The sequence below is a fragment of the Silene latifolia genome, chromosome 7, assembly GCF_048544455.1.
Source record: "Silene latifolia isolate original U9 population chromosome 7, ASM4854445v1, whole genome shotgun sequence".
NCBI lineage: Eukaryota > Viridiplantae > Streptophyta > Magnoliopsida > Caryophyllales > Caryophyllaceae > Silene > Silene latifolia.
In genome coordinates this window covers 124,915,930-125,045,631 of record NC_133532.1, presented here as the reverse complement: position 1 = coordinate 125,045,631, position 129,702 = coordinate 124,915,930, and the positions used below count along the sequence as shown (strand labels likewise).

General features: G+C 38.8%; 8 protein-coding genes, 1 long non-coding RNA gene and 1 pseudogene across 16 annotated transcripts; 2 read left to right on the top strand and 8 right to left on the bottom strand.

The window, feature by feature from the left end:
- Window positions 1–34,490: 34,490 nt before the first annotated feature.
- Window positions 34,491–44,844, bottom strand: LOC141591363 (receptor-like serine/threonine-protein kinase SD1-8). The gene is made up of 7 exons (XM_074411678.1): window positions 43,423–44,844; window positions 38,127–38,273; window positions 37,838–38,046; window positions 37,103–37,313; window positions 36,473–36,710; window positions 35,827–35,977; window positions 34,491–35,033 (listed from the first exon to the last, which is right to left on the bottom strand). The coding sequence occupies exons 1-7, from the start codon at window positions 44,690–44,692 to the stop codon at window positions 34,728–34,730; spliced, it is 2,532 nt and encodes an 843-aa protein (XP_074267779.1). The 5' UTR covers window positions 44,693–44,844; the 3' UTR covers window positions 34,491–34,727.
- Window positions 44,845–49,162: 4,318 nt separating this feature from the next.
- LOC141592974 (G-type lectin S-receptor-like serine/threonine-protein kinase B120) lies at window positions 49,163–54,907 on the bottom strand. Its single transcript, XM_074413882.1, has 7 exons — window positions 53,389–54,907; window positions 52,709–52,819; window positions 52,345–52,559; window positions 52,049–52,259; window positions 50,940–51,177; window positions 50,718–50,865; window positions 49,163–49,725 (listed from the first exon to the last, which is right to left on the bottom strand). The coding sequence occupies exons 1-7, from the start codon at window positions 54,692–54,694 to the stop codon at window positions 49,408–49,410; spliced, it is 2,547 nt and encodes an 848-aa protein (XP_074269983.1). The 5' UTR covers window positions 54,695–54,907; the 3' UTR covers window positions 49,163–49,407.
- A 630-nt stretch (window positions 54,908–55,537) lies between these two features.
- On the top strand, window positions 55,538–59,521 carry LOC141592973 (uncharacterized). Of its 2 annotated transcripts, none has more exons than XM_074413880.1 (7): window positions 55,538–55,700; window positions 56,585–56,743; window positions 56,916–56,966; window positions 57,087–57,138; window positions 57,464–57,522; window positions 58,099–58,144; window positions 59,129–59,521. In XM_074413880.1, the coding sequence occupies exons 2-7, from the start codon at window positions 56,672–56,674 to the stop codon at window positions 59,251–59,253; spliced, it is 405 nt and encodes a 134-aa protein (XP_074269981.1). In that variant the 5' UTR covers window positions 55,538–55,700; window positions 56,585–56,671; the 3' UTR covers window positions 59,254–59,521. The 2 variants fall into 2 exon arrangements, with proteins under 2 accessions (XP_074269981.1, XP_074269982.1); XM_074413881.1 differs by having other exon boundaries at window positions 55,546–55,700; window positions 57,071–57,138.
- A 1,876-nt stretch (window positions 59,522–61,397) lies between these two features.
- Window positions 61,398–68,231, bottom strand: LOC141592972 (uncharacterized). 5 transcript variants are annotated; one of them, XR_012521268.1, is made up of 6 exons: window positions 67,874–68,231; window positions 66,930–67,016; window positions 66,439–66,594; window positions 64,870–65,811; window positions 63,883–64,007; window positions 61,398–62,614 (listed from the first exon to the last, which is right to left on the bottom strand). It is a non-coding gene; the product is annotated as an uncharacterized LOC141592972 (long non-coding RNA). The 5 variants fall into 5 exon arrangements; XR_012521267.1 differs by lacking the exon at window positions 66,930–67,016 and having other exon boundaries at window positions 61,398–61,763; window positions 62,573–62,614; window positions 67,874–68,230; XR_012521266.1 differs by lacking the exon at window positions 66,930–67,016 and having other exon boundaries at window positions 64,870–65,405; window positions 65,576–65,811; window positions 67,874–68,230.
- A 466-nt stretch (window positions 68,232–68,697) lies between these two features.
- Window positions 68,698–82,009, top strand: LOC141592987 (uncharacterized). Of its 2 annotated transcripts, none has more exons than XM_074413900.1 (4): window positions 68,698–69,009; window positions 74,732–74,819; window positions 80,424–80,513; window positions 81,369–82,009. In XM_074413900.1, exons 2-4 carry the CDS (start codon window positions 74,765–74,767, stop codon window positions 81,590–81,592), a joined length of 369 nt encoding a protein of 122 aa, XP_074270001.1. In that variant the 5' UTR covers window positions 68,698–69,009; window positions 74,732–74,764; the 3' UTR covers window positions 81,593–82,009. The 2 variants fall into 2 exon arrangements, with proteins under 2 accessions (XP_074270001.1, XP_074270000.1); XM_074413899.1 differs by lacking the exon at window positions 68,698–69,009 and adding an exon at window positions 71,767–72,275.
- Window positions 69,821–74,204, bottom strand: LOC141592986 (G-type lectin S-receptor-like serine/threonine-protein kinase SD1-13). Of its 2 annotated transcripts, XM_074413898.1 has the most exons (7): window positions 72,782–74,204; window positions 71,869–71,976; window positions 71,594–71,754; window positions 71,303–71,513; window positions 70,971–71,208; window positions 70,719–70,863; window positions 69,821–70,642 (listed from the first exon to the last, which is right to left on the bottom strand). In XM_074413898.1, exons 1-7 carry the CDS (start codon window positions 74,034–74,036, stop codon window positions 70,337–70,339), a joined length of 2,424 nt encoding a protein of 807 aa, XP_074269999.1. In that variant the 5' UTR covers window positions 74,037–74,204; the 3' UTR covers window positions 69,821–70,336. The 2 variants fall into 2 exon arrangements, with proteins under 2 accessions (XP_074269999.1, XP_074269998.1); XM_074413897.1 differs by having other exon boundaries at window positions 71,594–71,976.
- Window positions 76,164–80,417, bottom strand: LOC141593140 (G-type lectin S-receptor-like serine/threonine-protein kinase SD1-13). Its single transcript, XM_074414094.1, has 7 exons — window positions 78,393–80,417; window positions 77,633–77,819; window positions 77,438–77,552; window positions 77,148–77,358; window positions 76,799–77,036; window positions 76,547–76,691; window positions 76,164–76,469 (listed from the first exon to the last, which is right to left on the bottom strand). The coding sequence occupies exons 1-7, from the start codon at window positions 79,771–79,773 to the stop codon at window positions 76,164–76,166; spliced, it is 2,583 nt and encodes an 860-aa protein (XP_074270195.1). The 5' UTR covers window positions 79,774–80,417.
- Window positions 82,010–86,084: 4,075 nt separating the features above from the next.
- Window positions 86,085–89,902, bottom strand: LOC141590709 (G-type lectin S-receptor-like serine/threonine-protein kinase SD1-13). The gene is made up of 7 exons (XM_074411274.1): window positions 88,583–89,902; window positions 88,084–88,175; window positions 87,795–87,955; window positions 87,404–87,614; window positions 87,041–87,278; window positions 86,514–86,658; window positions 86,085–86,438 (listed from the first exon to the last, which is right to left on the bottom strand). Exons 1-7 carry the CDS (start codon window positions 89,869–89,871, stop codon window positions 86,130–86,132), a joined length of 2,445 nt encoding a protein of 814 aa, XP_074267375.1. The 5' UTR covers window positions 89,872–89,902; the 3' UTR covers window positions 86,085–86,129.
- A 1,139-nt stretch (window positions 89,903–91,041) lies between these two features.
- On the bottom strand, window positions 91,042–100,941 carry LOC141590708 (G-type lectin S-receptor-like serine/threonine-protein kinase SD1-13). Its single transcript, XM_074411272.1, has 13 exons — window positions 98,930–100,941; window positions 98,102–98,209; window positions 97,827–97,987; window positions 97,536–97,746; window positions 97,187–97,424; window positions 96,935–97,079; window positions 96,650–96,857; window positions 94,309–94,452; window positions 93,354–93,455; window positions 93,111–93,241; window positions 92,820–93,030; window positions 92,471–92,708; window positions 91,042–92,358 (listed from the first exon to the last, which is right to left on the bottom strand). Exons 1-13 carry the CDS (start codon window positions 100,308–100,310, stop codon window positions 92,184–92,186), a joined length of 3,453 nt encoding a protein of 1,150 aa, XP_074267373.1. The 5' UTR covers window positions 100,311–100,941; the 3' UTR covers window positions 91,042–92,183.
- A 25,551-nt stretch (window positions 100,942–126,492) lies between these two features.
- The window catches only part of LOC141590707 (G-type lectin S-receptor-like serine/threonine-protein kinase SD1-13), a 3,621-nt pseudogene continuing 411 nt past the window's right edge, over window positions 126,493–129,702 (bottom strand).

The window sequence follows — 129,702 nt, the reverse complement described above, 5'->3', positions numbered from 1 at the left end:
GCAAACTTTTATTAATTAATCAAAAGTTTACAAGAAATTGGTGGGCAGCCGATATACAATCTGGGCGCCCACTCACTTAGCAATAGCAAAGCTAAGTCTAGTAAAAATAAAAGCAGCGGCATGAGCACCGGCATCCCTTATTATTATTATTATTATTATTATTAAAAAACGCAAACTTTTATTAATTAATCAAAAGTTTACAAGAAATTGGTGGGCAGCCGATATACAATCTGGGCGCCCACTCACTTAGCAATAGCAAAGTTAAGTCTAGTAAAAATAAAAGCAGCAGCATGAGCACCGGCATCCCTTATTATTATTATTATTATTATTTTACGAAAAGAGAGACTAAAACTGAATTACATAGTTATAGATCGAGTTACACGGAATTACATAGTTATAGATCTAGTTACACAGGTACACTGGAGCCAAGATTAACGAAGAATACAAAACCAAAAATTCTGACCATATTTTATTTGTCGAATTAGAAGTATGTATTTTTGTATACTAAAAATAAAAAGCTCGATGGACATGAGAGTGAGTGTTTTGGCTGGCATTCAGGCGCGATACGTTGGTGCCCAACACCGGGCTGCATGTCTAGAAAATTGAATGACATGTACATTGTTGAATAACAAGAAGTCTGTTTCAAGCCTTCCGTATTCACTACATTGTGCTCAATGTTCTAGACCATACAAAACCCGATTTCGCGACAGCGACTCCTTCGAGTTGGGCATTTTGAGAAGCATCCTCAATAACCATCCTTGTGTCCACAAGGCTGCAAAAAATCAACAGGGCACGATTAGAAATTTTGGACAGAAAAATAAACAAGCATATGATATATATAAGAGTAAATTAAAAATTACTCTCTTTTAAAATCCAGTTTTTTAAAATTCTCGCTTATATAATTTTTTTCTACAATCACTCCCTTAAAATGCCATTTTATCAAAAATTGCTTTAAAACGCCAACTTAAGTGACTTGTTCCGTCTGTTTTTGAACTCTCCTTCCATTTGTCTACATAATTAAAGCTTTCAAAGTATAAATTGGCTAAGGCACAAACAGAATAAGTTCAAAAACACACGGAATAAGTTCATTAAACTTGAGTTTTGAAGCAATTTTTGATAAAAGTGTATTTTAAGGGAGTAATAGAAAAAAATTATATAAGGAGTAATTTTAAAACACTGGATTTTGAAAGGTAGTAATTTTTAATTACTTTATACGGAATATATAATTTAGATGTCTATAAAATTCAGTCATAGTCTCGCTATCATTTGGGTTGGAATCTTGGATCATTCATATTTGTACGTATTCGGGTCATTTTGAATCGGTGCATATTTTCATATTGGTTGCGGTCGTGGACTCGTGGCTAATAAGGTTTTTGACTTTTTTTTTTAATTCAAATTACTCATTTATCGATCTAGTAATTGTTGACTCGTGTCAATAATAAGAGTCGGGTAAGATTTTTCAGATCTAATCAGTTTTGTCAGCGGATATGGTCGGCATTAAACATAGCTGAATAAAAAATGCGTAGATTCGCTCAAAAGCTTATGAAAGTTGTATGCACACCGTGAAAAGTACTTCTCCTATTCCAATTATTTGTTAACTAGTATAGATCACGCGCGAATGCGCGATATTTTAGATAAAAAACATTAAAGAAAATAATAATAAAAATGATATTTAACTCAACTTGAAATTTAATTGTAAATTTGTTATAATTAATATTAATATTTTGTATTAATCGGTGGAAAAGGAAAGTTCATTATAATCAAGATGTAGATATAATATAATGAAAGCGCAATAACAGATACGAGTATATTATAATAAAAGTCCATTTATAGCCAAATTAATCTAGGCGGGAAAATTCTGAGAACTTTTATTCTTTTAGTATAAGGGGGATTTTTATTTTATTTTTGTACGAGATATTTTATTTAATGGTAAACAAATAAAAGAGACGAATGTACTAAAAAATGAATATATACTTATACAGTATTACGAAACAACTTAAAAACAAATAATTTACCTCAAGTTAATTTCCAAATAAAATGCAAAAAAGGGTCTAGGGTTTCCTAGGGTTCCGGTCTTAATTTTCTTCGATCTCCGTCCTACGTTCTTCGATTTTCCTCTCGCTCGAGGCTTAACTTACGTTGTTTCGTGAGTTAGGGCTGCTGTGTTTTCTTGTTTTGTTTTTGTCTTGTGTGCAGGTGCCAATGGAGAATGACTCAACGGGCCATAGGGACGGGAAGGAGCCGATGGGGTCAGATGAGGAGGAAGGGTTTGTGTGGGAGGAGGATGAACAACCGGTGCAAGAAGAGGAGCGAATTCTGCTGATAGGGAAGATCTGGGCATCGAGGGCTATTAATGTTAAAGCGGCCATTGATACGATGATAAAACTATGGAATCCGTCGAAGCCAGTTATGGGGAACGTCGTTGACGCTAAGGCGAAAACCTTTATCTTTCGTTTTGAATCGAGAAGGGACAAAGCTAGGGTCCTCGAAGGGCAACCGTGGCACTTCGACAAGTTCATGTGGTGCTTCGATGAGCCTGATCAATCCGGTAAAATTACTGATTCTTCTCTGTTCCTCGTACCAATCTGGGCACGAATCTATGATCTCCCTATATCAGGAAGGACGTGTCAGGCTAACGCCCAACGGCTGGGCAACTGCCTGGGCAAGTTTATAAGTTTCGAACATGGCCCTAATCCCGAACTTGATAGAGCAATTCGTGTTCGGGTTTTGTATGATATACGAAAGCCTCTGAAAGCTGCTATCCCTATTCGTCTTAAGTCTGGCCGTAGCATGAATTTCACTGTTAAATATGAACGGCTTCCGACATACTGTTACGGCTGCGGAGTTATTGGCCACGGGGAAAAGGACTGCGAGGAGGGTCCATACGAGGAGGAAGAACTGAAATTTGGTGACTGGCTTAGGGCATCGCCGTGGAAAGTGGTAAAAACTGTGAAGAGTGGGACGGGAAAGGCTGCGATGGACCTAAGGGGGAAGTTTGATGCGGTGAGCAAAGAGGAAGCTGAGATATCTATCTCGAACATGATAGATAAATTGCAAAACATTGCCCTTGAACTCAGAATAAAGAAGGTGGAGAAGGGAGAGAAAGGAGGTAATAGCAATATGGGGGAGGGTAGTGGAGATTCGGGGATAGGGGGAGGAGTGGTGGATAGTGCGAAAAAGGGGTGTACAGGAAAAGGAGAGGGGCGGAACTGCGAACAGAGGCGAGATAGAGGGTGGAAGGACTTTGATCAGGGGGAGGGGGCGTGGCAGGGGGAAGAGCTTTCTTTTTGTCAGGGGGAGGAGAGGAGCCAGGAGGAGGAGAGAGGAAGTCTGGGTGGTGAGGGAAGGGAAGCTATGGTTGGTGTGGAGGGGGATGGGGTGAAGGCTCGTGGATGGACACGGATTCCGAGACTCCAAAATGTTGCTGAAGTAGGGAGTGGGGATGGTATAGATAAGCTTGAGAGAGTCTATGGGAAGCGGTGCAGAGAGACGGAGGAGGAGGCAGGTGCGTATAAGAAAACAAAATCTTCAACAGACGGGGGCGTCTTAATACCTGAGGCGGAGGTTGACAGGGGTCAACCCCGCCAGGCCCAATGAATCTCTTAAGCATTAACTGTCGGGGCTTGGGCAACCCCGACACGGTGTCTGCGCTCCGTGATCTTGTACGGAGGGAAGCCCCGGCCATTCTGTTTTTATGCGAGACTAAATTGAGTGGTCGTGAAATGAGGAGGGTGAAGGAGAAATTGGAGGGGTATTATGGGATGGAGGTGGATAGTGTGGGGAGATCGGGGGGTCTGGCTTTTTTATGGCGCAAAGAAGTTGACTGTACATTTGTGTCAGCTTCGGTGCACCATATGGATTTTTCTATAAAGGGAGTGGAAGGTGCGTGGAGAATTACGGGTTTCTATGGTTGGCCAGCAGTGGGGGATCGACACCTTTCGTGGGATCTTTTGAGACTTCTCGGGGGGCAATCTCAGCTCCCTTGGGTGTGCCTTGGTGATTTCAATGAGATTCTGTACTCTACGGAGATGAAGGGGGGGTGCAGGCCGCAGTGGCAGATGAACAACTTTCGGGCAGCTGTTGATGAATGTGGCCTAAAAGATGTTCCTTGGGAGGGGTACAATTTTTCGTTTGACAACGGGCAAGTAGGGGAAGCGAATAGGCAAAGCATGATCGATAGAGCTTTATGCACGGAGTCGTGGAGGGAGCTTTTCCCGTATGCTCGGCTTTACTATCTAAACAGGGAATGGTCTGATCATGCTCCGATTCGATTGGTCCTTAATCACAAAGAGAGGGGGAAGGTGAAAGAGCGAAGATTTCGTTTTGAGCAGATGTGGGTCGGAGAGGAGGAGTGTGGAGAAGCCGTGGTGCGTGGTGTGGAGCGGGGTAGGGGGAGTCTTGCTAGGGTCTTGGCCGAATGTGCGAAAGAGCTCAAAAAATGGAAGGGGACAAATATTCATCAGATAGGAAGGAGTATCGCGCAAAAGCAAAAGCAGCTGGGTTATCTGAATGACAAGGAGAGAACTGAAGATAATGTGACCCGACGCAGGAAATTAGTAGCGGAATTGGCAAATTTGCGAAAGCAAGAGGAACAATACTGGAGACAAAGATCAAGAGCTCTATGGCTGAAGGATGGGGACAAAAATACAAAGTTCTTTCATATTCGTGCTAGCGAAAGAAAACAGAAGAATTTTATTGCTTATCTCGTGGATGATAATGGAGTTACACGGCATGGGGAAGAGGAAATTAAAGCCGTGGCTACTAATTACTTCCAGCATCTGTTTTCGACCTCGAACCCGGTGATAGAGGAGGGGATTCTCCATGGTGTCGAGCAACGAGTAACGATGGGTATGAACCAAGCTTTGCAGCGCGATTATGGGGAGGAAGAGGTCCTTGAAGCCTTGCATCAAATGCATCCCCTTAAGGCTCCGGGCCCAGATGGGATGAATGGGTTGTTCTATCTGACCTACTGGGATTCGATTGGTGTGGATGTTGTGGACACAGTGTTGGACATTTTGCGCGGTCAAAAGCAGCCAACTGAATTTAACAAAACCAATATTGTGCTCATTCCCAAGAAGAAAGCTCCAGATAAGATGCGAGATTTTCGACCCATTAGTCTATGTAATGTGGCCTACAAACTTGTTTCCAAGGTCTTAGCTAATCGGCTCAAACCGTTTTTGGGCGACATTGTTTCGGAGAATCAGAGTGCATTTACTCCAGGAAGAGCTATCTCGGATAATGTTATGATCGCTTTTGAAATTTTTCATCATATGAAGAATTCGAGAAGCGTGGATGGGACTATGGCCATTAAGCTTGATATGGCGAAGGCATATGATCGGGTTGAGTGGGTCTTTCTAAGGAGAGTTCTCTTAGCTATGGGCTTTAATCAGGATTGGGTAAATCGGGTGATGGACTGTGTCACTACCGTATCGTTCTCGGTGCTTATTAATGGGCAGACGACTGACGAATTCCGCCCGTCTCGTGGATTGCGACAAGGTGACCCGTTGTCACCTTATTTATTTATTCTCTGTGCCGAAGTTCTATCTAGCTTGATGAGACGGGCAGTTGAGGCGGGTACGTTACATGGGGTCCGAATAACCAATCATGCTCCCCCAATATCACACTTGCTCTTTGCAGACGACAGTATCTTTTTCACAAAAGCGACGATCGAAGAAGCTGAAGCTGTCACGGAGGTTCTGCGGAGGTATGAGTCGGCATCGGGACAGTTGGTTAGTCTTGATAAGACTACGGTCTCATTCAGCAAGGGTGTACCGATCCAAAAGCGGAGCAATCTAGCTACCAGATTGGGTATAGCGGTGGTGGAGGAACAGGAGAGATATTTGGGGCTCCCCACGGTGATTGGCAGGTCGAAGAAACCAATTACGAATATTCTGAGAGATAAGCTGAGCAAAAGACTGAGTGGCTGGCGCGGGAAAATCTTGTCTAGGGCTGGTAAGGAGGTTCTTATAAAGGCAGTGGCCAATTCACTCCCTACCTATGTTATGAGTATTTTTAAAATTCCCGGAAATTTTTGCGATGAGCTTAGATCGATGATATCTCGTTTTTGGTGGGGTCATGAGGAAGGGAAGAGGGAATAAGTCGGGTGTCCCGGAAGAGGTTGTGTTTGTCCAAAAGTTTGGGAGGTATGGGTTTTCGCGACTTCAACATGTTCAATATAGCTCTCTTGGGAAAACAGGTGTGGCGGCTTTTAACGGAGCCGGAATGTTTGTGGGCACGTATTATGAAAGCTAAGTATTACCCAACGGCGGACATTATGAAGGCTGGTATGGGGCACAATCCGAGCTATACTTGGAGGGGTATAATGGAAGCGAGGGATTTGTTGCAGGCGGGGTGGCGTAAGCGGATTGGGGATGGGTTGTCTACCCGGGTCTGGGGGGAAGCGTGGCTGCCCAATACTCAGACGGGAAGGATTGTCTCTCCGGTTGTTAGTGGCTTGGAGTTGTTGACCGTGGCTGACTTAATGGAGGAGGATGGGAGTGGTTGGAAAGAAGGAATGCTTAACTCGCTACTTCTACCGTTTGAACGAGAAAGGGTGCGGAATGTTAGGCTAAGTGTAAATCGGCCTGAGGATGCGTGGTACTGGGTGGGAGAGCGTGACGGAATTTTTTCCGTCAGATCTGCTTATAGACGGCTTGTAGGGGAAAGGAACGATATGGAAATGGGGGGTGCGTCGAATTGGGAGAAGGAGAAGTGGCTTTGGAATCGGCTCTGGAAAGTCCCTGTATGGCCCCGCGTGAAACTCTTCTTTTGGCAGCTGTGCAGCGAGGCTTTGGCAACACGAGCTAACATTGCTTCTCGAGTGCGAGGTGAGTCCACTTTCTGTTCTTTATGTAATTCTTCTGATGAAACTAGTCACCACTTGTTCCGTTTTTGTCCTATAGCGAGACAGGTGTGGGAAGGGATTGGAATAGGGGAGGAGGAGAGGGATTCAGGGGGTGTAAGAGACTGGGTGGAAGGGAAGTGGAGGGAGTTTGGGTGCCGAGAACAGTCGCTCTTTATGGTCGGATGTTGGGCTTTGTGGGAGCACCGCAACAAGGTAATCTTTGATAACCGGGAGGTGGATCCATGGTCTGTTGTAAGGCGAGCTACGGAGGTGATGGAGGAGATAGAAGGAGGGGGGCTGGGGTTGGCACGGAATGGACGTAAAAAGAGGGAGGAAGCTGTGAAGGAGAGGGAGAGATGGATAGCACCTATGGCGGGCTGCGTGAAGATCAATACCGACGCAGGGGTTAAGGAGGAGGATGGATGCAGTGTGGGGGTGGTTTGTCGGGACGAGAATGGGGCGGTTCTATGGGGAGTGTCGGTGGTGCACGAGCAGCAGTGGGATCCCCAGACAGCGGAGGCAGTGGCAGTGCTAGAAGGTGTGTCTGAGGCGGCGCGGCGTGGGCATTCCAGGATCGAGGTGGAGAGTGATTGTCTGCCAGTGATCGAAGCATTGAGAAGGAAGGATTCAGGACGCAGTGTTCTATCGCTTATTTATGACGATATTCAATCTTTATGCTTAGCTTTTAGTTCTGTTTCTTGGTCGTTTACGAATCGTATGAACAATAGAGTAGCACATTGTTTAGCTCATTTAATTCCTAGAGTTGTTGGTAGGTCGATGTGGTCGGATTCTTTACCTCCGACTGCGAACAGCGCTGTTATTTATGATTTGGCATTAATGAAGTAAGGCCCTTGGGCATTTACCCTCAATAATTTACCTCAAGTCCAAAGAACGTAATTTGGTCGATTACTAAATCAATAAGAGATTTTAATGAGGAGAGTTCTCCACTTCTTTTTCTTCTTTGAACATTTCATGGTGGTAATTTAAGAGATAGTTTTCGCTCTTCAAAGTAGTCGAAAGGATTCGAACTCAGAAAAATAAGATAAGGGGAATCGAATGATAATTTCACTACGAAACTAAGGTCCTCTTATATAAGCCTTAGAAATTAAAAGAGTTGCATAAGATCAGAATAGAGATGGATAAACATCTCATACGATGAATCATGAATGTATTCTTTGAATGAATGATATGGCTTATTTACTTCCATGTAAAGAAATTTTATAATAGAAATGGATAAACATCTCATATGATATGATGAATGTATTCTTTGAATTAATGATATGGCTTATTTACTTCCATGCAAGGAAATATTATAATTTTGATTTACCTTACAATGCAATAACATATGTGGAAGAATATCAGGGGATCCTGAGAAAAAAAGAATATACATCGGATGTATTACCTTCAATTTTTTGGGTTTTTGAGCATATGTGTATTTTTCTTGAGCTTATTACCTCAAACTTTATTTATTTTTTAGCATATGCGTATTTTTTTGAGAATATTAAAGTTTATAAGTTATATTTTAATATTTTTCCCATCGAAACTCAAATTTAACTAAACTTAGAATAATATTTTTGAGTTTTATTGTAATTTTTTAAAGTTTAATGTTGAAGTGAATAAAGTCAGAAACTTCATAGTAAAACTCAGAAACTTCAAAATAAAACTTAAAATTTTTATTATAAAGCTCATAAACTATAAAATTGGAGGTAGTACATCGGATGTATAATCCTCTTACTAGGGGATCCTTGTGTACTTTTTAAGTTATTTCATAACATTAATAATATTTTTTTGGGTGATGAGGGAACCCGCAACCGCCATTTTTGGTGTACACTGAGTAAATCGCCGGATTAGGGGCGAACCCAGAATTTCAAGTTTGGGGTAGCGAAACTATTAAGAATATAATTATTCATAAAACAGGAAGTCATTAAAAAATATGTTCCATAACGTATAAAAATTCTAAATAAAAACACACAACCAAATAAACGCTCGAAAGTAACTTAAAAATCTCATTTATGATTCGTAACTTATCTTTATTTTAATTTTCAACTATAATTTTTATTATATAACTTTGTGATACAAAAAAACGCTTAATCATTACTACATCGGATATGATATAGTTTTTGAGTTTTAATCTAAATTTTTTGAGTTTTATTATACAGTTTTTGGGTTTATTTACTTAAACTTTAGTCTCAAAAAGTTACATTATAACTTAAAAAATTACATATAAGTTCACAAAAAATTGATTTTTGACATCATAAAACTAAAATGTAATTTATAAACTCTATAGTACTCGGAAAAAATACACAAAAACTCAAAAGGTCATTAAGTATGATGTAGTAAATCTGATGTACCATCTTTTTTCTCGGGGCAGAAAAAAAATAGTTGAACCTGACTACAAGCTAGAAAACCCATCTCCTTTACCACTGAACCATGTTAATTTCAATGTAATTTTATGTGCTTATTTTACTTATCCATGTGCTGAGATTTGGGGGGAGCAGAACAAGACCAACGCAACTGATTTTTTTTTCTATGGGGTAACGACTGCTACCCCTTGCTACCAATTGGGTTCGCTCATGGTCGGATATACATGATAGGCTGCAAAACACATATATTAGGTAGGCTATAGTGCTACACGAGGTGATGACAGACTCAAAGTCTATAAGACATGGACTTAGGCTATAAATACTTCACAAAATTGATCTTGAGGAGGCTTGAACCTGGGTTTACTCGGGTATACGTGAATCGTGATAGCCGCTACGTTAAATTGTTACTTTGATTTTTCAAAACATCATTATTTATGTTTTTTTTTTGTAGATTTAAATTCTTTAAGCTTTTATAAAAGAACTCTGAACTTTGCTGTTAACCTTCTCTTTCTATATTTTCGCATTTTAGGAGCCATTTGGTTGATGCGGAAATTGCAAAATCACGTGAAATACCATATCATGGGAAGTAAACTCCCTCATATAATTCATGGAAATTTCCCAAAAGTAACGGTGGCCAATACGGGAATTCAGGGGTCATTTGGTTCAAATTATCGGAATGGATTGAAATGGATTGTGATACCATATAGGTATGAAGTTAGAACCCCATACTAGCCCACGAGTGTTTGGTTCGATCTTGGAATGGATTGAGTATAGTAGTAGGGTGTAATGGATTTGAAAACTCAGGTGCATACATGGGTATGAGATTCCAAGGGGTTGTAATGGAGTTAAAATTCACTAGATATCTAACTTCATTCTAAAATCCTACAACCAAACACTAAAATGGATTGAATCTATTACAAAACCTTTAACCAAACACCCTCACTTCCATGGGAAATTGAACTTACCAAGGGGGTGTTGTTAAGCAACTTCCCACATTTTTGTGGGAAGTAAATTCCATGGAAAGTGCAACTTCCCCCATTTTAAAAAAAAGTGGCAACCAAACAACTCCACATCTTGTAATTCGCGAGAAATTCCACTTCCCATGCTATTCTAAGGACAACCAACAAGCCCTTACTTTCGAATTTATATAACCTCAATAAGAAGAGATGTGTATTTTGGGCCCATTATTTGTCATCACTTAAACCCAAAAGCACAAGGTCTTATTACGAAATTGTGGGTGGAATCTCTTGTAAAGATATCATAAGCTTCTTCTTTTCTCGGTATGGGACAACTTAATCTCATAACCTCGTGAGATGTTCAAGCGGTGGTGGCGGTGGTTTGGGGTGGTGGTTAGAATTTGTGTTTATTCCTTGATTCATTTACCCAAGTATAAACCAAACAACGAACTATTTCAAAGGGCTTAGCCTTTGTTTTCCTTTCCCATTCCCTTTCCCTTACTCTTAACCAAACGCTCCTTAAAAGTAACAAACGTGAGCAAATAGAGGAAATACTATCGGATTATGGTTTCCTACTAATTTGTCTTGGCTATGATTTCTGTTCGAGTTTTTTTTAGGTTTTATGTATTTGTCTTAGCTAGAGAGTATTGTATAAGAAAAATTATTGCGTCTCCTGGGAGGACCGTACTCCTTCACCTATTCCCTTCTTTTATAATATTGCGTTGGGTAGACTCAATTTAGGTGAAGGAGTATGGTCCTTCTGGAAGACTCAAGAATCTCTCGTTATATTAACTCTCTAAGCTTCGTCCTAATATATTTTTTTTTGATAAGAAGGGAGGCCGAAGCCGGGTTACATAGCCATCGATCGAGCTACACTATAACCATGTGCATCATGGAGCATTTTACACGGAACGCCGTGAGGAGGAGCATGAAACTCATAATCACCAAGAGAAAACCCGAATGTCATTTTGGACAGCTTATCGACGCTAAATTTTGTCTCCATATACACATGATGGATGGTTGTTTGTGATTATTCTCCCAAAAAAAAAAATTTACTTGGTAGATGGTTGTTCCGAAAGTTGAACAACTGCATCATATCAATAATATGAATTTGAGATCTCTATATTTGGATAATTTTTATTTTTCTCCTTTTTAAGAAACGAAAAGAAAAAAAGTTAATAGAAAAACTTTGGGTTGTCACCAAGGTATAAAAAACCACAAAACTACGCCTAGCCGGGCTTCATAGACAAGCATACATAAATTTATTTGACACCCGATGACTAAAACTCCAAGATACGCTTAAAAACAGGTGTACATATTAACTTTCGACCACTAAAATACCGACATAAACCAACTCCGTGTCAGTAATCTTAGATTTCACCTTCATCCGCCTTTACTCAGCCATCAATTTTAAGGTCGAACATAATCAACTTCATTCTCATTAATATGTTAACTCATTTTGCTTACAAACATAGTTAGTATATCTACGATGTTCGTAGTCATGTTTTGTGGAGCATTTTAGGCCTGAGTTCATGCTTAATAGAGTTTGAGCATTTCACCAACGGGTTGCTTACCTAATATACATGGTTTACAGGCTATCACATACACTCGAGGGGTTACCTAGTGCACACCGAAAGTAGCGGTTGCGGGTTCCTTCGGTAAAAAAAAAACGAATGAAATCGTTCAATACATGTCACCGGTTAACGTGTCAAAAGTGTGATTTCATGCGGAAACCGGATCCGGTTTGGAATTAACAGTCGCCGAGAAATATTATCCAGTTCGGATATCATTTTCAATCCCCAATTTGGGAAATTTGACGACAAACCCTAAAATTGCGTAATTCTAGCAATTGAATTTGCAATGAAGCTCATAATTTCAAAGCATCTTAATCGCCGATCAATTAATTGCAATCAATTGTATGTAATTTCATGCAATAATTAATTGTTCTAGTGTTAATCAATCGTTTTACGCTAGTAATTTGATTTCTCATTATTGTTCATTGTTCTAGTGTTAATTGTTGATTTTTTTATGCTGTAGTTTCTAATTGAAGACTATTTGCAGCATGTTGATAATCTAGCTCTCATCCATTAATTTTGGTTGTGTTGCTGCGATCTTAATTTAATTGCTTAATTAAGTTAAAATGTTTTCTTTAGTTATTGATTTCATTGCTATGAAATATGAACTATTGATTGCTATGGTCAGTTTGCGCTTTTAACACAAGGATAAGACCGCGTACATCTGATGGATTGCAACTTGAATTTGAATCTAGGGTTTCCAGTCACCATTTTTTTAATCCATCAATAATGTTTGCATGGCACTAGCTAGTTAATGTACAAGGCAATTAAGTACTGATCATACCCTTTCTTCGGATACACGTTACAGTTCTCTTCTATAGTTCTATGTTATGTAGGTCACACCATCATCCAATTCCGGAATTGTTAGTAGCTATCTCTCATAATTCTTAATTCATTGAATAAACATGTGAAGTTTTCCGCTATCAGATTTGACAACTCTGATGTGGGAAAAAATTCTGCGTTTGACGCTTTTGTTCTATGTACTGCAGAAAGTCGGACCTTGGCTTTAAGAAAGGTCTTTAAGTTTTTGCAGTGTTACTCCTAAATGAAGGCGAAGGGAAGAGTTATTAGTCTTCCTTTGCCAAGAACACGTCCATGACACGGTGTCACATCTTGATCTTTCAAGCAATCTAAATTTGCTTTTCATAGTATTTATAGAGGTTAGATAATGACCTGATATGACATAGTGAGTAGGCATCGTATTACATCCTGACCCATCCTTTTCTGTTAGTAGTTGCATTCTGGTTTAAGTGTAATTAACTCTCCTTTTCGAGGTCATTTCTTACCTTTTACGCAACTCAGTGCTGATATCAATACTTTCGGTGCTTAGTGCTCATCACTTAATGCAATGATCAGATTACATTTTTAACTGTGGCAATTACTTTGTTAAATCTTATTCTTGAAACAATGATGATCTATAAACTCTGGGATATCTGTATGTTGCTGTTAAAAAACTGTTTTAGAGTGTTCTACAAAAATGTAGAGATTCCTGTGACTTTTACATTGTTATTGTCATAGAGATGGTGGTAATGATTATGGTTAAGGAATGATCACCTTTTACGTAGCTTGTGCTTTATAGTTGACAAGGAATATCTGAATTGGTTCTTTGTTTTCTTTAAGTCACTTTTGAGGCGATAAATGGTGGATAACTGAAGAATAATTTACAAAATTTGTATCTGTAGATTTTGGATTGGGAGCTTGACTGCGATAATAATGGTGGCCTAGCTACAATGTGAGTGGCTCTTGACAACTTAAGCCATTGCTTATATAAGTGCAATGATCTCTTCATCAGGTACCTATTGTCTCTTTTCTTCCTTCGTCTTGCATGTGATTCAATTATGTCCTTGATTTTTTATGTTGAAGTTTTGCCTTATTTTACTTCTCATTGCAAGGGATTTTGCTTATAGTTTAGGTTACTGTGGAGGGAGAAACAGGAAAACGGTGACAATATTTTTTATCGGCTCTTATCTCAACTTCTCCACCATGTTTCGAACACGACATATAAATACACATTATGGCTTATAAAACACCTCTCGTGGCACTTTGAATACCACTTAATCGACCCTTTTGGCATGTATAAAACCCGTCTTATCAGGCCCGTGAATGATCGTGGCTTGATATTTTTGTTTTGTTTTTTTTCTTCTTATGTGCGTTAGAGTCACGAAATTGGAAAAATGGGGTTAACCAAGTTATGCGCTTGGGTAATTTAATGTCTACTGTTAGGGTTTGATGAGACGGGGGAAAACAGACTGACATCGCCTGCTGTAAGTATCTGCTTTGTTTAGAATTTCTTTTGTTGGTGCAAGTGTGAAATAATCTAGGTCATTGTAGACGGACACATGAGGGTGTAGACCATTCAAGTTTTGGTATCTGGTTTGTGCTTTCTAGTTATAGGTAAATACAATTAGTGATCTTACTAATGCTAATATAGATGATGGTTATCATGTGTTTCCTGAAAGAGCGACTATTAGTTCATTATCTAGTTAGGCATATGCGTAAGAAGTACTGACTAGTTGAGGCCATATTGTGGTTACCTTGCGTCTCTTGAATGGTTTTTTTAGTCGTATGGTTTTCTTGATAATTTACTAGATACAGAGAACAAAAAGTCAGCTGTTCATACTTCAGTGTCATTCTATGACGTTAGCCTTTAAGGATAAATTGCATTGTGATTGGGGCCATTCTGGCGCGACTTTTGCTGTTAATGAAATGAGAAATCTTTGCATTGTTACGGTTATGATCTATGTATAGCTTAACGTCCATCCATAAGTTTCCAAAAAATGAATTTACTTCATTCAGAATCTGACTCAAGAGTCAAGAATATCTTCGATTATTAGAATTGTAGTCAGTACTTTGAAGTTTGTATACTCCGTAGTTGCTATGTAGTAGTTACCAGGTTATTGAGTCTTCATATGGAATGAATATCCCCCTCTCCTTTGACATCCTGAGTGCACTTCCTTTATAACAGAACCGTGGTGATGTCACACTGAATTGATGTCACTGATCTCTGACAGACATGATACAGTTCAGTTAGAAGTGTCATAAATTAAGCTGTATCTTTAAGAATGTTGGAACTTCATTAAAAGTATTTGATTAATGCTGCATATAGTGCGTGACTGGTTTTGATAATGTTTACTACTCCATAAAAACTGACGGATGATGCTCTTTTTCCGATTTTTTTAGTCACTCATATCCATTATGACTTGACTATGAGCAATAAAAGCTGGTGCACTAGTTAATAGTGGATCCAGAGAAAAAAATTTCCCGTATCCCTTCGAAAAATTAACGGTATTACAATTTACGACTAACATAAAACGACTAACTAAAAATCTTAGCTTCAGATACAATCATACACCAAAGAAAATCTAGCTTTCCATTCTTGGTAGAAAATGACTAAAATAAGAAATAGATCATTACCATATGTTTCTGAAAATGCTTGCTAGTCCATAAAAATTGACAGATGTTGCTTTTCCAATTATGTGGTGTCACTCTGATCCGTTGTGACTTGACTTTGAGCATTAAAATAAGATGCACTAGTTAGTGGCGGATCCAGGGAAAATTCTTTCCAAGCATCGTTTCGGAATAATTTAACAGTATTACGATATAAAATGGCAAACTAATTTAAAATCTTAGCGCCCGTTAAAATCCTTTAACCAGAGAAAATGTAGCTTTCTATTCTTCTCAGAAACGGTAAATTTAACGGTGTGGGAAAAGAGTATTTGATAACTAAATATCTTAGAATTAGTTTAAAAAAAAAGCTAACTTTCCATATCTGGTGTAGGAAAAGAGTATTTGATAACTAATATGAGAAATAAATCATCACTATTGTAAAGTAATCTATGTTTCTATTTATGTCAGCCTAAGTTAGTGATTTTGACCCATATTCCTCATCGTTAAATCGAGCCATCTTTTAGTCAGGTTATCCCGTTCTGCTTCTTCTGATATACTCATATACTATGACTCGAATTTGAGCAATTAAATAAGGCGTACTAGTTAGTAGCAGATCGAGGTAAAATTCTTTATCTTTTTCCTTCGAAAATATTTAAGTATTTCGGAATAAAACGACAAACTAATAAATATGTCAGTATCCGAGAAAATCATAACACCAAATAAAATGTAGCTTTCCGTATGTGGGTAGAGAGACATAGTAAGTTTAACGGTATTACGATATGAAACGGTATTATGTACCGAAAAAACGATATGAAACGGTAATACGACATAGAATAAGAAACTAATAACAATCTTAGCATCAGATAAGATCGCCAGAGAAAATCTTCCTTTCCATACTTGGTTGATAGACAGGGTATCTAATGACTAAAAATGGAAGGACATATTTGGAAGATCATTACTTGGTTGATCTACCAAATTTGTTGGCCTAAGTTTGTGATTTGAGCACGTATTCCTCATCTTTAAATAGAGCCAGCCTTTAGTCTTGTTACTCACTACCTTTTGCTTCCTTCTTCTAATCAAGGCTGTAGCACCAAGCATGATTATGAAGAAGATGAAGAAGAAGAGAAAAAAATACAAGGAGAATGGCTCCTATACATCAAATCAGAGAATTACCATAAAGTTTCCTTGGTAATATTATTATGAAATCCTACTTTCAATCTACTATTGCTACTATTTTTTGTCGAATTTTAATAATGTTTACACTACAATTCAGTTCTTTTTTTTATTGGGTTTTTCTTATGTGAACTCTACTAAGTTATTTATTAATACTTGATTTTGCAGGAAGCTAGAGTCTCTAACTATATTCTCCCTATCATTATAGTTCCTTCCTAATAATCATTGGTATGTGGCAAAAACGGCTGTTTCCTCTCAGTAATTTCTCAAATTATACCTAGGATCTCTCTCTCTTTTTTTTTTTGATATTTTTTTTTTCACCAGGTGTCTTTGTCTTGTTTTTCTCCACTGTGTAAATCTAGGCGGAGGGTGAAGAAAATAATAAGGAATACCCACGTTTCCAACATTTTTTATTTAATTTTTTGATGTGTTTTCACTTAGGTGTGATAGCTTATATAACAATTGTTTATTTTCTACTTGGCCAAGTTTCTGCAGACTAACTTTTCCTCCTCTTTGGCTCCCTTTGTGATTTTTTTTATGTATAAAGTATAGAATTAGTCGAGTCGATGCCCTTCATGATTATTTCCTCATTGTCGCCATCCTCTGACTATCTGATCCTGTTGTATTACTAGTTGTAACTGATGACACTGGAAAAGAAGCACTGGGGATTCTACTAACGACACTGCATGGCTTTAGTTTGGTCCTGACGGGCATGAATTTGCCAGATATGTCGAATTTTGAGTTTATGCCCTAGAATCCAGTGGAAGCATTGACAAAGAGAAGCAGGAAGGAATTGTAGCAGGTTATGTCAAACCAAAAATCTGCTGTTTCGTCTCAGTTAGTTGTGGTTGAACAAAAACTTGAGATAAAACAAAGGGGAAATTTATGCCACGTAATGTGCATAAAAACTGATGCCAGTATGAAGAAAGGCATGGAAGAAGAGCATTGTGCTAATAACTTGCTTCTGGATCTTCATAGAAGGTATCATGAGGGATGGTCTTAGGAGGAGTTTGAAAAGGAAGAGCCGAAAAAAGCACTTGAAGCCAGTATGAAGAAAGCCATGGCAGAAAAGCACTGTGCTGATAAATTGCTTCCGGATCTTCATAGTACTAGACGGACATGAATAGGTCTCCTAAGAGACGGTCTCGCAATAAATTTATTGGGAGACCAACTACAATTTGAAGTAAAAATGGTACCATAGGTAATAAAATGGGTACGTGTAATATAAAATGGTTTATTAATCAAAGTGGTCATTTTCTACGATAAAATGGGTACGCTTGTTATGAAATCATGTATCAAATGTAAAGAGTAGTTTTGAATCAGAATCAATAATAAAAGAAAATTTTGATGCTAGAGGATCAACTTATCTTTTTCTGTTATGGTTGGTAGAATGTGCTTCTGTTTGTGTATAGTTGGTGGCTTGGTGCTGTTTTTAATGCAGTAGCATCATAGTAACTAATTTTTTTTTTACTTTGCTCGACAAGACCATTACTCCACCGCAATTAAGGGTAATAAGAATATAAGATAGCATTCTTGTAATTAATTTAGTCTACTTCTGAGTTCTGAATTAGATTGAAATGATGTTAAATCATGGATTGTGGAGTTTACCACATCTGAATCCTAGAGATATTATTGAGGAATTTATTCCATCATGGTAATATCGATTTCAAATCTGCAGGAGCATCCAGAACAGCACCCAGAGTAAGATGTTATTTTTCATGTGGAACTGGAAATTTCATTGATGATTGGCGCTGTGATCAAAGCTGGCACAAGAACAGCAAACGCCCTGGATTGGCTTTGTAGAAATGCTATTGGTGGACGGTATGCGCGATTCTATGTCGTCACATACCCACATGATGATGACGTTAACCCTGGTACTTTGAAGCACGCTGTCATCCAAGAAGAGCCACTGTATCACTTTGGCAACATAATGAGGTATCAGTTCTGCAATAGTTAGTGCAGATCCATTTTCCCGTATCTCTTCAGATTAATTTAATGGTATTAACGACATTAACAAACAAATCATGTCACCAAAGAAAACCAGTCTGTATGTTGCATTTAAAAACCTTTTTTTGAATGTTTGCAAAAATGTATAGTTTCATATGACTTGTATTGTTATTGTCGTAGAGATCGTGATAGTGAGTATGCTTAAGGAATGATTGTCCTTACTTTGCTTGTGCGTTATTATCGACAAGGAACATCTGAACTGGTTTCGTCTTTTTTTCTAAATTACTTTTGAGGCAAGTGTTTGGATAACTGAAGAATAATTTACAAATCCGTATCTGCAGATTTTGGATTTGGAAAGATTAATATTCTTTCTTTGAATTCCCTTTTGCTTAAACCCCGTAAAAAGGGCTAAAATGGCAGGTTAGCGGGCTACGAAAAAAATTCCCTGGCTCATAAAACGGATTTGAATGTGATAAGCATGGTGGCCTTGCAACAATGGTAGTGGTTCTTGTCTTCTTGACAACATAAGCCATTGCTTAATACGTGCACTGATCTCTTCATCAGGTACGTGTTGTTTCTTTTCTTTCTTCGTCACTTGCATGTGATACAATTATGTCCTTTTTCTTGATGCTGTAGTGTTACCTTATTACATCTCACTATACCGGATTGTGCTTCTAGTTGAGGCCGTATTGTATTGGCAAGTTGTGGCTGTTTGTAAAAAGTACTGACAACATATTGTGGTTAATTTCCGTCTCTTAGCGGTTGTTTGTAGTCCTATAGTTTCCTTGACACTAAAGTAGATACAGAGAACGAATCAGCTCTTCATACTTCATAGTGTCATGCTATGATGTTAGCCTTTACGGATCAATTGCATTGTTATCTAGGCCATTCTGGCTTGTATGGATTGCAACTTGAAGTTAACTTAGTGAGGTTACTATAATTTTGGGTAAAAGCCGGTAAATTAATTACAGTCAAGTCTAGTTTCATCATAGGAGTAAGTACTGGAGTAGTAATTTTCCTGATTAAACCTAACTATATTCACGGAAGTCAATTTGTAACTTATCAGAGTAACGCAGTATCTAATATTAGTCTGTCTAGGAAACTATTTGGAGCTATCGTTAAGGATTTGATCTGAGCGTATTTGAACATTAGGGCGCTGATAGAGTATCGTGTTGAATATATACAAGGGTTTTTTGTCAAAAACTACCTTATATTTAGATGTATTTGTAAAAATACTACCTTATATTATTTTTTTTGTTTTCAACTACCTTTGTTTTCTTTATTTTTTGTCAATAACTACCTACGTTAAGAATCTAGACATATTTGGTCTATTTTTCGGCTTTAACATATCTCACATGACTCTTTTATGTTTAATCTTACCAAGGCCCGATTTTGGGAAGTCATGGAGTACTTACGCTAAACTTTAGTAGATGTTTGTAGTTATTATTGAAATGTGAAATTCATTAATTTTGCTTATATGAAGTTAAATTTTGGTTTAGACGCAGTTGATCATTGTTGTTTGATGTTAAGAAAGTCATGTGAGATAGGTTAATGTCACTAAATCGACCAAATCTCGTCATATTTTCAGCGTAGGTAGTTTTTGACCAAAAAATGAGAAAACAAAGGTAACAAACAAAATAATATAAGGTAGTTGTTTTACAAATACCCCTAAATATAAGGTAGTTTTTGACAAAAAACCCTATATACAAACATAATCTTAAGGAATGGGTACAATTTTTCATTCTAATCTTTCCTGTGTATTGATTCTTTGATACCAACCTTTCTATTTCCCTCCAAACCCGCTATCTGAACAAGTGGAATTGCTTTTGTCTCATTCGTTCCAAATATCTGTAGCCAAACAAGGCCTGGGTGAAATGTCCCTGTTAAGTAGCTTTTGGAGGAGATGGCGGCCTCTTTTAGTCTGAATTTTATGCTGTATGTACACAGTTAAACAAGATGGCTTATTCCGTGATTGACCTTTGAATGCTTTTTAGCGAACTTATTTTCGGTCATCACAGCATCTCAAATCTGGAATAGCTCCTATGGAACTTAACATTGGCTTTGGTAGAAATGCTAGTGGTGGACGGAATGTCCGATAACATTGGCTCCTCACGTGATAATGGCGTGGTTAACTTCCGGCACTCTGAGACGTGCTGTTGTTCATGAAAAGCCACTATATCACTTCGCACACCATAATGAGGTATTAGCTCTGCAATAGTTACTGCCAGATCCATTTTCCCGTATCCCTTCAGATTAATTTAAAGGTATTACCGACATAAACCGTCAAATTAAGTAAACGTCTTAGTTCAGATAAAATCATGACACCAAAGAAAATCTCGTTTCCCATACTTGGTAGGGAGATTAAGTATCTGATGACTAAAATGAAAGATAAATTATTACCCAATGTTTCTGAAAATGTTCACTAGTCCATAAAACTTGACAGATGATGCTCTTTTTCTGAATGATTTTTTTTAAGCAATCGTTACTCCATAACTGATAATGGATATGTTTTTCCCTCATTTCATAATTTGATCGAAATGTACCCTTTAAGCTAGGGTTTCAATCATCCACTTTTTTATCCCTTTTTTGCAGATTATCGGCATTCTTGCTCAATCAGATCCGAGAATTACCAAAAAGTCACATGGGTATAATTCTAAATTCCTTTTTTTTGTGTCAATGTTAATTCATTTGCGTTTCTTTGATTTTGTGAATGTTTAATATATTTGGATAACGTTATGTTGTGATGTTGGCTAATACCTGTGTTTAATTCTAAACATCTATATGAAAGTCAGAAGTGTATTCTTTGGATTTGATATGTCCGCTTGATGGTGTTATTTTTCATTTGTAATGAAGGGCATTTGACTATATAATGAAATCAGAGAATTACCAAATCAAAGTCTTTTGTCCATTTATCTTGTTTTCTGATCCCCCACCCTCCTTGCCAGGGGTATCAGCCTGTCATGTTCCGAGTTACTCTAGTACAATTTATAAGAATCAAAATTGTATCTCTATTGTGATACAATTTACTTGATTTGTCTTCATTTGCTTGATCGAATGCACTAGCCAGTTCTGAAATTGCAAGCGCGCTACTAGTAAGATGATTCTCTATGAATGAGCTAAGATTCCAGAACGGAGGAGTCTCAGTAGTTGGCACTTTGTATGACAGTTATGTTGTAGCTTGTTATTTGGTACGTCCAATTTTCACGATCAATGAAGTTTGCTTGGCAGTATCCAATTAATGTCTATGGCTTATAAGGCTGATCACACCCTTTCTTCGGAAACACGCTAGAGTTTTATAGTTCAGGGAATGACCTTATATGAAATAGTGATTAAGCTTTGTAAATTCGTACTGACCATCCTCTTCCGTTAGCAGTTGCATTCTGGTTTACGTGTAACTCTTTTTTTCAAGGTTATTCCTTTCCTTTTCACGCTCCGGACTCAGCTCTCATATCGATACTCTCGATGGTATTGCTCATCACTTAATGCTATAAATAGATTACGATTTTAGTTACGGCAGTTACTTTGTTTAATCACATTTTAGAAACATTGATGATCTATAAATTCTGCGATATCTCTGTCGTAGTTAAAAGACTGTTTTAAAACCTCGCAAATATGTTAAGTATCCTGTGAGTTTTATACTCTGATTGTCATAGATATGGTGACATTGAGTATATGCTTAAGGAATGATTACCCATACCTAGCTCGTGCTTTATTGTCGACAAGAAACTTCTGAATTGGCTCCTTTGACTTCTGTAGATGTTGGAACGGGAACTTGATTGCGATAAGCTTGGTGGCCTTGCTACAATGTGAGTGGCTTTTGACAACTTAAGCCATTGCGTAATAAGTGCACTGATCTCTTCATCAGGTACGTGTCGTTTCTTTTCTTTTTTTGTCATGTGATACAGTTATGTCCTTATTATTACTTCTCACTGGAAGGGAAAAGGGATTATGCTTCTAGTTTAGGTTAATTTGCATATGCCTTAATCAAATGGGGAGGAATAACAGGAAAATGTTACACTCTTTTTGATCGCCCCGATGAGTGATTCTGGCTTGGTAAAATTTTCCAATTTTTTCTTCAGTGTGTTGGAGTCATGATGTTGCAAAATATGGGGTTAACAAAATTATGCACTCAGATAATTTAATGTCCACTGTTAGGGTTTGATGAGACGATGGAAAACTGATTGACATTGTCTACTGTAAGCGTCTGCTTAGTTTAGGGTTTCTTTTAATGGTACAAGTATGAAATAATCTAGGTTATTGCAGATGGACACATGACAGCTACTGAACATGCTAGTTTTGGTATCTGGTTTGGAGAGTGCTTTGTAGTGATGGGTTAACCGTTAAGTGCGTTAACTACAGTTAATGATCTTACCAATGCCAATCTAGATGATGATTATCATGTGTCTTATGAAAAAGCAAGTATCATTTCATTATGTAGGAGGCATATGCGTAAGAAGTACAGACAATTTGAGGCCATAGTGTGGTTACCTTGCGTCTCTTTAGCGGTGTTTTTAGTCCTATGGGTTCCATTACTGTAAGCTAGATAGAGAGAATGAAAATCAGCTGTTCATACTTCATAGTGTCAAAAGTTAAAATAAAACGACAAACTAATAAATATCTTAGTGTCCAATAAAATCGTAAAAAGAAGTAGGTTTCCGTACTAGGGTAGAGAGACATAGTAAATTCAACGGTATGACGATATGAAACGGTATCTCGACACAGAACGAGAAACTAATAACAATCTTAGTATCAGATAAGATCGCCAGAGAAAATTTACGTTTCCATACTTGATTGATACCTTTCCATACTTGGTTGATAGACAGAGTATCTGATGACTAAAATTGGAAATAGATCGTTACCCAATTGTAAAGTAATCTATCTTTCCATTTTTGTTGGCCAAGTTGGTGACTTGAACACGTATTCCTCCTCTTTAAATTGAGCCATCCTTTGGTTTTGTTACTCTCTAATTTTTGCTTCTTCTGATCATGGCTCTAGCATCAAGCATGATTATGAAGATGAAGAAGAAGAAGAAGAAAAAAAAGTTACAAGGTTTCCTCGGTAATATTCTTATGAAATCCTATTTTCTATCTATTAATTCGCCTATTTTTTGTCGATATTTTGATAATGTATACACTACATTTCAGTTCTTTTAGTGTGTTTTCTTAATACTATTGATACTTGATTTTGCAGGAGGCTCGAGTCTGCCAATTTATTCTCCCTATTATTATAGTTCCTTCCTAATATTTTGTCAATGATATTTGGCAAAAACTGACGTTTCCTGTTGTTAGTATGTTCCTATCTCTATATACTCCCTATGTTTCGCAATTATTTTCTTGTTTGACGGTTGAGTTTCGAGGTTTCCATGACAACACCATGACCATTTTTTTTCTGCATTTACGTATTGATTTTTTTATCTAAGTTATCATTCTGTGAAAGAATTTTTATTTCAATTTGAAGATTTTAGTTGTATTGAATACTAAGTGAAAAAAAAATATATATTTCACTATACGTCTATACTTTCGGTCGAACTTTTCAAACTTTGATCTCAAAAAGTCAAACAGAGATAGAATATTCTTTTAAACACCCCTAACATTGTGAACTAACATCTTCCATTTTATCCAGTTTGTGACTATTATGATCCAGCAATTATTATGAAAGCTCTTATGAATAGAGCCATGCTTTGTCATTTATAGCCACTGAATTATAACAACATTACAAACCTATGACAAATTCCCTTATCAAGCAAAAGGGGGTCATGGTTAAATCCCATCGGTTCCCGATAGAGTAATCCAGAAGCAGTGATAAGAAAAGTTGCCCTAGAATCCAATGGACTTCAGATGCGTGGTATTCCAAGCAGTGACAAAGAGAAGCAGAAGGTTATGTCAAACTGAAAATCTGCTATTTCCTCAGTGACATAAAACAAAGGAGAAAGTTATGCCAAGAAATGTGCATAACAGCTGAAGCCAGTATGAAGGAAGCCATGGAAGAAGAGCATTGTGCTGATAAATTACTTCTGGATCTTCATAGAAGGCTTCGTGAAGGATGGTCTTGGGAGGAGTTTGAAAAGGAAGAGCAGCAAAATGCACCTGAAGCCAGTATGAAGAAAGCCATGGAAAAAAAGCACTGTGCTGATAAATTGCTTCTGTATCTTTATAGTACTAAACGGACTTGAATAGGCTGCAGTAAATTTATTGGGAGACCAAGTACAATTTGAAGTAAAAATGACCATAAGTAATAAAATGGTTTACTAATCAAAGTGGTCATTTTCTATGATAAAATGGGTACGCTTGTTATGAAATCATGTATCAAATGTAAGAGTAATTTTGAATCAGAATCAATAATAAAAGAAAATTTTGATGCTAGAGGATCAACTTATCTTTTTCTGTTATGGTCGGTAGAATGTGCTTCTGTTTGTGTATAGTTGGTGGCTTGGTGCAGTTTTTAATGCAGTAGCATCACAGTAATTGAAATTTTCTTACTTTGCTCGACAAGAACATTACTCCAATGCAATTAAGGGTAATAAGAATACAAGATAGCATTCTTGTAATTGATTTAGTCTACGTCTGAGTTCTGAATTAGATTGAAATGATGTTAAATCATGGATTGTGGAGTTTATCGCATCTGAATCCTATATTGAGGAGTTTCTGTCATCATGATAATACTGCTTTGAAATCTGCAGGAGCATCCAGAACAGCACCCAGAGTAAGATGCTATTTTTTATGTGGAACAGGAAATTCCGTTGATGATTGCTAGCGTTGTGATCAAAACTGGCACATTGGCTTTATAGAAATGCTTTTGGTGGACGGGATGGGTGAGTCTTTGTCGTCACAGACCCACCTGATGATGACGCAGTCAACTCCTGGCACTTTGAAATATGCTGTCATCCAAGATGAGCCACTGTATCACTTCGCGCACCGTAATGAGGTATCAGTTCTGCAGTAGTTAGTGCTGATCCATTTTCCCGTATCTGTTCATATTAATTTGACGGTATTAACAACATAAACCAACAAACTAAATAAAAATCTTAGTTTCAGATAAAATCGTGTCACCAAAGAAAATCAGTCTGTATGTTGCATTTAAAAACCTGTTTTGGAATGTTTGCAAAAATGTATAGTTTCCTAGGACATTTTTTCATTATTGTCGTAGAGATGGTGACAGTGAGTATGCTTAAGGAATGATTGTCCTTAGCTTGTGCATTATTGTGGACAAGGACATCTGAACTGATTCTGTTTTTTTTTTTTTTTAAATTACTTTTGAGGCAATAAGTGTTTGGATAACTGAAGAATAATTTACAAATCTGTATTTTAGATCTTGGATTGGTAACTTGATCGTGATAAGCATGGTGGCCTTGCCACAATGGTAGTGATTCTTGACAAAGTAAGCCATTGGTTAATTCATGCACCGATCTCTTCATCAGGTACGCGTTGTCTCTTTTCTTCCTTCATCACTTGCATATGTTACAATTATGTCCTTTTTCTTGATGTTGTAGTGTTACCTTCTTACTTTCCACTAAATCGGATTCTGTTTCTAATCTAGGTTACTTTCCATGTGCTTCAATAAAAAAGCGACGTTATTTTTTGCCCATGAATAGCTTGGTAATATTTCAATTTTTTCTATAGTGTGTTGGAGTCACGTTGTTTGAATTATAGGGTTTACAAAATTATGCAGTCAGGAAATTTATGGCCACGGTTAGGGTTTGTTGATATTTGGGAAAAACAGAGAATCTGCTTAGTTTAGGGTTTCTTTTAATGGTACAAGAATGAAATATTCTAGGTCATTAGAGATGAACACACGAGGGCTACACTTGCTCAGTAATTGGCACGTCGTATGACATTTAGGTTGTAGCTTGTTATTTGGCACGTCCAATCTTGACGATCATACCCTTTCTTCAGAAACAACCCACAGTTCTCTTCTCCGTTATGTAGGGCACGCCATCATCGGATCCAGACCTGCTAATAACTCTCTTCTAAATCTTATTGCATTGAATACACATTTGTAATTGTCTGCTGTCAGATTTGATTACCCTGGTGTGGGAAAGTTTTTTTACTTTTGAAGTTTTGATGCTTTAGTTGTACGTACCACGTTAAGTCAGACAGTGGGTTTTAGTGCACAAGAAAGGGCTTCAAGTTTTTTCAATGTTAGTGCTTCCTTTGCCAAGAACATGTTGATGCAGGAGCATGTCCCCCATGAAATGGTGTTTTCACATCTTAACTTTTCAAGCAATCTAAAGTTAGGGAATGAGCTAATATGAAATAGTAAGCATTGTATATCCTGACCATCCTTTTCTTTCTGCAGTTGCATTCGGATTCAAGTGTTTAACTCTCTTTTTCGGCGTTATTTCTTTCCTTTTTCACTCCAATATCAGTGCTGAATGCTGATATCGATACTCTCGGTAGTCATTGCCTTTTTACCTTCCAAACTCGGTGGGTTTCTCAGTTAATAGACTGTTTTGGAATGTTCACAAAAATGTCAAGTCCTGTGAAAGTGAGTCTGCTTAAGGAATGATTACCCTTTACGTAGCTTCTGCTTTATTGTCGACAAGTAACATCTGAACTGGCTCCTATGTTTTTTTCAACACATTTGAGACAATACGTGGTGGATAACTGACGAATAATTTTTAGTTTGTAGATTTTGGATTGGGAACTTGAGTGCGGTAAGCATGGTGGCGTAGCCACAATGTGGGTGGCTCTTGACAACTTATCCCATTGCTTAATAGGTGCCCCTGATCTCTTTATCAGGTAGCATTACGCCCTTTTTCTTATGTTGCAGTGTTACCTTAATATTACTTCTCACTAAAACGGATTTGCAGTGTTATGCACATTTCTTGGCATAATGACATCTAACTGAGAGGAAACAGCAGATTTTTGGTTACCTTCTAGCTCTAGGTTGGGTCTTCATATGGAATGAGTATCTCATTTTTGGTCGAAAACTTTACCGTGTAATTTTCAAGATATTCCACATATCCTAGTCCCCCTCTTCTGTGACCATATCAGTGCAGTTCCTTTATGACAAAATCATACATTCTTCATAGTTGAAGTTTGCTGATTGATGATGATAGACTTGATTATACAGTTCAGTTAAAGTGTCATAAATTAGGTTGTAACTTTAAGAATGTTGGAACTTCATTTAAAGGAGATTAATGCCGCACATCGTAACCATCTTGTTTAGTTTTATATTATAATTAATATCAGTGATTAGCTTGTGGAAAAACGCGTCTTTGAAATATTTTGGACTTACAGTAATTTAGGTCTTACAGTGTCCTTAAAATATTTAGGACTTACAGTAATTTAGGTCTTACAGTGTCTTTAAAATATTTAGGACTTACAGTTATTTAGGTCTTACCGTGTTTGACTGCTTCTGAAAAAGCTGACTAGTCCATAAAAATTGAGAGATGATGCTCTTTTTTCCGATTATTTCGTGTTACTACTCCGATCCACTATGACTTGTCTATTGAGTAATAAAATGTGGTAATCACAACATTGGCATCAGATAAGATCGCCAGAGGAAATCTACCTTTCCATACTTGGTTGATACCTTTCCATACTTGGTTGATAGACAGAGTATCGGATGACCCAATTGTAAAGTAATATATCTTTCCATTTGTGATGGCGTAGGTTGGTGATTTGAAAATGTATTCCTCATCTTTAAATAGAGCCAGCCTTTAGTCATGTTACTCACTGCTTTTTGCGTCTTGTGATCATGGCTGTAGTACCAAGCATGATCATGAAGAAGAAGAAAAAAAATTTCCCAGGAGAATGGTTCCTATACTGCTATACATCAAATCAGAGAATTACCATAAAGTTCCCTTGGTAACATTCTTACGCAATCCTACTTTCAGTATATATTAATGCTCTTGATTTTTGTCGATATTATTGATATTGTTTACTCTATATTTCAGTTGTCAGTTGTTTTATGTGAATTCTGATAAGTTATCTACGTATACTTGATTGCAGGAGACTTGAGTCCATCAATATATGAGTGAACATTTGTAGTTTTTTGCTGTCATATTTGATGACTCTGGTAGTCTGGTGTAGGATAAAATTCTACTTTCGGCTCTTTTGTTCTACCACCTGTATAAAGTCGGACTTTGGGTTTTTTACTTTTGGCTCATTTGTAGTTTTATACTGTTATTGTCATAGAGATGGTGACACTGAGTATGCTTAAGGGATGATTACCCTTACTTAGCTCGTGCTTTATTGTCGACAAGAAACTTCTGAATTGGCTCCTTTGACTTCTGTAGATGTTGGATTGGAAACTTAATTGCGATAAACTTGGTGGCCGTGCTACAATGTGAGTGGCTTTTGACAACTTAAGCTATTTTGTAATAAGTACGCTGATCTCTTCATCAGGTAAGTATTGTCTCTTTTCTTTTTTCGTCTCACTGAAAGGGAAAAGGGATTATGCTTATAGTTTAGGTTACTTTGCATATACAACAACATCAGAGCCTTAATCCCAAAATGATTTGGGGTCGGCTGCGGTTACTTTGCATATGCCTTAATCAAATGGGGAGGAACAGGAAAAAGGTTACACTCTTTTTGATCGCCCCAATGAATGATTCTAGCTTGGTAATTTTTTTCATTTTTTTCTTCAGTGTGTTAAGGGTCATGACGTTGGGAATATGGGGTTAACAAAATTATGCACTCAGGTAATTCAATGTCCACTGTTAGGGTTTGATGAGACGAGGGAAAACTGAGCGATATTGTCTACTGTAAGCGTCTGCTTAGTTTAGGGTTTCTTTTAATGGTACAAGTATGAAATAATCTAGGTTATTGCAGATGGACACATGACGGCTACTGAACATGCTTTGCAGTGAGGGGTTAACCGTTAAGTGCGTTAACTACAGTTAAAGATCTTACTAATGCAATCTAGATGATGATTATCATTATCATGTGTCTTATGAAAAAGCGAGTATCATTTCATTATCTAGGAGGCATGTGCGTAAGAAGTACAGACAATTTGAGGCCGTGGTGTGGTTACCTTGCGTCTCTTTAGCGGTTGTTTTTAGTCCTATGGGTTCTCCATAACTTTAAGCTAGATAGAGAGAATGAAAATCAGCTGTTCATACTTCATTGTGTCATGCTATGTTGTTAGCCTTTACAGGTGTGATCGTGACTAATGTGATTCGACTTTTGCTGTTGTTCAATGAGATGAGAAATCTTTGTATTGTTAGTGATGAACTAGATTGATACTCTTTCATAAGTTTCCAATAGATTTACGTCATGCCAGACATCATACTCGAGAGTTGTGAGTATCATCGATTCATTAGGTTAGTGTTACGCTGTATTTAGCCCTCTCAATTATTGGACCTGTAGTCAGAACTCTGAAGTTTGTGTAGTGTAGTTACCTTCTAGGTTGGGTCTTCATATGGAATGAATATCTCAATTGTGGTCGAAAATTTTACCGTGTAGGTCAAGATTTCCCTAGATGTTCATATGATCTATTTCCCATTTTAGTCATCAATACTCTGTCTATCAACCAAGTATAGAAAGGTATCAATCTAGTATGGAAGGTAGATTTTCTCTGGCGATCTTATCTGTGCCAATATTGTTATTACTTATTAGTATGTCGTTCTATGTCGTAATACCGTTTCATATCGTAATACCGTTAAATTTATTATGTTTCTCAACCCAAGTACGGAAAGCCACATTTTATTTAGTGTTACGATTTTATCGGACACTAATAAATATCTTACTGTCCAATCGTAACTCCAAATAAAATCAAAATGTAGCTTTCCGTACTTGGGTAGAGTGACATAGTAAATTTAACGGTATTAACGATATGAAACGGTATTACGACATAAAACGACATACTAATAACAATCTTAGCATCAGATAAGCTCAACAAAGAAAATCTACCTTTCCATACTTGGTTGATAGACAGAGTATCTGACGACAAAAATTGAAAATAGATCGTTACCCAATTGTAAAGTAATCTATCTTTCCATTTATGATGGCGTAGGTTGGTGATTTGAACACGGATTCCTCCTCTTTAAATTGAGCCATCCTTTGGTTTTGTTACTCACTGATTTTTGCCTCCTCTGATCAAGACTTTATTTTTTCCGGGTGTCTTTGTGTTGTTTTTCTCCAATGTGTAAATCTTTTTAAAAGGTGAAAAAAATTATATGGAACCCCAAAATTTCCAACAATTGTTATTTTAATTTTTGATGTTTTTTCGGTTTTTCACAGTAGGTGTGATAGCTTATATACTAACAGTTATTTTCTTCCGACTTGGCCATGTATCTGCGAACTGACTTTTCCTCCTCTTTGGCTCCCTTTGTGACTTATTTATCTATGAAGTATAAAAATAGTCGAGGCTGTGCCCCTTTATGATTACTCCCTCATTGTCGCCATCCTCTGACTATCTGATCCTGTTGTATTACTAGTTGTAGCTGCTGAGTGCTGACACTGGAGAAGTAGCACAGCGCATTCTACAGGCGACACAAAATAGCTTTAACTTAGTCCTGACTCCTGACGGGACCTCAATTTGCCAGATATGTCGAATTTTGAGTTTATAAGAAAAGTGGAAGAGGAAACTCGGCTTCCTGTTGTTAGTAAGCGCCTCTCTATTTCCTCCGGTCTTATTCTCTCTATGTTTCACAATTATTCTCTTGTTTGACTGTTGAGTTTCGAGGTTTCCCTGACAACACCATGACCATTTTTTCTGCCAGTATGAAGAAAGCCATGGAATAAGAGCGCCGTGCTGATAATTTACTTCCGGATCTTCATAGAAGGTTTCGTAAGGGATGGTCTTGGGAGGAGTTTGAAAAGGAACAGCAGAAAAAAAAGCACCTCAAGCCAGTATGAAGAAAGCCATGGAAGAAAAGTACTGTGCTGATAAATTGTTTCCGGTCTTCATAGTACTAGACGGACATGAATAGGTCTCCTAAGAGACCGTTTCGCATTAAATTTATTGGGAGACCAAGTAAAAATGGCATAAGTAATATTCTCGATTTAAATTCTAAGTTTTTATAAAGGAAATCCGGACTTCGATTTTAAAACATATAAGTTTACTTAGCTTTCGTATTATGTTTCACCTCCCTTTTGTTTTTCACTTTTTTTTTTTTTCTTATTTTTAAGGTGTGCGTTCACCATGGACGGTTCTAACGGATGATTCATGTCAACCGACCCCAAATCATTTTGGGATTAAGGCTCTGATGTTGTTGTAATTCTCGACAAACAAAAATGTTACAATAATAACTTGAAAATGTAAACAAGGCTATCTATGGAATGTTTTTTTTTTTTTTTAATAAGTAATTTATTTAGGCCGCATTGCCGAGAGTACAAGTACCACATCACAGTAAAACAACAGAAAGAAACACAACAATACATAACATGCAAACATCAGTAAGCTAAGGAGACATAGTTTCCGAAACTTCAATGTTACACACTGACACACATATCAACCGCTTTCCATGGTGAACATCCGAATACTGAATCACATAGATGGAGGAGAGTCAGAAGAGCTCCCAATATTATTAAGCGAGTTACTAGTACCAGCCACACCATTCTGCGAGTTGCGCATCATTTCAGAAAACCAGGCCGGGAATCCAGTCTCATTAGTATTCATGGGGACCAAACCGTTCCCCTGGTGCATAAAACCCGGGTTAACCATACCTTCTCCGCCTCCAACCATGTTCTGGTGGAATAACGGAAAAGGCATTGGATTGATATTATTCATGCCCTCAGGCACCTCGGGCATGACAGGAGAAGCAGAATTCGTCATCATAAGGATATTGTTGATCTGATGATTAAGCTGCCTGTAATTAGTTTCGTTCAATCTAGCGAGATCCTGAAGATCCCAAATGGGTAAATCGGCAAAACTCTTGGTACTGTCAGCCGAATACTCATCCAAGGTATTGGAAAATCGCATTTCCTGGTTGTCAGCCTTTAACCTCTGCAATTGCTCTTTCGCCTTACTGATTCTTTCAGCAAGAAAATCCTCTTGGTTGAACATCTTTCTGGTTTGCTCTTCCTCAGGCAAATTGTTGAACTCAGTGATCATATTAGCGACCACTGAAGGTTCATTAGCAGGGAAGATGTCCGGTACTCCTTCAGTAGCAGGGTTATAGATGACAGCACAAGCCCTAACATCACAAAGGGTTGTGATTTCTGCCAGTTTCTTAAGGAGACCCTTCTTTCGCTTCTTGAAGGTCGCCTTCCTAGCCGCATCATCAACAATGTAATCAGTATTTCCTCTCCTCTTACCGCCTTTTGCAGCCATATCGTCTGCAAAAGTTTTTTTTTTTTTTTTGTTTTTTTTTTTGTGTTTTGATGTTTTTTGTATGGTTACCCCCAGTGATGCACCAGTATAAATACACAGCGAAAACGCGTGTGATGTGCAGTACAATTTGGCAGATCAGAATCCTCCCGATTTCTTTCTTACTATGATAATCTCGTTCCGATCTCCAGTCAATCTCCTATAAGACAGAGGTATCCGTCTTAACATTAAAACTGGTCAAATATCATTATACTTGGGCATATAGGACAATTTTTATTTATTTTTTGCCTTTTTTCTTATGCATTCTGTTTTTGTCTTATTCATACTATTTGACCTGTCTTAAACAAGAATTTGTGATCGTGTTCAGGCTGAAAGAAAAATACATTTATAAAATATATTTCAGAATGCTATACCAATTCTGGTCTGCAATAAAAGGTAGATTAGCATAATAGAATCATTACCATTTTTGAGTTACAAAATACATCACATTGATCACAAAGCCTGACTAGCAATCGACGTGTTCCGAATCTCCCTATCCTATCCATTGTCTGGGAGTAGGTGGGGGGACGAGAATTCCTAGGATATTTCGTAGTAGTTTCTATGACACTTGCACGCTATGTTACTCAGACTCGTTTAAAAACCTGAAGCTAATATTTTCAAAACTTCAAATAATGTAGAACAATGTAAAATTTACCAAGTTACGAGTTTCGACCACCCGTGCCAAAAACTGAAATTTAGGGAGCATTGTTGTGTTTTCTAATAAGAAATTTATTGGCATTAAAATTTCTATAAACGGTTCTCAACCGCGAATCTTGATGAAAAAACATAACATTCTCTGAATGATTTTCTTTACCTTATGTAACATTTACTGAAAATTGTTTTGTGCAAGATTATTAACTAAAACTCGAGTAACGGAAAATGAAGCATCTAATCATTTTATTTGCCAAAATCAGAGTTACTGAAAATGAATGCATCCAAACTTTTATTTGGCATGAATTCCTAGATTAGTATTCATAATCTAGTGTTTTGTCGGGACACGTAACCAAAGTGAAGTGTCGAAACACAGGTCTATACAAATCCATTTTTACTTGCATCACTGATTTCTCCTTCCTCAATGAGGATTGAGGAACAGAAGATTTGAAGTCAGAAATGCTGTCATCCTCGTAAAAAGGTGGTTGACCTGTTATACATAACTTGCAGGCTATCATGTATGTTTGGGGCTTACCCAGTACGGCAGTACATACCTAGGAAAAACTAAAAAGATACCGACTGTAGGTTCCCTTGTCATAAAGACAAAAACCTTGGGGTCTTGGGGGCAATATTGAGCTGAGAAAAAGGCAAATTTTTTTGGTGGGCTTAGTCTCTTACCCAACATCACAGAAAAGTTGGGCTTTCAATCAGGATTACCTAATTCGGTCAACCAGGCTGCGAATTAATTCGCGCGAATTAATTCGCGCGAATTACAAATTCGAATTACATCCAATTATGGTGTTTGGTTATAATTTTATCGAATTATGCTCAATTTTAAGCGAATTACGTATTGGTATTAGTCTCTTACCCAACCAGGCTTTCAACCAGGATTACCTAATTCCGTCAACCAGGCTGCGAACTAATTCGCGCGAATTACGAATTCGAATTACATCGAATTATGGTGTTTGGTTATAATTTTATCGAACTATTCTCAATTTTAAACGAATTGCGTATTGGTATTACGAATTCGAATCGGTCGTATTACGTATTAGGTAACCCTGCTTTAAATCATTAATTGGATCATAGTTGGACAAACAAAATGCCCTTTTGTGGGGCTTTTTTTCTCTTTTTCTTCTTATTTCTTTAGGGAATCACGATGATAAAGCATTTTTAGTTTTGACATTGACGTTATATTCCCCTTGTGTGAATACGGTCTATTAAAACCGTAATTGTTAATAGAACGAATGGAGTAACTTTGAATCTCCGAGTATGAATAACGCCTATTAAGATCGCAAATTTTAGAGAAATCGTCGAAAATTATATTCAATCCACATTCATCTTTGAGTAGCCAATGTAACAATCCTAAATTTTGCTATAAGAATATCAAATGTACACATTATACAATTGATGGCACTTGGTAGCTTTCACACAAAATTGCTTCCTATACCATTCCTCTTTTCCGTCACAGTCTCTGTCAGCGGTATTTTAATCAAAAGTAAACAAATGATCAGGACGGAGGGAGAACAACATCGAACATAAATTAGAGCTCATCATATACAAAATTAGAGCAATTTTTCTATCTAGCACTTAACATGGTAACTGTAACTTGATTTACTGTTTGGTCTTGTCGATCAGAGGAAGTATCTGTTTCATTCGGGTTCAATCCCATACAAAAACCCGGTACCTTAGGTCGAGGTAGTGATATCGATTCACTACTTAACATAAGTACCACGGATGCCATTGTCGGCCTATCTTCTGGTCTTTCTTGCACACATAGGAGACCGATTTGAAGGCATCGTAAAACTTCATCTATCGAGTATTGTTCTCCTATCGACCTGTCTACCATTTCCGTTCCATTTCCTTCTCTCCATTGCTTCCAACACTGCCAACATTATTCATTCTTGTTAGAATCGCGACATTTTAAATCACAACAAATTTTGCAAACTTCCCATAAGGGCGATTTTTGCTATGCTGATGCCCGTGACGGGATTTGAACGCAGGTTATGAGTACCACAACTCATCACCTATCTACTAAAAAGAATAGGTGATCTCAAAAATTTTCCCCGCCAAAATGCACATTTCTCAAATAAGGAAACTAATGATAATTAAGTACATTTACTAAATAGGGAAATTAATGATTACAATTTATTTCATTTAATTATTATCTTTTCATTAAAATTAATCTTTTATCAAATTATATTATTTTCACTAAATTCTAAACTATAATATTTTAATTAATTAGAATAAAATAAAATTGATATAAAACTATAAATTAGTAAATCTTTTATTGATAGTGTTATTAGATAATGACTTGACCCAATACCACGTATAAAAATAAAACTGTAAATGATTATTATTAGTTTCATGACAAAAAAAATTTGAGAAAAATTTATAAATTGAAATCATTAACTTTGTGGTATAAAAATATTTTCAATAAAATACATTTCGGCTTATTGCTCAATTCTCTTGATTAATTTTCAGTTCCATTTTTTTTTTTCTCAAAACAAAATTCAACATGAAAAATGTGAACAATTATGAGCTACATATTTTATAATATAGAAAACTCTATTTATCGTGCATGTGCACGGGGTCAAAACTAGTGACTTTACCAACTTAGTTGACATCTGTATCCTAATTAGTAACGTGATTACGAGAGAGTGATTTTGTAGACTTACGAATCCAAGAAGGTTTAGCTCATGATCCGAATTGTAAAATCCTCTGTTCTTGGTTCCAGTTAGTATCTCTAAGACTAGTACACCGAAACTAAAAACGTCTGATTTGATCGAGAAAACTCCGTCCATTGCATATTCAGGAGCCATGTACCCGCTGCAATTATTACAAAATTTCAGAGATTAATGTTAAAAGTTATGCCTTACCGGATCAGTAAGTAGGGCTGGCACCGGTCCAAAACCGGACCGGAACCGGAATCGACAAAAATCATTGACCGGAATCGGACCGGATTATAAAAATTTAGGTTCGGGACCGGACCTGAAAAATTCCGGTTCAAGACCGGACCAGACCGGAATTTGTCATTACATGCCCACTTTTTCCAATTCCGGTCCATTGGACCGGATCAGATCGGATTTAAAATATAAGTTTAAGGGAAAAAATGTAAATAACAATAATTTCGAGCATTCCGGTCCAAACCGGAAAATACCAGTCCCGGACAGAACCGAAAACCGGAATGTTAGAATATGGTGGACCGGAGACCGGAATTTTTAATACCGGTTCCGGTCCATTTTTCCGGTCCAGACCGAATTATGCCCACCCCTATCAATAAGCATATGAGAATTGACGGTATAAATAGATCAGGCAACTTACTATGTTCCGACTACTATCCTTGTGTTGCCTTCGGTTTCATCCCCTCCGAAAATCCTAGCCATACCAAAATCTGATATCTTCGGAGTCATATGTGCATCAAGCAATACGTTGCTAGCTTTCAAATCTCTATGAACGATTCTATATCGTGAATCTTGGTGAAGATACAGTAGTCCTCTCGCAATACCACTAATGATGTCGAATCTCGTTTGCCAATTAAGCAACGCGTTTCTTTCTTTATCTGCAAAGAATTACATCGGAGAACATTAAAATCATTAACATTTTGCATGAGACGTCACTACAAGAAAACACGACAAGGGCGACTAAAGAAAGCGACTGATTTCAGTCGCCCTTCTAAATTTAGCGACTGAGAACAGTCGCCCGCACTTGGTAGCAAGTTCTAGTCGCATTTGGCGACGGGTCATAGTCGCCAAAAATGGCGAATGTTAATTTTTTAAGCGGACGACTGAAAACGGTCACCAAATTGGCTCTTCTATCGCCAATTTGGCGACTGTTTTTGCCAATTGGTCGCCATATCACTTTTCCACCTGACCAATATTGGCGACCGTTTTCAGTTGCCAATTTGGCGACTGTTTTAAATCGTGCAGTAATCGCTAAAAATGAAAGACTCACGAAATAGAATCGAATCTAGGCTTCTATTTTCAAGGTACTCGTAAATGAGCATCTTCTCGTCCATTTCAACGCAACAACCAAGTAATCGAACAAGATTTCTGTGTTGAAGCTTCGCGATTAATCTCAGCTCGTTCTTGAATTCCTCTGCCCCTTGTCCTGATCCCTTTGACAACCTCTTGACTGCAACTTCTTGTCCATCTAGCATCACACCCTACATGTATTCAAAAAAGTCGCGTAAGACAATCTTATGCTAGGACGAGGTGAGGACTCGGGTTTGAGTGTAAACTTTTAGATTTACGGAAATTTTCCATGATACACCTTAATTTTGTCAAATTTTCCATGGTGCTTCTGTTTTTAAGAATCTACCTATGGTATCCTCGAGGTTCCATTTTTGTGCCCATGATACCCCTAATGTAATGTAAGTATGTAACGGTCGTTAAATGGAAGTTAAGTTTAATGATGTGTCAATAAATTAGTAATTAAAAATTATAGAAATTTCCCCTAGTATTCCTTAATTTTGTCAGATTTCTCATGGTACCCCTGTTTTTCATTTTTATTTCATATTTAATAATTTAACGGCCATTACATTAAGGGGTACCATGGGCACAAAATGGAACCTCAAGGGTATCATAGGCAGATTTTTCTTAAAAACAGGGGTACCATGGGAAATCTACAAAATTAAGGGGTGCCATGGAAAATTTCCGTTAAATTTAATTTCGAGAACACAAAATGTACCTTATACACGCGACCAAAACCACCTTGTCCGAGCTTGTTTGCCTCACAGAAGTTGTCAGTGGCAATAACCATGGAGTGAAAATCATATATAGGCAACTCAAGATCATCGACATCATTTGCTTCACTCGAATACTTTCTATTATTGTTATTGATCATGTGGCCACTAAAAGGAAGTTCTTGACTTCTTTCGCTTGCACCATCCCTTCCAACTGAAGCACATAACATATAATGTCAAAACCGCTACAAATAAGTTTTCACAAAATAGTATCAAGTTCTTGAATTATATTACCTCTAGGGAGTGGATTTCTTCCGTAATTTTTACGCTTCCTAACGATGAATGTAGTTAATCCGGCTAGGAGTATTGCGGTTGCTGTTGATATTCCGACAGCTAGAGCAATTTTCTTTGCCTGGTTAAAACCATTTGTTGATGAAGATCCTGTTATTTACCAAACAAGAGCAAGATTCAACACAAAACAAAATGATGTATGCATGCAATGGGGAGCCAGGATTTGAACTTAACTGGGGCGGTAAATTTCAGCGGGATGAAGGGATAATGATACAAGGGAACTCAAAAAAAGTGCGGAAATTTTAGCTAAAAGAATTTGAAAAAATTCATCGTCCAACGAGTGCAAGCGCCCCTGCTATCCCTCCCCTTACCCGCATGCATGAAATGACACATACATAACTTTGATTCTATGTTACATGATCCCTCACATGCCGACATACGACGTCCAACACTTGACACTCGGGCATAAGTATAATACTTGGACACCTCATTTTAAGTCAAGATATATTGATTTTTCATAAAATTAGTCGAGACTGATACTTGGACACACAATTACATACCCGTATCAGATACTTCTAGCGGAGTCGGAGTAATATAGCATATGAACAATGAAACTTTACAATCTCAAGGAGTAATATGAAATTAGTCAACTATCAATTGTCAACCATAAATTTTAACTCTTAACCTTCTGTAAAATGATGGAATTGTCAACTATTAGTTGTCAAACTTGAATTTTATAAAAATGAAAAGCTATTTGATCGTTCTCAAAAGTAACATTAGCCGTTTTAATAACGTTTTTTTTTTATTCTAATGACATAGTCAATGCAATAATATACGGAGTACGAGTTATTCTAATGACATAGCCAATGCACAATGTATTCTGCCAAGACATTGTAACTTGTGAATTTTCTCAATTTTTTTTTATAACAGTAGTTAAAGATTGATCATGCAACATGCTAAAATCTCTATTTTTCTCCATTTTTTTTACATGTCAGCCAACCTCAATTATTTTGGGATTAAGGCTTTACTAGTTTTAAACCCGTGCAAAATTGCAAGGGTATGTATTTGGGCTAGTATTAATGTTTTTAGATGTATATTTGTTTTTACATTTCTATTTTACTTATCTAGTTGGTCGATCTAAATCTACGATCTACATAATTTATGTTTAAATTTGTTAAAAACACGTGTTCACATACACTGGTTTATAAGGAAATAACGTAATCTACTCTTGTAAATAAAAATTGCATACATAAAAAACTTTACATCTGGATAAAAGAAATATAATCTAATATAATACACTTTAACATATGTATGTAATTCATTTGCGTTTTATGTTCGATCCCGTATATAAATGTTATTCCTTCTTGAAATTATGTAATTTAATTTTATTACTCCGTATTATTTAATTTTGTTTTCAAAATTATGTAATTCAATTTCATTTACTCGCACGCATTTGTAATTCATTCTGCGCATATGTTATTAATTTTAATTACACGGAATGTATAAAATTATTTCATAATATTAATTCATAGAATTTTTTCATAATATTATTTCATAGAATTTGTTGGAAGACGGAATTTATCGCATGTTTGAAAAGACGGAAATGTGAAGAAATAAATACATTCCACACTCATGGGTCCCACCATAACATAAATTTCTAAAAAAAAAAATTGCATTAATGGCGTGACACGCTGAGGATTGAGTATTGCCTTTTGTATTAATATAGATAAGATTGTTGTTGTTATTATTGTAAGATCCGCCACTATCTCTTACTGTAAATCCCGGATATATTAAAGCACAAAATCTCATTTGTGACGGCACGTATCCGTCACTTTGGAGTGACGAATACCATTTTCCCTCACAAATGACCCAAATAGAGGAGAGAGGGAAGCACATGGGGGTGTCCCCACCTTGTCCCTCCTATCCGTTTTGTGAGTGACATTATCCGTCATTTACTCCGATCCGTCTTTAGCAAGACTAATTGATATTAAAGGGATGGTGATATTTGAGCAACTAATACCTAGATAGTGATATTCCTACAATAACTCCACTCACACCATATGATTCAATCAATAGAACTAATGAACAATCAATTAGTTAGATAAAGAATATAATCCAATTTACATCAATTTCATTGTACTATTTCTTTTTTTTGTCCGATTTGTACTGTGAGGTCTGTGACACGTACTAGAATAGTACTTTTTAATTGTTTGGAAAAAAAAACATGTTAACGTTAAGTGTATGTAAAATATAATTTGGATTCTGTCCATTTCTTTTAAACGACTTAGATTATTTCTTAGAACGATCTAACCGGTTACCAGTAAAAGTAATGGATGGTGATGTGAAAGAGAAAAAATATATTCCATAATAAACCTTTTAGAGGTAATGGACAACTGGACAAGTAATGAGAGGAGCCTTGCTCCATGAAATTATAGGTCACCTTAGGGATGGTCGAAGATAAGGACCGGCCCGACCCGTCACCTTACCCGAGACGTGCCCGGGTCCAACATAAACTACCCGGCCCGCCCTCAGCCTGCCCCATCCCTGACCCACACTAGGTCCGCCCCCACCCACCCTTGATCGACCCTACTCCTGTTCCGGGACCACCTCAGCTAAGCTTGGCTCGGCCTGACTCTTGACCCGCCAGCCCGAGCCCACCCCATTGTTGACTAGTCCTATGTCACCTTAGTAAAAAGTAAAAGCACTGGTGAGGTCTCGAGTTCCCCGTAAACATGTCACATCCTACATCTTAATCATTTATTTAGCTTTTATACTCTTTGTGAATACTCCCTCTTATTCTATATTTTCTTCCCCTTTTCTTTTTGCACAAGAAATAAGTAAGTGAATTTGGACCACACAAAACATACTACCTTACATACCATTGAATTTGGGCCACAGGTATCATTCCAAAAAAAGGAAATAAGGAACAAAATCCGAATAACTGAATAAGAAAATAGGGAAAAAAAATATAGAACAGGAGGGAATAGTATTTTTAATGTAAATAAATAATTGTATAATAAACATCCATGTTGTTAGTTAAGTACTTGAGATTCTAGATTTGACATGCTAAGGAGTAAATCTCATAAGAATGTGTCTCATAACTATAATAATAATAATAACTAAAGAAATAATGATAATATAATTATGATGTGGTTTCATATAAAAACTAATAGTTAATTGTAAGGAGTATTATCAGCAGTAATTTTTTTTTGCCTCAATTTAGTTTTATTAAAAAAAAACTAAAATTGTAAATAAAGGTTGCTAAAATTAAATTGCGACGCACAATCATAGTAGCAAAAGCAAATTTTATTTAAAGTGTGGCACAAGAGCAATAAATGAATTGAGAAATTTTTGAACATTTTCATTTCTAGCTTAAAAATTAATATTATACCAAGTTAGTTGACAAAAATCGATCAGAAAATAGAAGTTCTACTTTCTAGTGACGACTAAGTTAATTGAAATTTGTATTTGCGAAGGTGTGAATATGAGAAAAAGGATTACGCATCTGAGGTAGTACCTCAGACCTTGTAGTTTTCGAGCATATACACATTTTTTCTGAGCATATTACCATTTATAAATATAGTTTTTGAGCAATATTATATTTTTTTAGTGTAATATTTTAGTAAATGTGCTCAAAAACTTTTACTAAAGCAGAACTCAAAAACCTTAAAATAAAACTCAAAAAATAAACAATAAGAGGTACTACCTCAAATGTATAGTCTATGAACTATGTGAATATCCATATATCCAGTACACCGTATATAACTTCGTAGTAAACATGGTCACATTATATGAGCTTATATTTATATAAACATGACTTTACCAATAGTTTACATGTCATTGTCAAATTAAAATTTAATCACTAATGACCAAATAAAGTCCATAATGCAAATGATTAAATCTCCTGAAAATGAGATTAAGAAAGGCATAAAAGGGCATGCATATTGTATAAAATAGATCGTTGGCCGAACCCACACCTAACCGTGGTCATAATCGTCGGCTAATTGGTGTTCTTAAGAGCATATATTCTTTATTTGAACATACATTTGGACATTTGGTGACCAAGTTATGTGTAAAGCCCTCAATTAAAACAAGTTAGTCCAACAAAAGTAGCTCTAAATAGTAAATACTTCTTGTTTTTTCTAGGGTCTTTATTTTCATGTAAGGTCCCCATCAATATTCTAGAAATAATAATGTCTTAATTGGATCACAAATCACAATCTAGTTCAAATCTTTTGCTTGTTTTAGAGAAACAACTAGACGGATCGGGGAGACCCTGGGACGGGCAGGGCTGGGCTGAACGCGGTCTATCTTGAACCGACCTTTGGAGGTAGGGTGCGTTGGCCGAGCCGAGCCGAGCCGGTCCCAGGGTAGACAGACCCTGAACCGGCCCTTAGGCGGGTCATGGGCGGGCCATTCCTAGGGTAGACAGACACTGAATCGGCCCTTAGGCGGGCCAATGGTCTGGTCCAATTTTTTTATTTTTTTTAGTCTTTGAGCGGATTTGTAGGTTGCTTAGACTTGGGATTAAGGACCCTGACCCGACCCGATCAAGTGCACAGGTCTAGCCGGACATGTAGCTGATAAGCAGACCCTAGAAGGCGAGAAGCGAGCTAGGTCGACCCATTCAGTTGGCCACCTCTACTTTACTCATAACAGATGTTGAATTTGTACGAACTACGACGTTTATTTTTCTGTATTTTATAAACGCGAAATTTAAAACAACACAAAACAATCAGTTACTCTTGCTTCAGATCAAAATGTGACCCCTATAGACAAATAAGTTACTGTAAATTGTAACACTAATAGTACCATTGTGGTTTACATTTAACCATAAAATGATCATATATGCGCGTTTGAAGCTTTAGACGAACAGTAGCCGTTTGAAACAAGAATTTACGCAAAATAATTGTTGATGGCTAGGGTTGCAATCAAAATACACGTTATACTCCTCCTACGTGGGGTTCCACAACTACATTATAAGAAGACTTTTTAAGCATGCTAACTAACGGATAATACCTACCTAACATACAAATAACAAAATTCCTTCTCTAAATAAACAACATGCATGTTTTTTTCTTATGCCTATAAAATACCAACATATAATAGTTACAACTTACCAACTTCATATCTAGTTTGTTATTCATCGTGTTCAAACACATCCTAGTTTCATATTTAGTGGCAGAGCCAAGATTTATAGATAGTGTCAAAAAATTTCAGAGGACGAACAAGTAATGTTATAAATTAAACTGAAAAAAGTTCGAAAATATAACTAAAAACTGGCTAAAAGTGCACATACCTAAATCGGCTGCAGATAACCTCATGTAAAGTGTTTGTCCACCATCGACATAATCCCGCATATCAGTCAAATTATCGGTCCAAATAACACAACCAGACCCGACACCTCTAACAAATTCGAAATTTGCATACGCCGTACAACTACAATTCCTCTTGCATAAATTCCCACATTGTTTAAGACTCAAGGATGCATCAACAAAAGCCGTAGAAGTTTCAGGCAATTTCATATTATACAATGGTAAAAACCCGTCACTCTGGCAATCCAATTCCGTCTCCCTAATGCACCCACTCGACCCGTCTCTCAATTTCCAAGCATTAGAGTTCTTAGGCTTGAACCCTTGTGGACATTCACAAACAAACAATGCACTAACATTGCACACACTATAAGGTCCACAAACCCTATAATAATCACATTGATCTTTCCTAGCATACCAAAAATTGCTCCATTGGTTCATATCCGGGACCCACGTCCACCTTTGTAAATACCCGTCAAAAGTTACCACTAACCGTGATTTTACCCTATCATCAGGTGGTAACTCAAATGTATAATAAACCTCATCTGGACCAATATAAAAAGTAAAATTAAAACCCTGGTCACCCGATTTCATTTCGGGTACACCACTAAACCGTTGCCCGACCCAGGGCCCACTCCGATAAATAATCTTATCACCATTTTTCATATAAATCTCCGGGTCACCATGATAATCCAGATCAAAAGTAAAATTCCCTACACCAGGATTATCTGGCCCTTGCCACGACGACAAAAGCAGGTCCAAACCCGTTTTGAGATTCCACCCGAGTTTTTGACCCGGAATTAGAGTATCCGTTGGATTATCAAAACTTTGCCAAATAACATTATCCAGGTTCGAATCCTCCTCCTCCCTAACGACCAAATTACCCGAATCCAACAGCTGAATAACCGGGTTTACGGCTTCCGATACATGAGTTTGCCATCTTATAAAAGACTCACCATCGTACAACTCAATATTTGATTGATTTCCGAGTTTTAAAAAGCTCATTTCACTTAAACATGGAGAATCTCTGTTTGCAACCCAAACAATTACATTTTCTGAAGGTATATCTTTATACCAAATTCCAATATAATAATTTTTGGGATTTCCTCTATGAAAAAAACCCAGTTCAAATTTGCCACCAGCTGAAATTAATGTTTGATTAATTGTTAAAAAATCAGATTTTGTTAGTGTATCAATTGATGTTACAAAAACAGAGGAAAAACAGAGTATAATGATTGAAATTAATGGAATTTTCATTATAAATTGTATTTTTTGATGAATTTTGGAAGGAATTAGTTGAATAAATAATGGGTTTTTGTTGGATTGTTGAGAAATTTCATTTTGTAAGAGAAATTGGAAGTTGATTAGTTTACGAAAGAGGGAGAAAGTAGAAAGTGCTAAAAAACCTGACTTTCAATTTATGTGTTTTGAAATAGTAGTTTTTATGATGTCTTTTTCATGTTTAATTTAATTATTTTGAAATTTTTGTATGGAATAGTGCACACGTGGCTTGTAGAAAATGGATTGGACCAATATCTCACTTTACGAGGGAGGAATTGATATTGGTTACATAGACCTACCCATGAATGGTTGTACACTCGATAAAATTAACCTGACTTGAATAATTCGATTTGGCGTTTAAAATGAAGATCCGAGCTTGATTTTTAGGCTGAATTTGTAATTCCCTGACCCAAATCTTGGACCGAGAGCCATTACTCATGGTAGTTTGACAGGCTGTGTATGTAACTCATAGATAATACGAGTCTTTTTCAGCATATTTTGGCATCATCACTCATATGTATTCTGGAAACCTTTTAAGGAGGTCACCCGTTTTAAGATTACGCCCCCATCGCATTTTGTTGATATGTATAGTACTTTCAATCTGTTTAATTAGTATTCATTTAAGTATCAATGAACCTCTTTAATGAGGTACCCCACCTGAATAACGTCTTCAGTTAACATGGAGTATTATAAAACACAAATTCTCCCTTATGACGGAGATACCCGTCGCAAACTTGCGACGGGTACCATTTTGTCTCACACAAAACCCATGGGGGTGAGAGAGAGAGCACATGGGGTGGGTGCCCACCTTGTCCCCTCTACCCATTTCCACTCACATAATACCCGTCGCAATATCCGACCCGTCGCAAGGGAGACCTACTGATTATAAAATTAGTTGAAGCAATATGACCCTGACCCGAATGTAATGTTGCACAGTGACCAATATCCCTAAAAAACTTGATAATCACATACTCGAAAATGACTTGAAAACCTGATTGACGTAAATTCTCGCAAACCTGAAATAATTATTAGGAAAAATTGTTGTTTTTAGCTATTTAATTGGTATAAACAGTCATTTCTACTATTTTCAAAGATCATTTATTTTACCTAATTATTAACTGCGCTTTTCCAACAAATTTTTCAATTCTTGTGAAATCTCCTACAACGACAATTGAAATAATAGCGAGACTCGCATCTTACATATACGACGTAATATTTTTTCAAATTAGATGGGAGTTATTATACATCAAATAGTGTAGAGTGTATACTCGTATAATTTACTACTTCTAGTATGGTTACCACTTACCAACTAAACGTGTATTTCTAATTTGGTAGTAGGAAAACTTGTTGAAATTTTAACACAATAACTTGGTGTATACTCGTATTGTTGACTTTGACATTCCATACACGTCTTACGTGTATAACAAATTACAAAACATAGGTCAAAATGCAAATTTAATGGTAATTATATAAGAAAATCTTATGCCGTAATATTTTCTTTTTAGTACAACGACGGCTAAAGATTGATTTCACTTTCGTATAATGGAGTTCTTAGCTGTAACTCAGTTTATAATTATATAGATAATTAGTTTATGAAACATTCAATCATTTAAATATTTGTACAAATTTATTTGATTTATATGAATGAAAGTTTTGATAGAGACATGTAGACAATATATATGTTCTATAGGGCAGTCCAAAGAATAAAATATCGAGTTGTCATGATTGATTATTTTATTTCTTTTGAGAGCGAGTGAATTTAGAGTCGTCTTTTTACCAGATGCGCATTAAGTAAATCCTCGAATATGTGTAATAGACTGAAAAATACATTACACTTGCAACGGCACTTTTTTTTATAAAAAAAAAAAAAAAGAAAAAAAAACTTATGAGCTATCTTGATTGACCAATTGGCTCCCTTGCGAGTTGCTACGGACATAAATTATGACGAATGAAATTGACCACCAGTTTATTATTAGAAAGTGATCATTATTTGAGAAGGCCACTTTTTGTCCTAAAATGATCATTTCTTTTTTTATCATAAAATAGTCACATTTATCCCGCTGTAATTTACAACCGTGACAAATGAGAATTTGTGGTTGACTTATTATTGTGACTATCTTTTAAGGGAATTTATTTCTTCGACAATAATGTAGAAATGGAGTTTTTGAATTTTTAAATTCCTACATTTTGTCAAAATTACGATAATAAAAACTCCAAATTTTTCAACTCGTTTAAATTTATACATGTGATAGTCATTTTAATTGATTTAACTAAATTAGAAAATTAGAACAACTTGGTTGTTTTCATTCTCCATTGAGATTATTATTATCTTTTGAAATAAGATAAATCTCCATATATAATTAGTCAAGGATCCACCAAACTACTCGGCAACATGATTAAATAATGATCAAAGCATTCCACTTTATTCATTACGTAGTATTACGTAACATTTTCACATTTACACAAATTATAGAATAAAACCGTATTACTACAATAACTGATGTAGCCAACACTTAATAGACAAAAGAGTCGTGCTGTTGTACAATTGTATAACAGTCTAACACAATAATTACTGTAACTTTTAAGTAAAGCTCATTTTTCTTTTTCATTTGGTCTCTCTGAAGAGAGATATATCCATTTTAAGTATAAAATAAGTCAAATATAACTTTATATAGTATAGGTTAATGGAACAAGTATTATTTGTCATTCCGTCTTAACTCTCAAACAAGAATTTGTATCGTTTTTTATTTGTTGTCCATTGGACTTTCATAGTTTTTTTTTTTTTTTTTTTTTTTTTTTTTTTTTTGACTTTCATAGTTTGATGCAATTGGAATTTAGCAAGCTATGTGTGTAAATGAAGATTATGTTTTTCAGCTTATGTAAGTTTGTGTTCTCATTACACAACTTGTAAGCATACTTAATTTTTTTTATTCATTCATTGTCTTTTAATTGAGGGACAAATCTCCTTTACTACAATTTTTAAGTAGTTTACTTAGATGCATCATCATCTAAGCTAGAAGGGTCAATTATATTTGTCAAATATTAATTTTGTAAAAAGCGGCCGAGGTAGGTTATAGTGTGGAATAAAATGTCAAAATTGTAAATTAAAATCAACTATATATATATTAAGGAGTTAATCTATCTTAATCAGAGATCTCGAGTTTGATTATCCGTGACAATAGTTAATTTAGAAGGAAGAGACATGACATCCTTACTAGGTTTTTTTAGTCACAAGGGCAATATGTTGCTTACAGGATTCGAATCCAAATCATAAGTACCATCCTTCATAACTTCACCAGTAGTTGAGCTAACGGACATCTGCTAATATCCTTGCTAATAAACATTTTATCGACTATTACGACTCGAGAAACGAATACCGATGTCAAAATCGGACATGAAAATTCCATGTGATAAAGAAAAAAAATAGGACTTTGAAAAGTCATTTTTGGCATGTTATTCAAAAATGAACAATTCATAATTACACATTTACAATCATATCTTCAAGAAAAAACAACTGAATTGACAAGATTCTTTCATGATTTCTTAGAATTAAAATTGACAACGTAAGTAACTCACAATTCTTACTAGTCTTTGTCCCTTGTACATTCATCTCACTACTTGTATTATTTGCCTTGTCACCAATATAAGAAGCTAATTCATGGAATTTAAAAAATAGCAACACGTATTTGGAGATACGTGGGAGGGTGGTAACGAGATTGGGTATCATTTGATGATACCTTAACATTGTCCTTGAAATAAAATGAGATGAAGGGTATTAAAAAAACTAAGTATAAGTGGGCGAGTGATCGAGTTCCTTTCACTCAAATCTTATTTTCCGACTCTGTCACTAAATTATTGAATTTCAAAATCGATAGAATGAACAGGTGGACAAGTAACCTTTTTTCCATCTCAAAAATTCCGCTTCAAATCATCTGAAATGAAAAAAAAAAAAAAAAAAAAAAAGCAACACGTATCTAAAGACATGTGACTGTGGTCTGTGAGAGGGTAGTAACCTGGTGGCGCCTTAGCATTGTCCTTGAAGTAAAATGAGATGACGTTAAAAAGACTAATAGTTTGTACAAGTGAACGAGTGACCGAATTCCTTTCATTCAGATCTTATTTTCCGACTCTGTCACTAAGTTTGAATTTCAGAATCGATAGAATGAACAAGCACTACAACAATGTAAACATTCCATCTCCAAAGTTCCGCTTCAAATCATCTGAAATTAAAAAAAAAACACGTATATATCTAGAGACATGTGACTATGTGAGAGGGTGGTAACTGGTAACGAGACTGGGTACCACCTGGTGGCGCCTTAGCATTGTCCTTGAGGTAAAATGAGATGAAGGGTATAAAAAAAAACTAACAATTTGTAGTATAAGTGGACGAGTGACCTTGTTCCTTTCGCTCAAATCTTATTTTCTGACTCGGTCACTAAGCTATTGAATTTCAAAATCAATAGAATTATTATACAAATGCACAAGTAACCTTTATTCCATCTCAAAAAATTCTTCTTCAAATAATCTTCCTACATGAAAAATCGATAAAACCGAGACCAAATATATACTCATCGAGAAGGCCGGGTAGGCGGGTACTAAGAAAACTGACCTATAGAAAGAATGTATGCACAAAAAAAATGTTTAGATGGGACTGTATTAATCTGTATGAAAATGGGTTTGATGCAACTGCCCTATCTTCCTATAAGATTGGTGATAGTCAACTTATTCGACGACTCACAAACTACGCCTTTCTTGCAGTCGATATCAATGAAGCTAGATATCCTCGACGAAGAGTATGTAAGAGTAGGCTTTGTAGGATCGGGAAGAGCAGGGGAGTCGGTTTCCAACCATAAGACTACTTGAGACATTGTAGGTCTATAAACTGCTGAATCTTGCACACATAGCATTGCTATATGTACACATCTTGTAAATTCCTTACTCGGAAATGAACTACTGGTTGAAGAATCTATTAGCTCGATTGTTCTTCCTTCGTTCCATAATTGCCATGCCTGCATTATAGCCATTGTTTGTTAGTAGACCTGTTAAATTATGACCCGGCCCGAAAACCCATTTTATCGGGTCAAGACCCGAAAATTTTGACCTGGCGACGCATTTGACCCGAACCCGAAACGACCCGTTATTTTAGGGTCAAGACCCGACCCGAACGGGTTGACCCGTTGAGTCAAAGGTAAATCAAGAATTTTATTAAAATATTAATATTAATATTTATATATTATATTTGAAAAAATAGTTAAAAAAATTATTTTTATATTACTTAAAAATACACACAATTAAAAAGTCAATTTTATATAACTTTTATAATATTAAATATTAAAATAATTATTAAATAAATAAATTATTTTAATAATTATGTCAATTACTCAATATAATTAATGTAAACATTGAATATGATTAAATATTGATTTTAAATATGTTTTACATTTTTAAAAAAATATTTTTTTTGATAAAAAAATGGTTAAAAAAAGGCGTTAAAAATTATGTCTTGACCCGTATTTTGACCCTAACCCAACCCGTGACCCGTATGACCCAGCCTGTATTGTGACCCGACCCGCCCAACACGTTTGACAGGTCTATTTGTTAGGAACAAAAGTCTGGATATCTTAGGATGAGTTTTAGTTGAGTGTGTCGTACTACTTATTTTTGTTCGACTCTTCACATTACCCTGTATACCCGTGTCCAACACTTAAAATAATGTGACGTGGATATGAGAGTTGGACATCTCATTTTGAACCCAAAACAGGACATTTTCAAAATAGCCTAGTTCGACACTTGGACACCTCATTTAAACTCGCGGGCATGAGAATTTTTTCATAAGATAGTCGAGTTCAACCATTTGGGTGTGTGCCAATTTCCGGATACTTAGAAGTTCTTAGCTAGAAACTTTTTTTTTTTTTTTTTGACAGATGCTAGAAACTCATCACCGCGTCTTTGAATAGCGTAAAGTCTTTGAAGGGTCGGAAAATGGAAATAAACGACTTACATATTCAATGAGGTTCATGTGTTCACCAAACTGAAACCTTGCATTCCTATAACCTGTAATAACCTCCAGCAACAGTACGCCAAAGCTGTATACATCAGATCTCTCAGAAAAGAAGCCTTCCATCGCGTATTCTGGAGACATATAACCGCTGCAAAAAGTGGAGTAGTTAAGTAAACCAGATAAAACAATGAAACTCATCAGATTTCAACAAGGAGAGCTTACTATGTTCCAACAACTCGGTCTGTGTTAGCTTGGTCTTGATCTCCTCCGAATATTCTAGCCATACCAAAGTCCGAAATCTTAGGGTTCATTTCCTTATCCAGTAAGATGTTGCTGGATTTTAAATCTCTGTGAATTATTCTACATCTTGCATCCCTGTGAAGATAAAGCAGCCCTCTCGCAATACCTTCTATAATACTAAATCGCGTTTTCCAGTCAAGTTGCACTTTCTTTACAGGATCTATGTTCAAAAGCGCAAGCCAAAAACACAACAAAAAAAACAGTTAGAAAATGCAGGATAATAACTGATGTATAAGCTAGGTAACACCAAAACGGACACGGACACGTGACATGGCATCCCATGAAATTTAGGACACGGGAGACGTTTTTTAAATTTAAATAAGTGAAGGTAAAACTTGCCCTTAATTGTAACTCATTTTCATTTCCTATCCAAACTCATCTTCTAATCAATCTCTTTCGGCATCTCATTTCTCGTCTAAAGAACACCATTCACTCGAAATCTATGTTACTCCGACACTTCACTTAGCTGTTGTGTCGCGTATCCGACACCTATTGGTCCGATACCGACATGACACTTTGACACTTCACTTTAGACCAAAAAATTGAAAAATACGCACAAAATAGCCGTATCCGACACTCGACACGCGTCAGACACGACACCCGTGTCGGAGAGTCAGGGTAACACAGCCCGAAATGATGTTCCAAATACCATGGACACGCGTCGGACACGTGCCCAAATAAATGTAAAAAGTTAGACATGGCTTTATAGGTGTCCGACACGTTTCGGCATGTGTCCGACGAGTGTCGGTGTCCGACACCGTGTCGGACACGGGACGGCTGATTAAGAGGTGTGTCCATGCTACCTAGTGTATAAGTGTGTAACTTTAGGGTTAGTGGTTATGAGGCTATGAGCATTCAGGTCATGTTTAAATCGGGCCATCGGATGGGGTTTTTCCGAACTGGGATGTTTCAGACCGGGTTAATTTGGTCTCTACTTCAATTTGATCTTTCAAATTCGGGTCGCTTTAACCAAGTCTATTAATGCTACTACAAGACTGCATAAAGCTTAAGAGGTAAACAGAACAATTTACCAAAAATGAAGCAGTCCAGGCTCTTATTAGGCATATACTCATAAAGCAGTATCTTCTCCTCTGCATGCATAGAAAAGCCGAGTATTTTGACAAGATTTCGATGCTGCAATTGAGCAATCAGCATAATCTCGTTCTTGAACTCCTCCACGCCTTGTCCAGATATTCTTGAAAGTATTTTAACTGCTATTTCTTGTCCATCAGGTAAAACTCCCTGTGTCAAAATCGAGTAATATCAGTGTAAACTGCAGTTCTGATTTTTCTGTTAATGCAACTTATTTTTTTGCCGAAGAACACACCTTGTAAACAGGACCAAATCCGCCTTGCCCGAGTTTATTCTTGTCGGAGAAGAAATCCGTGGAAGATACAACCTGATTATAGTTGTAAAACGCCACATCGGGTGCATTTTCACAAAGTATTTCCTGTGACCCTTGAATATCTGTTGAACATCCCGGGCCTTTATTCCTCAATCTAATTCTCAATCCGTCGTCTATTTCCCTCTTTCTCTTCCACTCTGCAAAAGCAGAGAGTGAAAGAAATACGTTACTTCGATTCTTCACTTCCAGGTGCGTACCCCCTGTCTAACACGGCATTCAAGGATATAATGGAGCAACCTAATTCAGTACTTGAAAGATGACGATATTTACAAAATCACAGTCTTACCATTCAGTTTGGAGCCGAAGACACGGAAACACAGAAGACTTAAACTAAGTAATATCACCAAGATGAGTGCTATAGCTGCGATAGTGGCGGCAGACAAACTGCCTTTGTCAACTGCAAATCAGTGTAAAGAATTAAAAATAGGTAACAGGTAGCAAGTTTGAATCATAAGCAAATATTTCGTAACTTTGATTCTCAGAGTACAAGGCTAGTCGCAGACGTTAAGTGAGTTCATACACAAGCATACAAATCAAAAAAGACAGCAGACTGAATCCTGAGGCAAATGCGAACTAAGGGCGTACTGGGGGCCACGTGTACACGGGTAACAACAACGAAGTTTGATTTACAGGTTCGTGAAAAGATGGCACCGACAATTATAAACAAACATCAACGTTTAATCAATGACAGAATGCAGCATCGCTCGCACACTACCTCGTGATTCCTTTTAACTTCCAAAAAAACTACATCCAGATACCACAGTAACAGGAAAACAGATTACAGCCTGTTCATCTGAAGAAGCATTCGACAATTGAATTGTCAGCACCAACTCATACGAGTAATTGAAACTTGAAAGTGACAGAAACTGAAACAATAAGTTGTAGGTTCCAGCAGAGGGGAAAAACAGAAGATTCGGCATATTATTCAAGACGCTGCAATAAACAAACATGAAAGATATGCCGTACCAATGTCAGAGGACGCAATACGAACATATAGCTGATTGCCACCTTCAGGAAAATGCAGAACATCAAACAAGTCACCACTCCAAGTCATGCATCCAATAGTATTGACATACGAATATGCCATGCAGGAACAATTCATCAAACACTGGTTTTCACATCCCTTTTCGTCAAATTCCCTCAATAAACCAGCAAAATCAGGTAATTTCACGCTCTTAAGCTCCAAAAACCCGTCTTTATCAATCACATTGCTATTATTCTTCTCACACCTCAACTGAGTCTTCCTAACACACCCACCAGTCCAGTTCCCATTCCTATATTCATCCTTATCCCGAGGCTGAAACCCATCAATGCAATCACAAATCGGATTCACGTCCTCTCTACAATACCCATAAATCCCACATCTATTGTATAGATCACATCTACGACAAGGCTCATACTGAGAAGTTCTCCACTCATTCCCACCATTAACCCAAATCGAAGACGTCTCATATCCATCCCAAGACAGCTTAAACTTAAATGCATTAGACATATTATACGGAGTATACGAAAAGTACATATTTCCCAAGGAATCAACATTAGAAAGCTTAAACCCATAATTATAAAAAGCAGTCATAGTAGGCACACCAATGAATGTCAACCCATTCCAATGTCCACTTCGCCACCGCCTTTCCGAACCCTCCCAAATCACAAACTGAGGTGCAGCCCTAGGATCCACACCTAATGAAAATCTCCCTGGTGAAGGATCACTCAAACTCGTCCACGACCGAAAAACTTGAACTTCACCAATATTTTCATTAACAAGAAGTTTCATACCAGGCAAATAAGTATCAGTAGGATGATCAAAACTTTGCCAACAACTAATATTCGACCCGGTAACATTATTAAACCCTAAAATCTGAAGATTACCATCATAATTCAAGATTGCTTTATGAAAAGTTGACACAATTTTAGTACTTCTATTAGAAGACCATAATTTCTTCTTAAACCCATCAAAAATCATCAAATTTCCTCTCTTTCCTAGGGTTAATGAACCATTATTAGTACTAATTGGGGATAATCTATTAGCAACCCAAACAATTGAATCAATTGAAATATTTGAATACCATATTCCTACATACCTTAATGATGAATTTTGAGGACTAAAAAACCCAAATTCAAAAACCCCATTATTTGAAATTAGGGTTTCTCCATCATTTAACACAAACCCTTGTGTTATATTATCATTTGCATGAGAAATCAATGCTAAAGATAACAACTTTATGATCAAAATTGAAATGGGTATGAAATTAGAGAGGATAAAAGTGCCCATGTTCTTCAATTAATCTCTAATCTCTAAATTTTGTTCATTTTCATCAATTAAATTTAATAAAGTATTATTATTATTTTCAAAAATGTGTTAAATGTGTAATTAAATTCACTATTTATTTGCACAAAGAGTCATAAAAGGCTACAAATTCTGAGATATTACCTAAGATTTATCGTTTATGGTAAAGTGTAGATTTTATCTAGTGATCTAATTATTGCATGATGTGTTTTAGATGTGAGAAATAAAATCTTTGGTCTCCTTCTTTCGCGGTTGTTTTAGTTGCACTATGAGAAAAGCTAGCCGATAATGTGCGTTTTAGTCTTACCTCAATAAAATCTTTGGTCTCCTTTTTTTTTTATGATAAGGAAACCCGTAAGTAGGTTTGGTAAACGGATTGATCAGGTTAATTCGTGTAAGATGATGCGGGATATTTTGGATTTGGGTCAAGTTTGAATCAATTAATTCGAAGTTATTAAGAGACAATGGTGATCAGTGTGCAACAAGCCAACAATAAACATTTTGGCGGGATTTATTAGGTTGACTCAATTCAGATTGCAGGTCAAGCTTGCGGGTGTGATCAATCTCCTATATACTGAGTGACCTGACCGAGTAACCCGACCCAAGCCCCGAACTTGACCAGGACCCTAATTGATTAGCCCGATAAAACCCGACCCGAATATTCATTGTTGCAAACCGATTATGGTCCACAAATAACTTGATAATAATTGACCCGAAAATAATTCGAATCCGGTATAACTCGGCTAAAAGTATACGTCACAAATTAACCCGACCCGATTAACCTGTCGGGTGTAATCGGAAGTGAACCCTCACCGGTTCATGATTGACAATTTGACAAATCGATTTTCACGATCAATTCATTTGTAAAATTAAAATTCCAAATTAGGGACAACAATTCTCCTAAAACCTCCCAAAAACCCTAATTTCTTCAATCTTTGATCTCGATCTCAACTTTAAACTCCTCCACTCGGCTTCCTCTTCCCCGACTTCTGTAAGTCTAACATATTGTTTCTGAGATTCATATTTCAATTTGTTTGATTAATGTTGTTTCAGTTTCAATTTCAATTTATTGGGTGTTGTTTTTTGTGATTGATTTTTGCATTGTTTTGTGAGTTTTGTTTCGTATTGGTGGATTCAAACCGTAACGGATTCGAATGATGATTCGTGTTAGCCGACCCCAAACCATTTATGAGACTAAGACTTTTTTCATGTTGTATTGTGAGCTTTGTTTGTTCATTCTACTGCATTTTGCTAGTGTAATTAGCCAATTTTTTTAGGATTTCTGCTTAATCTATTAATTGGGTATCTGAAATTGGTTTTGTCTTGTAATTTTTCATTAAAAGTTTGGATCTTTTCATGTCAATAATCTAATTATTGCTAGAAATGAGAAAAAAAAATCAAAACTTTGGTTCATTTGGGAATGATTAGGCTCAATTTATTGATTGGGTTTCTCAAATTGGTGTTAAATTTTAATTTTTCAATAAAAATTGGGATATTTTCATGTTAATAATCTGATTATTTTGAATCTTTTTCGATAAAATTTCAATAATCTTTTAATTTTTTACTGTAATAAATTTTGGCGCTTGTTAATAGTTACTAAAAAAATGGAAAAAAGATGAATTTTTTGCACATTTGCAATGATCAGGCCCAATTTATTAATTGGGTTTCTCAAATTGGTGGTGTACTTATAATTTCACAATAAATTTTGGATCTTTTTATGTTAATAATCTTCTTGTTACTCGAAAATGGAAAAAAGATGAAAACTTTGGCACATTTGGTAATGATCAAGCTCAAATTTTAGGTAGTAAGAGAAGTGATAATACCCAAAAGAGGGTGTTGTTTGACAAATCCCTGTGTTTTTTGGCGTTTGAGCAGCTTTCTGAAGTTACCACGCGGTTTTAGTGAGGGCGAGAGGTTTAATGGGATACTAAGAGTTGAAGATTGTTGATTTTTGAAGGAGCAATGAGTAAGAGTTTGAAATCGGATGTCCCACTATCTTGTCCACATTGTGCTGGACCTCTTTCAAAAAATATGGTATGTCAAATCCCTTTGAACGTATTGCTTGCACTTCCTATACGTGATGCATTTCATAGTACGCCATTTGTTCCACTGAATTGTATACATTTCAAATTTCTGGAATAGAGGAAGTACAGAGTACTTCATAGGCAGAATGTAGCAGGCGACCTAATCGTTTCTTAATCCACAGGAAACTAGTCGTTGGACGGTGGCACCTCTTGTCAGGGACAGCTTTTCTATGGTAAAATATTCCTTAAAAATTTTGTATTCGTATAAATTTTTTGCTTCTCACAAAATTATGCATAATTTGACTGGGGTTTTGTAGCGTACCTAATAGGCTAATAGCTTGAATCTTGTCCAGATTGGTTCTGCTGTTGGGGGCACAGCAAGTGCATTTTATGGGTATAATTTCGGTAATTATTGATCCCTACTTCTATATATCTTGAAGCCATTTTGAGGTCCAATGGTGTCATTTTCTTTTTCTCTTGTATTCCTGCTGAGTTGAACAATCGAACTTCTATTGATATGTTCCTACGAGGTGCCGAGTTTTTAAGCAAATGAAATGAATGAAATCTGGTGTGAATAGGAATTCTTAATTCAGCACGACTCCATTTCGTTTCTTTCATTCTCTTCCTTGGTGAATGCTCAAATGTTTTATCTTTGTATTTGCGTAGCCAAGTCTCCAATTATATTTGCTACCTGAATGACATTTTCAGCTACTCCGTATTGATCTTGTAGTTATGCCGAAAGTCCAAAAGTGGGTCAAAGGGCCTATGTGGTTGCAGTTCTTTATTGGAGTAAGTCTGCCTGTTCTTTAAAGTTGGTAATTCATGTTTCGTGCTTGATGTTTTCCTTAAATTACCGCACTTCAGATGACTGATAACAAATGAAGGGCATCTGATTATGTTTGTTTGGCTTTATTTTGGGACCTTCGGGAAGATGAATTTGCTTGCTTGTTATTTTTCTCCTCAAGCAGACTAGTTTGAGGACTCATACTTATATTGCTTCTCGAGATACGAGGATATTTTAATGACTTCAAAATGATGTCAGAATTATCAAGCGTTCCTGTATAGTTCTGTGAACCTATTACCTACTAAGCTTACTACAGTCCGGGATTCTTGGTAGATGAACGGTATACTGTTGGATTGTAGCTGCTCAAAGATTGTGATATTACGATGCTTTAAACTCTCCTATGCCTTTCTTTCTGTTCTTTTCTGACTTTTCTCAACATCTCAAATCTTCGAACACGTAAACTAGTAATTTGATTGATGTTTCGTGATTGTGTTGTTCCTAAGTCATTAAGATTAACCGGTCTTGACCAAGTTGGATTCTTTGAGTGTAATTTCATTCTTTGTTATGTTGATTGTATTCAGGGTCCTCCTGTGATTCTTTTCTCTTCAGCTTGTGCTGGCCTGGCAGGTTAGTGCTTTCTTCCCCTATCTCACACCCACGCACTCAAACGGAAAAAAAGTCAGCCATACCGGCCTGCTGCCAATGTCTTTGACACTAACAATTTACGTTTCTTTTCTTATAGAACTGGTATTTCAAATCCTGTAGGATTATAGTTCTAGTATGCCATTAATGCAAGCTCCACAGCTTGAGTGCTTGCTTGCCTCCTTTTTTTTTGGGTTTTTCTACGTAGTACCCCTGTGTTTTTTCGAATTCTACATGGTAGCCCTGCGTTTTTGAAAACATCAGTGGTATCTTTAAACTTAGTAAAATGTTCCTAAAATACCCAAACTACTAAAAATTACGTTTTTATTCAGTTAAATTAGTTTTAGTAAACCAGGTTTATGTTAATGGCATGACAAATTATTGGCGAAAAATCAACGATTGATGTATAAACTGAACATTTAAAAGAGGCGAATTAGAGAAGTTTGGGTATTTTAAGATGTTTACGTTAAGTTTAGGGTACCCCTGATATTATTGAAAAGCGAGGGGTACCACGTAGAATTCGAAGAAGTACAAGGGCACCACGTAGAAAAACCCTTTTTTTAATCAACTCTAGTTTTCAACACTAATTTAATACGGATTAGCAAAGTTCAACAACAGCAACAATATTATCTGTGTCTCTCAAGGGCACCTGCAAATGTTTGAGTAAATGGGGTCGTATGTAGGCAGCTTTATATACACGACAACAATACATATCGGTTTATTATGTATGACTCCTAATGAAAATTTTGCCGAGATTTTGTTAAATGACTGCATTATTCTATCATATGCGCAATCAATTAGTCTATCATTTTGCTCTATTCTATGAATCTATCGTATGCCAAAACCAAAGAATAAAGTCTTCAGCTCCATTAGGCATGTGAACAATGGATGGGCTAATTTGAGGTGCTTTCGGAATTTGGAAACCATTGCCAAACAAGGTTTTGAATGAGTTTTGCTTCAATTGTCCAGGTGGTGCAGTTCCAGCCTTAGCTCAGCTTGCATCATCGTCATATCATGCTGCAATGTCGACTTCACCATTGACGCCTTCTCAAGATGACAAGAAACGCCAATCTACAAGTTCCTCAACATTGTAACTCTAGGCATATTGTTGATTAAGGACCGAGAGACAGACTAAATTACCCTTTCTCCGGTGTTGGGTGTTGGTATCGTTCAGGAGCATTTCTTCGGCTCCCTTCATCCCTATGACTCCATGGAGTTATCAGGATGGTCTCGCTTACATTTTGTGCATAACCGGATCATTCGGATGGTGAGGACTGAGGGTCAATTTTGTGTATGTTGCTCAACTCTTATGGCTTGAAAAATACTTGACCATACCACATGAACTTTATACTTTATGAATGTGGGATGCTCTTTTTTTTTTTTTTTTTTTTGTTATACCGAACCATACGACATTTCCAAATATGTAGTGTTAAATTTGTATTTATACTTGTATAAACTAAATAAAAACAAGCATCAAAATCATTATTTTCTTAATAAAAGTTCCTTGAAAATGACCCGATTTAAAGTTGAGAAGTTTTATTGGATTCGAAAATTGTAAACCAAAATTTGATACAAGCCGTAGTATGTAGCGAAAACTATTAGCGTTGATCTTTCGCATTGAAACATCGAAGTGTTTCAAGTTCAAGCCTCTCTCAGAATAACCTTGTGGAGGTTATTTATGGCCTGGTAATCTGGTATTACCAGGCCATAAAAAGAACTTTCAAATCGACCAATTGATAAGTAACATACCGATAACAAAAATTATTTCATTATAAATATTAAATCTTTTAACAAGAATTTGAGACTTTTCTTTTAACTAGTTGTCTCTCCGCGCGCGGTGCGCGCGGAGATCCAAGACGCGTTTCCATTTGTGTTGCAGCGAATCTGTTTATGGCGTAGACTTTCCGAGAATTACTGAATGTATGTTGCTGTGCGTTTTGTTCTAGTGTAGAAGCTTTCTTTTTTACGTGTAATGTTCAATGTAGTTGTCTTAATTTGACATTTTATTTTCTTATTCTATTGAACCGTCTTCAAATATTTAGTGATACAATTGTCATTTGTGCCCCTTATCAAATCATTCGGTGCACGAAGAAACAATAGAACTAAGTATTTTTTTTACATTTAATGTTGTTCTTTGAACTGATAATTGTGATTACAACAATTGAACAATTAGTTTATGTTAAATTTGGTGCTTTTACCATAGGATGTTACAATTTGACTATTTCTGTCAAAAGTCTTAAATGTCAGAGGATGTTTCACATTGATACTTGCCTTTCAAATTCTGGAGTTGAAGGTTATAAATTGGCAATTGATAAATCAATATTCTTGTATAGCTCCTTCGCATCAATCATAAGATATTAGTTTTAATTTGTAAAATTAAAACCATTTAGTTTTGAACTTCGGTACCCTTTTTTTTGATTTTTTTTTTATTATATAATGTTTGTTCTATCTGTATAATAACATTTTAAATGAATCCTATAATAGTAACTGGCATTAGGTTCAGCATTTGAAGATTCATGTTGACGAACGGGAATGACTTTTTAGATTATTATTCTAAGATACACTTTTTATTAAGTAATCCATTAGTTTAATTTATGTAGCATTGTAGCTTATTTGGCATTTTTGGAAGAGGAACGTTTGTGAAATAGCTATGTTCGTTCATGGATAGTCAATATAATACGTATCAATTTGAGAGATGCAGAATGAAAGAAGATAAGCACCAAATAAAAAAGAAGATATATAAAATAACAAATGATGAATTAACCTATGAAAGATTAATGATCATCATGATATATTAAGTAGCCTTAGTACAAAGCAGAACTAATTTGTTCATAAGTACACTGATATTGTTCCAAGGCCATATCCGTCTTTTTCAAACTATAAAGCCCATCACCATTTATTTTTCAAACTATCTAATTTGGAGAGGATTATTGTATAATATTTTCTTCAACAACAATTGTCTTTAAGTATAATCTAAGGCAATATAGAGTTCACACCTATTACTTATATATTATTGGTTGCGGGTCTCCAACCTCTTATTGTAACAAACACCGAACATTAAGCTCTTCCCTCTAAGGTTTTCACCCCATTTCAGTGACATTCAATTTCATAGCACACTCAACCACCGTCAAAATTCTATGACACAATATCAAGTGTCAAAAAGGGCTAAAATTTTAGCAAAATATCAAGTACATAGACTAAGTTAATTCGAGACATTATCTTTCAAGAGCAATGCACATTTGACTATGAAAGCAAGAAAGTATATTTGAGGATGAGAGTTACAAATTACTACGGTTGTGAGTAAACGAATACAAACAAACAATCTCGGTCGCCTAACTGTTCTGAGTAAATGAATACATTAAACAAACACATCAGGTCGCCCATGGTAATTATGATCACCTTCTTGTTGTTTGTTGTCTTATCAACCGAGGCTGAAATACTTTTTAGTCGACTTGTGAACACCCTGTAGTTGGAAATGTTGAAAACGCCGCTCTATTATGTTTTCATGCTTATTTGGGCTAAAGAGCTTCAAAGTTGGTGCGATGTTGCCTTGAAGGGGAGACCCTGCCATTGTGTGTCCTCAGGAAATGGGTTCAAAACACGTCTACATATAAACACTGATTATAAGGAAACAGGCCCTGGAGGATTAAACCTAGTATCTTAATAGATACATAGATCATTAACAGTAAATTCATCTTTTGTTCAATAGATAGCATATGTCATTAGCAAGAATGTGTTGTTTGAACATGGCAAAAAAAATACCAATAATCAAAACCCAAAAACAAAGAAACTGTCAAAATGTGTGCACAAGAAAGAAAGTAGAAGTAGATTGTTTAGAATCATAGAAAGGTGAAATCAGGCTTGAGTATGGGGTGCAAAGTTGAATGGCGCTGACTTTTACGACCTCAATTGTCTTACACTGTTCAATAGACCCATAAGTTAAGCTTAGCCTATAGGTGGTCCATTTACTAATTATCTCGTTTATCAAGTAGTCGTCAATCATGTACGAATATTACTTTTAATGGATAGAGAAGTAAAAGTTACATCTAAAACAAATTTTGTTGTTTCAAACTTTCAATCTTACTGCACTATAGTGTATAAATCGTAAAATCTCCAAGGCTTTTTCTCTACAAGAACAACAATAGTCTTTCCTGATACCTAGATACTTAAACAGTTGGGAGATAGCAAGTATACATATTAGAACCTCAATGGATTCACTTAAAAAATGTGTAAGCTGATATCTTTTAAGAAAGACGGATATCCGTATATGTTTGGTGTCCATAAAGATAATCACTTGATATAATTCTCATGAAAATCTTTTTTCATGATCCCAATGACCACCAAACAAGCAACAAAGTTGAGCAAAGAAACAATCAAGCTAATACAGAAGAGCAGAGAAGAATCATACAGAACCTGCAGTTACTAATAATAGCTTTGCCCCTCCATGCATAATTCCTGCAAATATTTGAAGATATTCCAATTTAGACTTGAACCCAACCCTCTCAAAGAATACCCTACTCAGGCATTAACGTCTAATTCAAAAAGTCAAGGAAACAACTCACAATCTATCTCACAGCACGAATAAAAACCAGCAACCGACTACCCTAATTCATTATATATTGCGCATTAAATGACACTGAGCCACTTACGGCACACAAAAAATGATTAACACCAACACCCCTCTCCAGACTCGTTCCAACTGGTGCATAACCCCGACCCCTATAGCATTAATTACGATTTCAAATAAGCAAGAAAGTATCAATTCATAAACCACATTGCCTATGAGCCGAGATTAGCAATAGTAGCATGCTGTAGCACAAACAAGTAAGGAAATCGGAAATGAAACACTTAAAGGATTATCTCAATTACGAACATAAAATCAACAACTGATCTCTACCTTCTAAAAGAGCACTGGCCCTTCTTTGCCACACTCAGTCACACCAAGTCCGCTACAATTTTAATCGACAATCAAAGACACCAGCCAATTTAATCATCGATTAACTGAAGGTAACAACTTTAAAATATGGAATCGTAAATCAATCAAGTTAAAGTTGTCAAACAATAACAGTAAAAGGTTTATAAATAGACAACACCACGATCAAACGACACACCAAGACAGAACAATAACCAGACCAACAAAACTAATCACTTGCTAAACCACCGGAAAGCAAAAAACACTAATAAGACATGTATCAGATGACTAACCATGAACCTAAAAGCACAGCACTGAAACAATTACTGTAGAAAAGATTTAGATCGAGCAATGAATCAACTATCCTCAACATTCACACTAAATGAAAATTCACATTTAGCACACACTTCACCAACAATCTAGCACAATAAATGCATTATCTGACCATCGCACCGCCTACACTTGCGATGCAAACCCTAAATCTCAACAGACGAAATTAATCATGAAAACTAATTCCAGAAATTACCAAAACTCAAGTAAGAAATGATCTAAATCAGAAATTACAATCATTAGTTTCTCTAAAAATTTAGAATGAAAATCAATACCAGAAATGACTAAAACTCGAGTAAGAAATTTATTGAATTTCTTATTTATCGAAAGGGAAGACATATACCCGCAATAGAGTTAAAACTGAAGAACCTTCAGATTTGTTATAATCGGGGGAATCTGGTAGTTAAACACCTACATTTGGGAATCTGGTAGGTGCCGGTAAACACCCTACGCTAAATACAGAGGGGCAAAGATTTAATACCTCCATAGAGCTGCTATAGCTCGCTGGCGACAGAGGTTGCAATGCACGGCCATTCATGTCCACTGCTCGATGATGTCGGATAAGTGGTGCTGCAATTTTCTGTGAAAGCTTCCAGTACTTACAAGCTAAAAAATAACAATAACCAATTCAATCACAGCTTGCACTCTGAAACTAACCATCAGTAAAACTTTTTCACTGTAAAGCATCAATGCACATATATACACATCACAACTGTCTCATAGTTACATCCTAAATTCTTCCCTCATTTAGAATGACATTTAAACCACTTGAATATGCTTCTCAGCACAAATATTCCAGGAAAACACTATTTCTTGCAATAATACTCCAACTAACAGTCAAAATTACACTTTCACGCAATCGACATATGCTACGATTGATAGCTAGCTTAGTTGGTAAAGTCATCAGCACTGGTACTCATAACCTGCATTCAACCCCGTCAGCATCATATTTCTCTTTGTACCTCCCATTACACTAAAAAAAACACAGTCTATATATGCTTATCTCCCTAATTAACTTGGGACTCAAAAAAACACTACTTCATATTTTATGATATTTTTTTCCGACCGCATATATTTTCTGTGACAAAATTTATTTTTTTCAAAAAAAAAAAAGGATCGACCTCCACCCATGTCCGTCCCGCTCAATTCCAATTCCAATTCCAAGGGTTTCCCAAACAGATTTTTGGAATTGGATTTAAATTTGAATTCAAACATTTTGATTTCTACAATTGAAATCATGAAAATGAAATCATTTCCGTGTTTCTAAACACTACCTTACGTAATTCAGAGGTGTTACAAGCATGTAAGCTACATTGAAACCACTTTCTGGAAGGCGGTTAATAAAGCTTAGGAGCCTAAGTAAAAAAGGTGATTAATTATGTAATTAAGATAAGTTACATTAGAGATGTATGAAGTATTGAAACCGTACACAAACAACCAAAATGACAGGAAGCTAAGAGATCCTAACCTCAAGTCTAGTGTCTGATATTCACATCAGGTTATGGAAGTTGTTAGTGGAGATTGTATTGTCGTGGCTGACGACGTTGTGCCATTTGGTAGACTATTAGCAGAGAGACGGTAAATCTTTCAACCATTCGCTGTCCCAAAATGAGCAACCCACGAACAGGTGATAGGCATGAAAACTATGCCCGTTAAGTAAAGGAATTTCTTCCCCAAAAGCTCATTGGTCTCCAGGTAGTCCTTGTGCTTTCATTTTATAGGGTACGTAGTACGGTAGTAATATCATACACAAGAAAATCTAGTAATTATGTTTTGCCGTGAATTCAGGTTAATGTTTGCATAGAATGCTCGAGAAAAGTTCCTGTTGGGGATAATAGTAATCCCGCTGCTCTCTCTGCCGATTCCAAGGTGATAGAGCTTGGATCCGTGTTCCTAGCTCCTCAGTCAAAAGGCGAAGGAGTCGATTATTCATCTGTGTCATCTACCGCCGGTGGACAGCCAGCTGGGTATAATGTTGCTGAAATGTTGGTGTGCGTGGGTTGGCTGAAGCATTAAAACATCGGGATTTCAAAGAAAGATCGAGTTATTATGATGCTCTTTTAGCAGCTAAATCAAAAGCTATCACTGGTAGGAAAGGGAAACACTCTTCTGGTGATCCCCCTGCACACCACATCCAAGACCTTACTACTGTGGGTAATACCATCACATCTTACCTCTTAGCACTTCCATTTGCCCCTTAATTTCTGTTATAGTTAGTCGAAGAACTGGGTCTTGTATAAGCGGTTTCATAAGGCCCAATACTTGTGTATTCCCCATTTAATTATGTGGTTAATAGGCTGGCCTTTGAGACTGTCAAATTAAGAAGATAGTAAATTGAAAAAGGGTCATTATCAGAATAATGTGAACTATCCGCCTGTTGCATCTCCCTCTTCCAAAGATTAGTATAAACCTAGCAAAGACCACTAAGCCTCAATAAATTGAACAACAAAGATTGTAAAACGGACAAGACTCACTCAAGTAAAACAACGAACTGTATACTGAAATTCCAACATGGGCAAAGATTGTAAAACGAAGAGACTAACTCAAGTAAAACAATGAATTATTAATGGGTAACGAAGAGACTAACCAAAGATGATAATATAAAGAGAGTAGTTTCAGAAATCAAATGTGATAAATTCATAGTAATCTGAGTTTTGGTTGCGGTCGCAGTATCAGTTATCATATCCTAATCTCGCTAAACACTATCAAGATTCCCTTTAAAAGCAGAAAATGCAGCTAAGGTAAACTCCAAAATATTTACAATTCGCTTGCATTCGATTCTTAAAACTGATAATTTAACATTATATATTAACATATATTTAGAGAAATTAATGGTAACAGTTGACTATCCTAGTTGAATGGAGACAATACATGTGATAGAGAGAGTACATAATAAGCAGCCCTAGGCTTACCATTACCACCAACTTGATAGACGCAGAACTGAAACATAACTAAATCTTTCTTTTCTATTAGAAAGTAACAAAAACCCAAGATAAGAATTAGGGATAACCCAGGATACATCAACAATGTTGCATACCTAATCTTCCTCGCGATAATATGGTTGCTCAATGTTCATTTTCTTCAGTTTTGGCCCAAAACCAGCAGACAACGCAAACTGACACAGAATTTCAGGCCACGTCAGTGGGCTTAAGTTGCGCTCCCAGCTGCGGATATCAATTCCCCATGTGTATGCCTGGTCAATAATTGAAAAAAGGCCTTCAAACTCATACTTAAATAAGATTATGAATGAAAACAATCAATACATAATAGACGTTATCCCTTCAACTATATGAAGATGTCCTCCACCTGGATTAGACACACTATTTTGGCTAATGCTCAGCCAGTGGAAGGTGTTCTAGCTACATCCTCAATATCGTTTACAACCGTTCTCAGGAGAGCTACGTTTATTTCTCTCAATAATCGGGGATACTGAAAGAATAACACAACATAGAAAAAATGCATAACCATTTATAATTTACTTTCAATGATCCATAATAAATATGTATGCATGGGAGGCCATGAGCTCACATAATCATGACAAGCTTGAACAAACTCATCCAGAGTAAATGGCCACGGTTCAAGAACATCTGCAAAACTTATCAGAAATCTCCACTCCTAAATACAGCCATAAGTCAGTAAGATGCCTAAAAGCCCTCTCTCTTTTATTTGTAAGGAAATCAGAAATGATACACTTTGGAGATATATATCTCGATTCAGAGCTGTGTATCTCGATATATATCTCGGCTACGAACATAGAATCAAATACGCCCTATTTCTCCCTTGTTAAAAGAATACTGGGCCTTATGCTCTGACAAGGCCACACCAATTTCACTACAAGTTAATCAACAATCATAGACACACCCCAAATTGAATCACCACATATTAGATGAAGTTTACCACTTAAACAATGGACGCGTAAATAAATCAAATTTGTTCGAAAATAGAGAACACCACGACCAAACACACACCAAGATGAAACAATCACTGAACCGACAAAATCAAACACCTACAAAACCAACGGGAAAAAAACCCACAAATGAGGCATAAATGGAACGAAATTATCCAGACTCAAAACAATGGGCGGAAACCCCAATTACCAAATGAAAAATTAACACAACTTCTCAATACATGAACAATTAACACACGAATAAGTGAGAGGGTGTGGACTAACACACACAAAAAAAAAAAGCAAACAATTTCCATAAACAAGGAAACTGAAATCAACCCGATTTGGAAAACGCAAATACAAAATTAAGGGAAACCAACTGAAATAAAACCCAGAAAAGTTTTACACTTCATACCTAAAACAACTGAAAACGTACACTAATCAAACAATCGAAATCAGTAAATTAAAAATGAGGAAACTGAAATCAACCCGATTTGGAAAACGCAACACCCGAAGAAATAAAAAAATTAGCAAATAAATTAACCAGATCTGAGAAGCGCAATAAATAAAGCGATGCCGTGCTTACATAGAAAGACCCCAGAAATCATCTCCGAGCAGTGAATATTCCGAATGACCTGCAACCCAGAAAAGGAGTCTCATCTTGATGGATATAATGGAGCATCAACAATCAAACTTTAAACACAGGATGGAGAATGAAAGGGAATGGATCGTAGATAGGAGAATAAAAATTAAATTAAGCCATCAAGTTATGAGGAGAGAGTGAAGGAAGGAGCAGGAAAGGAGGAGAAAATAAATGGATAAGAGGAAATAGCAGGGAAAAAACAAAGAAGAAAGAGGGAGAAAAGAAGATTAAAGAGCAAGAACAGTACAAAGACTGTTCCTCACGTGAGAAGCATGAAAACTACTGCTCTACTGTTCATAAGCAACTTTTTTGGAGAACTTTGGACATTTATAAGGGTTTTAGAAATCAAACAATACTTTAGCCTTCAAAACTACTTTCAACCAAACAAATTACACAAAATTAACCTCCTTGTGTAAATCTTTATAATGAAGACCAACTAGTCAGCAATAGCTTAAAGGTTATTGTCAAAGATTTAATACCGGAAGAGCATTGGACAGTCAGGCTAGAACACACCTACAGATAAGCAAATCGGGCAGCTGATTTCTTAGCAAACCAAGGGTTTACTCGAACACTACTCCCTAGTCCCTACTCATTTTGATAGTCCTCTATCCTTCGGGAAGATATTTTTGGGGTAGCTATTCCCCGTGTAATAGCTAATAGTTAAACCTCGGGGCTTCGCCCCTCATTTGTACCCCAAAAAAAAAAAAACTACATTGTTAATATGCCAAAATTTTATCAAGACCTCACCGAAATCTGTTGATACGAGTAGTAAAATTTTAATTTTCAAATAAGTACTCACATTTATTAAAACTCAATTGATCTTCCATGAAACGGTTTTACCCTATTAGAATGTAAAAACCGATCCACAAATCAAACATGCCATTTGTGAAAAAAAAAATCAAGTCACCCCATTAAGTAGCCTTCACTCCTTCAGTAATCAGTACAGGTTAATAATCAACTTCCCTCGAATATTTGGCGCGCAATGCTCAACGGCCGTCAAAATGGCGTCTACAATGCCGTGAATTTCATCCCTAAACCCTAATTATTGGTTCTGCAATTTGAATAGCGATTTTTACCAGGTTCTTCCCTAATTCCTCTTAATTTGCGCATGATTTCTGTGATTTCTCACATTGTTATAGAATGTTGTTTTAATTATTGAATACAATTTCATGCGATTAGGTATTGAATTTTTTGTGATTTTTTAATTTCTGTCAGTGTTTCTGTCGTAATTTTCATCAAGAGTCGAACTTTACCCGTGAATATCCGTTTATCATAAATTAAATGGGTTGGATATGGATGACGATTTCTGTAAAAAAATTAGGGTTGAATATGGATGACCGTAATACCTTTTTTGGCATCTTTGGTTGTTGGATTGTTTGTTTCCGTAATGTTAGGGATAGTGTTAAGGTAGAAGATCATTGATTGGGCCTCAACCATCACCTTAACGTATAAGACATGTTACAATAGCGGATTTGATTAAAATATTAGGAGGATGGGGGAGTACATAGATGGTGGTAGTACATCTGGATTTTGTAGTTTCTGAGTTTTATGATAATTTTTTTGAGTTTTATTTTTAAAAAAATATGAGTTTTAGTATAAAGTTTTTGAACTCATTCATTTAAATGGGCTTGAATGTTGTATCTTACTAAACAAAGTTCTCTCTCCCATTCAACTAGTTTTTTTGCGTTTGAATGTAAGTATTCCTCACAAAATAATGAAAACGTAAAGAAGTAGTTGAATGGGAGGGAGTAATATTTAGGGGGTCGAGGTCATTGTCCAACCCTAGTAAGGTCATCGACAGGTTAAGGAGGGTTGGGCTTGAATATTACTCCATAGGTAGTACTGTAGTAGTATTGCTGGACAATGCAATATTTAGGGGAGCCAGGGACCTGTCCATCCCTAAGTGTTTAGTAGCTTCTTCAACCCCCACATTCGTTCAGACATCTGATGTATTACGTTGATAAATTTTTCTGATTTGTAAATTTTACGCCTTAGAAACCCCATAATAAATACAACTAAATAACAATTACATTAAAACTGACGCCACACTATAGCACCGCTACACCACTGGTTTAAGGTCATCCACTTGGTTAATAAGTTAAGATTTTGTTGCATTCTGATATACATTTCTAGAATACAGTATGAGAAATGTATGGTTATAAAAACAAATTGTTTGTAGTATAATACAGGAAAAGCCAATTTACAAATTTACAATAGTTTCTAGTACTTGTATGAAGTGCTTTTACTGTAAAAAATTTATAGATGTTTTTATAATATAACTATAGGCAAAGGCATCAATGCCTATTATTCATGCTGTCTTCGAGAACTTCTTTTGGATGTTACATAAAGGAGGCTCATAAGTGTTCAGTTTCAAAACTAATTCTGATGTTCTTAGAATCCTTGAACCTATCGAGCGCTGATATTTGTGATGGAAAGGTCATTTGTGGAACTTGTCTGGTGGCTTTGGGTACTAGAATTTTTAGCATGCATAAGTCGAGTGAAACCCGGTTGCTTAGGTTTTTCAAATTCTGCGGTACTTGAAGCACTAAGTTTTGCGATGACATCAGACATGTCTGGTCTATCTTGAGGATATTCCTGAACACAAAGAAGCCCCACATGTATGCATTTTGAGATCTCTGCTTCAAAACCTTGATAAGCTATTACCGGATCAATCAAAGAAATGTGGTCGTCCTCATTCCATTGTTTCCATACCTACGTAAATGAGATATATAAGAAGAAAAGCCAAGGATCAATCAAAGTTAAGGCCATATTTTTTGGTAGGACTTACATATCCTAGAAGGCTGAATGACGACTCGTCAAACCATCGAGTCCTTTTACCAGTTATTATCTCCAACAACAAGACTCCGAAGCTAAATACATCTGACTTTTCAGAGAAACGCCCTTCCATTGCATACTCAGGAGGCATGTAGCCGCTGCATTAAGTAATTGCAGAACATTAAGCCAATATATAATAGTAAGTACTTCTCTTTGTCTCTTAGAACAGGATGACTGAAAACAAAAATGAAAATTAGAAACTCACTATGTTCCTACAACCCTTGTGGTGTCTGCTTCACTTTGGCTACCACCAAAAATCCGTGCCATGCCAAAATCTGAAATTTTTGGGTTGAGGTTCTCATCAAGCAAAATGTTGGCAGACTTGAGATCTCTGTGAATGATTTTGAGACGTGAATCTCGATGAAGGTAGAGAAGGCCTCGGCATATCCCTTCTATAATACTGTAACGTTTCTTCCAATCAAGGAGGCCTTTTTTCTGATGATCTGGTAAAAAAGTACAATAGTTAACCTTTCAGTAGTTTATAATACGACAGTACTGGTTATTAAGATCATGAAATATTTCAGAAGAATTACGAACCAAAAAGAAATGCATCCAAACTTTTGTTGGGCATGTAGTCATAAATTAGCATTCTTTCAAGGCGTTCTACGCAGCAGCCTAAAAGTTTGACAAGATTCCGATGCTGAAGTTTAGAAATCAACAACACCTCGTTCATGAACTCTTCTACCCCTTGTCTAGAGGTTCCTGATAATCTTTTTATTGCTACTTCCTGTCCATCATCCAATGTTCCCTGCAGTTAAATATATGGTTAGGTTCTCAGGCAATGCACTGATAAATTTTAAGCTCTTTCAGGCTAGCATAATTCCCTACCTTGTACACTGGACCGAATCCTCCTTGTCCAATCTTATTACTGTTTTGGAAATTGCCTGTTGCATTTGCAAGTTTTTCTAACGTGAACAATGGTAGCTCTTCAAATCTATCAAGGCTTTGATTTTTATCTACGATATCCAGCCACTTATTGATCCCCTCTGCTGATTTTTTCAACAATGACAAGTGACTGTTAGCTATAGAAAAAAAATCAAGGTTTGAAAGTTTCCCCGTCATAATGTTAGCTATATCCACGGGTTTTGATATTGAATTGTCACCTTGTTTAGCCTTTCTTCGACACAGGAAGTAGACAATAGCAACTAGTGTGGCAGCCCCTGAAATTGCTGTGACTGGGACAATTATTTTCAGCCTTTTGTTGTTATTACCTGAAAACAACGGAGATATTTTATGGATCCAAGGGTGTGCTTCATTTTTGAAACTACGGGATTGAGAGCTCGGAACAAAAGGAAAGATGAAGAAAACTGTCGGTAGTGGATGGTAGATAAAGACGGTGATGGGGGGCAATTACTCCAATGTGGGGGTAACCTACTGGTGGGTTGGGGAAGTGGGAACTACTACCGCCTCTAATCATGTGTGGAGAAATTGTTAGGCTCTGTTTGGCAAGGCATTTCAACTTTTCAAGTACCTGATTTGGTCAAAATAGCTTATTTGACCAAAATTTCAGGTACCTTATTTTTTTGTAAGCGTTTGGCAAGTAGCTTATTTTACCAAATAAGCAACCTGAAATGAAATGATACCTAGAGTAGCATTTGAGATTTCAGGTACCTGATTTGATTTGATTTTCCTTTTTTACCCCTTAAATCTATACTATTAAGTAACTATCATATCCTTTTACGTCATTTCACCAAAATCAGTTACCTTTTCGGTTAGTTTGCCAAACATTTTTTTTATATAATCAACTACCTTATAGTTCCTAATTTTCAGCTACCTTATTAGTTACTTTTCAGGTTTCAGTTAGCTTTTTAGTTTTCAGCTACCTTTTCAGTTAGTTTTACCAAATAGCGCCTTAGCCTCCCTTCGTCATTCCCTGTAGAGAAACTATTATTCTCATCCTAATCAAGTTCCGAGAAGAAAACATTTACCTACAATTATCCTCATCCCAAACAACACGTGAAGAATACATTTTTCTACAATTATACTCATCCAAGCCCCTAAGAAGAAAACAATTACCTAGCTCTGAATGTGCCAGCCGTAAGTATAAATCTACGCCGTTAGATGTAAACTGTTGTGCATCTATCAAGTTTCCACTCCAAGTCATGCATCCTAAGCCAAGATCGAATGCATAAGCTAAGCATGAGCAGTTTGACAAGCATTGGCTCCTACAAGCGTTCTGATCCACTCCTTGCAACACATTAGTATTTGCTGGGGGTTTCACATTCGGTAGACTAAAAAACACATCCTCTTTGGCACCTTGAATTCCACAAAGCAATTTTGTCTTCCGAGTACACCCACTGCTCCAGTTTCCTGTGCTCCATTCTTGCCTAATCTTTGGCTCAAAACCCTCCAGACACTTACAAATTGGTGAACTCAGAGAGTTGCAGCTTCCATATTCTCCGCACCTTCCATAGACGTCACATTCGTTTGATGGGGCCTGCAATAACTCCTTCCAATCTCCCTTAGTATCGTCCCAGTCCTGTTGTACTACAGTTCCTTGGTAGGATAACTCATAGTTTGTCAAAGGGAATGAAGGAGCAGAATACTCTAGTGAGGTGTTTCCGTGGCCATCAATCTGAATAGTAACCCCATGAGTTTCGTTGTTGGGAGCTTTAATGTCGATCCCAAGGTAAAGGAAACCATTCCACGGTCCGCTTCGATAATACAGGCGACCCATGTCCCATATAAATATCTCAGGAGGAACAATAGGACCAAGGCCAGCGACAAATCGTCCTTCAGAAGGATCTGAAGGGTTTTTCCATGCTTGGATTGTTGAGTGTTTAGCAGAAGCTTTGTTATAAACAAGGCTCATATGGGGCAAAAGAATGTTTGTTGGATGATCAAAACTCTGCCATATAATGTTATTATCGGAACTGAACAACACTAAGTTTCCTGAATCTAGAAGCTGAGCTTTCGACATATTAGTTGCTACCTGGAAGTTTATGACATTTGATGACCACAGTATATGTTTTTGACCGTTTAATACCTGAAGATTACCATCCTTGGAAATTTGAAATGAGCCAGATGAGTCGTTTAACGGGTTGTTCCTATTTGCAACCCACACTGCTTTCATCGTAGGAAGCTTATTATAGTAGATACCGACATAGCGATTTGTAGTGTTTGGTGGACTGAAAAATGACAGTCTGAAAGTTCCATTGCTGGAGACTATTGATTCTTCATCTTTGAGGTAGTTTGTGGTGTTGATGCTATCTGAAGCGTTGCAGATTATGTTGAAGAAAGACAGAAACAGTAGTACTTTCAAAGATGACATTGGTTTCAGTTTCTGGTGTTGAGAAAATATGCAGTGATTTTTCGTATTACAAACTGTGGTTAAGTACAACAATTATTAGCCAATGTAGAAACTTCCCCATAAAGTCTGAACTGACAAAATTGAAAGTTCAAAGTATCATATCACGTTTTTATAGGATTGATTTTTCTCTGTGACATCACATGGTATCATTACAAGTCTGCTTGATGGAGAAAAAGCGTCAAATCAAGTAGTTTTGGATGTTACATGTGTGTTCATCCTTCAAGTCTTAGTTTCAACTCCTCCGTCCCATTTGTATGATCTCATTTGACTTTCATGGTCGAACATTTCCAATTTTAACCGTTTCGAAGATTGGTAATATAAAGGTAGTTGGTTTGATATAATGGTAATAGTTGACTTTTATTGAATGCCAAAGTTAAATGGAGACAATATAAATTGGATATAGTCATATACATAGTATGGTTATTATAATTTCATGCCTGTGACACATGTCTCACATAGTCACATGCTAATTTCTTCCGAGTAGATCATTATTCCCGGCTAAATATTGGTGAATGTATAACTGCCCAGTTAAATCTCGAGCTGTCAAGCTTGAAAGATCAAAGTAACATTTTTTATGCAAATTAATTATTCTGATGTAACATCCAAAGGTTGAACAAATGTGTATGTGATGTGTTTTTCTTTGATGGTTATGTCAGATACGTCGCTGGAAAGGTATTCTTGCATAAATAATGCTGTTGCAATCAATGGGGAGTATCGTATTACTTGAGTTGGCAGACATTGCAGGTCAGAATAACACTGCAAACCATTTTTATCATTCTATGTATGCATTTTCATCCTTCAAGCTTTAATTGATGTTTCTATAGGAGGACAATAGCTTGAATTAATGTGATTAGTAGAAGCTGACCTCAGAAAGGGAGACTTAAACTTACTGTGGTCATCGTTGAAGTTTATATAAACAAGGCTCATATGGGGCAAAAGAGTGTTTTTTAGATGATCAAAACTCTGCTTTTGACCATTAAGTTTCCTGAACTTAACAACACTAAGTTTCCTGAATCTAGAAGCTGAGCTTTCAACATATTAATAGCTACCCAGAAGTTTGTGACATTTGATGACCATGGTATATGTTAGTGGCCAACTGTGAGAGTGTGACATTTGATGACCAGAGGATATGCTTTTGACCATTAAGTACCTGAAGATAGCCATCCTTGGAAATTTGAAATGTACCATATGAGTCTTTTGATGGGTTGTTCCTATTTGCAACCCACACTACTTTCATCATAGGAAGCTTATTATAGTAAATACCGGTTAAAAATATTATGTTAAGGAGGACGGGCTTGAATGTTATGTCTTACTGAAAAACGTTCTCTCTCCCATTCAACTACTTTTTTGCGTTTGAATTAAAGTATTCCTCACAAAATAATGAAAACGTAAAGAAGTAGTTGAATGGGAGGGAGTAATATTTAGGGGGTCGAGGTCATTGTCCAACCCTATTAAGGTCATCGACAGGTTAAGGAGGGTCGGGCTTGAATATTACTCCGTAGGTAGTAGTATTGCTGGACAATGCAATATTTAGTGGAGCCAGGGACCTGTCCACCCCTTTTAACTACGGAGTACATCGCTAATTGTCCAGTGGCTTCTTCAAACCCCACATTCTTTCAGACATCTGACGTTTTACGTTGTTAAATTTTTCTGATTTGTAAATTTTACGCCTTAGAAACCCCATAATAAATACAACTAAATAACAATTACATTAAAACTCACGCCACACTATAGAACCGCTACACCACTGGTTTAAGGTCATCCACTTGGTTAATAAGTTAAGATTTTGTTGTTGCATTCTGATATACATTTCTAGAATACAGTATGAGAAATGTATGGTTCTAAAAACAAATTGTTTGTAGTATAATACAGGAAAAGCCAATTTACAAATTTACAATAGTTTCTAGTACTTGTATGAAGTGCTTACTGTAAAAAAAATTTTAGATGTTTTTATAATATAACTATAGGCAAAGGCATAAATGCCTATTATTCATGCTGTCTTCGAGAACTTCTTTTGGATGTTACATAAAGGAGGCTCATAAGTGTTCAGTTTCAAAACTAATTCTGATGTTCTTAGAATCCTTGAACCTATCGAGCGCTGATATTTGTGATGGAAAGTTCATTTGTGGAACTTGTTTGGTGGCTTTGGGTACTAGAATTTTTAGCATGCATAAGTCGAGTGAAACCCGGTTGCTTAGGTTTTTCAAATTCTGCGGTACTTGAAGCACTAAGTTTTGCGATGACATCAGACATGTCTGGTCTATCTTGAGGATATTCCTGAACACAAAGAAGCCCCACATGTATGCATTTTGAGATCTCTGCTTCAAAACCTTGATAAGCTATTACCGGATCAATCAAAGAAATGTGGTCGTCCTCATTCCATTGTTTCCATACCTACGTAAATGAGATATATAAGAAGAAAAGCCAAGGATCAATCAAAGTTAAAGCCATATTTTTTTGGTAGGACTTACATATACTAGAAGGCTGAATGAGGACTCGTCAAACCATCGAGTCCTTTTACCAGTTATTATCTCCAACAACAAGACTCCGAAGCTAAATACATCAGACTTTTCAGAGAAACGCCCTTCCATTGCATACTCAGGAGGCATGTAGCCGCTGCATTAAGTAATTGCAGAACATTAAGCCAATATATAATAGTAAGTACTTCTCTTTGTCTCTTAGAACAGGATGACTGAAAACAAGAATGAAAATTAAAAACTCACTATGTTCCTACAACCCTTGTGGTGTCTGCTTCGCTTTGGCTACCACCAAAAATCCGTGCCATGCCAAAATCTGAAATTTTTGGGTTGAGGTTCTCATCTAGCAAAATGTTGCCAGACTTGAGATCTCTGTGAATGATTTTGAGACGTGAATCTCGATGAAGATAGAGAAGGCCTCGGCATATCCCTTCTATAATAGTGTAACGTTTCTTCCAATCAAGGATGCCTTTTTTCTGATGATCTGGTAAAAAAGTACAATAGTTAACCATTCAGTAGTTTATAATATGACAGTTAACCTTTCAGTTGTTTACTGGTTATTAAGATCATGAAATATTTCAGAAGATATACGAACCAAAAAGAAATGCATCCAAGCTTTTGTTGGGCATGTAGTCATAAATTAGCATTCTTTCAAGGCGTTCTACGCAGCAGCCCAAAAGTTTGACTAGATTCCGATGCTGAAGTTTAGAAATCAACAACACCTCGTTCATGAACTCTTGTACCCCTTGTGTAGAGGTTCCTGATAATCTTTTTATTGCTACTACCTGTCCATCATCCAATGTTCCCTGCAGTTAAATATATGGTTAGGTTCTTAGGCAATGCACTGATAAATTTAAGCTGTTTCAGGCTAGCATAATTCACTACCTTGTACACTGCACCGAATCCTCCTTGTCCAAGCTTATTACTGTCTTGGAAATTGCTTGTTGCAACTGCAAGTTGTTCTAACGTGAACAGTGGTAGCTCTTCAAATCTATCAAGGCTTTGATTTTTCTCTACGATATCCAGCCACTTATTGATTCCCTCTGCTGATTTTTTCAACAATGACAAGTGGCTGTTAGCTATAGAAAAAAAATCAGGTTTGAAAGTTTCCCCGTCATAATGTTAGCTATATCCATGGGTTTTGATATTGAATTGTCACCTTGTTTAGCCTTTCTTCGACACAGGAAGTAGACAATAGCAACTAGTGTGGCAGCCCCTGAAATTGCTGTGACTGGGACAATTATTTTCAGCCTTTTGTTGTTATTACCTGAAAACAACGGAGATATTTAATGGATCCAAAGGTGTGCTTCATTTTTGAAAGTACGGGATTGAGAGTTTGGCAAGGCATTTCAAGTACCCGATTCGGTCAAAGTAGCTTATTTGACCAAAATTTCAGGTACCTTATTTTTTTGTAAGCGTTTGGCAAGTAGGTTATTTTACCAAATAAGCAACCTGAAATGAAATGATACCTAGAGTAGCATTTGAGATTTCAGTTACCTGATTTGATTTGATTTTCCTTTTTTACCCCTTAAATCTATACTATTAAGTAATTATCATATCCTTTTACGCCATTTCACCAAATCAGTTACCTTTTCAGTTAGTTTGCCAAACATTTTTTTTATATAATCAGCTACCTTATTAGTTACCTTTTCAGGTTTTTTACCAAACAGAGCCTTAGCCTCCCTTCGTCATTTCCTGTAGAGAAACTACTACTCTCATCCTAATCAAGTTCCGAGAAGAAAACATTTACCTACAATTATCCTCATCCCAAACAACACCTGTGAAGAAAACATTTTTCTACAAGTATACTCATCCAAGCCCCTAAGAAGAAAACAATTACCTAGCTCTGAATGTGCCAGCCGTAAGTATAAATCTACGCCGTTAGATGAAAACTGTTGTATATCTGTCAAGTTTCCGCTCCAAGTCATGCATCCTAAGCCAATATCGAATGCATAAGCTATGCATGAGCAGTTTGACAAGCATTGGCTCCTACAAGCGTTTTGATCCACTCCTTGCGGTTCATTAGTATTTGCTGGGGGTTTCACATTCGGTAGACTAAAAAACACATCCTCTTTGGCACCTTGAATTCCACAAAGCAATTTCGTCTTCCGAGTACACCCACTGCTCCAGTTTCCTGTGCTCCATTCTTGACTATTCTTTGGCTCAAAACCCTTCAGGCAGTTACAAATTGGTGAACTCAGAGAGTTGCAGCTTCCATATTCTCCGCACCTTCCATAGACGTCACATTCGTTTGATGGGGCCTGCAATAACTCATTCCAATCTCCCTTAGTATCGTCCCAGGACTGTTGTCCTACAGTTCCTTGGTAGGATAACTCATAGTTTGTTAAAGGGAATGAAGGAGCAGAATACTCTAGTGAGGTGTTTCCGTGGCCATCAATCTGAATAGTAATCCCATGAGTTTGGGAGTTGGGAGCTTTAACGTCGATCCCAAGGTAAAGGAAACCATTCCACGGTCCGCTTCGATAATACAGGCGACCCATGTCCCATATAAATACCTCAGGAGGAACAATAGGACCAAGGCCAGAGACAAATCGTCCTTCAGAAGGATCTGAAGGGTTTTTCCATGCTTGGATTGTTGAGTGTTTACCAGTAGCTTTGTTATAAACAAGGCTCATATCGGGCAAAAGAATGTTTGTTGGATGATCAAAACTCTGCCATATAATGTTATTATCGGAACTTAACAACACTAAGTTTCCTGAATCTAGAAGCTGAGCTTTCGACACATTAGTAGCATTAGTAGCTACCTGGAAGTTTGTGACATTTGATGACCACAGTATATGTTTTTGACCGTTTAATACCTGAAGATTGCCATCCTTGGAAATTTGAAATGAGCCAGATGAGTCGTTTAACGGGTTGTTCCTATTTGCAACCCACACTGCTTTCATCGTAGGAAGGTTATTATAGTAGATACCGACATAGCGATTTGTAGTGTTTGGTGGACTGAAAAATGCCAGTCTGAACGTTCCATTGCTGGAGACTATTGATTCTTCATTTTTTAGGAAGGTTGTGGTGTTGATGCTGTCTGAAGCGTTGCAGATTACGTTTAAGAAAGACAGAAACAGAAGTACTTTCAGAGATGACATTGGTTTCAGTTTCTGGTGTTGGCAAAAAATGAACTGATTTTGTTTTTCTTTTGATGTATACCATCTAGTTGAGTCCAGATTTGAGTTGACATGAGTAATTTTTATTGTTTCTTGCATGCCCGTTGTTCAAGTCTTAGTTTCAACTCCTCCTTCCAATGTATATCATATCATTTGATTTTAGACGTGTTGAACGGGCGGGTTACGAGTCGGGTAGTTTCGGGTTCGGGTAAAATACGGGTCAGGAGTACTTGGGGTCGGGTAAAATACGGATTGAGTCTATATGGGTTTCGGGTAGGGTCGGGTAAAAAAATGGGTCGATCAACAACTTTTTCTAGCATTTTTAAAAACCTCCTCTTACTCGTCTTTGTCAAATTAATTGTCACGATTCTCGCCATCACTACCACCTTACCACCACCGTTCCAATAAGGTGGTAGTGATGACGTGGCATGTGACGGGTCAAAACGGGTTCGAATTGAAAAAATCGGGTTATTTACGGGTAGGGTTACGGTCGGTTTTCGGGTCATGTCAGGTTTTTACAAGTTATTTGATTTTCAGGGTCAAGTCAAGTTTGACTGCTAATTATGACTTGGGTCATGCCTGTGATACATGGGAGATAGTATATAAATAGTAAAATTGGCCGACTTGATGCCTGTAGAGCCGTCAAGCTTGAAAGTTCAAAGTACTGACATAAATTTATTATTCTGATTTGACATTCAATGGTTGAACAAGTGATAACTGTATTTGTATTTCTTTGATGGTTACATCAGATACGTCGCCTGAAAGGTTTTCTTGCATAAAGAATGGTGTTTTAATCAATGCGGAGTCCGCATATTACCTGAATTTGCAAGACATTGCAGGTCAGAATAACACTGCAAATCTAGTTCATTTGTATTATTCTAAATATGTTTCTTCATCCTTCGGGTATATTTTAATGACGTCAAGACGACGTCAAAATTAACATACTTTGCTGCATAGTTGTAAGAACCTATGTAAGACCTGCTGGATTGTTTCTGCTCAAAGATTATGATAATATGATGCTTTAAAACTCTTCTGTTTTTCTCAACATATCAAACTTCGGACAATGTGAACTAGTAATTTGATTGATGTTACATGATTGTGTTTTTCCCGAGTCATTAGGATTAACTGGTCTTGACTCTTACCAAGTTGGATTCTTAGTCTAATTTTTTTCTTTGTTATGTTGATTGTATTCTGGCTCCTGCAATAATTTTTTTTCCCTTCAGCTTGTGCTCGGCTGACAAGTCAGTGTTTTTCCCCCGTGTCACAAGTCACACTCTTGCACTGAAAACGGATAAGCAGTCGGCCATATGGGCCTGTTGCCAACGTCTTTGACTCTACAGAACCGGTATCTCAAGTCCTGTAGGATTTTTTTTTTTTTTTTTTTTTTTTTTTTTTTTTTATAATTCTAGTTTTTAAATTCTACAGTTTTTAACACTAGATCAATACGGAGTAACATAGTATAACAGTAAGAATGTTGGTTCAATATGACCCATAATGAAAATTTTGAGGTGAATTTCGTTAAATGAATTTGCTTTATTATGTCGTATGTGCAACCAGTTACTGTGTCATTTTGCTTTATTCTATCAATCTATAATAATTCAAAACCAAAGAATGTCTAGTCATCGATTCAACTGGAAATGTGAACAATGATGTAATAAACAGGCTTTTGAATGAGTTTTGTTTTAACTGTCCAGGTGGTGCAGTTCCAGCTTTAGCTCAGCTTGCATTATCATCATCAGATCATGCTGCAATGTCGACTTCACCATTGACGCCTTCTCAAGATGACAAGAAACACCAATCTACAAGTTCCTCAACATTGGACCTGTGTAGCTGGCTAAGGACAGAGGCACAGACAAATTACCCTTTCTCCGGTGGTGTTATCGTTCAGGACTCAGGAGCATTTCTTCTTGGCCTGTAAGGCTGACTCCTCTAGTTCACCCCACGACCCAATGTAACCGGATGGACATCAGGCGATGTCGATGTCGATGGCGATGGCGATGGCGATGGTCAACATTGTGTATGTGACCCAATGCACTAAATTAAGTATCGTTTGGTTGATGGCCTATGAGTTTTTTTATGAAGATGACGGGTTTATGTGTTTGATATTTTTGGGGTTTTTTCCAAGTCCCTTGAAAAAGCTTGCTGTACAGAAACGCCATTTCGTTTGGCGTGTTTCCCTCACAAGACACGTCATTCCGCTTGGCTTGTTTCAATCCAATAGCTACATCAATTTGACACTTTCTTAGTCATTATAAACACGCCATTAGCTTGTCTAAATTTTAGGATTTGAAAACCCGATCCTACGTGGACATCATTTTGACAATTATTTTCAAAATCGACCCAAAACGACAAATACTTTATTTTTGAGCATTATTTTAAAAACGGATTCCAATAATACCTCACAATACATTTTCTCTCTCCAATTACCTCACCTCACGATAATACTTTACATTATTTAACTCACTTTCTTAATTCTTGTGTCATTTCAACAACGAGACAGTTATCGGGAATAGGAGGGAGTATATAAGTCAAACCTAAATGTATTGAGATTAACAAAAGGTTTGTTCCATTTATACAAGTAGGGTGTTATTTGACGGTAAGTAGATTATATATTTGATGTACTTCCGTCAGTTGTATAGTTTCTGAGCATTATAATAAAGTTTTTTATTTTTGTTTTAAAAATTATGAGTTTTATTATAATGTTTCTGAGTTCATTTACTTAAACATTAAGCTCAAAAAATTACATTAAAACTCAAAAACATTACATATAAGCTTAGTTAAATTTGAGTTTTAACGGAAAAAAATTAAAATCTAACTTATAAACTTTAATAAGTTCAGAAAAAATACACACATGCTAAAAACAAATAAAGGTTGTGGTAATAAGCTTAGAAAAAAATACATAAATGCTCAAAAACAAATAAAGTCTAAGGTAATTCGATGTATATATTCCTTTTTTCCGTTATTTGACCCGTTTTATGTTTCAGACGTATATATCTATCTTAAGGAAGACCTATCATTTCCTTATCTATCTCAATTAGTCTTGCCGAAGTGACGGATACGTGTCATTGATTTTGTGTATCTAGATTGGTTGACGAAGCACTAAAGACTTATTTTTAAATGAAGACCTATCATTTCCTCATCTAGATTGGTTGACGAAGCACTAAAGACTTATTTTTAAATGAATTATCAAAGTTATGAGAGCCTGAGAGGTGATACTTATTTATACTCATGAGTCATGACTATGTTCGCAACCCGTCAATATCACCATATAGGACTAACTTTAAACTAACCCGATAGAATCCGAAAATTTTTCAAACCGAAATTGATCCGACGATGACCCATAACCTGACACGTCTCGATGATCAGTGATTTAAACCACCCCGAGCCGATATGAACCCGACTCGATATTGACCCGATTAAAGTGATGGTCCAACAATTATTATGCTTAATATTAATCAAAATGAAGGCGATTTAGTGTTTAATTTGATACATTTGACTTAATAATTAAGTAATTAATGAGATAATGGTTGAAAACTAAACTGGCCTGAACTAAATGGAGTTGAACTAAACTGAATGAAGTTGAAGTAAGAGTTAATTTGTGAAGAGATAAGCTGAACTGAATAGAACTGAAATTAAGTCCAAAAGAACATGGCTTTTGGACTTAATTTCAGTTCTAATAAGTCAAGTTCAGCTTCATTAAGTTCAGTTCAGATTAGTTTATTTCAACATTAATATTATTATTCTTATTATATTCTTATTGATACCATTATTATTACATTAATTTATTTACTATTGTTATTGTTATTATTATATATTTATTATTTTACTATTATATTTATTATTAATTTATTCATATTGTTTATATTTTTTTATTTATATTTAATATATTTTTTTTTATTATTATTATATTATTATATTATTATGATTAATGAGAATAATAGTAGTATTGATAATTATTATTATTATTATTTATTATTATTATTATTATATTATTACTATTATATTATTTATTTTTTAGTTATTATTACTAATATATTATTATTATTATTATATTTATTATTATATTTCGATTTTATTTTCTATATATCTTATTAGATTATTATTATTATATTAATATACTACTATTATTATTTATAATATTTATTATTATCTTTTTATTATTATTTCAGTTCACTTTAGTTTAGATAAGTTCAATTCAGCTCCATTAAGTCCAATTCTGTTCAATTCAGACAATTTCAATTCAAAAGAACAGGATCTTAATGCCATAAAACAACTCGAGTTGATAATGTCCGATCCGACACATCATGTAACTCAAAATGACTCGATCCGATAACGACCAACCTGAAATAACCCGAATTTGATATAATCCGCCGACCAAACCAACCCAACCCAATTGACCCAATTAGCACCTCTACCCTCTCTACACCAAAACGGTTTCATACAAGACATGGCCTACAACTCTACAAACTACAAGTCTAAAACATTCCATCGAATATTTGGCGCGCAATACTCGACGACTGTCAAAATGGCGCGGCGTCCATCTTAATTTCAACCCTAATCGTTGATTATGCAATTGCAATCGGATTCCAATTACCAGGTTCTTCCTTAATTTCTCTTAATTTGCGCTGATTTTCGCGATTTCTCACATTGTTGTAGAATGCTGTTGTTAATTACTGAATGCAAGTTTCTGCAATTAGGTCGTGATTTGATTTTTTTGAATTCCTGTCAATTTTTCTGTTGTAATTCTAATGTTATTTAGACATTGCTCATCTGATTGAATGTGAAAGAAGAATATTTTAGGTTTCATCATGCATATAAGTTGCGGTAATACGCTAGGGATGCCGGTCTCACTCTTACCCTTGGATAATCGTCGAAGGAATGGCGATTTTACTTGGACAGCAAAAAAAAGAGGGAAAGGGAGGGAAGGGGGAAGGAAGGAAAGAAAGGGATGGAAGGGGAGGGGAGGGAGAATGGAGGAGGTGATTTCCCCTCCAAATCTTGCCTATATTGATGGGGAAATAATTGCTTTGTAGGAGGGAGATGGAGGGATCCATTTTCCTTTCCCTCCAAATCCTTCTACCTTTATTTTGCTATCCAAACAATGGATTTCTCATCCTTCCAATTCCCTCTCCTTCCTTTCCCTCCAAATTCCTCAATCCAAACACACCCTTTTGGATAGAGGGATTTGGAGGGAAAAGAAAGGGAGGGAGAGTAAGGAATTTAAAATCTCTCATTTGGATAGCAAATGAGGGTGGAAGGAAATGGAGGGGGAGAGATTTGGAGGGATCCAATTTCCTTCCTCCAAGCCTAATCAAAATCTCTCCACAATAGACAAGATTTGGAAGGAAATTGTATCCAAACAACCACACTCCATTCCCCCTCCCCTCCCCTTCTCTCCCTTTCCCTTCCCTCCTTCCCCCTCCCCTCCTTTTCCCTCCACTTTTGCTATCCAAACACACCCTTAAGCTATGTTACTTAGACTCGTTTAGAAGTATCTGACACGGGTGCGTGTCCAAGTGTCGGACTCGGCCCTTTTTTTTTTAAATATGCATATTTTGGTCTAAAATTAGGTGTGTAAGTGTCATACCCATGTCCGAGTGTCGAGTGTCGGACACGGGTACGCGAGGAAATTAGAAGATTCGGAGTAACATAGCCCTTAAGGTGAAATATGGATGATGGCCTAATCCTATTTCAGTTGGTCTTAATTAGGATAGGCATATCCGTTTTATTTCTGAAACGGATCCAAATACTAGCATAGGATAAATGTAGGGATAAATGTAGGGAGTAGGGACAAAGTTTTGCTAATTCCAAGGCAACTTGGCTTATTAGTTGCTAGCTATTTGATCCGTTTTAGTGGTAGAACGGATATACCCCATTTTAAACAAGAATTTGTGATCCTTTCCGTTAATTGTTATTGTTGGAGAATCTACTGTTTTAAGGAGGCCGTGAACCTATCCAATCCTTTTAGTTACGCCACTATGCGTCCAGTGTTGTCTTCAGACAATTCACGTTTTATGCTGTTAAATTCGTCTGATTCGTGAATTTCATGCCTTTGAAACCTCATAGTAGAAACAAACAGATACGGACTAACAATTACATTAAAAATTACCTCAGTCACCTCACTTTCTAACTTTTGACTACGCCACTGTTTCTAGGACATCCACTTTTGTTGTTGCATGCCTATCTACATTACTAGAAATACAGTATGAGAATAGTATGATACGAAAAACGCAATATTATTACTGATATAGAGTGATAAATACAGAAAATGGCAACTTACATTCTATGAAGTGCTTGATGTACAATTTTCAAATCTTTTGTAATATAATTATAGGCAAAGAAATCAATGCCTATATTTATGCTCTCTTCGAGAACTTCTTGTGGATGTTTACATAATGGATGCTCAAAACTGTTCAGTTTTGAAACAAATTCTGATGTTCTTAGAATCCCTGAACCTATCGACCACTGATATTTGTGATGGAAAGGCCATTTTTGGAACTTGTCTTGTGGCTTTGTGTACTAGTACTTGATGTATCATGCATAAATCGAGTGAAACCTGGTGGCTTAGGCTTTTGAAAGCCTGCTGTATTTGACGCACTAAGCTTTGTGATGACATCTGATATGTCCGGTCTATCTTGAGCATATTCCTGAACACAAAGAAGCCCCACATGTATGCATTTTGAGATTTTTGCTTCAAAACCTTGATAAGCTATTACCGGATCAATCAAGGAAATGTCATTGTCCTCATTCCACTGTTTCCATACCTACATCAGTGAGATATATAAGAGGAAAGATCAAAGGATAAACAAGTTTTATTCATTTATCTAGGCAGGACTTACATATCCTAAAAGGCTCAATGACGACTCATCAATCCATCGAGTCTTTTTACCAGTTATTATCTCCAACAACAAGACTCCGAAGCTAAATACATCTGATTTTTCAGAGAAACGCCCATCGATTGCATACTCAGGAGGCATGTAGCCACTGCAATAGGTAAGAATATTAAGTCAATATATACTCCCTCCATTCAACTCCACTTTACAACTTTCTTTTATCACGTTTGCCAACGCAGTTTTTATACGATAAATATCTTTATCATTAGCCGCGTATTTCCAAAAATTATAAAAGTTAGATATTTTTAATGTACTCTTAAAGACGAATCAAATAAGATCCCACATGAATATATTTTCACTTATGTATCGAGAGAAAATTGAAGTTGAATGTCCGCTTGTGAATAGTGCGCAAAATAGAAAGTTGCAAAGTGGAGTTGAATGGAGGGAGTAGTTAATAATAAGTACCTGTAGTTCCCTTGGTCTCTTAAAACAGGATGATTGAAATCCAAAAAAGAATGTGTATTAGAACTTACTATGTTCCTACAACCCTTGTGGTATTAGCCTCAATTTGGCTACCTCCGAAAATCCGTGCCATGCCAAAATCTGAAATCTTTGGGTTGAGGTTTTCATCAAGCAAAATGTTGGCAGCTTTGAGATCTCTGTGAATGATCTTGAGACGGGAATCTCGATGTAGATAGAGAAGGCCTCGGCATATCCCTTCTATAATACTGTAACGCTTCTTCCAATCAAGGATTCCCTTTTTCTGAGGATCTGGTCAAGAATTACAATAGTGAGCTCCTCAATAGTTTATAATACCATAGTTGAAAAATAATGAGGGACAAGAAGGATTCTGATTTTTTTTTTAAATCATGGAATATTTCGTAAGATGTACGAACCAAAAAGAAATGCATCCAAACTTTTGTTGGGCATGTAGTCATAAATGAGCATTCTTTCAAGGCGTTCCACACAGCAGCCCAACAGTTTGATGAGATTTCGGTGCTGCAGCTTGGAAATAACCAACACCTCATTCATGAACTCTTCTACCCCTTGTCTAGAGGTTCCTGATAATCTTTTTATGGCTACTTCCTGTCCATCTTCCAGTGTACCCTGCAGTTAAAAGACGATAAGGTTAAACTTCATCCGTCCCAGTCATTTGCTTACCTTTGATTAAAATATCCTTAACGAAGAATAAAAAAGAGAAACAAAATATTGGAACAAAGGGAGTATCAGATAATGGACCAATATATTCCAATCTCCAAACTCTTTTGGACAACTTCTAAATCCTACCTTATACACCGGACCGAATCCTCCTTGTCCAAGCTTATTACTTTCTTGGAAGTTGTTTGTAGCAGCAGAAAGTTTTTCAAACTTGAACAATGGTAGCTCTTCAAATTTATCAAGGCTTGGATTCTCCTCTAAAATGTCCAACGACGTATTGTTCCTCTTTGCTGATTATTTCAACAATCACAGGTTACTGTTAGCTTAAAAAAAAAATATTCTCTTTAAGGTTTTGTAGATTTCCCTTTATACTGTTAGCTATATGCCTATATCCAAAGGTTTGAAATTGAGTTGTCACCTTGTCTAGCCTTTCTTCTACACAAGAAATACAGAATGGCGACTAGTGTGGCTGCCCCTGAAACTGTTGTTACTGTAACAATTATTTTCAGCCTTTTGTTATCACCTGAAAACAAAAGAGATATTAGTGAAACCGAAGTTGTGCTGTGTCTTGTTTGAGAGAGGTAATTATTACCGAGGTAATATAGCTCGGAACAAAAGGAAAGATGAAGAAAAATATGGTAATGGATGCTGGAAAAAGGGGGTGATTTGGGACGACAATTACTCCAAACATGGAGGAATGTTTTAACCTAAGGAAAGATGGGTAACTATTACCCTCCTTTATTTCCATCCTTTGCCACCCTCACTTTCCTCCATTTTCCTTTTGTTTAGAGCTCTTACTACTCATATAGCAATTACTCTCAACCTAAGTAAGGCCTGAAAAGAAAATATTTGTCTAGAATTGCCCTCCTTCCCTCATCACAAGCAAGGCATGAGAAGAAAATGTTTACCTACGTTACCATAGTGCCGAGTCCCTAAGAAGAAAATATTTACCTAGCTCTGAATGTGAGAGCCGGAGGTATAAAGTGATGCCACTAGATGAAAACTGCTGTGTATCTATCAATTTTTCAGTCCAAGTCATGCATCCCACACCAATATCAAATGCATAAGCTAAGCATGAGCAGTTTGACAACCACTGCCTCCTGCAGGCGTCTTGATCTAATCCTTGCAACCAATTAGTATCTGCTGGGGGTTTCATCATGGGGAGACTTAAAAACCCGTCCTCTTTGGTACCTTGTATCCCACAAAGCAATTGCTTCGCCCGGGTACACCCATTACTCCAATTTCCGGATTCCCACTCCTGTCTAACATTTGGCTCAAAGCCCTTCAGACACTTACAAATCGGAGAACTCAGAGTGTTGCAGCTTCCATATTCTCCGCACTTTCCATAAAACCCACATTCATTATCCGGGGCTTCCCATATGGCATTCCATTCTCCCTTAGCATCATCCCAGTACTGATGTCTTGCAGTTCCTTGGTAGGATAACTCATAGTTTGTTAAATGGAATGGGGGATTATAAAACTCTAAGGAGGTGTTACCTTTGCCATCAGTCTGAATAATAATCCCATGACTTTGGAAATCAGGAACTGCAATTTCGATTCCGAGAAACGTGTTACCATTCCATGGCCCACTTCGATAATACCGGCGATCCTTGTCCGAAATAAAGAATTCCGGAAGAACACTAGGGCCAAGGGCAGTGAAAAATCGACCTTGAGAAGGATCTGAAGGGTTTTTCCATGCTTGGATGATAGAGTCTTTACCAGTAGCTTTGTTATAAGCGAGGCTCATATGGGGCAAAAGAGTGTTTGTTGGATGATCAAAGCTTTGCCATATAATGTTATTATCATAACTGAACAACACTAAGTTTCCTGAATCTAGAAGCTGAGCTTTTGACATGTTAGTGGCCAACTGTGAGAGTGTGACATTTGATGACCAGAGGATATGCTTTTGACCACTTAGTACCTGAAGATTGCCATCCTTGGAAATTTGAAATGAACCTGATGGGTCGTTTAATGGGCTGTTCCTATTTGCAACCCACACTACTTTCATCATAGGAAGCTTATTATAGTAGATACCGACATAGCGATTTGTAGTGTTTGGTGGACTGAAAAATGCCAGTTTGAATGTTCCATTGCTGGAGACTATTGCTTCTGCATCTTTGAGGAAGTATGTGGTTGTGATGCTGTCTGAAGCATTGCAGATTATGTTTAAGTACGACAGAAAGAGAATTTTTCTCAAAGATGACATTGGTTTCAGAGTTTCAGTTTCTGGTGTTTAGAAAAGATGAGCTGGTTTTTCAAATTACAGACTGCGATCAAGTACAACCTCTATTGGTCAATGAATAAACTGCCCCATAAAGTTTGTGAATTGACGAACTTGAAAGTTCAAAGTGCCATAATAATTAAAATGATTGAATTAGATTGATATTTCCCTGGACCGTGTATGCAGCAAAATGTTGCATGCAGAAAAAAGCTTCAAATCAAGTAGTTCTCGATGTTACATGTATTTTTTTCCTTTTAAGTCTTGGTTTTAAGTTTCAACTCCTCTATCCCATTTATATTATCTCACTTGTTTTTCTTGATCAAACTGTGACAACTTGTTTTTCATGATCAAACGTCTGATATATTAAATTAAATGTGACAATTAAACCCGGCATATTTCATATAGTTGGAAAAAAATTTACGGTCAAAGTTGTCACCGTCGATCATAAAGTTAAAAGGAGACTATATCAGATGTGGGTAGTATGGTTATTTGAATGACATGCCTGTGAGTCTGTGACACTGCTAGTTTCTTTTGAGTAGTTCATTATTCAGTCAGGTTGAATATGGGTGAATGATAAACTGACCCAGCTAAGTCTAGAGCTGTCAACCTCAAGCTTCAATGTTGAAAGCAATATGACTATATGAGGCAAATTCATTGTTATGATGTCACATTTATAAGTTTAAACAAATGTCAATATGGTGTGTTTGACTTTGATGGTTATGTCAGATACGTTGCTGGAAAGTTCTTGCATAAAGAATGGTGTTGCCATTAATGCGGAGTATCGTAATATACGAGTTTGCAAGACATTACAGGTCAGAAATAACACTGTAAACCTATTTCAGTAATGCCATTATATGTATGTATCTTCATCCTTTCAGCTTTAATTGATGTGATTATAGGAGGACCTCCCTCTGTCATATGTTGTTTTGCTAATGTTATGTACAGTTGCTTTAATTAATGTGATTATTAGAATATTAGGAATTGACCTAAGAAATGGAGACTGAAAGTTTACATTTACAATTTATTATGATAACTTGTCATATGAAGTATAGATAATCAACTATCCATCCAAATTTTATTTTATTTTAAATTTTTACTAATATGCTTAACGAGTTAGAAATGTATGGCTAGCTAACAGTCGTGGAGGAGTCGAGTTATATTTTCTCCGAGGAGTCAGTTTAATGGGCTGCTTGTGTTTGTAACCTAGACTATTTGAATGACGGTAAAGCTCACTGTGGCCAGATACCGAGATTAGTGACATAGTGGCTCGTAGTGTTTGATGGACTGAAAACTGTTAGCTTCAACATTCTATTTCTGGAAACTATTATGTTGATTCTGGAACTGTGATGAAGTACAGTAAGCAGTGCCATTACTTTTTTGAATGTTAGATGGCGGGCTTACCATGAAGTGCGGCACAGTGATTCTCAGTCTAGTGGTTTGTTAGAGAATCTTTGAATAAATGAAACGAAATGAGTGAGACAGAGGAAGTACTAGAAGTTGACCAAATGAAAAATATACATAGTAGTTAAAATAGAAGCTAGTGCTCAAATAGTAAAGTATTAAGAGGCCCGAAATAGAATCCTTGACAAAGATTGAGTGTATGAACGTGGCTGGACGTGAATTTTATATTCTACTTCTGCTGGAAACTGTAATATTTAGGAGGTGCGCCTGTTAAGGAGTTGAGGTTTTGTTGTTGCACTCCTATATACATTTGAAGTATAGTTTGAGAAAAAAAAATGGTACAGTAATGAAACAGAATATTAGTGATGGAAAGCCTGTTAGCTTACAACAATCTTAAGTAAAACTTTCTAATATTTCAAATAGCTTATGAGATTTTTTAATAACTTGCGACAAGGATGCTTTCTTCTAGAACTTCTAGCGGAGACTACACTAAGCGCGCTCATAAATTTTCAGTTTCAAAACCTGTTGTTCTTAAAACCTTGAACCTATCGACCACTAATATTAGTGATGGAAAGCCCATTAATGGAACATGTCTGGTGGCTTTGCATATGGGTATTTGATGTATCGCGCATAAATCGAGTGAAACCTGGTGGCTTAGGCTTTTCAAAGCTTGAATTTGACGCACTGAGCTTTGCGATGACATCCGAGATGTCTGGTCTATCTTGAGCATATTCCTGAACACAAAGAAGCCCCACATGTATGCATTTTGAGATCTCTGCTTCAAAACCTTGATAAGCTATTACCGGATCAATCAAAGAAATGTCGTTGTCCTCATTCCATTGTTTCCATACCTACGTAAATGAGATATATAAGAAGAAAAGCAAAGGATGAACCAGTTAAGGCCATATTTTTTTGCTAGGACTTACATATCCTAGAAGGCTCAATGACGACTCGTCAAACCATCGAGTCCTTTTACCAGTTATTATCTCCAACAACAAGACTCCAAAGCTAAATACATCTGACTTTTCAGAGAAACGCCCTTCAATTGCATACTCAGGAGGCATGTAGCCGCTGCATTAAGTAATTGCAGAACACTAAGCCAATATATAATAGTAAGTACTTCTCTTTGTCTCTTAGAACAGGCTGACTGAAAACCAAACAAGAATTAAAATTAGAAACTCACTATGTTCCTACAACCCTTGTGGTGTCTGCTTCGCTTTGGCTACCTCTAAAAATCCGTGCCATTCCAAAATCTGAAATTTTTGGGGTGAGGTTCTCATCAAGCAAAATGTTGGCAGCCTTGAGATCTCTGTGAATGATTTTGAGACGTGAATCTCGATGAAGATAGAGAAGGCCTCGGCATATCCCTTCTATAATACTGTAACGTTTCTTCCAATCAAGGATTCCCTTTTTCTGAGGATCTGGTCAAGAAGTACAATAGTTAACCTTTCAGTAGTTTATAATACGATAGTTAACCTTTCAGTAGTTTGCCGGTTATTAAGATCTTGAAATATTTCAGAAGGTATACGAACCAAAAAGAAATGCATCCAAACTTTTGTTGGGCATGTAGTCATAAATTAGCATTCTTTCATGGCGTTCTACGCAGCAGCCCAAAAGTTTGACAAGATTCCGATGCTGAAGTTTAGAAATCACCAACACCTCGTTCATGAACTCTTCTACTCCTTGTGTAGAGGTTCCTGATAATCTTTTTATTGCTACTTCCTGTCCATCATCCAATGTTCCCTGCAGTTAAATATATGGCTAGGTTCTCAGGCAATGCGCTGATAAATTTTAAGTTCTTTCAGGCTAGCATAATTCCCTACCTTGTACACTGGACCGAATCCTCCTTGTCCAAGCTTATTACTGTCTTGGAAATTGCTTGTTGCAGCTGCAAGTTTTTCAAACTTGAACAATGGTAGCTCTTCAAATCTTTCAAGGCTTTGATTTTTCTCTGCTGATTTTTTCATCAATGACAAGTTACTGTTAGCTTTAGGAAACAAATCTTAAGGTTTGAGAATTCCCCGTCAATGTTAGCTATATCCAAGGGTTTTGATTTGAGTTGTCACCTTGTTTAGCCTTTCTTCGACACAGGAAGTAGACAATGGCCACTAGTGTGGCCCCTGAAACTGCTGTGACTGTGACAATTATTTTCAGCCTTTTGTTAATACCTGAAAACAACGGAGATATTTTATGGATCTAAAGGTGTGCTTCATTTTTTATACCAAGGGATTGAGAACTCAGAACAAAAGGAAAGATGAAGAAAACGGTTGTAGTGGATGGTGGAGAAAGACGGTGATGGGGGCAATTACTCCAATATGGGGATAATGTATTAACCTATGGGCTTTGGGTAATTACTACCGCCTCTAATCATGTATGGAGAAACTATTGCTCTCATCCTAAGCAAGTTCCGAGCAGAAAATATTTACCTACAATTACCCTCATCCAAGCAATGCCTGAGGGTAATTGTAGGTAAATATTTACTACCGCCTCTAATCATGTATGGAGAAACTATAACCTGTCGGGTATTCGAGCCGGGTAGGACCACTAGGGCGGTAAAGTTCTCATGAGTAATTTTGGATGTTATTTGTATGCCCGTCCTTCAAGTCTTAGTTTCAACTCCTCCATGCAATGTATATTATATCATTTGATTTTCATGGTCAAACAATGTCAATTTTGACTGCTGTTTTCTCAATATAAAGTAGTTGGTCTGATATAGACAGTATTGTTATTATAATGTCATGCCTGTGACACATGTCTGACAAAGTCAAATGGAGATAGTATAACTATTGGTGAGTGTAAAACTGGCCCAGTTGACTCTCGAGCTGTCAAGCTAGAAAGTTCAAAGTAATACTCAGGACACAAATTGATTATTATTATTATTCTGATGTGACATTCAATGGTTGAACAAGTGAGTATGTGATGTGTATTTTTTTTATGGTTATATCAGATACGCTGCTTGAAAGGTATTCTTGCTTAAAGAATGGCGTTGCAATCAATGGGAAGTCCGGAGTATCGTATTACCTGATATTGCAAGACATTGCAGGTCATTTTTAACATACTTTGCTGTATAGTTGTAAGTCCTCCTGGATTGTTTCTGCTCAAAGATTATGATACTATGATGCTTTAAACTCTCCATGTTTTTCTTTTTGTTATTTACTGCCTTTTCTTCAAACAATGTAAAATTGTAATTTGATTGATGTTACGTGATTGTGTTTCTGAGTCATTACTCACTAGTATTAACTGGTCTTGACTCTTGACCAAGTTGGATTCTGAGTCTAATTATGTTCTTTGTTATGTTGATTGTATTCAGGCTCCTTCTGTAATTGTTTCTCTTCAGCTTGTGCTGGGCTTGCAGGTCAGTGCTTTTTTCCCCTTTCTCACACCCTTGCACTGAAACGGAAGAGCAGTCGGCCATATGGGCCTGTTGCCAACGTCTTTGACTCTATAGAACCGGTATCTCAAGTCCTGTAGGATTATAGTTCTAGTATAGTAGTATGCCATATATAAGTTGTGGGGGATCGATCCGCAGACCTCCCTACCAAGCGCAGCCCCATGCTACCACTGCGCCAACCAACGATTGGTACCTTTAACTACATTGTTAATATGCCAAATTTTATCATGGCCTCGCCAAAATTTGTTTATATGAGTAGTAAAGATTTTAATTTTTTTAAAAAGTACTCACATTTATTAAAACTCAATTGATCCTCTATGAGTGTATAATACGATTTTGCCGTATTAAAACGTAAAACCGATCCACAAATCAAACATACAGTTGCAAAAACTAAAAAAAACGACTACCAAAAACCCACTTTACACAAATTTGCGAAAAATAAAAATCAAGTCGCCCCATTAAGCTGTCTTCGGTAATCAGTACAGGTAAATAATCAACTTCCCTCGAATATTTGGCGCGCAATGCTCAACAGCCGTCAAAATGTCTTCCATAATGCCGTTAATTTCATCCCTAAACCCTAATTATTGGTTCTGCAATTGAAATCGGACTCTTATTACCAGGTTCTTCCCTAATTCCTTTTAATTTGCGCAAATTTGATTCCGTGATTTCTCATATTCCTAGAGAATGTCGTTTTTAATTATTGAATGCAATTTTATGCGATTAGGTCTTGATTTTTTTTGTGATTTTTGAATTTCTGTCAGTTTTTCAATAGCAATTTTTATCATGCACATAAGCTGCGGTAATAGTTAGGGGTGGCAGTCGATCTTTACCCGTGAATATCCGTTTATCCTAAATTTAATTGGTTGGATATGGATGGCAATTTTTGTAAAAATTTAGGGTATGGATTTGGTTGTTGGATAGTTTGTTTCCGTAATGTTAGGGACAATGTTAAGGTAGAAGATCATTGATTGGGTTTCAACCATCACCTTAAGGTATAAGACACGGTTACAATATCGGATTTTGATTGGGGGGTGGGGATTGGACGAAGTCGAATCCCGGTTAAAAAAATTATGTTAAGGAGGACGGGCTTGGATGTTATGTCTTACTAAAAAAACATTCTCTCTCCCATTCAACTAGTTTTTTTGCGTTTGAATTAAGTATTCCTCACAAAATAATGAAAATGTAAAGAAGTAGTTGAATGGGAGAGAGTAATATCTAGGGGGTCGACTGTCGAGGTCATTGTCCAACCCTTAAGGTCATCGACAGGTTAAGGAGGGTCGGGCTTGAATATTACTCCATAGGTAGTAGTATTGCTAGACAAAGCAATATTTAGGGGAACCAGGGACCTGTCCATCCCTTTTAGTTTCAAAGTACAACACTAAGTGTCTAGTGGCTTCTTCGTTCAGACATCTGACGTATTACGTTGTTAAATTTTCTGATTTGTAAATTTAACGCCTTAGAAACTCCATAATAAATACAGCTAAATAACAATTACATTAAAACTGACGCCACACTATAGAACCGCTACACCACTGGTTTAAGGTCATCCACTTGGTTAATAAGTTAAGATTTTGTTGTTGCATTCTGATATACATTTCTAGAATATAGTATGAGAAATGTATGGTTCTAAAAACAAATTGTTTTAGTATAATACAGGAAAAGCCAATTTACAAATTTACAATAGTTTCTAGTACTTGTATGAAGTGCTTTTACTGTAAAACATTTATAGATGTTTTTATAATATAACTATAGGCAAAGGCATCAATGCCTATTATTCATGCTGTCTTCGAGAACTTCTTTTGGATGTTACATAAAGGAGGCTCATAAGTGTTCAGTTTCAAAACTAATTCTGATGTTCTTAGAATCCTTGAACCTATCGAGCGCTGATATTTGTGATGGAAAGTTCATTTGTGGAACTTGTCTGGTGGCTTTGGGTACTAGAATTTTTAGCATGCATAAGTCGAGTGAAACCCGGTTGCTTAGGTTTTTCAAATTCTGCGGTACTTGAAGCACTAAGTTTTGCGATGACATCAGACATGTCTGGTCTATCTTGAGCATATTCCTGAACACAAAGAAGCCCCACATGAATGCATTTTGAGATCTCTGCTTCAAAACCTTGATAAGCTATTACCGGATCAATCAAAGAAATGTGGTCGTCCTCATTCCATTGTTTCCATACCTACGTAAATGAGATATATAAGAAGAAAAGCCAAGGATCAATCAAAGTTAAAGCCATATTTTTTTGGTAGGACTTACATATACTAGAAGGCTGAATGAGGACTCGTCAAACCATCGAGTCCTTTTACCAGTTATTATCTCCAACAACAAGACTCCGAAGCTAAATACATCTGACTTGTCAGAGAAACGCCCTTCCATTGCATACTCAGGAGGCATGTAGCCGCTGCATTAAGTAATTGCAGAACATTAAGCCAATATATAATAGTAAGTACTTCTCTTTGTCTCTTAGAACAGGATGACTGAAAACAAGAATGAAAATTAGAAACTCACTATGTTCCTACAACCCTTGTGGTGTCTGCTTCACTTTGGCTACCACCAAAAATCCGTGCCATGCCAAAATCTGAAATTTTTGGGTTGAGGTTCTCATCAAGCAAAATGTTGGCAGACTTGAGATCTCTGTGAATGATTTTGAGACGCGAATCTCGATGAAGATAGAGAAGGCCTCGGCATATCCCTTCTATAATAGTGTAACGTTTCTTCCAATCAAGGATGCCTTTTTTCTGATGATCTGGTAAAAAAGTACAATAGTTAACCATTCAGTAGTTTATAATACGACAGTTAACCTTTCAGTAGTTTACTGGTTATTAAGATCATGAAATATTTCAGAAGATATACGAACCAAAAAGAAATGCATCCAAGCTTTTGTTGGGCATGTAGTCATAAATTAGCATTCTTTCAAGGCGTTCTACGCAGCAGCCCAAAAGTTTGACTAGATTCCGATGCTGAAGTTTAGAAATCAACAACACCTCGTTCATGAACTCTTGTACCCCTTGTGTAGAGGTTCCTGATAATCTTTTTATTGCTACTACCTGTCCATCATCCAATGTTCCCTGCAGTTAAATATATGGTTAGGTTCTTAGGCAATGCACTGATAAATTTTAAGCTCTTTCAGGCTAGCATAATTCCCTACCTTGTACACTGCACCGAATCCTCCTTGTCCAAGCTTATTACTGTCTTGGAAATTGCTTGTTGCAACTGCAAGTTTTTCTAACGTGAACAATGGTAGCTCTTCAAATCTATCAAGGCTTTGATTTTTCTCTACGATTTCCAGCCACTTATTGATCCCCTCTGCTGATTTTTTCAACAATGACAAGTGACTGTTAGCTATAGAAAAAAAATCAAGGTTTGAAAGTTTCCCCGTCATAAGGTTGGCTATATCCACGGGTTTTGATATTGAATTGTCACCTTGTTTAGCCTTTCTTCGACACAGGAAGTAGACAATAGCAACTAGTGTGGCAGCCCCTGAAATTGCTGTGACTGGGACAATTATTTTCAGCCTTCTGTTGTTATTACCTGAAAACAACAGAGATATTTTATGGATCCAAAGGTGTGCTTCATTTTTGAAACTACGGGATTGAGAGCTCGGAATAAAAGGAGAGATGAAGAAAACTGTCGGTAGTGGATGGTGGATAAAGACGGTGATGGGGGGGCAATTACTCCAATATGGGGGTAACCTACGGGTGGGTTGGGGAAGTGGGAACTACTACCGCCTCTAATCATGTGTGGAGAAATTGTTAGGCTCTGTTTGGCAAGGCATTTCAAGTACCTTATTTTTTTTGTAAGCCTTTGGGCAAGTAGCTTATTTTACCAAATAAGCAACCTGAAATGAAATGATACCTAGAGAAGCATTTGAGATTTCAGTTACCTGATTTGATTTGATTTTCCTTTTTTACCCCTTAAATCTATACTATTAAGTAATTATCATATCCTTTTACGCCATTTCACCAAATCAGTTACCTTTTCAGTTAGTTTGCCAAACATTTTTTTATATAATCAGCTACCTTATCAGTTCCTAATATTCAGCTACCTTATTAGTTAACTTTTCAGGTTTTTTACTAAACAGAGCCTTAGCCTCCCTTCGTCATTTCCTGTAGAGAAACTATTACTCTCATCCTAATCAAGTTCCGAGAAGAAAACATTTACCTACAATTATCCTCATCCCAAACAACACCTATGAAGAAAACATTTTTCTACAATTATACTCATCCAAGCCCCTAAGAAGAAAACAATTACCTAGCTCTGAATGTGCCAGCCGTAAGTATAAATCTACGCCGTTAGATGTAAACTGTTGTGCATCTATCAAGTTTCCACTCCAAGTCATGCATCCTAAGCCAAGATCGAATGCATAAGCTAAGCATGAGCAGTTTGACAAGCATTGGCTCCTACAAGCGTTCTGATCCACTCCTTGCGACACATTAGTATTTGCTGGGGGTTTCACATTCGGTAGACTAAAAAACACATCCTCTTTGGCACCTTGAATTCCACAAAGCAATTTTGTCTTCCGAGTACACCCACTGCTCCAGTTTCCTGTGCTCCATTCTTGCCTAATCTTTGGCTCAAAACCCTCCAGACACTTACAAATTGGTGAACTCAGAGAGTTGCAGCTTCCATATTCTCCGCACCTTCCATAGACGTCACATTCGTTTGATGGGGCCTGCAATATCTCCTTCCAATCTCCCTTTGTATCGTCCCAGTCCTGTTGTACTACAATTCCTTGGTAGGATAACTCATAGTTTGTCAAAGGGAATGAAGGAGCAGAATACTGTAGTGAGGTGTTTCCGTGGCCATCAATCTGAATAGTAATCCCATGAGTTTGGTTGTTGGGAGCTTTAACGTCGATCCCAAGGTAAAGGAAACCATTCCACGGTCCGCTTCGATAATACAGGCGACCCATGTCCCATATAAATATCTCAGGAGGAACAATAGGACCAAGGCCAGAGACAAATCGTCCTTCAGAAGGATCTGAAGGGTTTTTCCATGCTTGGATTGTTGAGTGTTTAGCAGTAGCTTTGTTATAAACAAGGCTCATATGGGGCAAAAGAATGTTTGTTGGATGATCAAAACTCTGCCATATAATGTTATTATCGGAACTGAACAACACTAAGTTTCCTGAATCTAGAAGCTGAGCTTTCGACACATTAGTAGCATTAGTAGCTACCTGGAAGTTTGTGACATTTGATGACCACAGTATATGTTTTTGACCGTTTAATACCTGAAGATTGCCATCCTTGGAAATTTGAAATGAGCCCGATGAGTCGTTTAACGGGTTGTTCCTATTTGCAACCCACACTGCTTTCATCGTAGGAAGCTTATTATAGTAGATACCGACATAGCGATTTGTAGTGTTTGGTGGACTGAAAAATGCCAGTCTGAACGTTCCATTGCTGGAGACTATTGATTCTTCATTTTTTAGGAAGGTTGTGGTGTTTATGCTGTCTGAAGCGTTGCATATTACGTTTAAGAAAGACAGAAACAGAAGTACTTTCAGAGATGACATTGGTTTCAGTTTCTGGTGTTGACAAAAAATGAACTGATTTTGTTTTTCTTTTGATGTATACCATCTAGTTGAGTCCGGATTTGAGTTGACATGAGTAATTTTTATTGTTTCTTGCATGCCGGTTGTTCAAGTCTTAGTTTCAACTCCTCCTTCCAATGTATATTATATCATTTGATTTTAGACATGTCGAACGGGCGGGTTACGAGTCGGGTAGTTTCGGGTTCGGGTAAAATACAGGTCGGGAGTACTTGGGGTCGGGTAAAATACGGATTGAGTCTATATGGGTTTCGGGTAGGGTCGGGTAAAAAAATGGGTCGATCAACAACTTTTTCTAGCATTTTTAAACTCTTACTCGTCTTTGTCAAATTAATTGTCACGATTCTCGCCATCACCACCACCGTTCCAATAAGATGGTAGTGATGACGTCGCATGTGACGGGTCAAAACGGGTTCGGGTTGAAAATCGGGTTATTTACGGGTAGGGTTACGGTCAGTTTTCGGGCCAGGTCAGGTTTTTACAAGTCTATTTGATTTTCATGGTCAAGTCAAGTTTGACTGCTAATTATGATCAGACTTGGGTCATGCCTGTGATACATGGGAGATAGTATATAAATAGTAAAATTGGCCGACTTGATGCCTGTAGAGCCGTCAAGCTTGAAAGTTCAAAGTACTGACATAAATTTATTATTCTGATTTGACATTTAATGGTTGAACAAGTGATAACTGTATTTGTATTTCTTTGATGGTTACATCAGATACGTCGCCTGAAAGGTTTTCTTGCATAAAGAATGGTGTTTTAATCAATGCGGAGTCCGCATATTACCTGAATTTGCAAGACATTGCAGGTCAGAATAACACTGCAAATCTAGTTCATTTGTATTATTCTATGTTTCTTCATCCTTCGGGGATATTTTAATGACGTCAAGACGATGTCAAAATTAACATACTTTGCTGCATAGTTGTACGAACCTATGTAAGACCTGCTGGATTGTTTCTGCTCAAAGATTATGATAATATGATGCTTTAAAACTCTTCTGTTTTTCTCAACATATCAAACTTCGGACAATGTGAACTAGTAATTTGATTGATGTTACGCGATTGTGTTGTTCCTGAGTCATTAGGGTTAGCTGGTCTTGACTCTTGACCAAGTTGGATTCTGAGTCTAATTTTTTTCTTTGTTATGTTGATTGTATTCTGGCTCCTGCAATAATTTTTTTTCCCTTCAGCTTTTACTCGGCTGACAGATCAGTGTTTTTTTTTCCCGTCTCACAAGTCACACCCTTGCACTTAAAACGGAAAAGCAGTCGGCCATATGGGCCTGTTGCCAACATCTTTGACTCTATAGAACCGGTATCTCAAGTCCTGTAGGATTATAGTTCTAGTATAGTAGTATCACTAGTATGCCATTTAATGCAAGCTCCAGAGCTAAGCGCTTTTTTTTTTTTTTTAAATTCTACTCCCTCCTATTCCAAATAACTGTCCCATTTGCCATTTCTGTCTATTCACATAACTGTCCCATTTGCCATATTTAGACATGTTTTTTGACCTTCCTACCCTTGACTCTTTTCTTTATTTACCACCCCAATCACCCCTAAACCATCATATTCAATACTTTTCATTATTTAACTCCTATATTCTTACCCCTATACAATACTTTTCATTATTTTAACTCCATTCCTTAATTTTCGTGCCATTGTCCAAATGGGACAGTTATTCGGAATAGGAGGGAGTAGTTTTTAACACTAGATCAATACGGAGTAACAAAGTATAACAGTAAGAATGTTGGTTCAATATGACCGATAATGAAAATTTTGAGGTGAATTTCGTTAAATGATTTTGCTTTATTATGTCGTATGCGCAATCACTTAGTGTGTCATTTTGCTTTATTCTATCAATCTATCGTCAGCAAAACGAAAGAATGCCCAGTTTTCGAATCCACTGGAAATGTGACCAATGATGTAATAAACAGGCTTTTGAATGAGTTTTCTTTTAATTGTCCAGGTGGTACAGTTCCAGCTTTAGATCAGCTTGCAGCATCATCAGATCATGCTGCAATGTCGACTTCACCATTGACGCCTTCTGAAGATGACAAGAAACACCAATCTACAAGTTCCTCAACATTGGACCTGTGTAGCTGGCTAAGGACAGAGGCACAGACAAATTACCCTTTCTCCGGTGGTGTTATCGTTCAGGACTCAGGAGCATTTCTTCTTGGCCTGTAAGGCTGACTCCTCTAACTCACCCCACGACCCAATGTAACCGGATGGGCGATGGCGATGGCGATGGCGATGGTCAACATTGTGTATGTGACCCAATGCACTAAATTAAGTATCGTTTGGTTGATGGCCTATGAGTTTTTTTATGAAGATGACGGGTTTATGTGTGTGATATTTTTTGGGTTTTTTCCAAGTCCCTTGAAAAAGCTTGCTGTATAGATACGTCATTTCGTTTGGCGTGTTTCCCTCACAAGACACGTCATTTCGCTTAGCGTGTTTCAATCTAGTAGCTACATCAGTTTGACACTTTCTTAGTTATTATAAACACGCCGTTAGCAATGGCGTGTTTGGTCTAGTTTTTAGGATTTGAAAACCCGATCCTACGTGGACACCATTTTGACAATTATTTTCAAAATTGACCCAAAACGACAAATACTTTATTTTTGAGCATTATTTTAAAAACGGATTCCAACAATACCTCACAATACATTTTCTCTCTCCAATTACCTCCCCTCACGATAATACTTTACATTATTTAACTCACTTTCTTAATTCTTGTGCCATTTCAACGAGACAGTTATCGGGAATAGGAGGGAGTATATTATATATAAGTCAAACCTAAATGTATTGAGATTAACAAAAGGTTTGTTCCATTTATACAAGTAGGGTGTTATTTGACGGTAAGTAGATTATATATTTGATGTACTACCGCCAGTTGTATAGTTTCTAATCATTATAATAAAGTTTTTTATTTTTGTTTTAAAAATTATGAGTTTTATTATAATGTTTCTGAGTTCATTCACTTAAACATTAAGCTCAAAAAGTTACAATAAAACTCAAAAACATTACATATCTACATAGTATAAAAGATGGGTTCTTTAAAGGATTCCTATTGGCTGTTACAAATTTTCTTTTTTTTTTTTTTTCTGACGTGGGGACCGCCATGATCTCTACATAATTAATTACACTCTTCTTTACCATCTTAATTTTATTTACTTAAGATTACATTTACACAAAATCATACATTATACAATTACACATTAATAAATTACAATTACGAAAAATTAATAAAATTTTCAAATAATCGTCCTCCTACTTCTAACCTGAACAAATAAAATGTGAACAATGCATATTGATTAATCATCCGGAATGAGTAGTTAAATTCATTGTGTAAATAAAAGAAAAAATCAGTATAACTATTATATTCCAACATTACAAATACAGAGTATATTATTTCTTAACATTTTAACAACAAAATATATTGATGACATTTTTTTAAATCTTCGTACGTAAACAATATAGTAGAGGTAGATAAAAAAAAATCGTAGAAAATAGATTACTCCGTAAGAGAGTTTTTTTTTTTTTAAATCGAAAATATATAAACTTTAAAATAAATGAAAGCAAATATAAAAAGAACTAAATATGACATAACCAGTATAATACAAGTAGATTTGAAAAGGTTCCTGTTCCAAATCGAAAAAAATATAAACTTTAAAATAAATGCAAAGAAAAATATAAAGGAGGAAATATAAGTTTCGTATCATACTTACAAGAAGTTCTTCCGATTATTCACTTTAATTAGCTTTAATGTTAAAAGTCAAATCCTTTAAATTTGAATGAGATGAACATATGGAAAAATACTTAAAAAACGGAAATAATTAAAGACAACAATATTTAAATAACTTTTTTGAAAAGGTCTGAAAGACATCATAATTATTCATAATAATTGAAGAATAGTGAAAAAAAACAAAAAAAAGGAAAAACAGTGAATTACTGTAAAAAAAAAAAATAACAATACTGCATGGAAGAAAAAGAAAACAATTTTAAAGAAATCAATAATCGGAAATACATAAAGATCGATCTTTTTGTATCATACATATAATTTCGATAATTGACTGCAAATGTCGTTATATGAGGTGTGAAATAAATTTTGAGAGCAGATTTGATGTGAGAGATTTTTCAATCGGAACTTGAAGGGAATAGAAAGAGGCCTCCAAGTGAGAATGAGGGTATAAGATGAAATTGAGAGTGGACGGATTTTCATTTTTATTTAATATTTGAGGGGGGTTGGAAAGATGATGGAGGTGACGGTGGTAGTGAGTCAGGGAGATATTAGACTCTCATACTTTGGAAAAGCACATTTTGAAAAAAAATACTACTCACATATACAACTTACGTGCAATGTCCCCGAGCCCCAACCAGGGTGATATCCTCGTGATAGTGGTTCGAAGCAGCGAGTGATAGATTGAATCGATTATTTTAATTACATTAATGATGAAAACCATTGTCGTAGATGAAAACTGTTTTTTCTTTAATTATACGTACGTTATATGTTGGTTAGTTACGTTAATGATGAAAAACCGTATTATGTCATCAGAATGAAGACCGCTAATGAAATTATGAAATTATATTACGTCAAATCTTGAATTATGGACTTATTTATAATGTTACGGCATTGCACATTTAATAACACTCATTTATATGATCATGTATTAATAATAACATATGTTATTACGACCCGTGCATTTTTTGCACGGGTTTAAAACTAGTAAGCTTAGTTAAATTTGAGTTTTAACGGAAAAAAATTAAAATCTAACTTATAAACTTTAATAAGTTCAGAAAAAATACACACATGCTAAAAACAAATAAAGGTTGTGGTAATAAGCTTAGAAAAAATACATAAATGCTCAAAAACAAATAAAGTCTAAGGTAATCCGATGTATATATTCCTTTTTTCCGTTATTTGACTCGTTTTATGTTTCAGACGTATATATCTATCTTAAGGAAGACCTATCATTTCCTTGTGTATCTCAATTAGTCTTGCCGAAGACGGGTCGGAGCAAGTGACGGGTAATGTCACTCACAAAATGGATAGGAGGGGACAAGGTGGGGGCACCCCCATGTGCTTTCCTCTCTCCTCTATTTGAGTCATTTGTGAGAGAAAATGGTATCCGTCACTCTAAAGTGACAGATACGTGTCGTCTTCAATGAGATTTTGTGTATCTAAATTGGTTGACGAAGCACTAAAGACTTATTTTTAAATGAAGACCTATCATTTCCTCATCTAGATTGGTTGACGAAGCACTAAAGACTTATTTTTAAATGAATTATCAAAGTTATGAGAGCCTGAGAGGTGATACTTATTTATACTCATGAGTCATGACTATGTTCGCAACCCGTCAATATCACCATATAGGACTAACTTTAAACTAACCCGATAGAATCAGAAAATTTTTCAAACCGAAATTGATCCGACGATGACCCATAATCTGACACGTCTCGATGATCAGTGATTTGAACCGCCCCGAGCCGATATGAACCCGACTCGATATTGACCCGATTAAAGTGATGGTCCAACAATTATTATGCTTAATATTAATCAAAATGAAGGCGATTTAGTGTTTAATTTGATACATTTGACTTAATAATGAAGTAATTAATGAGATAATGGTTGAAAACTAAACTGGCATGAACTAAATGGAGTTGAACTTGTGAAGAATCTCATATTATCCCACATGTGAGTGGCCCACATTGAAGGAGAAATAGAGATTGTACCACTTTATAACCAAGAGGGCTACTCCTCCTATTGCCAATTGGTTTTAGGATGGCTCCGGTCTGATTTAAAGTGGGCCTCACATGTGTGGGGGGAGTGTGAAGAATCTCATATTATCCCACATGTGAGTGTCCCAGGAGAAAGAGAGATTGTACCACTTTATAACCAAGGGGGCTACTCCTCCTATTGCCAATTGGTTTTAGGATGGAACCTCTCTTGTGTTGTTAAGTGATTCGTCTCTCCTCCATTTCGGGTAAGGCCCAGGCCCATTTGCATGATTTAACAGAACTAAACTGAATGAAGTTGAAGTAAGAGTTAATTTGTGAAGAGATAAGCTGAACTGAACAGAACTGAAATTAAGCCAGAAAGAACATGACCTTAGGCCATGTTCTTTTGGACTTAATTTCAGTTCTAATAAGTCCAGTTCAGCTCCATTCAGTTTAGTTCAGATTAGTTTATTTCAACATTAATATTATTATTCTTATTATATTCTTATTGATATCATTATTATTACATTAATTTATTACTATTGTTATTATTATTATTATTATTATTATATATTTATTATTGAGATATTCTATGGTGTACCCTCGAATTTTTCGATTTTCTACGGTGTACCCCTACACCTTTGAATTTCTATGGTGTACCCCTGAACTCTACACAATAGTCTATACCATGACCTTAATTTCTGTCTTTAATATGCAAGTTTCTTAATTGACTTATTAAATCGTTTATTTAACATTCCAATTACTCAATAACCTAATCATCTACTTATTAATTCGTCGGTTACCCATTAACCCACCAAACAGTATACGAATCTAACTGAAAATTCTTCAAATCTCCATTATCATTTCATGAATCATAACTAAGGTTCTTAATAGTAGTTTGTGCTTATTAAAAGTGTTTTGTGATACTTTTCACATAGGATGGTGATACAACATTCACGAGTTAGAATAAAGGTCAAAATACGGTTGTTTGACAGTGATAAAGTTATCGGAGAGTTAAATAAGGTCATGATAGAGAAATAAGTAAGAAATTTAGGGGTACACCATAGAATTTCAAAATTGTAGGGGTACACTGTAGAAAACCAAAAAACTCGAGAGTACATGGTAGAATATCCCATTTATTATTTTACTGTTATATTTATTATTAATTAATTCATATGGTTTATATTTATATTTAATATATTTATTTATTATTATTATATTATTATGATTAATGAGAATAATAGTAGTATTGATTACTATTATTATTATTATTATTATATTATTATTATTATTATTATTATTATTATTACTACTATTATATTATTTATTTTTTAGTTATTATTAATATATTATATTATTACTAATTGATGGGGCATATTCTGCACCGCTGACCAAGTCAACACACTGAGCAAGGTCAAAGATATCCACAGCAATTCAACGACTTAGATCGCCTAGCCGATGCAGCCCATCGGCCCGCTATCAGGGTCTCGGCATGGCAACCCGCCCGGTAGGGGCACATGTCCGCGTACTCACATCCAAGACCCTCTGCCGGCCTGCCGTAGGTTCATCGGCCGAGGGTAGAACGGTCTTTCCACCTAATAAGCCACTTGGCCACTTGGCCACTACGTGCCAAAAGGTGAAAGCCTATAAATACTCCTCAACCTTCATTGAGGAAAGGATCCCACAACTTAACCTAAAATACACTATTCATCTGGTAATATCTCCCTTATCTCTCTACAATATATTCCTAGCCAATTAGTATACAACTTATACCTCTAAGCTCACTGACTTGGGCGTCGGAGTGGGTACGCTTGGCACAAAGCCAAGCCCTCAGTTCGTTCATTGTTGCAGGAAAGGCCGAGAGAGGCGATAGGAGCGAGGAGGGTTCAACCCAAGACATCATTCTACAAGCCTCGGGTGGTAACAATACTTGCTCTGGAATTACACCCGGAACAATTGGCGCCGTCTGTGGGAAAAGACACTAGAAGCTAGTCACATTCATTCCCAAACAAAAAAAAAAACCCAGCAAAAACCCACCCAAAAAGCTAAGAAAATGTCTAAACAACAAGATGCGATCAGAACACGAAACGCATTTTACCAAGATGATACTTTCAACAATTCTCGAGTCATACAGACCCTCCACCGGTGGAGTAATCCAACCGGAGTTCGGGATGCCATCAATACCCGACACGCCGCCCGACCCAACCAGGTCACCATCATGGGACGTGTGGTTGACATAGCCAGGTTGAAAATGCTCCTAGACCTAATTAGTAACACGCCCGCTCACACCGTCACGCCGACAGAGCAATGAAACTGTCCGGGAGACCCGGGCCCAAAACGTGACTCCGAGAAACTTGAACGGAGCACTAGGAGAAGCCGACCCGGCCAAGTCGCCGGGAGCCCAAAGTGGGCGCGGTAGACCTAAGTCCTTCCCGCACTCGTGGGAGGACAGCGTCCCCGCCGCACGAACGAGGCTCACCCCGAAGGAGCCGTAGGAGTCCGACTCGGCGAGTTGGAGAAGAAGTCCGAGCCGAAGAAGGAGCCCCTCCCGCTACGGGGAAGAGCCGAGGTTAGGGACGCAAGGAGCCGATCGCCGCGTGTCGTTCGGCACATGGTCAAGCAGCCCCTTAACGCCTACGTCCTAGAAGTCCCGGTGCCAAATAAACTCAAGTTGCCACCCCCATCATACAAGGGGATGGTGATCCAACGACCACGCCGAGGCCTTCGAGTCTTACATGTCGGTATGGGAGCGGCCCGATGAGTCAGTGCCGAATTTTCCCAACAACTTTGCATGGGATGGCTCGGAATCGGTACAAAGGGCTTCCCGATGGCTCGGTGTACTACTACGCCGACCTAAAGGGCGCTTTCCTAGCCCAAAGACTCTGCATAAGAGAAGGGCCGTAGAGACGTCGACCTCCCGACTATCGGACGGGAGGGGGCGAGTCTCTCCGGCTACGTGAAAAGGTTTGATGAAAAGGTCCAAAGCAGATTCGAGAAATCAATCCGAGTGGCGACCTTGCGATGAAGGGCCTCCCGAAGGGAGATTTAAAAAATGAGCTCATCAAGTGCGGAGGCCGAGCATGGATGCCGCCGCATACCGGTTGGCCGACCAAGCCATCAAGGTAGAGGACTATCACAAGGCCTGGGTAGGCCCCAGCGAAGCCGAGCACCCAGGGGAAAGACGCCGTGGCGACAACAGGCCACGGTCCGACGAAAGACGCCGTAAGAATGATAGGTCGCGGTCAGACAAGCCTGCCTGGAAACAAAGCCCGGCGGATACCCGGGGGAGCTCGGGAACGTACTACAAAAAACAGTACGAAAATCACACCCCTCTGGTTGTATCGGCCGCCGAAGTTTTCGCTTTGAGCAAGAACGAGGGCCAGAAATGGGAAAGACCCCCTAGGCCGAGGAGTGACGGTGACACGAGCCAGTACTGCAAGTACCACGGCCACACCGGACACCTTACCAACGATTGCCGACACCTGAAGGATGCCATTGAGGAACTGATCCGAAAGGGGAGCCTCGGCAAATATGTTGCCAAAGGCCGAAAACCAGATACCGGCGGATCGACCAGCAAGTCCACCGCTGAGCGGTTAGGAGTAGTCAATGTCGTCATCAGGGACAGCAAAAGCAGTGGGTTTGCTCATGAGCACAAACGGCCCCAGGATGAACCTCATCCGGCCATCAACTTCGTGCCCAACACAGCAACCCCCGCTCCCAGCATCCCAGACATGACCATTGGACAAGAAGACTACGATGGAGTCGTCGCTTTTCATAGCAACCCACTTACAGTCCGCCTGGACATAGCCAACCACTTGGTGAAGCGATGCCTGATTGACACGGGCGCCTACACAAACGTTATGTACAGAGAATGCTTTCTCGGCCTCGGACCGAGGATCGAAGATCGAATCCCCGCACCGACCCATTGTACGCTTTTCCGGGGACGGCCTGGTACCCCAGGGTCGGTTAGATTGCCGGTGAGGTTTGGCGAGGGAATACGGCCAAGAGTGTTATGTCTGAATTCATAGTCATCGACGGCGTGTCCGCCCACAACGTTCTCGTAGGCCGGGTCACTTTGAGCGAGATCGACGCCGTGGTATCCATCGGGGCCCGACACGATATATGTCTCGGAGGGGAGGCGCGAAGCTCACCTCGGAAAACGAAGACCCCGATTTATGGGAGGTTTACGCTAATAGCTCGAAGGCCGACATCGTTATTATCAGCCCAAACGGAGACGTGTTTGAGCACGCCTTGAAGCTTACCTCATTGGCCTCAAGCAATGAATCCAAATACGAGGCGGTAATAACCGGAGTTGAACTAGCTAAAGCCGCCGGAGCAGAGCGTATCATGGTAACGACGGACTCATTCCTAGCGGCCAACCAGATCAAAGGGGAGTGCGAAGCCCGGGACTACGGGACGATAAGGTATCTAGTGAGGGTGAGGGCTGTCGCTTCAGAGCTAAAATCCTTCCAGATACAGTACACCCCCAGACCCGGAAACGATCGGACCATCGGCATGGTCGAAGGAGCAGAGACCGAGGAGGTAGAGATTGACCCAGGCCGCACCGTGACCATCGGTGTCAACCTGGAACCAAAATTCAGAGCCGACCTCCTGGACCTGCTGAGGAAAAATAAAGATGTTTTTGCATACTCGGCGGCCGAGATGCCAGGTGTGAACCGGGAGGTGATTGTTCACAAGCTGAACGTACTCACCACCGCTCGCCCAGTCAAGCAGAGAATGCGGAACTCCTCCGCCGAGAAGGACGAGGCCATCAAAGCCGAAGTAGACAAATTACTAGCGGCGGGCTTTATCATGCCTTGCACTTACCCCGAGTGGTTAGCCAATGTTGTAATGGTGAAGAAGTCATCGGGGGCATGGAGAATGTGCGTAGACTTTACCAACCTTAATAAAGCATGCCCCAAAGATTGCTACCCCTTGCCTCGAATAGATAGTTTGATCGACGCCACGGCAGGCTACACCATGCTGAGCCTGCTGGACGCCTTCTCGGGGTATCACCAAGTGTTCATGGCCGAAGAAGACATGCCTAAATGCGCATTTATCACCGCCAACGGCACATACATGTACAAAATGATGCCGTTTGGTTTGAAGAACGCCGGAGCAACGTATACGAGGCTGGTGGACAAAGTGTTCCAAAACCAAAAAGGGCGAAACATTGAGGCTTACGTCGACGATGCTATTGTAAAAAGCAAGTCTGACAGCGAGCACCTGGCCGATTTACACGAAACATTTTGTTCACTAAGGAAATACAAGATGAAGCTCAACCCAATGAAATGCAACTTCGGTGTCCGGGCAGGTAAATTCCTAGGCGTACTTGTCAGTGCCAGGGGCATAGATGCCAATCCAGACAAGGTCCGAGCAATCCTAGACCTACCGGAACCAAGGAATCGGAAAGAGGTTATGATGCTGACCGGGAGAATGGCGGCTCTTGCTCGTTTCATCTCTCGGTCAGCCGACAAGAGCACCCCATTCTTCAAAGTGTTGAAAGGAAATAAAGACTTCAGCTGGGGGGAGGAACAGAGCACGGCTTTCAAACAACTAAAAGCTCACCTTCGGACTCTCCCAACTCTGTCCGTGCCGATCTGGGGAGACACTATACCTATACATAGCGATTACCTCGGCCACGGTCGTTGTGATCATCGGGGAAGAAGACAAGCGGAACACCCGATCTACTTCGTCGACCATACACTCAAGGTTGCCGAGAAGAATTACCCACTAATTGAGAAAGCGGCCTTCGCCGTTGTCGTTGCCACAAGGAAGTTAAAACCCTACTTCGATGCACACCCCGTGACGGTCCTAACCGATCAGCCGTTGGAGAAAGCTTTAGAAAAATTCGAGCAATCCGGCAGCTCATCAAATGGGCGGTGGAACTCTCCGGTTTCGGCATTAAGTACAAACCAAGGCCTTCGATAAAGGGGCAAGCGCTTGCATTTCCCGGCCGAATGCACATATCGGGAAGAGCCAAACCCAGGCATATGGGAGGTCTACACCGACGGCTCCTCCACGACGAACAGCTCGGGAGCCGGCATCCTTATCATCAGCCCAAACGGGGACGAGTTTGAGTACGCCCTGAAATTCACCTTCTCGGCCTCGAACAATGAGTCCGAATACGAGGCGGTGATAACCGGGTCGAGCTAGCTAGGGCTGCGGAGCGAAACACATCGTGTTGAAGATCGACTACTTTGTTGGTTACAAACCAAATCAGAGGGGAGTATGAGGCTCGGGACGACGGAATGGTAAGGTACCCGGAGAGGGTAAAAGCCGACGTAGCAAAATTGAAATCCTTCCAAATCCAAAGTGTGTTCCTAGATCCGAGAACAACCGGCCGACGCCCTCTCTAAGGCGGCCACTCAACCATCAAGAATGTCACCGAACCGTGCTTTGGTAGATATCGAGAATGCGAAAAGCATCACCGAGACCGTCGGCATGGTGGGTAACATAGAGACCGGGACAACGTGGATGACCCCTATAATGAGATACAAGCTTACAGGTGAATTCTTGGAGGGCCGCAATCCCTCGGCCAAAATAAAAGGATCGCCGCCAGGTACAGGTATTCGAAGGGGAACTGTATAGGAGATCCGTAATAAGACCACTCTTGAAGTGTGTCGGTCCCGGTCCGACGCAAAACTAATACTTGACGAAATTCACGAGGGCATCTGTGGACATCACATGGGGGCAAGAACACTAGCCCACAAAGCTCTCCGAGCAGGCTACTTCTGGCCCACCATGCTTCAAGATTCCAGAACGAAGACCAAAAAGTGCACGAACTGTCAGATGCACGCCCCGGTGATACACGCTCCCTCCAGAGACCTACAGCCGGTGCTTAGTCCCCTTCCCTTCGCGCAATGGGGGATGGACATGCTAGGGCCGTTCCCGACAGCCTCCGGAGGAAGGAAATTCTTAATAGTCGCCGTTGACTACTTCACCAAATGGGTTGAGGCCGTAGCGATGCAAAGAAAGACCACAAGCAGGCCGTCGAAAGGTAATCTGGGAAAACGTTATAACCCGCTTTGGATTGCCCCAAGTTATGGTATTTGACCACGGTCGAGAATTTTGGAGCGACCTAATAATGAACTGGCTAGAGGAGCTGGGCATCAAGTTTGCGTACTCCTCCGTCTGCCATCCGCAGAGTAACGGGCAGGCGGAGGCAGCCAACAAAACCATCCTCAACGGCTTAAAGAAGACAGTCGAAGACCTTAAGGGAAGGTGGGCCGACGAGCTACCCGGCGTCCTATGGTCCCTTCGAACCACCGAGAAAGAAGCAACGGGATACACCCCCTTCCACCTAGTCTACGGCTCCGAAGCAGTCCTACCGATCGAAGCGACGGTGCCGACATTCAGAACGACCACCTTTGACCCAGTTGAAAACGAGGAGGGCCTAAGGGCTTCCCTGGATCTGGTCGAAGAGAGCCGAGACACGGCACGCCTGAACTTGGCCGTATATCAGAACCGGATGAAGAGAGCCTACAACCGAAGAGTCCACAAAAGGGACTTAAGAATAGGGGACCTAGTCCTAAGGAAGTCGGCTGCCACCAACAAAGGAAATATTCATGGCAAACTGACAGCGAACTGGGAAGGTCCCTACAGAGTAGTTGAAGAGATGAGACCGGGTACATACCGGCTGACAGACATGGGAGGTGTGCCCTTGATGAGCCATTGGAACACCGACAACTTGAGAAAATACTTTGTATAGCGGCGGAGGTATCCAAACCCATTGTGGACACCCCAGCGCACAATCATAACATATGAATGAAACGCCCAGGTTCCCCATCAAAATGTCTGTCCCCTCCGAAATTTGCCACCAAACGAGGAAAGAAACGCTATCGAAGCCGCAACCCCGATTACCTCGGTCAAAACCGAGAGCGACGGGGAACACGACGGCCGATACGCTAAAAGATAGACGTATACTCAGCGCAATTGAGACGCCAATCTAGCGGTCAATATGCCTACACATTCTGGACGCTATCGAAGCCGCAACCCCGATTACCTCGGTCAAAGCCGAGAGCGACGGGGAACACGACGGCCGATACGCTAAAAGATAGACGTATACTCGCCGCAATTGAGACGCCAATCTAGCGGTCAATATGCCTACACGATTCGACGCTATCGAAGCCGCAACCCCGATTACCTCGGTCAAAGCGAGAGCGACGGGAACACGACGGCCGATACGCTAAAAGATAGACGTATACTCGCCGCACCGAGACGCCAATCTAGCGGTCAATATGCCTACACGATTCGGACGCTATCGAAGCCGCAACCCCGATTACCTCGGTCAAAACCGAGAGCGACGGGGAACACGACGGCCGATACGCTAAAAGATAGACGTATACTCGGCCGCAATCGAGACGCCAATCTAGCGATCGGTATGCCTACGCGATTCGGACGCTAAAGACGTTGAACACAGTTGACGTGCATTCAAACTGCCTCGGTCATGCCAAGTGCAAGAGCAAACGCACTCAATTAGTAACGCGAAAGAATAAACGAGAAAACTGTGATCAAAGCCCCGGCCAAGCCAAAGGCCGACAAGATAACTTTATTAGGATGATCGAAAGGAGAGTACAAACGACGGCCGTCCCCGTGGGGGGTAGCCTAAACTCTACCTACCAAAGCATTACAAAAAACGAAGAAACAAAAGGAAAAGCAAAAGATTGCAGACTTGGGATTTGAAGCGCCAAAAGGATGGCAGGAGAGAAGGCTCAATAATTGGCCCCGAACAGTGAAGCTATCCGAGACGCCGGGTGAGTCCGGTGACGACCGCCCGTCTCCCTATGCCTGTTGTTGCCCTCCATCGCAGCAACAAAGATCTTCGGTGGCCGGCTTTGAGGAAGGCTGACCATCTCCAAGCAACTCCTTGGCCTCAGCTGTCTGAGCCACCTTCGCTGCCTCCGCCTTCTCCGCAGCCTCAGCTATCTCATCCATGAACTGGTCATACTTTTCCCACGGGAAGGAGCCTTCGGGGACAGACCTTCTGATTGCCTCCCTGGCCATCTCCTCGGCCCGGTCCCGGAACTGGGCGCACATTCTAGGGAGGAGATCATCTTGGAGCATCGCAATATCCTTCTCCCTTTGAGCAAGGACACCGCATGTCACTAAGTGCCTCCGCTTTGCTTGTGGAACCGATCCTCCCACTCGTCCCTCTTGGCAACCACAGTGTCATAGGCGCCTTTGTACCTGTCCCGCTCCTCCATCATTTTGGCCGTGGCACCATCAGCGTTCTCAACTTTGGCTCTCTCGGCCCTCAGCAGCTTCTCAGCCTCCTCCGCACGCCTCACAGCAGCATGAAGATCCAGCTTAGCCTTCCCGGCTTCCCCCTTCGTAGCAGAAAGGTCAAGCTTGAGCCTTGCAATCAGCGGCCCAGACTGGGCCGTGACCTTTTCTTGCTCCACGATGAAAGAGGCCGCCAGACGACTCCATCTCCCCAACCTCTTATATATTTCCTTGCCCTCCGCCACGAGCTCGGCGGGAGTAACCTTCTGGGGAGAGGAGTCCACGACAACGTTCTGACCGCCACCTTCTCGATCGCCTTCACAGTCGTCTTTCCCTACTTGCCGTTCGGTGAGAAACGACAAAGATTCTGCGGTGGATCTACAAAAAGTTTACACAGAGCATCCATGTCACCTTGCGTTGACACATCGTAAAGCTTTGTCGTCGGGAATGTCCAACGAGCCGCCAAATCCGAACCACAAGTTAAGTCCGTACCGATTCGAACCCTCTTAGTCGGAGGGTGGGGGAGCGGTTCCTCCGCGGCCACGGTAGAAGCAGACGGTGGGTCTTTCCTCTTCTTCGGGGAAGGGGCCTTAGCAACGGTCACCTCCCCCTCAGAAATGTTGATCACCTCCACATGAACCTTTTCGGCCACCGGGGTCGAAGAGGGAGTTGCCATTGATACAGCCTCCGACTTGGACGCTGCCTTCTTTGTTCTCTTTGGCACGCCGACAAGAACCCGTGCCTGAGCCGTCTCCGGATCCAACGCCCTCGTCTGTTTGTCCATGAGTTCGTTAGGGGATAGTCGGCGATCCTTCGTTTCAGCAGTAGGATGACGGATAAGAACCTTCCCGTCCTTATCAAGCCCCAGCCTCTTCAGGTCCTTCTCGGACAGATCCCGACCAAACCGATCTGCAAGAAGCCGAACAAGAGTTACATAAAAAAAAAAGAGTAAGAACAAAGCTCAGAAAAAAGGGACATAACGAGCAAAGGTGGGCCTCACACCGACCCCACTCACCCCAGTTGAGGGCCGGTATGAGGCCGACGCGGCATAGCAGCTCGTCTTGAAGAATAATCTGGGTCGGGGGCAGCCATCCCTCATCAGCATCAAATAACTGCATTGCCCGCTTCTCATCCGCAGTAAGAGGGACAAAAGAAGCGTCCATCTTAACCTTGCTGCCCCGGGTGACGTATTTGTCGTACTCGTCCCGGGTCTCACACCGTAAGTGAACGGGGCCCTGAAAAGACCGAGGCAACGGGTAATCCTCCGGCACTCGGACATACACCCATCGCTCTTGCCAGTCTTTGCAGGAAGTAAGCTTGTTTACGGAGACATATCCCGGCTCCATCTGCACGCTGTACCACCCCACCCGTCGGGCGAATGAGGGCCGAAGACTATGAAGTCGGCGGAATAAGTCGACCGTGGGGACCTCCCCTTTAAAGAGACAGAGCCACACAAAGCCGATTATTGTCCTCACGGCCAACGGATGCAGCTGGGCCACGGCAAGATTCATAGCTCTGATGATGGGCACGACGTGTTCGTTCAAAGGAAACCGGAGCCCGTACTCCAATTGCCTAATGTACACGCCGATATGACCGGGGAGGACAAGAGACCGCCTGACCCTCCTGAGGGAAAACAATTTTATACCCCTCACCAAGGAAGAAGTGATCTCCGAAAAGAGTTTCCCCGGAGCTGCTTGCGAATTTATTTGACCAGGCACGGTCGAGGCCAGTCGTGCAGGCCTCACCATGGTCTGGAATAGGCCTCCTCCCACCACCGACGGGAGCCCCCTCACCACGATCCGGAGTAGTAATCCTCCCACCATCACCAGGAGCCTCCTCACCTTCATCCTCATCTTCCAACTCCTCCAGGAGAGGCATATCAGCTACGAGGAAAGGAGACCTAGGGCCCCCAAACCTTAGCGGGATGGCCTCCAGCACCTCCTCCTCATCAAGACGCGACGGGGAACCCCCCGGCGCAGAAGTACCAATCCCAGCATCAGAGGACATGGTTCACAACAAATTACTAACAAGAAAAAAATAAGAGTTTGCTTGTTTACCTTAAAGAAAAACACTCGCCGGATCAAATACTCCGAAGATTAAGAAGAAGAAAACCCTTGAAAGTTTGGAGAGATGAAGATTTTTAGAGAAAAATTTTCGAAAATAAAATGGAGGCCAAAATCACGGACTAACTACCCTATTTATAGAGAAAAGCCCATGAAGAAGGACCAATCAGGGCACAGCCCATGAAGCGTCAACCAATCAGCGAACACACACGCGTCAAGCATGCAACCGCGGAATGTCAATCGTCGCAACAGTTGAATGTCAATCAATGCAACAGTGACCAAGCGTCTTCAACACGCCTATTCACATCTCTTCGACTGTTCATCTCCCTCAAACAAATTCCTAGGTATCTAGTCTCCGCCGGCTTCCGACAAACCAAGCCAGGAGGCACCGGCCGGGGGCAATCAAATTCAACCGGCACTCTCAGCCCTGGTCTCGGCCAGCGTCTTGTTCCTTTCCACATCGGTTACCCTTCACGCACCCATGTGGAGGGGGGATAGGGTATATGGTACGGAATAACAGGTGCCACGCCGATACACAAGAAGACGCCGATCTGAAAAAATTTGCGAAATTTACTTAGTGCAGAATATATGCTCAGCATACATCGGAGCCCATACCACGGCATAGACTACGCTGGGGGCAAATTGATGGGGCATATTCTGCACCGCTGACCAAGTCAACACACTGAGCAAGGTCAAAGATATCCACAGCAATTCAACGACTTAGATCGCCTAGCCGATGCAGCCCATCGGCCCGCTATCAGGGTCTCGGCATGGCAACCCGCCGGGGGCACATGTCCGCGTACTCACATCCAAGACCCTCTGCCGGCCTGCCGTAGGTTCATCGGCCGAGGGTAGAACGGTCTTTCCACCTAATAAGCCACTTGGCCACTTGGCCACTACGTGCCAAAAGGTGAAAGCCTATAAATACTCCTCAACCTTCATTGAGGAAAGGATCCCACAACTTAACCTAAAATACACTATTCATCTGGTAATATCTCCCTTATCTCTCTACAATATATTCCTAGCCAATTAGTATACAACTTATACCTCTAAGCTCACTGACTTGGGCGTCGGAGTGGGTACGCTTGGCACAAAGCCAAGCCCTCAGTTCGTTCATTGTTGCAGGAAAGGCCGAGAGAGACGATAGGAGCGAGGAGGGTTCAACCCAAGACATCATTCTACAAGCCTCGGGTGGTAACAATACTTGCTCTGGAATTACACCCGGAACACTAATAATGTTATCATTTATATTACTAATATAGTATTATTATTATTAGTACTATATTTATTATTATATTTCTATTTTAATTTCTATATATCTTATTAGTTTATTATTATTATTATATTAATATACTATTATTATTATTATTATTATAATATTTATTATTATTATTATTACTATTATTAGTATTATTAGTATTTGTTCCGGGTGTAATTCCAGAGCAAGTATAGTTACCACCCGTGGCTTGTTGAATGATGTCTTGAGTTGGATTCTCCCTTGGTCTTAATCGTTCCTCTCGGCCTCTCCTGCAACAATGAACGAACTGAGGGCTTGGCTTTGAGCCAAGCGTACCCACTCCGACGCCCAAGTCAGTAAACTTAGATGTATAAGTTGTATGCTAATTGGCTAGGAATATATTGTAGAGAGATAAGGAAGATTATACCAGATGAATAGTGTATTTAGGTTAAGTTGTATATTTCTGGATTGGGATCCTTTCCTCAATGAAGGTTGAGGAGTATTTATAGATTTCACCTTTTGTCACGTAGTGGCCAAGTGGCCAAGTGGCTAGCAGGTGGAAAGACTGATCTACCCCTCGGCTGAGGGACCTATGGCAGGCCGGCGGGCCCTGTTGACCCACCGCCGAGGGGTCTTGGATGTGAGTACGCGGGTATGTGTCCCGGCTGGCAGGTTGCCATGCCGAGACCCAGGCTGACCGGCCGATGGGCTGCATCGGCTAGGCTGTCTAAGTCGTTGACTTGCTGTGGATATCTTTGACCTTGCTCAATATGTTGACTTGGTCACGTGCGAATATGCCCCATCAATTTGCCCCCAGCGTAGTCTATGCCGTGGTATGGGCTTCGATGTACGTCTGAGCGTATATTCTGCGCAAGTAGTTTGTAGAAAATTTTCTGCATCGGCTTCTTTTGCTCTGCCTAGTCTTTCCTAGGCCGTACCGTATCCCCCCTCCACATGGATGTGTATTGGGCATCCGATGTGGAAAAGAAAGGGACGCAGGCCGAGACCTGGATTGAGAGTGCCGGTGGTTTTTGATTGCCCCCGGCCGGCGCTGTCTAGCCTGGTTGTCCATGTGGCCGGCGGAGAACAGATGCTTGGGAATTTGTTGAGGAAGGTGAATAGGCGGAGAGATTTGAATAGGCGTGTTGAAGACGTTTGGTCACTGTTGCATTGATTGACACAACTGTTGCAACGATTGACATCCCGTGGTTGCATGTCCGACACGTGTCTGCACGCTGATTGGTTGACGCTTCATGGGCTGTTCGCTGATTGGCCCTGCTTCATGGGTTTTTCCCTATAAATAGGGTAATTGCTCCGTGAAATTGGCCACCAATTTCATTTTCCCCAAAATTTTTCTCTCTAAACTTTCTAGGGTTTCTTTGTCTTCCAATTTTCAAAGTTGTTGCTCCGGCGAGTGTTTTCTCTAAGGTAAACAAACAAACTTCCTTCTTATTTTGTTAATTATTACTTGTCATGTCTTCTGTTGACGCCGGGGCTGGTACTTCTGCGCCGGGGGGTTCCTCGTCGCGTCTTGATGAGGAGGAGATACTAGAGGCCATCCCGATAAGGTTTGGGGGCCGTAGGTCACCTTCTCCCGTAGTTGATCCACCAATTCTGGAGGAAGGGGAGGGTGAGGATGATGATGCCGATGACGATGAGGGGACTCCGTCTGATGGTAAGAGGTCGTCTATCCCGGATCATGGCGAGCCCTGCACGACTGGTCTTGACCGTGCTTGGTCTCATAAGTTAGCCAGTTGTTCTGGCGAGACATTCTTCGGAGGCCATTTCTTCTTCGGTGAGGGGTACAAGATCGTCATCCCTAAGAAGGGTCAGACGGTCTGTTGTCCTCCACCGGGTCACACCGGCGTGTACCTCAGGCATCTGGAGTACGGGCTGCGGTTTCCTCTGAATAAATACGTCATGGCCATCATCAAAGCTATGAACGTCGCTGTGGCCCAGCTGCACCCGCTGGCCATGAGGACGATAGTTGGCTTTGTGTGGCTCTGTCTCTTTAGGGGGGAGATCCCGACAGTCAATTTATTCCGCCGACTTCATAGTCTTCGGCCGTCAATCGCCGGTAGAGTGGGTTGGTACAGCGTACAGATGGAGCCAGGTTATGTCTCCGTGAACAAGCTTACTTCTTGTAAAGACTGGCAACGGCGGTGGGTGTACGTCCAAGTGCCGGAGGATTATCCGTTGCCTCGGTCTTTCCAGAGCCCTGTTTACTTGCGGTGTGAGAACCGGGAGGAGTATAAGGAGTGTACCTCCCGGGGTAAAGTTAAAATGGACGCTTCACTGGTCGTCCTTGCTGAGGACGAGAAGCGGGCGATGCGGTTGTTTGATGCTGAGAAGGGATGGCTGCCCCCGACTCAGATCATTCTTCAAGATGAGCTGCTCTGCCACGTCGGCCTCATACCGGCCCTCAGCCAGGGTGAGTGGGGTCGGTGTGAGGCCCATCTTTCCCTGTTACGCTCCTGTTTTTTGGAGCTATGTTCTATTCCTGTCGTGTAATTCTTGTTTGGTTTTCTTTTTGCAGACCGGTTTGGCCAGGATCTGTCCGAGAGTACCTTGAAGAGGTTAGGCCTTGACAAGGAAGGGAAGGTCGTTGTGCAGCATCCTACGGCTGAATTGCGCGATCGCGACCGTCCCCAACGAGCTCATGGATAAGCGATTGAAAGGGGTGGATCCGGTGGCGGCCCGACAAGGGTTCTCGGAGGCGTGCCAAAGAGAACGAAGAAGGTCTGCGACCGAGTGTCGACGGCGGCGTCTGTGCCTGCTCCCTCTTCGACCCCAGTGGTTCAGAGGGAACCTGTGGAGGTCGTTGATATTACCGGGGGGTCGGTGACCATTGCTAAGGAGCCACCGCTTGCTTCTACCGTTGTCGGGGAGAAGAGGAAAGAGCCACCGTCTCCTTCCGTTGTTGCCGGGGAGAAAACCGATCCATCCGGCCCTCGAACAAAAAGGGCCCAAACTGGTACGGATCTAACTTGTGGTTCGGATTTAGCCGTTCGCCGGACATCCCAGGCGACCGCTTTACGATGTGTCAATGCAAGGTGACATGGATGCTTTGTGTAAATTTTTTGTAGATCCTCCCTCGGCGACCGTCGTTCTTACTGAACGGCAATCAGGGAAGCAGCCTGAGAGGGCTACCGAGAAGGTCACCGTTGACTCCTCTGCTGGGGCAGGTGACGGAAATGTCATTGTCGACTCCTCTGCTCAGAAGATTTCTGCCTCCGAGCTTGTGGCGGAGGGTGTGAAAATGTATAAGAGGCTGGCGAAGTGGACCCAACAAGCCGGCTCCTATATCGCGGAGCAGGAGAAAACCATGGGCCAAGTCGCGCCGGCGATGGCGAAGCTTAAACTTGACCTCTCTCGCCGCAAAGGGGAGGCCGCGAAGTTTAAACTGGATTTCTTTTCGCGAAGCGTGGGGGAGGTTGAGAAGGCTGCTGGGGGCCGAGAGGGCCAAAGTTGAGGAAGCTGATGCCGCTACTGCCAAGATGATGGCGGAGCGGGATAGGTACAAGGACGCTCATAACGCCGCGGTTGCCGAGGGGGAAAAGTGGAAGAATCAGTTCCACGACCAGGCGGAGGCGCTTAGGGACGCGCAGGCTGTCGTTGCTCAAAAGGAGAAGGATATTGCCATGCTCCAAGATGAACTTCTCCCAAAAATGTGCGCCCAATTCCGGGACCAGGCCGAGGAGGCGACCAGGGAGGCAATAAGGAAGCTCGTCCCCGAGGGCTCTTTCCCGTGGGGTAAATTTGAGAAGCTTTTGGACGAGATGGCTGAGGCTGCGGACGCAGCGGCGGCGGGGAAAACGGAGGCCTCTTCCGAGCCGGCCACCGGAGAAGCTGCTGCTGCTGATGGAGGACAGCAGCAGGCATAGGGAGACGGGCGGTCGTCACCAGACTCACCCGGCGTCTCGGATAGCTTTAGCTGTTCGGGGGCCAACTATTGAGCTTTCTCTCCCTGCCATCTTTTGGCGCTTCAAATCCTAAGTCTGTAACCTTTTGTTTTCCTTTGTTTCCTTGCTTTTTGTAAAGCTTTGGTAGGTAGAGTTTAGGCTATCCTTATGGGGACGGCCGTCGTCTGTACTCTCCTTGCAATCATTTTTAATAATTTTATCTTTTGGTCCTTGGCTTTGGCCGGGACTTTGATCATCATCCTTCACTTGTCTCTTTGCGTTATTTAATTGAGTGCCTTCGTTTTTACCGTCGGCATGGCCGAGGCAGTTAGTATGCGCATCACAACTGTGTTAACGTCTTTAGCATTTCCTCTAGCGTACCGGTCGTTGTGTCCCCGTCGCTCTCGGCTTTGGCCGAGGTAATCGGGGTTACGGCTCGATGGCATTCGTAACTGTAGGCATATTGACCGCCAGACTTGCGTCTCAACTGCACTGAGTATACGTTTCTTCTAGCATATCGGTCGTTGTGTCCCCGTCGCTCTCGGCTTGGGGGGTCTCTCCCACTTCTGGCCCTCGTTTTTGCTCAGGGCGAAGACTTCAACGGCTGACACAACGAGAGGGGTCTTATTATCATACCGCCTCTGGTGGTACGTTCCCGAACTCCACCCGGCGCCCGCCGAGTCCTGTTTCCTGGCAGATTTATCAGACCGTGACCTATTATTCTCACGGCGTCGTTCATCGGACCGTGACCCATTGTTGTCACGGCGTCTTTCATCCGGGTTGTCCTCCCGGCGGCTCTTCTTTTCTGAGTGCTCGGCCTCGCTGGGGCCTACCCAGGTCTTGTGGTAGTCCTCCACCTTAATGGCTTGGTCGGCCATCTTCCTGGCGGAGTCTAATCTTTGGCCGCCGCACTTGATGAGCTCATTTTTTAAGTCCCCTCTTGGGAGACCTTTCATCGCCGAAGGCGGCCACTTGCTCATTGCTCGGATCCCGAACCCGCTTGAACCTTGGCGTCGAACCTCTTCACATAGCTTCGGAGAGTCTCGCCTCCCTCATGCTTGATGGTCAGGAGGTCCGATGTTTCGACGGCCCTCCTCTTATTGCAGGAATACTGGGCCAAAAATCTTTCTCTCAGGTCGCCATACCCGTATATCGATCCGTCGGGGAGTCCTTTGTACCAGCTTTGTGCCATCCCATGCAAGGTCGTTGGGAAGACACGGCACCGCACCTCATCAGCTGTTCCCATACCGACATGTGGGACTCGAAAGCCTCCGCGTGGTCGGATGGGTCGCCTTCTCCTGAGTACGATATGGGTGGCAACTTTAGCTTAGTTGGCACCGGATTTCTAGGACGTAGTCGCCGAGGGGCCGTGTCGACCACGTGTCGAACGGCACGCGGCGATCGGCTCCTCACGTCCCTAGTTCGGCTCCTCTCCCCGTGGCGAGGAGGGCTTCTTCCCGACTGCGCGAGTCGGGCTTCTTCTTCTCCCGGCTCGGTGAGTCGGACTTCTTTCATTCCTCCGGCGGGCCTCGTGGGCTGCTGCGGTGACGTTGTCCTCCCGCGAGTGCGGTCAGGACTTATGTCCATCACTTGCATTCTGGGCTCCTCCGGCGTTTTTACAGGGCCAACTTCTTCTAGTGCTCCATTCAAGTCTCTTGGAGTCACATTCGGCCCCGGTCTCCCGTGCGGGTTCCGCCGCTCTTGTCGGTGTGACAGTGAGCCGACGTACTACCAATGAGGTCCGAAGTTGCTTCGATAATGCCACGTCAACCACATGTCCCATGAGGGTGACTTGGTTAGCGGCGTGGCGCATCTCGGTGTTATTGGCATCCCGAACTCCGGTTGGATTACTCCGCCGGTGGAGGGCCGCATGACTCGAGAATTGTTGAAGGTATCATCCGGGTGGAGGGGCTCGTCGATTCACGAACACCTCTTCTTTGTTTCGACATCTTCTCAGCTTTTTGGGTGGGTTTTTGTTTATTTTTTTAAGGGATTTTATTAGCTTTTAGTATGCGTTTCCCCACGACAGCGCCAATTGTTCCTGTGTAATTCCCAGAGCAAGTATAGTTACCACCCGTGGCTTGTTGAATGATGTCTTGAGTTGGATTCTCCCTTGGTCTTAATCGTTCCTCTCGGCCTCTCCTGCAACAATGAACAACCGAGGGCTTGGCTTTGAGCCAAGCGTATCCACTCCGACGCCCAAGTCGAAACTTAGATGTATAAGTTGTATGCTAATTGGCTAGGAATATATTGTAGAGAGATAAGGAAGATTATACCGTGGATGAATAGTGTATTTAGGTTAAGTTGTATATTTACGGATTGGGATCCTTTCCTCAATGAAGGTTGAGGAGTATTTATAGACTTCACCTTTTGTCACGTAGTGGCCAAGTGGCTAAAGGTGGAAAGATCGATCTACCCCTCGGTGAGGACCTATGGCGGCCGGCGGGCCTGTTGACCCACCGCCGAGGGGTCTTGGATGTGAGTACGCGGGTATGTGTCCCGGCGGCGGGTTGCCATGCCGAGACCAGTGACCGTACCGATGGGTCATTTGCATCACGGCTAGTTTGTCTAAGTCGTTGACTTGCTGTGGATATCTTTGACCTTGCTCAATATGTTGACTTGGTCAGCGGTGCAGAATATGCCCCATCAGTATTATTAGTATAATCTTTTTATTATTATTTGAGTTCAGTTTAGTTTAGATAAGTTCAATTCAGCTCCATTACGTCCAGTTCAGTTCCAAAAGAACATGATCTTAATGCCATAAAACAACTCAAGTTGATAATGTCCGATCCGACACATCATGTAACTCAAAATGACTCGATCCGATAACGACCAACCTGAAATAACCCGAATTTGATATAATCCGCCGACCAAACCAACCCAACCCAACTGACCCAATTAGCACCTGTACTGTACCCTCTACACCAAAATACCAAATAGATCGAGTGATAAAACGGTTTCATACAAGACATGGCCTACAACTCTACAGACTACAAGCCTAAAACATTCCATCGAATATTTGGCGCGCAATACTCGACGACTGTCAAAATGGCGCGGCGTCCATGTTAATTTCAACCCTAATCGTTGTTTATGCAATTGCAATCGGATTATAATTACCAGGTTCTTCCCTAATTTCTCTTAATTTGCGCTGATTTTCGCGATTTCTCACATTGTTATAGAATGCTGTTGTTAATTACTGAATGCAAGTTTCTGCAATTAGGTCGTGATTTGATTTTTTTGAATTCCTGTCGATTTTTCTGTTGTAATTCTAATGTTATTTAGACATTGCTCATCTGATTGAATGTGAAAAAAGGAACATTTTAGGGTTCATCATGCATATAAGTTGCGGTAATACGATAGGGATGACGGTCTCACTCTTACCCGTTGATAATCGTCGAAGGAAATACGATTTTACTTAGGGTGTGTTTGGATTGAGTGATTTGGAGGGAAAAGAAAGGGAGGGAGAGTAGGGGATTTAAAACCCCTTGTTTGGATAGCAAATAAGGGTGGAGGGAAATGGAGGGGGAGATATTTGGAGGGATCCATTTTCACTCCTCCAAGGCAAATCAAAATCTCTCCATAATAGGTAAGATTGGGAAGGAAATTGTATCCAAACACCCACTCCCCATTTGCCCTCCCCTTCCCTTACCTCCCTTTCTCTTCCCTCCTTCCCCCTCCCCTCCTTTTTTTGCTATCCAAACACACCCTCCAAATCTTGTCTATATTGATGGGGAAATAATTGCTTTGTAGGAGGGAGATGGAGGGATCCATTTTCCTTTCCCTCCAAATCCTTCTACCTTCATTTTGCTATCCAAACAATGGATTTCTCATCCTTCCAATTCCCTCCCCTCCCTTTCCCTCCAAATTCCTCAATCCAAACACATCCTTAAGGTGAAATATGGATGATGGTCTAATCCTATTACAGTTGGTCTTAATTAGGATAGGATAAATGTAGGGAGTAGGGACAAAGTTTTGCTAATTCCAAGGCAACTTGGCTTATTAGTTCCTCAATCCAAACACACCCTTATGCACCAATCTTTTGTAATATAATTATAGGCAAAGAAATCAATGCCTATATTCATGCTCTCTTCGAGAACTTCTTGTGGATGTTTACATAATGGATGCTCAAAACTGTTCAGTTTTGAAACAAATTCTGATGTTCTTAGAATCCCTGAACCTATCGACCACTGATATTTGTGATGGAAAGGCCATTTTTGGAACTTGTCTTGTGGCTTTGTGTACTAGTACTTGATGTATCATGCATAAATCGAGTGAAACCTGGTGGCTTAGGCTTTTGAAAGCCTGCTGTATTTGACGCACTAAGCTTTGTGATGACATCTGATATGTCTGGTCTATCTTGAGCATATTCCTGAACACAAAGAAGCCCCACATGTATGCATTTTGAGATTTCTTCTTCAAAACCTTGATAAGCTATTACCGGATCAATCAAGGAAATGTCATTGTCCTCATTCCACTGTTTCCATACCTACATCAGTGAGATATATAAGAGGAAAAATCAAAGGATAAACAAGTTATATTCATTTATCTAGGCAGGACTTACATATCCAAGAAGGCTCAATGACGACTCATCAATCCATCGAGTCTTTTTACCAGTTATTATCTCCAACAACAAGACTCCGAAGCTAAATACATCTGATTTTTCAGAGAAACGCCCATCGATTGCATACTCAGGAGGCATGTAGCCACTGCAATAGGTAAGAATATTAAGCCAATATATAGTTAATAGTAAGTACTAAGTACCTGTAGTTCCCTTGGTCTCTTAAAACAGGATGACTGAAATCCAAAAAAGAATGTATATTAGAACTCACTATGTTCCTACAACCCTTGTGGTATTAGCCTCAATTTGGCTACCTCCGAAAATCCGTGCCATGCCAAAATCTGAAATTTTTGGGTTGAGGTTTTCATCAAGCAAAATGTTGGCAGCCTTGAGATCTCTGTGAATGATCTTGAGACGGGAATCTCGATGTAGATAGAGAAGGCCTCGGCATATCCCTTCTATAATACTGTAACGCTTCTTCCAATCAAGGATTCCTTTTTTCTGAGGATCTGGTCAAGTATTACAATAGTGAGCTCCTCAATAGTTTATAATACCATAGTTGAAAAATAATGACGGACAAGAAGGATTCTGTTTTTTTAAATCATGGAATATCGGAATATTTCGTAAGATGTACGAACCAAAAAGAAATGCATCCAAACTTTTGTTGGGCATATAGTCATAAATGAGCATTCTTTCAAGGCGTTCCACACAACACCCCAACAATTTGACGAGATTTCGGTGCTGCAGCTTGGAAATAACCAACACCTCATTCATGAACTCTTCTACCCCTTGTCTAGAGGTTCCTGATAATCTTTTTATGGCTACTTCCTGTCCATCTTCCAGTGTACCCTGCAGTTAAAAGACGATAAGGTTAAACTTCATCCGTCCCAGTCATTTGTTTACCTTTGATTAAAATATCCTTAACGAAGAATAAAAAAGAGAAACAAATTATTGGAACAAAGGGAGTATCAGATAATGGACCAATATATTCCAATCTCCAAACTCTTATGGACAACTTCTAAATCCTACCTTATACACCGGACCGAATCCTCCTTGTCCAAGCTTATTACTTTCTTGGAAGTTGTTTGTAGCAGCAGAAAGTTTTTCAAACTTGAACAATGGTAGCTCTTCAAATTTATCAAGGCTTGGATTCTCCTCTAAGATGTCCAACGACGTATTGTTCCTCTTTGCTGATTATTTCAACAATCACAGGTTACTGTTAGCTTAAAAAAAAAATATTCTCTTTTAAGGTTTTGTAGATTTCCCTTTATACTGTTTGCTATATGCCTATAGCCAAAGGTTTGAAATTGAGTTGTCACCTTGTCTAGCCTTTCTTCTACACAAGAAATACAGAATGGCGACTAGTGTGGCTGCCCCTGAAACTGTTGTTACTGTAACAATTATTTTCAGCCTTTTGTTATCACCTGAAAACAAAAAAGATATTAGTGAAACCGAAGTTGTGTTGTGTCTTGTTTGAGAGAGGTAATTATTACCGAGGTAATATAGCTCGGAACAAAAGGAAAGATGAAGAAAAATATGGTAATGGATGCTGGAAAAAGGGGGTGATTTGGGACAACAATTACTCCAAACATGGAGGAATGTTTTAACCTAAGGAAAGATGGGTAACTATTACCCTCCTTTATTTCCACCCTTTGCCACCCTCACTTTCCTCCATTTTCCTTTTGTTTAGAGCTCTTACTACTCATATAGCAATTACTCTCAACCTAAGTAAGGCCTGAAAAGAAAATATTTGTCTAGAATTGCCCTCCTTCCCTTATCACAAGCAAGGCATGAGAAGAAAATGTTTACCTACGTTACCATAGTGCCGAGTCCCTAAGAAGAAAATATTTACCTAGCTCTGAATGTGAGAGCCGGAGGTATAAAGTGATGCCACTAGATGAAAACTGCTGTGTATCTATCAATTTTTCAGTCCAAGTCATGCATCCCACACCAATATCAAATGCATAAGCTAAGCATGAGCAGTTTGACAAGCACTGCCTCCTGCAGGCGTCTTGATCTAATCCTTGCAACCAATTAGTATCTGCTGGGGGTTTCATCATGGGGAGACTTAAAAACCCGTCCTCTTTGGTACCTTGTATCCCACAAAGCAATTGCTTCGTCCGGGTACACCCATTACTCCAATTTCCGGATTCCCACTCCTGTCTAACATTTGGCTCGAAGCCCTTCAGACTCTTACAAATCGGAGAACTCAGAGTGTTGCAGCTTCCATATTCTCCGCACTTTCCATAAAACCCACATTCATTATCCGGGGCTTCCCATATGGCATTCCATTCTCCCTTAGCATCATCCCAGTACTGATGTCTTGCAGTTCCTTGGTAGGATAACTCATAGTTTGTTAAATGGAATGGGGGATTATAAAACTCTAAGGAGGTGTTACCTTTGCCATCAGTCTGAATAATAATCCCATGACTTTGGAAATCAGGATCTGCAATTTCGATTCCGAGAAACGTGTTACCATTCCATGGCCCACTTCGATAATACCGGCGATCCTTGTCCGAAATAAAGAATTCCGGAAGAACACTAGGGCCAAGGGCAGTGAAAAATCGACCTTGAGAAGGATCTGAAGGGTTTTTCCATGCTTGGATGATAAGAGTTTTTACCAGTAACTTTGTTATAAGCGAGGCTCATATGGGGCAAAAGAATGTTTGTTGGATGATCAAAGTTTTGCCATATAATGTTATTATCATAACTGAACAACACTAAGTTTCCTGAATCTAGAAGCTGAGCTTTTGACATGTTAGTGGCCAA

Coding starts and splice junctions, on each gene's coding strand:
- LOC141591363 (XM_074411678.1), bottom strand. CDS start 44,692: ATGAAAATTCCATTAATTTCAATCATTATACTCTGTTTTTCCTCTGTT. Junction 38,047..38,126: donor AAGAAATCCACTCCCTAGAG/GTAATATAATTC, acceptor TATGTGCTTCAG/TTGGAAGGGATGGTGCAAGC. Junction 35,978..36,472: donor AGGATAGTAGTCGGAACATA/GTAAGTTGCCTG, acceptor TAATAATTGCAG/CGGGTACATGGCTCCTGAAT.
- LOC141592974 (XM_074413882.1), bottom strand. CDS start 54,694: ATGGGCACTTTTATCCTCTCTAATTTCATACCCATTTCAATTTTGATC. Junction 52,820..53,388: donor TATTGCGTCCTCTGACATTG/GTACGGCATATC, acceptor ACTGATTTGCAG/TTGACAAAGGCAGTTTGTCT. Junction 52,560..52,708: donor CTTCGGCTCCAAACTGAATG/GTAAGACTGTGA, acceptor CTGCTTTTGCAG/AGTGGAAGAGAAAGAGGGAA.
- LOC141592973 (XM_074413880.1), top strand. CDS start 56,672: ATGAGTAAGAGTTTGAAATCGGATGTCCCACTATCTTGTCCACATTGT. Junction 56,744..56,915: donor GACCTCTTTCAAAAAATATG/GTATGTCAAATC, acceptor CTTAATCCACAG/GAAACTAGTCGTTGGACGGT. Junction 56,967..57,086: donor TCAGGGACAGCTTTTCTATG/GTAAAATATTCC, acceptor AATCTTGTCCAG/ATTGGTTCTGCTGTTGGGGG.
- LOC141592986 (XM_074413897.1), bottom strand. CDS start 74,036: ATGTCATCTTTGAAAGTACTACTGTTTCTGTCTTTCTTCAACATAATC. Junction 71,977..72,781: donor GCTGGCACATTCAGAGCTAG/GTAATTGTTTTC, acceptor CGTTGTTTTCAG/GTAATAACAACAAAAGGCTG. Junction 70,864..70,970: donor ACAAGGGTTGTAGGAACATA/GTGAGTTTCTAA, acceptor TACTTAATGCAG/CGGCTACATGCCTCCTGAGT.
- LOC141592987 (XM_074413900.1), top strand. CDS start 74,765: ATGCTGTTGCAATCAATGGGGAGTATCGTATTACTTGAGTTGGCAGAC. Junction 74,820..80,423: donor TGAGTTGGCAGACATTGCAG/GTCAGAATAACA, acceptor TGGTTACATCAG/ATACGTCGCCTGAAAGGTTT. Junction 80,514..81,368: donor GAATTTGCAAGACATTGCAG/GTCAGAATAACA, acceptor TTAACTGTCCAG/GTGGTGCAGTTCCAGCTTTA.
- LOC141593140 (XM_074414094.1), bottom strand. CDS start 79,773: ATGCAAGAAACAATAAAAATTACTCATGTCAACTCAAATCTGGACTCA. Junction 77,820..78,392: donor GCTGGCACATTCAGAGCTAG/GTAATTGTTTTC, acceptor CGTTGTTTTCAG/GTAATAACAACAAAAGGCTG. Junction 77,359..77,437: donor GATTCGGTGCAGTGTACAAG/GTAGTGAATTAT, acceptor ATTTAACTGCAG/GGAACATTGGATGATGGACA.
- LOC141590709 (XM_074411274.1), bottom strand. CDS start 89,871: ATGTCATCTTTGAGAAAAATTCTCTTTCTGTCGTACTTAAACATAATC. Junction 87,279..87,403: donor TTTGGATGCATTTCTTTTTG/GTTCGTACATCT, acceptor ATTCTTGACCAG/ATCCTCAGAAAAAGGGAATC. Junction 86,439..86,513: donor CATTGAGCCTTTTAGGATAT/GTAAGTCCTGCC, acceptor TCACTGATGTAG/GTATGGAAACAGTGGAATGA.
- LOC141590708 (XM_074411272.1), bottom strand. CDS start 100,310: ATGCAAGAAACAATAAAAATTACTCATGTCAACTCAAATCCGGACTCA. Junction 96,858..96,934: donor CATTCAGCCTTCTAGTATAT/GTAAGTCCTACC, acceptor TCATTTACGTAG/GTATGGAAACAATGGAATGA. Junction 92,359..92,470: donor ACAAGGGTTGTAGGAACATA/GTGAGTTTCTAA, acceptor TACTTAATGCAG/CGGCTACATGCCTCCTGAGT.